The 110056-nt window shown below is 38.5% G+C and overlaps 2 protein-coding genes across 7 annotated transcripts; both read left to right on the top strand.

The window, feature by feature from the left end:
* Window positions 1–6431: 6431 nt before the first annotated feature.
* On the top strand, window positions 6432–21089 carry DSCC1 (DNA replication and sister chromatid cohesion 1). 4 transcript variants are annotated; one of them, XM_049824909.1, is made up of 9 exons: window positions 6432–6660; window positions 8582–8750; window positions 11156–11290; window positions 14277–14367; window positions 15690–15828; window positions 16834–16886; window positions 18106–18263; window positions 18820–18968; window positions 19762–21089. In XM_049824909.1, exons 1-9 carry the CDS (start codon window positions 6491–6493, stop codon window positions 19868–19870), a joined length of 1173 nt encoding a protein of 390 aa, XP_049680866.1. In that variant the 5' UTR covers window positions 6432–6490; the 3' UTR covers window positions 19871–21089. The 4 variants fall into 4 exon arrangements, with proteins under 4 accessions (XP_049680866.1, XP_049680862.1, XP_049680844.1 ...); XM_049824905.1 differs by lacking the exon at window positions 6432–6660 and adding an exon at window positions 6769–6896; XM_049824887.1 differs by lacking the exon at window positions 6432–6660 and adding an exon at window positions 6905–7006.
* A 1193-nt stretch (window positions 21090–22282) lies between these two features.
* TAF2 (TATA-box binding protein associated factor 2) lies at window positions 22283–87537 on the top strand. 3 transcript variants are annotated; one of them, XM_049824548.1, is made up of 26 exons: window positions 22283–23272; window positions 24779–24832; window positions 25583–25743; window positions 34966–35084; window positions 36435–36576; window positions 36943–37174; window positions 38412–38596; window positions 39167–39280; window positions 40599–40698; window positions 42366–42451; window positions 47082–47217; window positions 48682–48836; window positions 51044–51158; window positions 51259–51368; window positions 52146–52211; window positions 54178–54430; window positions 57894–58034; window positions 59350–59460; window positions 61103–61296; window positions 61875–62014; window positions 67810–67879; window positions 69434–69543; window positions 71926–72155; window positions 74851–75003; window positions 75416–75521; window positions 85847–87537. In XM_049824548.1, exons 1-26 carry the CDS (start codon window positions 23219–23221, stop codon window positions 86110–86112), a joined length of 3603 nt encoding a protein of 1200 aa, XP_049680505.1. In that variant the 5' UTR covers window positions 22283–23218; the 3' UTR covers window positions 86113–87537. The 3 variants fall into 3 exon arrangements, with proteins under 3 accessions (XP_049680505.1, XP_049680514.1, XP_049680523.1); XM_049824557.1 differs by lacking the exon at window positions 74851–75003 and having other exon boundaries at window positions 22284–23272; XM_049824566.1 differs by lacking the exons at window positions 22283–23272; window positions 24779–24832; window positions 25583–25743 and adding an exon at window positions 35682–35856 and having other exon boundaries at window positions 34998–35084.
* The last annotated feature ends 22519 nt before the right edge of the window (window positions 87538–110056 follow it).

Below are 110056 nucleotides of genomic sequence, written 5' to 3'. Positions count from 1 at the left end.
GAGGGGTGGACTTGACCATGGACACTATCGCACAGGTCATCCATGAATGTGAAACATGTGCTGCAATTAAGCAAGCCAAGCAGCAAAACCCCCTGTCGCATAGAGGGCGATGGCTGAAATATAAACAGTGGGAGGCCTGGCAGATTGACTATATCACACTCCCACGAACATGCCAAGGCAAGTGCCATGTGCTTACAATGGTGGAAGCAACCACTGGATGGCTGGAAACATACCCTGTGTCCCATGCCACTGCCCAGAACACTATCCTGGGCCTTGAAGAGAAAATTTTATGGCAACACGGCACCCCAGAAAGAATTGAGTCGGACAACGGGACTCACTTCCAAAACAACCTCGTAGACACCTGGGCCAAAAAACATGGCATTGAGTGGGTATATCACATCCCTTATCACGCACCGGCCTCCGGAAAAATTGAACGATACAATGGACTGCTGAAAACTACATTGAGAGCGATGGGGGGTGGAACTTTCAAGCATTGGGATACACATTTAACAAAAGCCACCTGGTTAGTTAATACTAAAGGATCCGCCAATTGGGCTGGCCCTGCCCAACCAAGAGTTCCACATACTGTAGAAGGTGATAAAGTCCCTGTAGTGCGCATGAGGAGTATGTTAGGAAAGACAGTGTGGGTTAATCCTCCCTCAAGCAGAGGCAAACCCATTCAAGGGGTTGTTTTTGCTCAAGGACCTGGGTACACCTGGTGGGTGATGCAGAAGGATGGGGAAGTTCAATGTGTACTTCGGGAAGATTTGATTTTGGGACAGAATAGCCAGTGAATTGGGCTGTATGATATTTAACTGCTAAATAACCTGCCAATGCATGTCATTGTATCTATAGTGTCTATATGCCATATCAAGGGTATTATTGTGAGAATTATCCAAATGACTACAGGATGGACTTTTGAAACTGAGCCAAGTACAACAGTGATAGAACTTGAACTGGCACCCAGCAATTTCCTCAAGATCAACATCTTCGACCTGCAGACCAAGGGCATGAGTTGCACCAAATGTACTAGCCACAAGTTCCAGAGGCAGCGTACAACAACCCAACATCTCACACCATCTCTCTCTTATCCTGAAGAACTGTTACAACAGATGGAGCCCCAAAATCGATGGACATATTAGAGGGATAACCCATAGGCTAAAGGAACACCGTGTGTGTGTGTGCGAGGTCGGGGGGGAGTCCATATACTTATATATAAGACAAGGAAAGTAGTAGTGGTTGATTGGAAAAAATGTAAGATCTGGGCATGTTGTAGATGGTATAGAATAAGGGGTGGATAATGTCCTGGGTTCAGCTGGGATAGAGTTAATTTTTACAGGAACCTGGGAGGTGGGGGCATAGCCGGGGCAGCTGACCTGGACTAGCCAAGTTGCTATTCCATACCATGTGCCATCATGCTCAGTATATAAATGGGGAGCGGGCTGGGGGTGCGCTCCGTTTTTTTTGTGGGGGAAGTGGCGGAGCGTCGGGTCCCGGGTGGTGAGCAGTTGCACTGTGCATCACTCTTTTTGTATACTTTTTCATTAGTGCCGTTGTTGTTATTGTAATTTTTCTTTGTGTTTGTCCCAGTAAACTGCCTTTATCTCAACCCTCAAGGTTCCAGTTTCTTTTTCTTTTCTCTCCTCCGTCTCCTCCCCATCCCACCAGAGGGGGGTGGAGGAGTGAGCGAGCAGCTGCGTGGTCCTTTGTTACTGGCTGGCCTAAAACCACAACAACTGTTTCCAGCACAGAACCAATTTTATGTCACTGAGATACTCCAAGCTATTGTAGAGTTTACACAAATATTTAGGTTTGGTTACAACTGTTTATTTTCTCCTAATCTGAATATAACTGTTTTGCATCTCCCTGTTGGCCTATTATAAGTGACAAGACAGCAGTTATCTGAGGTAGCAATGAGCTATCTGGTTATTCTTTCTAGTAAATGGCTGGAATTTTCCCTGTTTGAGTCTTGGACTCATTATGTCCTGCTTTGTGGTGCTTGCTGGCTGAAATCATCAGGTATGACAGTTTTACTGGGACATGATAATGCAAATTAATCAATGCCTGGAACATAGAATATGCAAGCCACTGCTTTGCTATTTTGGCTATTCATTAAAAAAAAAAAGGTTAAAATAAGAAGTAAAAATATGTTTAACTCAATAACCAACTAGAGAGCAGAAAAGCATGTGCTCTGGTGATTTAGGGGGTCTGAGTTTATTTAAGGTCCTGAGATATGATTAAAATCTAAACATTGTGATTAATAGAGACAAGCACATCTAACCTTTATATGAATTTGTCTAACTCTTTTATGGATCGCACTCATTTTGACTTCTACCACATATCACGAGATCCACAATGTGTTGCATAGAAAGGTCTTCTCTCCTGTTATCCATAACTTTCTGTTCATTTTAGCAGTATTCCCTAGCTCTTACTTTTGAGACAGACTAGACAACCATTATTCAAGATATGTGTGCAGCATAGATTTATACAATGGCATAATTATATTTTCTGGTTTGTTTTGGTTTTTTTTTTCCTCTTTCTTGTTTTCCTAGGAAGGAATTGTAGCACATTCACTGTAGACAGTTATTCTCCCAGTGTCTCACAGGAGTCTGCAACATGCTGAAATGGCATTCAGAGCTCTTGTGCCGTAACTCCAGTCACACCTACAGGTCCAGCTGCCACGATCACCTTCTGCGTTGAAGCACAATGGGCGCGTCCACTGACAGGTATTTCTAGACAATGAGGAATTGTCATTTAATGGTGAAAATGTAACATACATGCTAATTTTAAATATTGCAGATGGCATTTCAGCTGAAAAGATAAATCCTTGAACTAAGTTTTGTGAGTCTTTAATCAAACTTAGCCTGTCTTGTGGAATAATCTCCAAGAACTGTAAATATGAATTGTGTAATTATCACCAGGCTGATAGCATGTTACAGTATTCAACTTTGGTGCTGTGTCAGTTTTTCCAGTGCTGGCTTTATTATCTTTTTATTTTCACAGCTACCTATGTTGTGCTTTGAAGGACATTCAGAAGTTTCTAGAGTGTACATCTTTCTTTGACATTTAAACACCCCATTTTATGTAGCCAGGTTCTCTCACTACATTTTACTGTAGAGCTCCCAAGCATTTGAAATCACACCTAGGAAGTCATCCTCCTAATGTGCTGCCTGATAACTACAGCCTGACACTGGTAATGTTCACTGTTACAACATATGTTATGTTTTCTTGTGGTTCATTGTTTTATGCCTTGGTTGTGGACCTTTGGAGTTATTTGAACTTCCTTTCTTTGGTTTGTCACAGCTGCCCTTCATTTATTTTGCTGTTCACATCCTTGATGTTTGAGTCCTGGGAAACATTATACAGGGCCAGGAACTTCAAAAGCAAGACTATAATAATCTTCAACAATCCATTTTCTGTTTCGCTAACTTCACTCAATGTCAGTGAACCAGATTGCGTTAACACTAATTTCCACTAACTTTAGTCAACTGAAAAACTACACCAAAGCTTATCTTGCTTGAGACTTGACTTCATTCCTGCCTCCCCTCCCCACCCCAGCTGAGGATGCAGGCTATTTAGTGGTTCAGTCTACCTCTCTCTTATGAGAGGTGTAGCTCTCAGCTGTACACTCACAGCAGTCACTGAAAGCCTCAGATGTGCACCTTGGGGGCCTGACTTCAGTTGGTGATCAGTTAAGTTGGGATGGCTGAATTAATTGCTTCCTCAACTCTCTCCTCCATTCTGCTACAGGAGAGTTTCACCCCTTCTTGTACCATAATGCTACATACTCCTGAACCCTGACCGTTTCAGCCCACCACACCAGCTCAAAGTGAAAAAACAGGACTCATTTATGCTACAGCAACTCCAAAGCAAATAAAATAATCCCACAGTGTCATTATAAGAGGACTTCAGGATTCTGCCAAGTTCCCTTGCCATAGTATGCATTTCCTTATATATTGACAGCAACACTGATACTTCAGCATCTTCTTATTTTCTCTGCAATTCAAATTCATTAAATGATTCATCTGTGTTTCAAGAAACTAATTTCATGAGTTCCTACACAAACCAGTTTTTGTCAGTCAGGTCACTGCTCTGAAGCATTCCTAGTGAAAACCGAAGCATAATGCAAGTTGTTTCCTGAGAAATGAACCATGTTTCCTATAGATTTATGTCCACATTTTTGCTGATAGGCCAGTTGCCTGCTGCCTCTCAGAATGGATCAGATCTGCTTTCCCCCTAAGTAGGGGCCCCAATATATTGCCCAGCCACTGATTTCCACAAAACTTCTAGGAACTTTACCTGCCAAATCTGCCTGAACTTGAACAGCAACTTCCAGCGTGGTGAGGGACAGGCAGAGAGAGATGGCAGGCAGCACAAGCATATACATTTCAGCTCCTTAGGAAACAAGATGAAAAGCATCTACAGCCACAACTACTAGGATAAACAAAACTGGTTGGAAAAATTAATAACTAGTACAAATGTTGCTGACCACAGATCAGTGTCAACTCCTGAATAACATTCAGTTGTTGGAGTTTTTTTTGCATTGGGTTTTTGTTATGTAGCAGAGCTCTTAAGATACAAACTCCATGAATTCATGCACTGGATTAAGTTCCTTGGCTATATCAGAATCTCCCTTTTTTTTGTTCCACAGAATGAAAAGGAGAAAGGAGAAGCAGCAGGCATGCGAGGTCACTGGGAAATTGCACAAATTAAGCTATAAATTAAAACCAGCATAATTAAGCTGCTATTTAAACAGTTAAAAACTGTGTGAGCATTTACTTGCTAGAACAGTGATTTTCTGGTTTACCTTGGAGGTGTGCAGGAACAGATTTACATTAAAGCAAAATGTAACAGTCTTGGATAAGACTGTACTCATAACAGTTTGCACTTACACATTAGTAGAAACTAGTCAGAGTGCCTCAGGTTTCCTGTGTACACAGTGACTGTATTTCCACCTTTCAGTAACTGAAATAAAACATGAAAATATGATAGATGGCTGAGTCTTTGAACAAGCCACTGCACATGTGATAGAGGTAACTGCCTCATTACTTCAGTCAAAGTTTTCTCCAAGACCAATTGCCTTGCTGGCACCACTCAGGCAAAGGACCTTCTGAAGGCAGAAGATGCCCGACTCAGTCACATGTGACAACAGTTGCTCTCTGCTGGGCTGGGCACCAAACCAAGCCAGCTCCATCCCACTGGCTCCTGCTTCTGGTTCCAACACGAACGTGGTACTACCTCCTTGTGTGGGTCATTTCATGCAGGCTTATACCAAGCACAGAGGAACTCTGGAAGCAGATATACACAACTTAGGAGTACAAAGTAATTATTTGTTAGCTAATGCACACAGCAGACAGCAAGGACTAACACGCTACTAGGCCAAGTGTTAATATGCCCTGCAGCAAGAACTCAGCGTTTGGAAAGCCGGCCATCCTGGATGAGGCAGGGAAGAGGCATCCTGTGCTGCTCCTTGCAGAGGACTGACTCTCAGCGGTGCTGAGCCACTGTCTTCTGAGCCTCCACTTTGTTTTTTTCCTTATGGTTAAAGGATGTCAATAGACTTCCTCTTGAACCTCTGAGCTGCGGACTATTTTCCATTGCAGTAATTGTGCTTGCCTGTGTTTTTTACTCATCTCTGTCATGGCTTTAGCACTTCCTCACAGCTTCCTCAAGCAGACAGGGCCCAGGTCAGGCCACAGCGCGAAGCCCAGCTGGGCCCTGAGCCACGGAGAGATGAAACCCCTTCCATGGGGCCTGTGCAAACCCTTTCCTAAGGGATCAGGAGGCGACAAGAGCCAGTAGATACTTGCCATCGGTCAGACTGTCTCCACAGCTGTCCTGACAGGACGAGCAGGGGTGGGTGATGCCAGTGGTTGCCCACCTGCAGCTGCCTCACTCTGTGTCTTCCCAGCCGCAGCCAGGCCCCGTAATGGCGGCTCAGAGGGCCGGCCTCTCTCTCTCTCCACCCTTGCTCTCACGCTCTGGTCTCAAGGAAACACCTAGAGGGTGCTGCCTCAGTCAGGGCTGGGCAGGGGCTCCCATACTGGGCCTCTTTTTGTTGTATTTTATAGATATATTTTATTTAGGGCATTTTGTGGGGATTTAGGGCATTCTGTGGGGTTTTATGGCATTTTATTGGCACGTAGAGATATTTTCTTGCAGCCCAGCCCGGCTTTAGTGCAGCAGAACAGAAATCGGGATCAGACCCGCTGTAGGAGCGGCACCCCTGCGAGCTGAGCTGGGCCGGGCCGGGCCGGGAACCGGCTGCGCCTGAGGAGAGCGATTCCCCTCAGCGTAAACCCGAACTGCTGCCGCCCGCCCCGCCGGCCACAGCCGGTCGCAGGGCGAGCAACCACCGAATCCACCCGGCCGGCGCCCGCCTCAACGCCTGCCGCCCCGCCCCTTGCGGCGACGGGGGGCACCGCCTCAGCGTGGGCGGGGGCTGGTGCGGCGCGGCTTTTCGGAAGAGAGGTTCGAGCCGTCGGGCGCCATGCGGAGCCGGGCGGAGGTAGACGCTACGTTACGGACGGCGAAATTGAACCCGGCGGAACTGTTGCCGATCGTGCACTGCCTCAGTTTCGGTTCGCAAGCCGGCGCCGGCGAGTGCTGCCTGCTGCAGCTGGAGCCGGGTCTCTGCGCCGAGCTGGAGGCGGGACGCAGGTACGGGCGGGCTTTTGGCGCCCCCTAGAGGGCGGGGGGTGTCGCCGCCGCCCGGGCCGCGCTTCGCCTCAGGGGGCCGGACGCGGCCCCCTGAGGCGAAGCGCGGCCCGGGCGGCGGCGACACCCCTCGCACCAGCCCCGGGCCGTCGATCGGAGGCAGGTTGAAGGACCGGGGCAGGCTGAGGGACCGGCGGTGGAAGGCTGGAGTTTTCTCACCCTTTCAGCTCCGCCTCGCCGTGAGTGGGAGAGCCGGAGCAGCGGCGCGGGATGGGTCTCATCTTTAGCGTTCGTTAGCTGGCGCGGCTCTTAAACGGCGCTTTTCCCAGACTTTAATTCTTCTGATGGGGTGAAGGCGTAACTGTTCCTTAAACCTGGCTCAGTTATATTGGAAATTAAAAGCTAGCACCGCCTAAAAGAAGCTGGACAAAGCGAACATAACCAGCGCTTTATGATGGGTATTTACAACACGTTTAGATTGTTTTCAGCAAAATAACTGTTGTGCGCATTAAAAAAAAAAAAAAAAATTGGGATGGGGGGATGGTTCATGCGTTGTTACCGTTTGAGTCAGTAACAAGGCTCAGTTCCCTGCCTATTCAATCCGATCAGAGTAGCAACTTTATTGCTAGGGTTTCCCAATTCTGTAGGCTGTTGTAAGGAGGACTGTTCTTAACTTTTTACATGTGGAAAAATGGCTTCTCATGAGATTTCTAGCAGAAACTGAGGAGAGTTTCTTGCCGGGCATATAAAGATAGATGCCTAAAAATTTGTGTTTAGGAAAGGAGATTATGTCTGTAAAAGAATCCCTCTGGCCTCTGAGATTTTCTTACTGGAACTCTTGACATCAGGTGGATGTCAGGGTGCCTGCAAGTTAGACAAGCAGAACAGCGAAGGACGTACAATATTAGCATAGGCATTTGGTAGGATGGTTACGTGACATCTAACTGGACCAAGAACAGATTCTAGGTACGTTTTTGGTACTGTTTTAAAATTTCTTCCTTTGCTCCAGTGCCGGGGACATAACATAATAAAAATGTTTAAAATTATACAATTTTAGAATTCCCTCTAAAGAAAATAGTCCTCAGAGATGTATGTTATTAAGCCTGTTCACACTCAGTGCAACATTGGTAAGGTGTCATTGGTTGGAGGCCTGAGGACCACTTGTGGCACAACTGAGCTCTGTTCATGCATGCAGGCTTTTAGAAGCAAGATGAGCAGTTTGATTAAATCAAACGAGAGCACTTAATTTAGTGTACCCTGGGAGGAACTGAATGTTCCCTTGTTGTGGTCCTGCTTCAGTATTATTACATCCTCACTAAGAATCTCTATTTAATCAAGTATGTGAGCTGAAGAGGGGGTTTGCATTGATTCTTTGTACTGAAATGTTCTAGAAGATGGTCTTATTTCCTGTGTGGAATTACTTGCAAGAAAATGTGTATGCTTTTGAGAGAGAATTATCTGAAGGGCACTGCACAACAGACACAATTTCTGTTTGCTTTCTTGTTTCACAATGGGCTAGTTTCAGTCCTTATTAAAAAAACAACTCTAGTTGTAATCTAATTTCTAAGATTAGTTAACTAGTTCAGGCCTTAAGCATCATTTCATCAGTGTTTTAGGGGGTCATCTGAATAGGCAGGTGAAGTGGTTTGACTGTGGTCTGCAGAAAAACCTTGAATGCTCGTCTTTCAGAGTGCAAAAACTCAAAGAGGAGAGGAAAAAACATAGTGTTAAGATATCTAGATTAATTGACAATTACGTCGTTTATATTTTGGTATACTGTGACTGCTGCTACCAAATAGAACTGCAGTTTGTAACTTCTTTACCAATGTATAAATGTGAAAAAATATCAGACAAGTTTAATAGGTGTTCATCCTGAAATAGAGGTAAAAATACATCTTTATTTTGGTGCTGTTTTTTTTTCCAGCCTAGTAATCCGTGGTGAAAAGGATGAACAAGCAGTGTTGTGCAGCAAAGATAAAACTTATGACATGAAAATAGCAGATACCTCAAATATGCTGCTGTTTATTCCTGGTTGCAAAACTCCAGAACAGCTGAAAGCAGATCAAGCATCTTGTAATGTTATTCATTCACAGGTATGTCTTTCTGGGTTTTGTTTGTTTGCTTTAATTTTCTACGTTCTTATTCTCTATAATTTCTTGTATTTTATCCAAGATGCACATGTGAAACCCAGCTGGTATTCAGTTGCCTAAACATAGGCTTCTAATGCCATTTTAGATGCCTTGTGGTATTGGTCTAGCTATGAGCTGCCACTGCAGAAGGACATGAGTCTGCTGTAGGTTCTTTGTATATTGAACAGCCCCAGGAGGATGTCTTTATAAATACGCTTTATACACAGGGGGCATGCTATACCTTAGGGTGTCCAAAATGGCTCTGGGGCCTTTCTTTAGGCAACTGAACTTTATCCATAATGTATGATAATTATTGTTTCTAAGAAGTTAAAATTTTGGTTTATTTTCAGTGGATAGTAATTACTTGCTGTAGGTATTAAAAGCTTTCAAAGAAAATCTGATTTCTTATAGCAGCTGTTTTTAAAATAAGCTTTTTTCAAATTGATTCTTAGGAGTGCTTTCCCCAAAAGGCAGATTATACCATGTCATGCCTGAATATTATTTTTTTAAATACAGAAATATATTCAAAGGTGACTCTCTTTCAACTAGCATCTGGAAAGATTTGTTGGAGTGAATGATTATATAGAGTTCTCAGTTTAAAGAATTCATTGTTCACTGCTCTTCTGAAGCATAGTTAATAGAATTCTACTAAAAATAGTTAGGCAAATATTATTACTAGGTCATTATTTGCTGTAATGGATATGATGACATCACTGAGGAGTAATCCTGCTTGTCCTGAGATGAACATAATAAATCAAAACAACATAATTTCTTTTGTGAGGTCAGCAGTTCAGCTAATAGAAAAAGTTAATTCAAACTAAAGTAGATTAATGAGAAAGTAATATTCTTCCATATTCTTTTTCTTGTTATGTTTAATGATCTTACTAGTTCTCTGAAGTCACACATGCCAATATAATGTGATTTGCTTATGAGTTATTTTTTGAGTTGTATTTCTAAGAGCTTTCTGAGTGTTTTCAAAAACTGTACCTAGTGTATTGGCACTGCAAATTATGAAACATAGCAAAAGATACTACGTTGACTCGGTATTTTGGGGCTTCACTGCTCTTCTGTAGTCTTGGTGCTGCTTTTTGTGCCACTTGCAAGGCTAATACTCACAGCCAAAGCATCTGACGTTTTATTCGCCTCACACAGACCAGCTCCAGTTACGAGCTTTGGATTATAAATTAGAATTATTTATTTTCTTTCCTGTGCAGCATTACCAAATTGCTCAGAAAAGAACTTGGCAGGAAAAAGAAATCTAACACTTAGGTAAATGCTATTTGACATGGAGGGAAAGAAAAGCTTAGAAGTTTATCAGGAAATTAGTATTTACCTGAATTTTGTGCCAAGCAAGCTATGGAATAGTCAGATTAAAAACTGAGAGCTTTCTTTGTCTTAGAATTTGGATAGGACTTCTACATATAGGTGGTTTGTTTATAGTTGATTTAAATGGAACATTAGTTTAAAGTTTTGGGGTGTTTTTAACGGATGACCTTTAAAGAAAGTAGCCTAGTAAAGCATTTAGGGTATTGGAAAGTACTATCTGGATGCTTTTTCATGGAGGCTTTTTTACAAGGGGGCTAGTGGTTGGGTCAGGAGTCAAGAACCAGGTGCCTGTTCTGCCTCTGCCATTCTGTACCCACTTTTGTTGATTTGGTAGATAGCAGAAACAATTCTGAAAGGCCTCCAATACTCTGTCCTCTTCAGAGAATCCTCTAGGAAACCCAGGCTGTACTCTGTGAAACACCTCAGGATTGCTCTGAAAGTAAAGTTTTATTAGATTAGTCCTGTTGAATCAATTACACCTGAGCTTCCTGTTGCATGCTTTTAATTTGTGTGTTGAATCAGAGTAAGACACAGAGATGTCTTTTTAGTTGTGTGCAAGTGTAGCTCTGTCTCATTAATGTCTGTTTATGATGATTCATTAAGGTGTAAAAAGACCGTGAAGTAGATCCCAAGCATGGGAGGAAGTGAGGAAGATGGAAACCCCCTCATAATATAGGAGGGGTTTTATGGCAGTAATATAATTTAGTATTAAGAGGAAAAGAAATGTTGACAAGAATTGTGCAGGACTATATCCCATGGTGATATTCTATCATTTGTATGTAGAGGTGAGCTGTTCCCTGTGTCATATGCACTAGGAATGTATTTTCATCAACCAGTGGTGGATTTTTATTCTTCCTTGCCTGTGGTAAACTTTTTTTATTGAAAATATTACAATGATTGTTTCATCTTTAAAGTAATTACCCTATTAATAAACTCTTGTTCTCAGTGACCAGGTTAACACTTGTTGCTGATAATTTTGGTAAGCTGCTTTGAATCCAAATGCTATATTAAAATGTTTTAAGAGTCACTGCTTATTCTTGTAGATTGCTGGCTTCTCTAATAACTATTGGGAATTAAGGAGATGTCGACCAAAACTGAAGAAACTGAGGAAGCTTTTAATGGAAGATCCATATGAAGGGCCAGATAGTCGGAAAGATCAGACTTTGACATTTTCAAAGGTAAATCAGCTACGTAAGCTACTTTCTTGTAATTGGTAATGGGCAAATTAAAGTGAAGATACATTCTTAACTAGAAAAATGCCTTTCCTCCCATGTTTCACAGTGCTGCTTTGAGTCAATTTTTTAAGCCTACTGTTCTAAACAAGTTGGTAATTATTAGCACTTCCACTGAGTAGCAGATAAGCACCTTTTTTTAGTAAAAAGAGAAAAAGGAGGGACACTGAAAGAGACTGGGGATTTTGCTTTTTATATGGGAAGTTTCTTGAAGACAGTCTTGAGAACCTTTTCTAAGTTTTGAGAGCTATATGTCTACTGAGGTATAATGCAGCCTTTCTTCCTTTGGGGCTGTCAAGTATGACATGTCATGTATGAGCAAAGTATGAGGTCAGAGGACACCCATGTGCAAGTCACTTGTCAATCAGTAATTTATGATGACAAGGAGAAACAGGGAGTTGCAGAGAATGACAGGGATGATATGAGACAGAGAATAAGACTGACACTACAAGAAGAGAAAGCACAAATAAAATCCTGTCCTCCTGCCCTTTTATGTTTCCAGGAAATCCAATTTAGGATCTAAAGAGTAATGGAGATATTTGGACTGTGGAGCATATGATCTCAGATAAAAGGCTGATAAAAATCCTGGGATTTTGTTAGTTTGGTTGGTTTTCCTTTTGACTTTAAAAAACAGAAAAGGTTGCTCCAAAGTATATTACACTAAGGCTTGGCTGAAGCTGATACCAACAAATCATTTGTGTGTGCTTAGATATTATTACTTTTCTACTTTGGAGAGAAATACTGCCTCTCTCTTTATGGGCGATTAACAGACTAATTTCTGATCAGTTTCAGAATCTTTCTTGCAGCATTGCCTTTTTCCACCTACTCTGGTCTAGGCATAGAAGTACATGCAGCAAAGTAAGGGATGGCAAAGGCAAAAGGGCTTAAATTGTCCAGAAATTATAAGCATTGACAAATGCTAGCAATGCAAAAAATGTCACATGCAATAATATTTATTGACAATATTGAACAAATATTATAAAAATATGTCAATGTCTCACCAAACATTAGTGCCTAGTTTGAGGACTGATCTTCTCCGTTTGTTTTGAAGGAGAATGTATTTCCTATATTAGCTTACTGGAGAACAACTAGATATATCTGATATAAATGTATACAAATTTTATCTTGCCACTGGTGGAACTTTAAATGAATCTGAAAGCTCTCCATGGGAAAGCTGTCTTTCCTGTGGGAGTAATTCTCATTGGATTCCCAAACAATGCATGTGTAGTAAAGATTTCCACTGTGTTGTTTGCTTACACTTAATATTTATTGTGTGCTGGCAACTAATAAGCCACCTTTAAGCTGTTTGAAAACAAGTTACTCTCTTCTGGTGGTTTACTGTAAGCTTCTTACAGTTTTCAGTACTGTATCACATTCAGAGAACCACAGCTGAAGATTCATAAGAAACTATAGCACTATAAGGAAGCCTGTTGCATAGTGATGTGAATTAACAAACTACAGGAAAACTTATAAATGGGCTAGTACATGGCTTGTTCAGGATGCACCAAATTAAAATCCTGGATTTTACAGTGAAATGACAGGGCATACTGAAATGATCGCACACATCAGTGCTAAGGATAAAAAACATTGAATAGATTATCTGGAAATTGCTGGTGTCAACATGGTGCAAGTCAACCCATTCCATTTTATGTTTGCAAGGGTGATGCAGCTGACAAAAGTGTCAGAGCTGAGAGCAGTCATTTCCTTAAAAAAAAAAAAAAAAAAAGGCTGTTGGAGTGCTAGCCAGGCCTCAGAGGGGGAAGAAATGCCAAGGACTCCTGTGCAAGGTGTTATCTGAATGGCAGTATCTAAGTCACAAACACACTTTCATATTGATCTGGGAATATTTTTGCTCGCAATTGCTAGCAGTGTTTTTTTTTTAAGTACTATATACTGTGGTCATCCCTTGCTGAAATACTGATGTGAGTTCAGTGCTGCTTAGCCTGATGATGTTTCAACATACTGTCTAATAGGAATGGCACAGCAGGAAGTGGAGACCTTTCTGTATTTATTAAATGCTTCTTTAACATGTGGATGTTCCAAACTTAGTGTTGGTTTGTTCCATTTGTGTTCCTGTAGTCTAACAGATCTCAAGTATTTAATCCAATTTTTTTTATTTTCTGATAGGAAATATTCTTATGCTATAATCAACAAAACTCTAATATTAGAGTTGATTAAAAAGCCTGTAAGGCAATTAAAAAGGGCTGCAAAGTGAATAAAGGAATTAATGAAGCCCTGTTGCCTATGGATTTGTCTGGTGTTCCTTCCCTTTACTTCAGTCCTCATGACACCTTCTGTTCCTCCTACGTCTCCTAAATCTTTACCACAGTATCCACAGCACCCTCCCATCTCCACAAGTAACTGTTCTGCAAGGAGCTGGATGTACTGTGGGTGGCTCTGTGCTACATGTCTGCTAATCAGTTAGCAGACACCAAAACACAACACTAACTGTTGAGGTCATGCTGGAGGAGGCTTTCACTCAGTGGAGGTACTAAGTTGGAGTTCTGACTTCTATCCAAAAGCGATAAGTGATTTTTGTTTTGCCTTTTCTTTGAATCTTACAGATTAAAATATGTGGTTTAGGGAAGACGGAATACATTCACTTTTCATTCTTGCTGTGATACTTTACTTACGATGCCTACTTGCACTAGTTTGACATCCTGGGAATACAGATATATTACTTATGCATGGCACAAAGACTTCCCAGTGGTTAGACTGGTTTTTATATTCAATAACCCTTTGAGAAAATGTTGTAAGTTACAGGAAAGGTTTCAGAGAATGTGGTAAACATTAGCAAATTCAGAGTCTGGGGAAAAAACATCAATCTTCTAAGTTTTTCTTTCATTATATCTTATTAAGGCATTTAGCATGCTTGCTGAAGCAAAGGAGGAGTAAGGATAACCTGTTTTATTTCCTTCTTTCCTTGTTGCAGTATACAACAGAAGATTTGTTAAGTCTGATTCAAGCAAGTGAAGAAGAAATACTGCACCAATTGCAGGTTATAGATGCCTGCAAAATCGAAGGTATTTGTCTCCAAAGAATATTATTGCCTGTGGGGAAATAACTCTGCTTTTATCCCCAAAATATCTGTGTCTCCTTTTTCTAAGGCCCATTCCACATCCTCATCTTTCAAGGCGCAAGTTAATTCAAAGTACAATCTGCTTCCATAGTTCCTCTGCTGCTATGAAGCTGATCAAAAGGATAAAACTGAGCAGGCATTGAGCAGTCTGGCTCTTCCCAGGGTAGTTCCTTCTTTGCTGCTACAAACACTGGCATCAGAGTATCCCACCTATAGCATGAATATTTTTTGGCTGGTTGCACTCTTCATGGATGAGTGGGTACTGTTTTCTGCAGTTCTAGAGGCAAAAAAAAGCTGATCCTTAGGTAACTCCAGGCCTTTCATAGCCTTTTGTTCCTCCCAGACAGGGTTTATCTCAGAAGTCTCCCTACTGTGTCAGGCAAGGCTGGAACAAGTGTGTCACCTTGGGACAGGTCCTACTCATCATATACTTGGCCAAGCCCAAACCCTCACCTGGGCGCCAGGTGATAGCAGTCCTAGAGTCAGAATAATATAGGGCAGAACTGAGCTCTGGAGGTTGTCAGGTCCAAACCCCTGCTTTAGAACAGGGCCAACTTGGAGCTGGCTGCTCAGGGCCTTGGCTGGTTGAGTTCTGAGCATTTCCAAGGGTGGAGATTGCACAACCTCTGTCCAGGCTGTTCCAGTGTTTGGCTATCTGCAAGGAGAAGAAAATTCTCCTGATACCCAGCTGGGATTTCCCTTGTTGCAACTTGTGCTTGTTGCCTCCTGTCCCATCACTGAGCACCACTGGGAAGACTGCTGATCCATCTTCTCTGTACTGTCCCGTTAGATAGGTGGATCTCACAGATGACTCTCCTTGTTACTTACTGCTGCACAGCATCGTTGTACCAGATCCGTGCTTTGTCACATCTGGATTTCTGTGAACTTGGCTGGACCTGAACTGCCACTTTGCAGCCCCAGTGCAATCAGTTCTGTTCATGCACCTCTGTGCCTGAATTAATTATTGGTTTTTCCAGGTCCGATTCATCTTGGGATGGGATTTGTAATGTCTTTGTATCTGTGGCACTTAATCTACATAAACATTTATGAATAATTGAGATTATTTTATTTCTTTCTCCTTTACATTTGCTCTTACTATTCTGTTCTTTTTCTCTATTTTAATCCTGAAAAGCACAGAATGCTGTCACTGTACTTTGTGAAGGTGTGACTTAAATGTCTAGGCTCCTGTAATGTATCTTCAGGGGAACAGAATTAAGGTGTTAATGTTCTCCTTCTAACGTTGTTTTGTGTCTTTTCATTTGTCAGGATTTTGGAGAATTCTAGAATTTGACTATGAGATGAAACTCTTGAATCATGTCACTCAGCTAATAGACTCAGAGTCCTGGTCTTTAAGTAAGGTTCCTTTACGTACCTGCCTTGAGGAACTTGGATCTTTAGAGCCCAGGTAAGCAATTACTTTTAGTACTTAAAATTGTCTACAATTATTATTAACTATTACTGATGACAATCATTATTAATTATTTATTAGAATTATAGTCTTCTAACTCTAGATTCTAGTTACTGTGGCGTTAATGATATATTTTCTTTGGCTCTAAAATATACAAGGGCATTAGTAGTTTAGGCAGACAGGTTAGTAAACTGATTTTAGTGTATAATATTTCCATTGATTCGGTAGTAGAGATATTACTACTGAATTGTAAATGGTGGAAGTAGCATGTACTTAAGCTGTAAATTGCTGGCCATCTTAAAATACTTGTTCTGAAGCTATAGCTAGCCAAAAATGTTCAGTTTAGCTCTTCTGTAATGTCTGACATGGTTGTATGTTTTCTGGTATAATACTGAATTCAGATTGTAAGAGTTGAGTTTATTGTACTGCCATTTGGAGTAATGAAATAATTTAAGATTACTATTCAAACAAAGTCTTAAGTTTACAATATGTAGCATTTTCCATTTATTTGGCTTTTGGCTCAAAAATAAATCTTGCTTTAGTGTTAGTGTCTGTGGTTAGGTAGTAATCTTATGCCATAGTTTTAGAAAAATGCCTCCTGTTCTGTAAAGGATAATTAACTGCCAAATTTGTGACTTGTGTTTCTTCTCATTGGAAAGAAGTGACATCGCAAGAATCTCTTTTCCTTGTTCTCCTTACACCTTTTAGTCTTCACTAGTTATAACCAGAAAGTGGAAGAGGCTTTCAGGGGTGACATGCTGAATTAACTCCCATCTGTCCTTTTTGTCTCCTTTTGTCCTCTTTTAACTTAGTTCTAAGTTCTTATCAATTTGTTCATTTCAGCCATGAAGATGTCTCCCATCCTCCATTCTCCTTGACTTTTTTTACTCTACCTGTTCCTTCATCTTCTTGGTAACTGTTTCTGTAATGTCCTAATGAACAGTTTTAAAACTTGATTTCTAATTTTTTTCTTCTTTTTTTTTTTTTTTTTTTTTTCCCCAGAGAGATGATAGAACATACTCTTTTAAGCTATGGAAGGAAATACATCGATGATGGTAAGTCTGGGAAAGCATACATATTTTAATTTTGCATAAAGGAAAGAGTTATTCATGAGTAAATGCAGATTTTGTGCAGGTGGCCCAAACAAATGCATTTGCTAATATGCCGGTAAAAGGAGGGAGCAAACAGTGAGCTAAAGATCAGTGAAATTCTTGGAGAAAGTTTCATAGGAAAAAGGACTATTAAACTGTACAAGATACTAGGGAAAAATCAGGAACTATCAGAGGTGCCCGAAGTGACCTATTAGGTTTCTACAAGCCATAATTTTGTGACTAAAGACAGATCACTTGTAAAATTCAGATGGAATCTCTCTTCAGATACTCTGGGAGGTCTCAGATACCACATGTTCAAGCAATTAATTGTGTTATTGTGAATAGTCAGTGGCATGTAGATCTCCCTGAATTCAGCTTGCCTGAAGTAGACATCTGTCTTTGGTCCCTTGAACTGCACCACAAGATTCATTTATTATATTGATTAAATCTCCGTTGGCCATCTCGCATATAGACATAGTATTTCAGTGCCTTAATCTGAATTCTCCTTCACAGTTGCTTTCATCTCGCCTTTGGCTGAAGTAGGAGTTGCACTCAACCTTAAAGGACACAGGAAAGTAGTTGGAGTGACATAGATTGTCATCTTGGTATATTTAGGCAGGTTACACAAAGAACAGGATTGAGTTGCAGAAAGTCCAGATGACTGAAAAAGTGGAAGGAAGTGTTTATGCCTCACATTGCTCAGAGAATTTTGGTCAAGGTAATGAGAATGAAAATAAGTTCTCCTTATTCCCTTAATCATCTAATATTATAAGGATGATTAAGGAAGTGAATGTTTTGGTTTAATTGTTCAACCACAGACAGCAAACGCTATATACAAGCCGTTCAGAAACAGGAAAGAAAGCTGTAGGAAAAACAGTGTTACTGTGGAAAGGGGAAAAGGAGATATTGGGGGAAGAATATAAATATCAATTGATATGAATGAATATTGTGGCTCGGGCAGTGCTGCACACACACATAATTTTCTGCTTAATCTATTCTTGTGAATGAGAAGTACCATCATTTATGCAAAGTAATACCAGGTCAGGTTACTCCCTGAGGAAAAGAAAAAACAGGATACTTGGTTTGTAGAAGACTGTAGAACAGAATGGAAATAAGAGGCTGTTCTCTGGGGTTTTTTTATCAAAAAGCAAGAACCCAATATACACTGTTTTTTGTTTCTCAGCAGGGGAGGTTTACTTTGAAATGCATGAAGATAAAATATGCAGAGCTATAGCACAAATGCTTTTGCAAAATGCAGTTAAATTCAATCTATCAGAGTTTCACGAAGTCTGGCAACAAAGCGTCCCTGAGGGAATGACAACAAGGCTTGATCAGCTTAAGGTAAAAACCATAAAGCAGTACGGATTCTTCCATGAGTAGGCTAACTGACTTGTGTCGTACGTAGATTTTATCAATTACGGGAGATTGATTGTGTTATTTCTGTCACCTTTCGAGTTAAAGTATGTACGATGTCCTCTGTGGGCACCGGTAGTCTGGAATCCTGACAATTCAGGTTTCTCTAAGTCTGGCATGTTTCACTGTTTGAAGAAAAGTTGCAGCTGTACAGTTAATACTTGTAACTAGAACAGAAGCAGAAGTCGAGCAGGCTGTAGTGACAGGCAGTAGAGTAGCAAGCACTATGAAAATCGTTTTGCTCAAAAGATGTAGAGAGAAGTTGGAACTTAATGGATTTCCCCTCCCTTCTTGTCATAAAGGAAGTGATAAATACTGCCTGTAATACAGCGCCTTTATGATACTTTTTCACTTTGCCTCTAGTAGTGTTGTTTTAGAAGGCTTCGGAGGTGCAAAGGGCAACTTGTATGGCTTATTGCCAGAAAGAAGTAAGTTTAATTGTTTTGGTTTTACTTAACATTTTCTCTCTGGTGCTGATGTACAGGGCTTGGCTCTTGTGGATAAAAGCTCAAGACCAGAGACCATCTTTCTGCTAAAAGTAGAAGACTTACCTGAAGACAATCAGGAAAGATTCAACAGCTTATTCAGCATACGGCAAAAGTGGACGGAAGAGGATATTACCCCTTATATACAGTAAGGATATATTTCTTTTTATTAAGATACAATTAGTGTTATATTCTCCCCATTTTGCAGAGCTGACTTCTTAGCAGCTATGATTGCCTCAAATATTATACTTTCCATTTTAAATGAATACAAACTCTATATGAATAGAACTGGGAACTGTAGCTACATTTGTTGGATTTAAACTTGTGTAAAAAGCTGATCCTACTAAAGTTAAGTGGGCGATAATGTCTTATTTGATTGAGACAGACTTAAAGGATGAACCTCCTGACATTTATTATCAGCCTCCATATTTATAACACAAGAACTATAGAGCCATAGTGCTTCCTGTACCGTGTCCTTTGTTCTTTTGGTGGTTAACCCTTACACTACAGTGCTATCTGGAAGGCCCAGCCATGATACATGTGAGCAGATATAGATGGTAACTCAGAAGTAACTGTATCAAACCTTTATGGGTGGCTCTAAATTTACCATAATATAATTAAGTAGCTCAAACCTAACTGTTTTGCTGGATTGAAAACCCTTTTGAGAGGAGTAATAATAAAAACCAACCAGCCTCCCCTAAAACCCAAAATCCTTGTTTCTGAATAATGTAGTTTTGCCTGTTGCTGAAATGTCAAGCCAAATTCTAAACTTTAGGTAATTTAAAGCATTATGTGACAGTTAATGGTAGTAGTTTGTTGGGGTTTATTTTTCCTTCCAATACCCTAATCCAGTTTATTGCTATGTTTACAAGTATTTCATGGATTCATTTTGTATGAGAATCTCTCTAATGCCAATGTCATCTGCTTTATTTCCTCTATAGAGATTTATGTGCAGAGAAGCAGACAGTTGGTGCTCTTCTGACAAAATACGCTCGCTCCTCAATGCAGAATGGTGTTAAAGTTTATAATTCTAGAAGACCCATCTCATAACAAGTATTGTTTGAAGAACTGGAGTACTGAATGGAGTAACAGTGAATGTTGCTTGCTGCTGCCTTCTGGGGAAAGGAGTTGTCAACCAGTATTATACAACGTTCTTGAGTTTAAGCAGCTAAGCTTCTTGAATGAGTTCTGTTTTCTGCTCAGCTAAGTAGAATGTGAGGGCACTTGCCTCTTCTAAGAAACTATAGTGTCATCAACCGATACCCACCTTCCTTTGCCCACCTTCTTTTTCCTCTGTGTCTGTAGTTATGCCAGGAGTCAAGCTACTTCTTGAATATACTTTACCTGTCTATCCATAAACTGAAGTCTGACATTAAAAATTAAAACCTCCTTGATAATAATTGAATCACTTGAATTGATTTCAACAGCAAAATGGAATGCTTAGTCTTTTGCCCATTAGTGAGCGTTCTTTAAGATTTTGTGGCAGTGTTGACATTTTGAATACTGCAGACTTTGACAAGCTCATGAACAGATTATTCCTGACGGAGACTACACTAGTCTTAATTTTGGAAGGTGGTTCTTTTTGTCGTCATGTCTGTGAGTAATACTGGTACAAGCTCTTGACACTTTAACACTTGGCAGACTTGCCTTTTTAAATATCACAAAAAACCCAAATTGCAGTCAAGTGTGAAGATGTGAGAGAATAGTTGGACATTGGGTTATGAACTTCCTATGAACTGCCATTAGAATGTAGCTCATGTAGAATTAATGTTTTACAGAAGGCTATCTTTGCTTTTTAAAGAGAGCTTATAAAGTTTGTAATACGATTATTTTTTTTTAAACTTTGTTATGGCAAATAACTGGACATAGAAATTGTATCTTGAAAACTGAAGGTGGAATATTACTCTGTTGTAGAGCAATGAAACAGGATTTTTCTATGATATAGTCATAAAGTGGAGTGCCTGAAATTGAAATTTTGTAATCATTAAAAAGGATTGTTTGCATGTCAGTGAACTGGAGTTTAATATTAGGCATTTTTCAGATTTTTTTTTTAAAAAAACTTAACAATTGTAGAGTTTTTATACAAAAAGCATTTGCTGCATCAGACTCAGATGTCAGGTATGAAAAACCTTGGAACTGCTAGCATGCCAAATGTAGGGTTAGCAGGGAGAGGAAAGAAACTATAAATCAAATTTAACTCTTCAGGTGAATGCGTGTATCCTTGGAATTCTGTTATAGAGAAAAAGCTGAATAAAACCTACTTCCTGGACTCTGCTTATTCTTGCCCACTGATGCAAGATCAGTTCCCAGCGCTCCCCATTTCTGCACTCGACAAGTGTGGTGTGTGACCCAGTTGTGTGGAGACTCAGCTGGGTTCTAAGGGTGGCTCTCTGCCAGGAAGAATTGCCTTGTTCACTGTCTCGTTCTGACAGCTGTGGTCCTTTTGATAGCACCAGCAGGTTCCCTCTCGGAGAGATCAACGGTAATGTGGAATGTGAAAGCCTTGGAAATAACTTCGATTGCATCACAGAAGGTGCCTTGGCCGACGTACACAAAGACAGTTAATAGTCTTGTAATCTGCAATACAACAGCATATATTTACATGGGGTTTTGTTTGTGAAACAAGCAAGAATTTAAGTATATACGTGAATAGAGCTGTATCATAATACCGAGGTAATGATTCAGGTTTATCTAAATTATTTTTGCGTGTGTAATCGCTCTGCGCGTTCACGGTGCTTCTTGTTCTGCCAGACATGGGAAACGAGCTGCTGCTTTCTAAATTTCAAGAACTGCTGATGCTGAAAGGGCTAGCTCCATTACCTTCTCTCATGCAAGCGTTTATTTTGATGTAAAATAGATGGATCAAAACTCGCTTATAAAAGAACAAATCTCGGTGGTGAAGGAACTTCAGATTGTATCCTCCTGATGCTGCAACCGCAGACCCTGCGCAGCACACGCGGGGTGGGAGGGGAGAGGCCATCGCACCCAGTCTCACGGTGTGGCTCTGTGCCACGTTTCCAGCAGCGTCGTTGCCGTCTTAAATCCTTTTTTCGGTTCAAAAATGAAGACTTGAAGACTGATGTGTTTCCGTACGCTCCGCTGAGCCAGGCCCCCCCACCCCCCCGGGTGCGTTCTGGTGACCTTAGTTTGGCCCCTCGCGCGGGGGTCAGCGCTCCTCAGTCACTGGAGCGCTACGAGTCCGAGGGCAGGCAGCGGGAGACCCCACGGAAGCCTCCCCCCGCTCCCCCGGTAGGTTTAGCAGCCGCTCCCGTGCCGCAGCCGCCCCCGGCCCCACGCTGACAGGGCTCCCCCCGCGGGGCGGCCACCGGCCCCCGCCCTAGGTAGCGCGTGCGCATGCGCTAACGGCGGCCTCCCTGCCCCGCGCGCCTCCCTCCTCCGGCGCTGGGGGCCGGCAGGGCGCATGCGCCCAGCCCCCGTAAACGTCGGTTGGATTATTTTGGGGTTTTCTTTTTTTTTTGTTTTTGTGTTGGCCTATGGCCGCCTCTGACATCGGCACACCGCCCTTCTGAAAAACAAGGTTCCAACGGACTTTCCAACCTTCAAGGAAGCAAGCGGCGCTAAACGGGCTGTGACCTTTCAACCGCCAGGGGTCAAAGGTTACTGACAAAATGGCGGCCGCTGCTGAGGGGGAGAGCGTTGGCGGGGCCCGGCGGGCGTGCTGCTGAGGGGGAGCGTTGCGCGGCCCGGCGAGCCCGCGCCCTGCCGGTGGGCCGCCCCCGCCCTCCATGCCGGCCGGCCCCAGCCGACCGCCCCGGACGAGAACGACCCGCGGGAGCCGCCAGCCCAGCCGCCGCCCGGAGCGACGCCCGCGTCCGCAGCGACGATAAGGCCGGACCGTGGGGGCTCTGCGGCGCCGCCTGCGCTCCCCGCCCCCGGCCCTCTCGCCTACTCCACCACCGCCCCCCCCCCCCCCCCCCCCCGCCACCCACCGGCAGCGCCTCTTCCCCCTGTCAGCGGAGGGTGCTGCTCCCGCCGGCTGTCCCGGGAGAGGGGAGCCCTCGGCCGTGCCTGCCCAGCCGCGGCCTTCCTGATTCAGTAGCTCCCACCTCCGCTGCCCCTTGAGCCGGTTGATTTACGTGGCTTCTGCGGAAAGGAAGCACGCAGCGCCTCTGAACTGGTATCGTACCCCCAGTGGAGAGAGGGGTTGTGCGCTGCACTCGTAAAAGGGTTATGTGGAAAGACTGAATGTTGTTTGTGCTGTAACTATGGTGCTCGTTCGAGCTGAAGATGCCTGACTGTGGGGAGTCAGAGATCCGCTGGGGAGATGAGTGATCGAATACGGCCTGACGCGGGGAAAAATCCAAGGACCCATCGAGCGAGGATGATGTTGATGCCAGTCTGACGGCCAGCAGTGTGTCTTTAGTGCTGCTGTTCAGGATGAATAGGAAGAAAGGAGACAAAGGATTTGAGAGCCCAAGACCGTATAAATTATAAGTATCCGTTTTTTTTAAAGTAGCTATACTTGAGACCACTGCACATTTGAAACAGGCCACAGGCTGATCAGTAATTATTTACCTGAGAAGGTTGGAACTACTGCTTGTGCTGTAGCTTGCATTCAGAAAATATCTGTTGCAGGTGTATGTTTTATTGTGTAAATGGGCTCGCTCATGGACAGTGAGTCTGTCAACCATGCAGTCTCATCTTATAAAGATATTTACATTGTGCTCTTCAAACCTTGGAGATCTCTCCACACAATATCGGCACTACAGACCGTGCTATCGTGTTTCATTCTTACTACTGTGTCAACCCCTTTTTGACTTAGGGCTTTTTTCTATATATTAAAAAAATGCTTGCATTTGCGGCAGGCAGCTTTGTTAACCAAATTGTCATTTTTACACGTTGATTATTTTGGTTGTAACCAAGCTGTAAAGCGGTTGTGGATTTCAGCGGATCTTTATGTATTTCTGTTCTACCTCCTTGATTTCTTCACAAATCTGTAACACAAATGTATTTCTAAATAGAATCACTCTTGTTATCATGCACATTTTAATGTGTAAGTAATTTTTCAATCCATCATTGGATACTAGATGTTACCATTCTCTTGTAGGAATTTTTATTGAACTTGCTCAACTGAAGCAAAGTCACTTTTTGATGCACAGCGTACATGAGTATGTGCATATAACGTGTGATGTGGCATAAAAGTTGAATTATTACAAGGTTGTATGTTGAGTCGTGAATAGCGCTACTGTGAAGTGTGGTGAAGATGCCACCAACTACAGAAAAAATATAGAAATAACTTGTAGATTTTTAAAGAAGTTGGAATTACTATTTTATCTTCCATTTTTTAAATCAGAGTTTTGTTTACCAGGAGTTCTAATATGTCACTGAAAACTTAAGCAAATGCATTTGACTTGTTTAAAACACCGATCTTGATTAATATATATTGTTTAAAGTAATGAATTCTTATGACATACTAATTGTAAAAGCACATACTATGTTTTTTTTCATGTATAGTACCTGCTTATGCAAATTATGTACGAGAGTCAACTCACCAGGTAGATTTTCCACAGGTCTCTGATGGCAAATACTATGGCTGTGTGCCAATTCTAATACTGCACATCACTAAAGTGTTAGAACTTGATTCTATGCCATTAGTAATACTATATTTTTACATACTGTTACGTGATGTTCGAAAGCGATGTTGTTGTCTTTCTGTATTACTAGTAATATTCATACTAGTATGATATTATATTTGATTTTATTGGAACTTTTCTGACCTTGTGTGCAACTTCTATTCATTATTTGTTTTGGACCGTGTCAGAGATTAGACAATCATGAATTCTTATAGAAGTATATGCTATATGCAGTATTTATCTATATGTACATACATCCTGTGTGAGCTCTCTATTTTTTTAAAACTGGGTTAAAATATTTTTAAATGCTGGCATTTGTGCAAAACCTTACTTATTTTAATATTTTTTTTTTTTTCCCAGCACAACTCACCAGGTAGTTTGTATCAACAACATAAATTTTCAGAGAAAGTCTGTTGTAGTAAGTATTTTTTAATAAAACGTGAAAGTAGAGATTAGAAGTCTGGGTTTTCTTCGTGCTTTAAGAGGAAACAACTGCACACATAAGCTGATTATGTTGTTTAGCTTCTTTATATTTTATGCTTTCTAATCTGATGCCTCTCATAATTCTGTCATATCTTGAGATGCGTCAAATAAAATACCTTCTAACTGTGAACACGATAATCTTTGCAAGGAAAAGCTTCCTAAAAGAAGGTCGCTGCATTGTAAATAATATTACAAAGCAATTTGCAATTAAAAATTGATGTTCAACATGGTGTTAGCTGGTGTTGGGGATAGGGTTATAGAGTTTTCTAGCTTATATGTGAGTTCATGGGGGCTTTGAAGAGACTTTCGTGATTTCAGGCCTGAAATCATGGAGGTGTTTTGTGAATTTAAATATCTGCCTAAATGGAATCTGCTTAGTTTATAAAAATCGTTGTCTTAAGCTCAGATACCAGAACCTAAACCACAGTGATGCTACTAACAAGCATGATTGTCAGTCATGTTGAAGTGTTTTGTTTTATTTCACAGCTGGGAAAGCACTTGTTAAATGGTACGCATGAAAATGTATTTTAGACATCTAAAAGGGCAAACCAGTTTCTTTTTTAAATAAGAAATTAACATTTTTCTACCTATGATTTTCCTTTGAAATGCATTAATTTTTTTTATATATCTCTACTTTGTCAATTGGTAAATATTTTATAGAAGGTTTTGATTTGTGTTTTCATAGGGTTATGTGGAACTGACAATATTTCCCACGGTTGCAAACCTGAATAGAATCAAACTGAACAGTAAACAGTGCCGGATTTACAGAGTAAGAGTCAACGATTTAGAAGCAGCTTTCATCTATAACGATCCAACGCTGGAGGTTTGTCACCATGAGTCAAAGCAGTAAGTGATGTGTTTAAAACTCTGCAGATGTGGCGTCTTCTGTTGCTTTTAAGCATGACCTATTTTCTTACTGTACTGGCAAGTTTTACTTGGTGATTTCCTAATGGTAACTTTTGGTATGGTGACTTAGTTTTGGGGAATTATTTTGGCAATAATTTTGACTCTTACGCTATTCTTCTTTAGAATTTCTTTTACTGACATTTCGTTGTATTGTTTTGTAAAAGTATCAGAAATTTTTTTAAAAGTACTTTATGGGGAAAAAAGTGGTGGGTGCTAGTAGCATTCTCTGCTCTAGGAAACTGTGCTTCTCATGCATTTTTCCTTGGTAAGAAAATATCTTTGGCTAAAATGTTTTATCATTGATGGACTTCAGGTTTATCTATGCCCAACTTTTACTTTCATTTATTTAAAGAAAATGTGGTTACATTATTGTGGCAATAGCTTTTTGTTTATATTCTTGTAGAGAACATTTTACACTGGTGCAGCTACCACGTGAGAGGATTGCCCTTAGTTTTGGGTTTTGTGGTTTTTTTGTTGTTTCTGTTTTGTTTGTTTTTTACTCGAGCACAGTTGGTTAAATCAATTTGGTTGCATCAGTATAATACTATGTAGACCAAAGCTATTATGTTCCAATAATTTGTCCTGCAAAAATTGTCCTGATGTTTATAATGTGTAATGTCAGATTGGGTGATTGTGTTTCTTCCTACTTTTAAGACTAAGAATATTCATGGTATCGAAGTTCTTGAGGATATTTCCCATTTTCCTAAGCAGATTTTCTAAGAATTGTTTCTGATTTTATTAAATGTCTAGATAGCCTCATATATAATTAGCTTATTACTTTGAAACAATTAATAGGAATAAGGCAAATCATGTGACTGTATCAGGTTAACTATTGGACTACTAAATTAAGATGCTTATTACTGTCCTTCAGCTATTTGTTGTATCCCCTTGGACAGCGATTGCTCTGAGATTTGCTAGCTGAAAAGATGGAAAGGGCTCAGTAAGCAGCTTCAGAGGTGATATCACCGTGGTTAACTCATACAGCTGATGAAGACAGATAGGAACTGGGTAGACTTACTCTGAAGCAAACTGCAGAGCGTTCATACAGTCCTGCTGGTTAGATTTGTGAGAATAGTGGCATTCTCAAATGATGTAGCTAGGTCTGTAACAGGTTGTCTAACCATTGCCTTAACGACTAGAACCTTTGAGATGTTTCTTAGCCCATCTCAGTTTTCAGGTTAAACCTGACTTAAATTCTCTGACTGTTGTCTGAAAACTAGAGTATTAAAGAGAACTTCTGTTGTTCAGGTACTGAGATTCAAGTCCTACTTTTTATCCTAAGTTACGCATCCTTGGAGTTGAACTGTTTGTTTATGGCAGGCTCTATATTCCTTTATTCATCACTTATGCAAGAGTTTAAATAATTAAGTTTGCATATACAGTGTTCATTTGTATAGGACACTGAATTGGATATCAGAGTTCTGACTTTTTTTTGAGCTCTGATACTGAACCACTTGAGTCTATTAATTCTGTAAGTGCTGTCTGTTTTATGAGTTGATTTTGTTGTTGTTGTTGTTGTTCTTGTTGCTATTGCTCGGCAAGTCAAAAATTCAGAATCCTCATTCAGGGGATTCTAATTGTTCTGAAGAGCTAGAAAGTAAAGGTTTTGGTCTTTCCCAAGGAATCAAACTTTCATTATTTGTTATCATCATAGATGAGGGTATAAGTCCTAGTATGTTATCTAAACTCACTTTGAAATTTGAAAGGAAATGTTTCAAATTATTCACCATCTGATATTGAAGAGCAAGTTTAAAAACATGTAGCTTCCCACATGTTTTGGGGAAATAGTATGGGAAGAGACTGAGGTAAAAATCTTGTATCAGTTTGTTTTTCGGTAAGAGAAGCACCATGGGCAAACATTTTCACTAAGTATACTCTTTTGATTTTACTGGAACTTATGTTTGTGTTCTCACACCTTCTTTTGACTGGCTTAGTTGAATTTACAGTTTGCAGAATTGTTAAAGAGCTTCTAGTTAAAGTGCTATACATGTTTCATAGCAGGTGATATGAAATCACAGAGTCCTTTAGGTTAGAAAGGACCTATTTGAGATCACCCAGTCCAACTCCCCTGCTGAAGCAGGGTCAGCTAGAGCAGGTTGCACATGGCTGTGTTCAGTTGGGGTAGGTGTATCTCCAAGGATGGAAACTCTGCAATCTCTCTTGGCAACGTGCTCCAGTGTTTGATGACCCTCACAGTAGAAAAGCATTTTCTTGTATTCAGATGGAATTTCGTGTATTTTAACTTGGGTCCACTGACAGGACCAGAGGCAATGGGCACAAACTGAAACATGGGAGGTTCACTCTGTTTTCTACACTTTTTTACTGTGAGAGTGACTGAGCACTGGGACAATTTGCCCAGAAAGATTGTGGAGTCTCCATTCTTGGAGATACTCAAAGGCAGTCTAGACATGGTCCTGGGCAACTGGCTCTATGTGGCCCTGCTTGAGCAGAGGGGTTGGACCAGATGACATCCAGAGGTCCCTTCCAACCTCAACCATCCTGTGATTCTGTAATAACTGAATCCTGAATAACTTCTGGAAGATGTGAGAAAGGAGCAGCATTTAAAATTATCTGAGTGAGCACTCCATTATGTTAAGAAAGGGATCAGGAGAGGTAATTGTGTATCATTTTGTGGAGAAAGTTAATTTCTTTGTTTAGCATCCTAGTGGTATAGTGGAACATCATCCTTTTTTTTCATATTGTCCTGTTTAAGAGAGGTGAACAAAATTTGAGGACAATGCATGCAGAATGAAATACTGTCTCACACAGGGCTACAGTGGCCTGTGGTTTTCACTGCTGCAGGTTTTTACATTGCAGTATTAATAGAAAGTCTCTGTATTTCATAACTCCTGTGTTATTCATAGTTATGAAAGAGAGAGATCACCAAATATTCTTAAGGAAAAACTAGTATGTCTCTTTTCTGTATCTCAGAAGTCAAAGGCTACATGGGTTACAAAGTATTGGATGAGATGTGTATTTTTTCCATTGAAATACCTGGTCATAATTGTGTATTGAGCATGATGGTAGCTAGGTTTTGATTAAATACAGCATCTCTGCTCTTAAGGCAGGATTACAAACAGAAATGCTAGAAATCTAAAAACACTTGAATTAGTACCTCCCCCCAAAAAATTCGTCAGTGGGTTTCCTCTGCCCTTCTTTAAAAGAACTGCTTCTAGAAGCAGTAGTGGTTTGTAGTAGTCTTTACCTAGTCATCATCATCTCTTCCAAGTTCTTGTTTGTATGGCAAATTTAGTGATGATGTCCTTTGTACCCTTGCAGCTTAACTAGGTATATCAATTATTTTGAACAGGACACAGATCAGTCATCAGGTTTTGTTTCTAATGTTACAGGGATGGTTATCTTTTGCACAATTTTCTTCAGTAGTCTGTTGAACTAGTAAATCTGAAATGAAGATGGTTCTTAGCAACCTATTTATTTAAAATAATTTGGTTTATATCTTTACTCTTTCCTGTGGTGTGTAGCAAATAAAAAAATAAGTCCAAGTTTTAAGGTTTTATACACAACCATCCTCTTGCTTTTGATAATGCTTTCGGTTTTCTTAAATATTTATTTCTAAAAGAATACATAAAGTATGTAGAAAAAGTTTTTAATTTAATGGGCTCTTTCCTACCTTTTTTTATCAAAGTTAAAATATTTTAAAGACTTCTCACTCCCTCAGCTAGCAACAGAATTCAATTAAAAATGGAAACTTCCGTATTTAAAACCACTATAATTATTTATTTGGGAAGACTTGCTACAGCATCCCTGACTTAGGTTATGTTTGCTCGTATGAGGTGAAGGTCAAGTGAGGTGGTTAATTGCTGATGTTGTGCAAATTTTGGCATGCAAGAAAACATAGTTGACAGAGGGTTGAGAAAGTCAGGATTAAAGAGAGCTTTATGAAATACAAGCAGCGCCAGCTGAAGTTGTTTGCCTCATCTCTGCTATTTCTTGGGTGAGATCTGTCATATCAGCTTTTTGTGTTATGAATTTCAACATTCAACTTTTTTGGTTCAAGTAACACTTTTGGGTTTTATCATCTGTTGGTGCAAAAATCATTGATACGTGGTATCTGTCATTTCACATTTTCTGTGTTGCAGAATGTGAAGCAATTTTTTTTGGTCTTGTATATTGGCACTTCTGCTGAATGACAAAAAAAACCTCATTAAAAAGGTAACTAAAAATTGGTGAATTTTGTAGGAAATGTTAGAAACCTTTAATTGGTGGTGCATTTGATGTATTTGCCAGTTTATCCGTCAGTCCCAAACCATAATTTCAAGTAACAACTGAGACAACTTTTTAAAAATTTTATCTAGAAATAAAGTCAGTCTTCCATCTTGCAGTTTCCTCCTGAGGCTTCAGGACATCATAGCTTTTTCATATCGGAATAGATGGATGAATTGACATAATGCAGTCAATTTCTCCCTGACTGAGCAAACATCTAAACAGTGCTGTAAGGTGTAAAACAATTCAGATAGTTTTACCGTATGTACACAAGGTGGCAGAGAATCCCATTTTGCTCATACTTTTAAGGAAGAGTTTGAAATCTTGCAAAGACTGCAAATAGTGTTGGAGAATGTCTGTTTGCGTCTTGTTGTAGGGCTGCTGTTGTTGAGTGTTACAGCTGCCTCTGTCCTCCTCATCTTCCCTCTTTTCCTTGTAAATTGTTGCTTTCTCGATTCTGTCAATATAAGGGAAGTGGGATTTATTTTTCTGGGCTGTAGTACACAGAAATCCCACAGCTTATATTCTTACTGCTGAGACAACTGCTTGTATGTCAGCCTTTTTATGTTGAAATGGGCAAAGGAGATCTCCGTTTTCTTAATCCTAAGGGTAAGATTGAAAACTGTTAAATAGCCACAGCTAAAGTTTGGAGTTTTGATGCAGTGGTTTGATCTGTGATAAGTGAAGTTTGTGATGATCCTGCTGTTGCCTGGTTATGTGCTTCACGTGTTTGTGTGGTAACTGTGGTGCAGGGTTGAGAAGCTACTGCATTTCATTATTACTTCTTTGTAAAAGAAAGTATGTTTTTGTATAGCTAGCTGATGTGCGTGCACATGCTTTCCTGTGCATAGGTACTCTATTCAGTGTAATTTTAACCTTTAGCAGTGTATACCTGTTCATTCACTAGTTCACCTTTTTTTTTTTTTTTTTTTAAACTTGAAGCCTGTAGTTTTTAAACATTAAAAAATCTGAAGATATTTTGATATCCTCCAACTTCACTCTTGCTTTAGTTACAAGCAGCAGTAACCTGTGAGAGAGGGCAATATCGTAGCCTTCAGGGCATGTCTTGCAATATTCTTTCTTCTGAGAAGTCAGTGATCAAGCCTTTAGCCTATTCACAAAATAGAGAAATTACTGGTGGACTGAGCATGTGTTGTTTTGCTGCAATAAATTGCCTTTGTTTCCACTGGTATGATGCTCATCTAGTTGTAAATTCATGATAGACTTTATTAGAAATAAACAGAGGTGTAGAGAACTTTTGAAGAAAGAGATGGCAAAGCCCTTAACCTTGGGCAAGAATGAAAATTAGATTTTTCAGTGTGCCAAAGATTCAAATCGTTGCCTTATTAATAAATTACCTATATGTGTACATATGAGAAATATATATAAAAATATGCTGTATCATATATTTTGGGGTTGGACTCCAAACTGAAGTGCTAATTGTATCCAGGAAGCAAAGTAGAATAGTACATTAATTACTGCTAATGAAGAGTAATGAATTACATGTGGATCAAAGAACTTATTTTACCGAGTTGATCTTAAGTACTGCAGAAAGTAAGTGGTTTATAAACTATATTTGGGCTATGTAACAGTTAAGTAGCACCGCTGCAGCTAGTAGTGAGAGATGCTATGGAAAGTTGACATGGAGGTATTTGGAATCAATGAGTAGCTTTAAAAAAATAAGTCTCAGCAGGATTGCTTGTTTCCAGTCAGTCAACAAGCATGCACGTGGGCTGTAATTAACAGTGTTTTCGGTGAATTCTGATAATAGAATGTATGTCTACCAGGAACAAACATGAATGCATATTACTTTGTCATTGTCAATCTACATGTAGCATTTGGAAAATTTATCTTTGTTCCTTGGGCTGTAACTTTTGGCATATGCTCTGTTTTTGTTAAAATGGCCATATCCAGTTTATTGAGAATAGTTCAACCTATGAAAAAATTAATCCATGGTACTAAGCCTTTAATGGATTCCTTTTACAATGAATCACCCATTTGAGTTGGAACACTTCGCAAAAATAGAAATATCAGAATAGACTGTTTTCCATAAAATGTTAAGCCCTCTGGAATCTACCTTTCTTGCTATAAAATCATAACCTTTTCCTGTCTATGAACCTATTGATGTTTAAAATGTAACCACATGCTCATCACTATTGTCAAACTTGGAACAAATTCTCATTGATGTATTGGAAAGGGATCCCCTATCAGTAATAGTGAATTTTCAGGACCAGTTTAAAAACTTTGAGACTTTACAATCTAACAGAACATTGTTTTCTGTTGCTAGTTTCTTTAATCACTGAGATAGGTTTTAGTCATGCAGTCTTTTTTTAAAGATGTTATTCATTTGCCTTCCTAGGATGCCATTTGAAGACAGCTTAAAGCAACATTGGTTGGGGTGGTTAAGATCCCACTGACAGTCTCCCATGCCTCAATTAGTTGCACCTCTTTGACCACTCTATGTCAGATCAGGGAGCTAAAACCAACTGAAAGCTGTCTGAAAAAAAAAAAATATTTTTTTTTTCCATTTGGCACTTTCAGCTGCATCACCACAGGGTCAGCTGAACAGTAGTCTCCTTAATGAGTGAGGGAGTAGGAATGTGTGGCTGAGACTAGGAGACAGCACATCAGCTGGGGTTTAAGTTGGTTTGAATTGTTCTGGAACCATAGCTGAAGTTGTAGTATATTCCAGTGTAAAATTCAACCTTATGCTTTTAAAGCTTGTTGGCATCATATCCTATCTTTAGCTACAGTTCAGCTATGAAAAAGGAAAAAATGATTAAGACTTGGGATTTGGGTGTTTCTATGTTCATATGCTCCCATTTACTATTCACGTCCTATTTTCAGAAGCTTCCAAGCAAAGTAGACGAGTTTACTGCTCCTAACATTCTCAGTCTTGGTAGTGGTGCCAGGGAATTTGTGCACTATTATTGCCAAAGATGAAGAACTGCATGAAAATATGTTCTCAATATATTTCAGTGTTTTAGCAAAGTTTTTTAGATGTGGAAGGCTAGGAATATAAGCATGGTGTTTGACATACCTAGACTTATAGGATGGTGCTGGCATGGTTAATTACCCTTCATTCTTCCAAGAAAGGTACTGTAATTTGGGTTGAATGCTGTTTTCTCTGTGGGTGGTGAATAGAGAATGGTTAGATGAAAGTAAAATCCTGAAATGAGGTCATGTCTGCTTTGTGTGGACTTCAGATTCCATGGAAGAGTGGAGTCTGCAGCCAAAAGTTAATTTACTCCATTGTGGTGTGGTAATCCTGCACCTGGGTCGGGGCAACCACCAGTATCAATACAGACTGGCAGATGAAGGGATTGAGAGCAGCCCTGCCAAGAAGGACTTAGGGGTACTGGTGGATGAAAAGCTGGACATGAGCCGGCAATGTGCGCTTGCAAAAACCAGGACAGCAGCCCAGAAAGCCAACCGTATCCTGGGCTGTGTCAAAAGCAGCATGGCCAGCAGGTCGAGGGAGGTGATTCTGCCCCTCTGCTCTGGCGAGACCCCACCTGGAGTACTGCGTCCAGCTCTGGGGTCCTTGGCACAGGAAAGACATGGACCTGTTGGAGCGGGTCCAGAGGAGGGCCACAAAAATGATCAGAAGGCACGGAACACCTCTCCTATGAAGAAAGGCTGAGAGAGTTGGTATTCTTTGGCCTCGAGAAGAGAAGGCTTCAGGGAGACCTTATTGTGGCTTTCCAGTACCTAAAGGGGGTACTTATAAGAAAGATGGAGACAGACTTTTTAGTAGGGCCTGTTGTGATAAGACAAGGGGAATGGTTTTAAACTACAAGAGGGTAGGTTCAGACTAGATATGAGGAAGACATTTTTTACAGTGAGGGTGGTGAAACACTGGAACAGGTTGCCCCGAGAGGTGGTAGATGCCCCATCCCTGGAAACGTTCGAGGTCAGGTTGGATGGGGCTCTGAGCAGCCTGATCTAGTTGAAGGTGTCCATGCTCATTGCAGGGGGGGTTGGACTAGACGACCTTTAAAGGTCTCTTCCAATGCAAACTATTCTATGATTCTACAGTAGCTTTATGCTTGATTGTGGCTCTGCCCCCACAGTGGTTGGTTTCATCAGTGGTACCTAAATTCTGCAAAAAAAGGTGGTAAGTATTTCAAACACTTTCTCTTCAGGTATAGAGTTGTGCAAGCTTTTGAAGAAATCTGTGTACTAGAGGATTAGAATTAAGAAAAGTTTTGCTCCCATGTTTTGCACAGTTTAAAAATCCATTTTGAAAGAGTATAAAAGCTATCGCATAAAGATGCAAAAGCAGGGTTATTTTTGGACTTGACTGGTCATCAAACACATTAAATAGTAAGAAGATAGCATCCTGCTCATAATCACTTTAGCAGTGGACATATGCATGTTCCTGCTCATTTCAGTAGGAAACAGTTAATCTAACTCATAACTGAAGTAATGGCTCGTAACTGAAGTAATGGTATGACTTTGGAATGAAATGTGCAGTCAATTAGCAGCTAATATATAGTAGCTTAAACAGCTCAAACCTGATTACAAAAATTTGTGTCTGCATCTTAAATAAACCAATTGTGGTAACACTTTAAAAAAAAAAAATTGTTTCTAGGGACTGAAAAGTATAATATATATTTCATTGTGTGTGTATTAAGGCGAGAACTCTAGCATCTAATATTTTATGTGATATTTACAAGTGCCTAAAATAAAACTATTCCTATCCATCAGGCTAAGAGGGGGGAAAATACCATACCACTTTTGTAAGAGCCTAGTTTGAAGTTCTGGGTTTTGAAATCTCATCTTTACTCCTCCTTTTTCCCTCCACCCCTTTAAAAACAAAACAAAATACTTGGTTGAACAGGTACCATGAATTTCAGTATAGAAATCATATAACTTCTGAGGTTGTTTTTTGTAGTTCAGCATGTACTTTAAGAATTAACTGGGTATTTCTGACAGGAGGAATCTCAACTATTTTTCCAATGCCTATGCTGCCGCAGTCAGTGCTGTGGACCCAGATGCTGGAAATGGAGAACTCTGCATTAAGGTTCCCTCGGAGCTGTGGAAACATGTTGATGGTAAAGAGATGACACTGAAAGCTTAATTTAAGATGCCACAGAGTTGTTAGCTATGAGTTTGCATAGAAAGATAGTACACTTAAATAAATAGAAGTAGCATTGCATTATTTTGTGAAATGATGGTTACTGTTTCCTTTTTCCTCACCAATATCTTTCCAGGTGAAGTCTGAAAAATACCTTCACACTTCTTGGTAATACGGAGAAGTGGTTGCAAGGTTTCCTAACACTCCTTACAAACGAACTCTTGAGTAGTCATGAACCCAGAAGTATACATGACGAAGTGGGTGTAATGGAGTATATTGGGTGCTAAATTGTAACTTTGACGCTGCTTACAATATATATGATCCAACAAAGAAAATCATTGACAAGGATATATCTATATACATCTCTTTTTTAAAGAGCTGTATTATTTTTTTCCCATCTCACTTTGAAGAATGGTCATTATAAAATTGCTTTGGTAGTGAAAAGTAGACTACTTTGTAACTAGTGTACTAGGTTGTAGAGCAAGTAACTTAATAAATCACTCTCCAGTATTGATGACTTTCTTGCATGGATGTTATTAGTTTCTTGTATTATTTTCTTACATGGTTTTTTCAGTTTTTCCCGTGGATTTGAGAGACCTGTGAGAGAATAATAACAACTGTATCATGAAGCTGGCTCATGCAGTATTGTCAGATACACCTTAACGGGAAAGACACTTTTGTTTATTTTAATTTTTGTTTAAGTTCCTGTTGTCTTACTTGCAAGCCTAGAAGGGAAAATATTCAAACAGGTATACTTTTTTCTTTTCAAAGTTTGAATGCCAAAATATGGTGAGACTTGTTGGATAAATTTCGCCATATGCTTGAACTTCTTTTTTTGCCAGTCTATTCATAGGTGAGATTTCTGTGAAACTAAACCAAAGCAAAGACACTGAAATTACAGGAAAAGCTTTAACTATAATAAGAGGTTTTAAGAAACTGCAAATGACAATAACATGTCTTTTAAGAATGTGCCTGATACATGCGGTTTTTGTAGAAAATTATTTCAGCAAGGCACAAAGGAGACCATGGTTAGGGTACAATCAGTGTATAAAAATTATTTACTACTGGGCAGTAGGAGGATGAAATGTAACTCCAGTTGCAGTTTTTATTCATTAATAAAGATTCTTATAAATTCACATCCTGTAACTTAAGAGGTCTCAGGTTTTTAAGTTTGTGAGCTGTGCTTTGTAAGTGGACCTAGAGGCCCATGAAAATGAAGTAAACACATAATCTTGAAAGACCAAGAGTCCAAAACTGAATGATTATTCTGAAATAATTTTCATGTAAGTTGTATATATTTACTCCAATTTTGGTCTTGGTGCTGCAGAGTTAAAAGTCCTGAAGGTGCATATAAACTTTTCTCTGGACCAGCCAAAAGGAGGCCTTCATTTTGTGGTACCCAACATGGAGGGCAGCATGGCAGAAAGAGGGGCTCATGTCTTTTCGTGTGGTTATCAAAATTCTACAAGGTAAGAAAACTGTCTTTGAATGTTAGACTGTATTTCCTATTTAATCTCAAACTGTAGGAAATACAGATAGTTTCTTTGAATTCTTACAGGTTTGAAAAATTCTAAAACTTAGTTTGCGCTTGAAATGAGTTTACAGATGTGAAGTAGCATCTAATGATTAGTAATTAGGATTTCTAGTCTTTATAACTCAGCAGGAGGTAACAGCAAAGAAACTTGTAGTGCTTTATAAAAATTAATATATAGTAGAAGTCAGTGTGTCAGCATTCAAAGTATTTAAGAATGTAGTTTGGAACTTGAGAGAAAAATCATCTGTGAAAAAGAGATTATAATTGTTAACCATTTTTCCCCCAATCCTAATTTCCCTAGATTTTGGTTTCCTTGTGTTGATTCATATTCTGAGTTGTGTACCTGGAAACTTGAGTATACTGTAGATGCTGCAATGGTGGCTGTTTCAAACGGAGATTTGGTGGAAACTGTATATACCCACGATATGAGAAAGAAGACTTTTCATTACATGCTGACTATTCCAACTGCAGCTTCTAACATCTCCTTGGCAATAGGACCTTTTGAAATACTTGTTGATCCATACATGCATGAGGTAATAATCTTCGGAGAGGCCTCCTTTTTTTTTTTTTTTTTTGTAAAGAATTATGATATTATGTTGCAACCAGTATATATTGGTCAAATATGGGTGTGTCTAGATACAACCTCCATTAGTACACTTATATGATAAAATTTCCCTAGTAATGCCTATATTTAAATTTATCTCCAAAGTAAAGCCTTTGAATGAGCAGTAATTCCATTTATGCCTGAATTTATGGGGCTAATTTAGTTGGAGTTAGTGAAAGCATATTTCTCAAAATCGCTTTAAACCCATACTGTTACTTGTAGTAGATGAAAATTATTGCTACACAATTGAGTAGTCTTCTGAACTAAATTTGACATTGAGTTTTCATTCTTAACAGATTGTTGTTATAATGTTGAAGTACACCAGTTTATATTCACATCTGTAGTTTCAGGTTGGGTGAGGATGGACTTGGCAGGCAGGTTAAGTTACCAGTTTAGCATAAAGACTGGCCTGTATATTCTTCTTTTGAAAGCAGGATAGGAAAATAGTGGGAAATAGCTATGTTTCACTTGATCCAAAGGCAAACATCAGATTTTAGTCCTCAGCAATGGTATTCTGTTGACTTTTACTGCGGGGGACATATTCACTTGTGGAAGATAATAGCTGTTAAAAAAAAAAAAATCAGATGTTGATATTTGAAAAACCCAAACTGATTAATTTCTGTAAAGTTTGACTTCTATAGAGCTAACTTGAAGTTATATATCATTCTGAAGTTGGTTCCTGTGTCACTGCTGAAGTCAATGTCGTGGGCTGCATCATAATTTTGTAGAAAAAACATTAATATTAAGGGTTACTTGTAGATTTAGCTGTAACAAGTCTTCTAAACAGTAGCACTGCTTGACTGATTTGAAAACAGCTAATTCTTTACTGCGTAAAACAAAAATATTATCTTCAAAAGATATTGGATTGCAAAATCAAAGAAAAATGTCATGTGTTTTTAAATGATAGACATCACTAGGTAGACATTGTTATTGTGCATTGCCTGCTAAAAACTATTTTCCTGTTGTTGTTCTCGCAATTAAGATGGACATCCTTGTGCACTTTTCTGCCATGATAGTCATTATCACAGCTTGAAAATGTTTTTTTTTTGTTAAATTTACAGCAGCTATATTTTTGTTGTGTTGGGGTGGGGGTTTTTTTATGTAATATACTTGATATTTATGGTTTAAATATATTTGTCAGTCTTGTACCAAATTTTCCTTTGTAGGTGACTCACTTCTGCTTACCACAACTTCTCCCATTGCTCAAACATACCACGTCATACCTTCATGAGGTGTTTGAATTTTATGAGGAGATTCTTACCTGCCGCTATCCGTACTCCTGTTTCAAGACTGTTTTTATAGATGAAGCTTATGTTGAAGTAGCTGCTTATGCATCCATGAGTATTTTCAGGTTAGTATTTGAGAAAATTGCACCTTCTAAATCCATAGGCCTAGAAGCTCTAGATCCAAGACTATTGAGAAATACATGAAGCTCTTAATATTTTTGTAGCCTGAGCTTTGGGCTCTCTAGTTTGAAAAGGCTGGCTTTTGTTGACATTACAGGCTTTTAACACCATTTCCAATTTTATCTGTTATAAAGATGTTAGATTTGTATCTTCTTTAAGAAAAAATTGGCAGTGGTTTTCTTACTGCATTAGAAACACCATGCATGAAGTATTTTAAGATCAAATAAAGTGCAGAAGTTTGATTATGTTTTATTTTTCTTCAGCTGGGATAGGGTACCAGGAATCCAAAAGAGTTTCACCAGCTAAACCAGACTACTTTGGCTCTACACAGAGAGCTGTGTATGGATGATAATAGTAGCAGATCTGCCTGGACTAAGGCTATTAAAAAAGAATATGTTACTATCTTATTGCAAAACCAGTGAAAGAATTATTTTGTTTGGGCTTTTAAAGCAAGGCCCTTATTTTCTTTGGAGCTGATGCTCATATTGTGTTATTTTCTTTTCATGGGGGTCCAGCACAAATCTCTTACACAGCGCAATGATTATAGATGAAACTCCACTGACAAGGAGGTGCTTAGCACAGGCCCTGGCCCAGCAGTTCTTTGGATGCTTTATATCCAGAATGTCCTGGTAAGTATTTTACCATTGTACTCTCTAGAAAAAGGGGAAAATCTAGGAAAACTCAAATTTTAATTTGCAAGTTGCATTTTTATCAGAATAAGTGAAACAGTTACTGTAGAAGAAAGAAGAAAAAAAACCAACAAAAAGGAAAAATAAATAAAACCAGCTCAATAAGTAAAAATGCGTGAGTATTTTTGTTTGTTTGTTTGAAGGGAGAATGTGAGATATAAAGGTTCCGAAGGCTGTAGAGATTGAACATGTCTTCTCTTAGAAATCATTGCTACTGAATGTTGTAGTGTGCTTTGGGATCTGGAAGTTTTAGAAGGGAGACTCTTTTGTATCATCAGTAAATTTTTGTCAGATATTTTGGATGAAGAAGTGTAGCCTGTGTAGGAAGTACTTGTGGAGCACAGGACTAATAAATTACGAAGAAGTTCAGGGAGAGGAATGCAGAAATTAGTGTTAAATGGGCAAATTCGTTGGGATGGTAAGCTGCTTATAACTCCATCTCTCAGCATATCTCCCCCAACTGGCTCTTGCAGTTCTGATAAGTATTTATTTTAAATCCTTTTGCATGCACTTTATGTATCAGGGGCAAGGAGCCCATGACTTTTGTCATGGCAAAAGTGTATGTCCCAGAGTACCCTTGGCTTAAAAAAAAAAAGAAATCAACATTTTTTTAAATTGATGTTTGTACTATTTTAATTTCTCTTGCTCTTTTCCTTATTTCTAGCCTATTTCCATGGTGAAGACAATTTTTTCTTCCCTCATAATGACTCCCTCTTTTTATGTCTTATTCACTTCATCATACCCTGTATGTCATTCTTATGTATAGAATTCTAGTTCATGATCATTTTGTAGTTTATGTCCATGTTTATCTCTCTTAGAACATAACTCTCAGAAGAGGTGTTTAAATGGCTGTCCACCAAATTGTGAGATAGGTATTTTGTCAACTTGCTGTCTAAATCTTCTGCATTGCATTGGGATGTTTATCAAGAAATTAAGATCCTATAGATTAGCAGGTTTTTTTAACTTTAGTGTCCGTTTCCACTGTTTTTTGTTACTGTTTCAGCTAAAAGTTTGGGTTTATATTTTAATCTGGGCTTCTGTGGTAAAAGTTCAGTTTTCACTGGCTTTTCAGTTTCATCTGTCCCATCCAGGTGCCAAGTCACATACATAAATTGTTTCACAGCTCATCAGACTCCTATTGACTAAGAGAAGTTATATAACCTGCTGAAATTTGTGGCTATTTTGAGCTGGTTAAAAATACCATCCCTTACAAAATACCTTCTGAAGTGATATAATTCATGCTTCTTTCTTATTATAGGTCAGATGAATGGGTGCTAAAGGGAATCTCTGGTTATATTTATGGTCTTTGGATGAAAAAAACCTTTGGTGTTAATGAGTATCGCCACTGGATTAAACAGGTAACAACATAATAGTAGTATTTTCTACTTCTTTCAGACATTTTGCATCAAAGAAGATGCAATATAAAACCAGAATATAATATAGTTTTGCATTGCAATCTAAAGAAATGCTTTAGATTTAGATTTAGAGACAAAACTTAGAGCTGAAATATTTTTACCACTTGCTGCAAGGAAAAACACCAAACATACTAACCAAAATATGTTTCTGTGACTACCTTATGAATAATAATATTCATTGTCTCTCTGTGCAATTAATTTTCCTCTTTTTGTTTGGGCTTTTGCACAAAACCAGAAAGAAAAAGTAAAAAAAAGATTGTACATTTCTAACACTTAGAGTAGAATATGGGATTCATAAGGAGATATATTTGGTGAATTTGTTGTACTGTGATGGCTGTCTGTATAGCTCAGAAGGGCTCCAGTGTTAGCATGGATCAATAGTAGATCAGGTACCTTTTAGTATCGTTTAAGTACTAAATTGAAATAATGAAACAGTAAAAAATCCCTGTTGAAGGGATTTCTTTTCTTGGAAAAGAAATTTCTATCTATACCTTACATTTCCAGATGTAATGCTCTGAGATAGGCACTTTCTAGTGATAGCAGTTGTGACTCCTCATTCTTTGCCAGTAACATTCATTCACAGAAAGGTATATATCTTCTTCCTTTCATCACATTATCTTATTCTTCCTATTCTAAAAACTAGATTCCTAACCCCAAGGGCTCCCATGTACATGGCTTAGTCACATGGAGACGCAATACCATATCCTTACCTGCCTAATGTACATTCAGCTCACCAGTCGTGTGCTGTCTGTGCTAAAGGTGGAAGTGCTATAGAGAACAGCAGAACTGGATGAAGGTCTGTATTGAGAGTTCACTGCTCCGTGCATGGATATTAGTTGCTCATATTCTTCCCTATGAGTTAGCCAAGTGCTTCCACATAGAACTAAGAGGTGCTACTGTCACCACCTCCAGTTCTGTCCTTACTGCTTTAAATGTATTATCAATATATGAAAATGTGTAAGTTGGTATGAATCAATAAATTTCAGTACATATCAACACTTGGAAATTCCTTGACTAACACTAGGTTGCAGGCAGACATCGCTTCACTCTCCCTATGCTCAAGCTGATCTGATTTGATTCAGAAGCTATGTTGACTGTTGGGTGATAGTAAGCCCATGCAAACATCCTGCCTTGAAGTGTGCTTGTTAACATGGGCACAGCACCACACATATTCAAAGTCATGTTCGAGTTCAGAGCCAGCTTCTTTCTGGCTTAGGTGCAGGTCAAGGTGAGCTTCTGTATGCTGCAGTCTACTGTGTAGGTATACCCAGTATTACTTTCCACTGCAAGGAAATGGTAATCACCTTCATTTCATTTGGTCAGAGACAACTTACTTATTGAACAATAATACTCTTTAGATATATTGTAGTTAAATATTGTCTGGGTTGACCCACAATCCAGGGCCAGAACAAGTATTAACTGCTAATGTCTACTGGTTTATTATTGTTTGACATGCTGAGGAACATCCCTGATTTTAAAATGCTCTTTGCATTTGTAAACAAGTTTAATTAGGATGTATGGCTTGAAAATGATATGAAAAGCTTTCCTGTCTTTAAATAATTTCTCTACTTTTCAAAATTGTGCTTTCTTACGTATGTTGTACTTTTTAGGAGTTAGATCAAATAGTGGCATATGAACTGAAGACTGGTGGAGTTTTACTGCATCCAATATTCGGAGGAGGAAAAGAGAAAGACAAGTATGTTTATTTAAGCCACAAATCATTACAGTGTATGTTTTTATGGGGCCATTAATATATGCCCTGAGTGTGTTGTATAGCACAAGGCCGAAGGCTGAAGATCTTCAGCTGCCCAAGGCTTGTATTACCAGTCTCATAAAGTACATCTTGAGTATATTTGTATCACTGTGGGTTTTTTCTTTTGCTTTAAATCTTGAATGTAATTAAGTATAATGACTGTTTTTAATGCTGTTATGAAACTACTTTTTAGTAAAAGGATGAGAGAGAATATGGAGCCAGAATTTTGACCTGAGCTATTTCTGGAGTGGTTAGTAATCTTTAGGCTTCTTACGGTATTTTTTCTTTCCATTCTCAGTTACCACCTTGCAATCTTATGCTGAGATTTCTTAATCAGTTGGGAAAAAAAAGTATTAGATCAGTCATCTGTGAAGTACCATTGGTAACTGTGGACTGGCTCAGTTTGTATTTTCCCAATAACTGTAGCTTTAGTACCACTAGCTTAGGAGTTTTCCCCTTACCTCTTTTGTGATAATCCTGTACTACTTGCTGAGTAGTGCTAACCACTGGAGGTAGAAAAGTATTACTAGAAGTCAGATCAGTAAGTTGGTCCAGGTTTCAATGACAACTTTTTGCTGGGTTTTCTTTCCTTGGCTAAATTAATCTAGTTACGACACAGCCTCATAAACACTTGCTCTTTGGAAACTCATGAGCAGCACGTGCAAAACTGTGAGGTTAAGCATGTGCAGGTGGAGTGGGAGAATATGTGAATTTAAGTCTTTACTGCAGCAGAAGCCCCTGTATTATGAAAATAAAACCAAAATTGTCTGCAGCAGTGGTTTTTTTGCATTTCAGTGCATGCAAATCCCAATTTTGTTCTTTTAATATTAAAACTCTGGATTTAGAACTGAGTGAAGTATACAAATAACCCATTTAAAATTTGAATAGTGATCTTTTTTTGAGAGATTGAAAAGAAGAAAGTGTTTTCTGAAATCAGGAATAGGACATATTGGCTAGTTTCCCAGCCAGGTGAATCCTCAACAGCTACTGTGTTTTCTGGCTGTTGACGATCACAGATGCAGCTTGTGTATGTGTATGCATGCCAAGCTGTTACCGAGTTTTGCTTGTCTCCTCATGATAGATTTTTGATTTGGTTCACTGTCCTTTCAAGTAGTGAAGCAGACCAAGTACCTAGATGCTTTTGTTACATATACCTCTGAAAAGCAAGTTACAGCTAGCAGCAGTCATTTTAGGGCATGATGTTGGTGATGATGTCTTTTTTTTTAAGGTAAATTTGGGGTACTGAATTAGGTCTTGGCAGACTTTTTTAATTGGCAGCATTACAATTTGGCAACATGTTCCCTTATACAGAGAAACTAAATTCACATTAGTAGGATCAGATGACACTAGAGAAAAAGGGCACATGTTTAAAAAAGGAAGTTCACTAAAACAAAAGTCTCTCTGTAACTGCTAATTTTATTAGTTTTATTGTATTTATTCTAGAATTGGACACAAATAATTGACAAAATCCTGTTCTAATGCTCTTAAATGTATGTTTCCTCTATGTTATGTATGATGTTAGATGTTAGACACTCTGTGTTTCTACAGCTATTTTGCTACTTCATTGTATTACATCTTGTTAATAATAATCATAACATCACTTAAATATAAATTACAACTTGCTGTTTCTTGTAGATTGCAAAGATCCCTTGTATGTAAATTATGTACATTTTCCTGAGTCTGGGAAATGATTTGTAACTAGGGCAGGTATTTTCATAATGATGTCTAGAACATTTCTTTGCATATATTTTTTGCATTTCTTTATTCTGGTTGTTATGATATGGTTTTCTGCCAAACATATTTGTGTTACAGCAGTCCCAATTAATAATAATATGAAGAAAAAATTAGATTCATTAATAATCTTATTTTGGAACTACATTAGAAATAGAATATTGAAAGAAATCATTGGGGAAAAAAAGACTTCTTTCAGACACATGAATTAATTTCTGTGCAAAATACAGGTCTCTCAGATTCTTCCTGTTTATGTCTGGTGAAACACAAGCGCTGATCTCCAGAGCACTTATTTTAAAAGAAAAAAGTCCCAGAGCTTGGGAAAATGAAAGAAAGGAAACTGCAGGTTAACTGTTGTATGGATGAAGGCTTCAAAACAAAGCTTCATGTGTTACATTTTCATTTTGTATTGTCCCCTCTCAGATTTTAGTTCTCTTCAGTCTTTGATTGTGCTGGTACCACCCTGTTGTAAGAATTAAAAACCTCAAGAAATTTATATAGATATATTTCAAATGGAGGAAGCGTATTGACAGGTTTACATTGAATGACTGGAGTGTGTTTGAGAGTATATCCATTATAAATTTCCATGGAAGAGCTAGTTCACTTTTCACTTTGATAAAGGTTTTAGGTCCATATTGCTAATCTTAATTCTCATTTGGTGCCAATTCAATAAAAGTTTTAGAAGTATAATGATTGAAGAAAAATATAATCAGAACAAATGTATTAATATGGAATGAACTAGAGAATGTAACTATCAAATGCAAACTTGTCTCAGTTTTGATTTCCAGTTAAATAATGTAACCAGTACCAAAATCAATCAACACTTAGTAAATTTATGGCCAAGAATGTGTGTCCTGACTTGGTTGTATTTTTCAAGAAAAGAATTTTACCAAAGTCAATCAACTGTATAATTTGAAGCTGCATAAACAGTTTTTATACTGAGACCAAATTATTATATAATGTCTGAGCCACAACCTCAGTTTCCGCCATGCATTTCAATTCTTTCATGGTTGCTAACTCTTCCCTACCTCCAGAATAACAGGACAATTTTGATAAGGAGAACTTTAGCAATTGCCTATTCACTAGAAACAACAAGTAGTCAACATAAGTACCTTCATATTCATCTACTTATTATACTTAAGAAGGATAATACTTGCTTAAATTTAGAAGTGCTTTTCTTTTTGTATCTTCTTAAGATGTTTAAACAGACATTCATGAGTAAAGTCAAGGGAGTCTCCCAGTAAATAGAAGGATGGAAAAAAATATTAAGGTGTTGCAGCTACCTTGGTTCTTGCCACCTCCTGAAATCTTACGAGCTGCAGATAAGGAGCTAAGTGCTGGTCCTCTGGCATATATCTTTCAACTGCATGGAAAGATTGGTCAAAGTTAAAATGGTTTGTTTAGTAGGCCTTTGAAGGTTCTGGAAGACCAGTCTCTTCCTGAGAGAAAGATCGGGCTGGCATGAAAGATCAGGCTTATAGCATTTATCTTTGATCATTACAATTCCTTAATTATTTCATTCTGTCTTGCAGTGTCTTCTTCTAAAGTCTTCGGACAAATCAGGTGTCTGGTCCATCTGGAAATGGTTTAGTTAGGTTATCTATAAGCGAGAATCACAAGGGAAGAATCCAATTTTGAGCCCAGAAATTTTAAGTAGCTGGCTTTTTCTATGTCACAATGGCCAATTTGTGATTTTTCCACCAACCAGTGTAAAATAAGTCTGGATTCCCACTTCTTAAGAAGTTGGCCTGGCATGGTGTGGGTCCAGTTTCTTCAGATGCTTTGTTGTTCATTCATGGAAAACTCAAATGTCCTGTGAAAAGAACTAAAAGAAAAAACATATGCAATGAAATACAATTGCCACAGACTTCATTCTTCAGTAAAATAAAGTCAAGACTTCTAATTATCTCCACTTCTCAAATAATTGAAATGGGGCAAAAAAGGTCTTATTTTTCTCAAGAATTACAGGATAACAGCTACTTTGAAATTGGGCTATAGGTCAGAATGTTTGTGTTCTAAAATGTAAACCTTGGTGGAGAAAATTATTTTTAAAGTTCATCAAAATTAAGTCTTCTGGTGTTTTATTGCTGTACAGCCACTAAGGCTATCCAGAAATCAGTTCTGTTTTTAAAAGTTTCAGGGTTTCACCATTTGTTTGCCTTCTTATAGGGAATGAACTTAAACATTTAAAGTATTTTGCTTATAGACATGAAGGGTATGTGTGAAGGAGCACCACAGATAGTTCAAGTTACGTAAACAATGTGGCAGCTGTAATGTGATGCTCTGCCTAGTCTTCCTTGGCATGTCATCTGAGTTACATGTCAGTTTGCTGAAGTGCTGAAAGCATAAAGTTGCTAACAAAAACAAAAGCCAAGCAATTTCTTTGGCTCATCACATGAAAGTCTGCTGTGAATTTTAAAAGGTTATTACTTTCCTTTAATTGCAACAATTACTTATTTAAATATGAAATATTGACTATGTACAGTCACTTTTAAATGGAAGTGGAGCAGGGGGAATGTCAATTCATGAGTAATTTCCAGACTCAAGTCACAAATTCCTTGCTCTGGTTGCTACTGCTACCACTGTCTTTACAGAAATACATAGCATGTATTCTGTCATTATTCTCTGTACAGTACTTGCTGTATGCCAGGTACACACACCCATGTCGCCTTTCTGTACAAGTGTGTGGTCATTTTAAGCATGTCTTCATTTATAACTTTAAAACAGTAGAAGAAATCCTAGATAATTGTTGGTGCAGCTATAATCTTGGTTGCTAAGTTATATTTTAAGTTTCATTCCATAAAATGCAAAATAGATAGCTGAGGTTTTTTTTATTTTTCAGCCCTGCATCGCATTTACATTTTTCTATCAAACACCCTCATACACTGTCTTGGGAATACTACACTATGTTCCAGTGTAAAGCACATCTTGTTATGAGACTGATTGAGAACAGGATTAGCATGGAGTTCATGTTACAGGTAGGTATTTAAATGATTATGTGGAATATAGACAACTTTTTGTCTTTAGTTGTATTTCTATTCATTAAATGGAGTTAAGGAAGAACAAAATGGAACATCATAGGATTCCATTTGTATTTTCAGTTTTAGCAGGATAGAACAGACATAAAATGTAGGTCGTTTGTGTTAGGATAAGGTTAGCTATTATTCCTATACATAACTTGTAATACTTCTTATATATTGCATATTCTCTTTAATGTTAATGTATTTCATTGCTTTGGGTTATTGTGATTGGTCAGTAACACTGAGGACCTGTTTTACTGACCTTAATTGGTGTTGCTGTGAGCCAATCTAATCAAATTATAAATAAGCAAAGTAATGAGAATCCAGCTTCTGCTTTCTCCACTGTATAAAATTTTCAGTGCTAGAGGGAGCATAGCTCTTTATATTAGAAGCAGCAGTTGAATAGAAAACTGTAATTTTAGTATGAAATGCTAAACTTCTGTAGAGTTGTAGTTTCTCTTCTTTACTAAATATGTTTTGTGACATGCCTTAAAAAAGATAGGGTGCTATAAACAAACACCCAGTTAGAAACAGAGTGATACTTTTTCCTATCAGTTTAAGGTTTTGGGGTTTTGTTAGTTTGGTCGGTTTGGTTTTTTTAAGGAAAACGTATGTGCTTGGGCTAGAGCTATTATAAGCAGTTGTCAGGTTGGAAATACAGCGGATACACCTTTTTTTACAGCTTTCCTTGCATAAATTTTAATTCTTGTTTTCAATTTTTAAAAAAGAATAGCAAAGCAGAAAACCTGATGACTTTTATTTCTAAAAGCAGATATAGTCAGTGATCTCTTTTACTGCAGATAATTTTTGAAAGCTGATGGTCTTTTAATGGATTTTGTGTATGTATATGTAACTCTGAGGAAGTTGGTTCCTTGAAAAAGCTCAGGTAGAAAGAATTGATTAAAAATGCACCCCTTACACTCTGCATTATAATTTGGTCAATGAAGACCACACCTGCTTGCAGTGACTAACCTCACAAATATATGGTCTTGAAGTACAGAGGTGCTTAGAAATAGAAAACGGGTGCCAAAATGTGTGTCTGTATTCCATTTTGAATTCAAGTATGTTTGTTAAAAGGCTGCATGATAAGTTGTACCTGTAGCAGTGATAAGTGAAGAAGACATTTTTAGTTTGTTACTGTTAAACACTTCTCATGTTAAGAAGCTGGAGTTTCAGAGCTTTCTTAGCATGGTGGATAGTTTGCCTTAAGTAAAAATACATTTGTGTCTGGAAATCACAATTTCTATTATGGACAAGCAAATAATTTTCTGAAATGTCTTTATTTTGAAAGACTTTTTTTGAGGCCAGTTATCAGAGAATGATTTTATTGGCTTTTAGTTGCAATTCAGCTGCAACTAAACAGAAAAGCTTATTTTATATATTGAAGTATTTAATGAAAGTAATAACTTTTTATCGTTTTAGGTTTTCAACAAGTTGTTGAGTCTGGCCAGCACTGCTTCATCTCAGAAGTTCCAGTCACACATGTGGAGTCAGATGTTGGTTTCCACATCTGGGTTTTTGAAATCTATCTCAAATGTCTCTGGCAAAGACATCCAACCTTTAATAAAGCAGTGGGTGTATCCTTTTTATTCTTGGTCAGGATTGTTAATACGGAGAATGAATTTGTTTTTTAATTGGCACTATTAAAGGAATGTGAAGAAAGACATGAAATATCTTTGCTTAAAACAGTTAAGTACATTATTCTTTGAATTAGATATATATGTGAGCCACAGGTTCACACTCCTTTCATAGTCTTTTAGAGTATGCTGGCTTTTTTGCATTTCTGTACTAGAAAGGATTTCATGATTTTAAGTTTTACTTTGAAAGAAGCACAAGAACTCTGCTGGAATTTAAAGCCAAATTACACTAAAGGGATTCCAGAGGACACTGCCCATAGAAATATGCTGAAGTCTGACATGGAAAATGCTATAGTCTGGTGCATTTTAAGATGTGATTTCCAGTAAATCACTGCGAAAGAAGTAACGTAAAGCACAGATTGATAGTTTAAAATATACTAACATTTAATAGCTTGATAGCTTGTGTTAATATTACAATTTCAGGTAAAATAAACCTCTGTGTGTTGATTCTTCAAATTTCAGTGATATTAGTCAAGAAATAGGGTTTCTTATTTTGGATTGATATAATGGTAAATTTGAATTTGCTCCATTTAACAGGTTTAATTGGTAATTTTATTTAACATGACTGCAGACTAAAATAATTTATGACTGCAGCAAAACCATGCCTTTTCTAACAGAAAACAGAAGTAGGTGTTTATATTTAGACATTATTTATTTGAGCTGACTTTAATGTTCGTGCATCTCAATATCTAACTAAAAAACACTGTATAGTTAATATTTATAGAGTAATATGACAAGTTAATATTTTATCTGCATCAAAAGTATCCATAAAGAATAAATATACATTGTTCTAATTTCCATATTTAGCTGTGCCAAACACTTGAGGAAAATAAGGGTTCTATATGTACATATATTCACACTGCAGCTATACCTACATGTCAGCATTACCATCTGAGCTGGGTGATTCTTCACTACATCTGTTCTGTAAGCAAGAAAGAATTGTAACTCTCAGATTTGGGGATTTTTCAGCTTCTCTGGACTTTGGCCCCAAGGCTGATCCTGTTAACTTTAACTTGTGTTTAATCCTATGGTTGCAACTTCCCTACCATGCTTCAAACACTGTTGCACCTGTGATAGTAAATTTTCCACCTTGTAAGACTGCAGGAGGTCTTTGTATTGTTTGGGAGGATATCTTATTACTATTAACTAGTGCTATCTTACACTATTAATGAGTGCTGTGTTGATGCTGAGTTTAAACCTTGTGCTGAAGAAGCCACTAAAAATGCCTTAAGCTGGTACCCGATGACAAAGTCACAGACCTTTATGAAGTCAGCCACTGCGACCAGAACCAGTCTGAGGTATCTAGCCAAATGACTATATTTTGGGAGAAAAGTTAATTATGCCTGTATGATAAGAAGCCTCTTTGAACCAGGAAGCTCCTGTCTTAAATGTCAGGACATGAAAGAACAGGTTTTCCTTCCCTGCTTTTGTCTTACATTGTTAAGAGACTTGTTGGGAGCATGCACTAGACTAAAACAATTCATTCTAGTGTTTATTTTTACTATAAATAAACTGTAGTAATGGCTCTCCTACAAATAATGAATGACGAAGTTATTCATAGGAACAGTTGAGTTGAAGAAATTGTTGCCTGGGATAAAAATGAAGAGTGAGATCATTACTTTTTATCAGTCATATTATATGCTCTCATATATATGTGAACTCACATACACACACACACACGTGAATGCTCAGCAATAAAATAATGGAGTTAAATGTAGTGTGGATAGAAAACAGAAGCTAATGTCTACAGTTTGCCCTGAGTTTTATTTAACTGAAATATATAGTAAACCAAATCATATTGAAATTACTGAAGTCTTACTCAATTACTTTCTCGAGAGCATGCTGAGGACACTGGATGTGGTGGGGTCCAATATAGTTTTTCATAATGACTTTTTTCTTATTAGATAATTTTCATTGTACTTCAGTTTTTCTCCATAAGATACATGATTGTACATTAAAGAACTGTTTAAAGAAAAAAAAAATCTTAAAATTTCATGAACAAACGTGTTTTTGTTTCCTGATTTTCTTGGGATAGGAAGTTCTAGGAATAAAGAAGCATAAAGCGAATGTAAAGAATGAAAACACTGAGAATTATGATTATTTGTAACTACTGCGTTGTGCACTCAAATTCCTATACTGCTTATTAGGGATCAGAGTGGAGTGGTAAAATTTTATGGTAGCTTTGCATTTAATAGAAAACGTAATGTATTGGAATTGGAAATAAAACAAGACTACACGTCTCCTGGGACTCAGAAATACGTGGTAAGGTCAATTTTCCATATTCTACTTACACGTACAAGTATGATGTATACATTAATAAGCGTAATTTTAATGTTAATAACAAAATCTTGTGAACCTGAAGGGTCCTCTTAAAGTGACAGTGCAAGAACTTGATGGATCATTCAACCACACATTGCAGATTGAAGAAAACAGTCTTAAACATGATATACCTTGCCATTCTAAAAGCAGAAGGTAAGAACTAAACTACAAACTGTAGGTATTTTGAATGTGGATATATGAAAACATATAGTGGATTTGATGACAAATATATGCTTTTTTAAATTTTGTGTTTATATTTTCTTAATCTTACTGAATAAGATTTACCTCTAATGTAAGGGGAGAGAATAGGATTTACTATTGGTTATGGACAGCAAGAAACCTTACATTTTATATGCAGTTCTTAATTATAACTAATTTTATTAAAGTTTTATAAAGAGCTTATTTATATAGAATGAGTTGAATGAAGAGTCTAATTAATCAAATTATTCAAAATGCCTTTGAATGGAAAAGGCAAATTAGAAGGAAGACAAATGTAGGCCAGAGGAGTACCTCAAGTGAAGATATATGAATGAAGCACTTGTATAGTTTTCCTTTTCTGTTAAGAGTGCCAGGGCTGTTCACTAAACCTAATGAGCAAGAAAAGTTGCATACTTCCTGAATGGATTCTCTCAGTTTCCTAATGTATTTTAATAACGACTTTGACCTCAACTTCTCGAAGTTGTATGCTTATGTGTAATTGTAAAAATGGTGAGAGTCAAGTTTAAACCAATGTAAAGTATTGGTGATTATTTGAACAAAACTGATGCACAGCTCAGTTTTGTCAATATTTTTTGCTGGAGACAGCATTATTTTTTGGTGTAGTAAAATACACAGAGAGTACTTTTGCAGGCTTAAGGTCAGTTTATAAACATACCTTTGCTATTCTGGTAATTAATACCTGGGTTTTTTTCATTTTCTCTTTTTTAATAGAAATAAGAAGAAAAAGATTCCACTGATGAATGGAGAAGAGGTGGACATGGACCTTTCTGCTATGGAGTAAGTTAGCTTGTTGGAGTTTCTAAGTGTAAGAATGAGCCATGTTCCCCTTGTCTAAAGCATGCTATTTTGAAGTATTTGATAGTAATGTACTTCATTATATGACTGGCAAATTTCAAGACTATACCACACTTTTTTGGCTTTGAGACTTTTCTTCTGTAGCTGGGAAGATGCTAGTGAAGTATAAAATGTACATGTTAGCTACTATAATCAGTTTTTTAAAAAAAAACAACTTAGGCATGATAAGGTGATACAAGAAATTACTTGATTCTTTCTTACACATTTCTAATGATATCTTTCAGCTGACTTCATAGGTAAAAGGTAAACAAGAATTTGCTTGAAACAAAGTAAGAGCCATTTTTGTTGGACCTCGATGAAGACCATTTAACTGGCACTAAGAGAAGTTCCTGAAATCTGTGGTTAATTACGAAAGAATCCTTTTAGATTGAAAATAAGTGATGAAATGCTTCGTACTGAAGTTCATACTGGCGTTAATTTCACTTGGAACTGTTCAGCTCTTTGGAAGCAAATTCTTGCTTAATGTAAATACTCACTTTACCCTCCTTGAGTTGGATCTAGTGGTGCTCTTAGAAATACTGAAGGTGTTGGTACCTTGTTTGCTTGTTGAGGGAAGTAAATAATCTGCTTTTGAAAACTAATGGTGTCTCTTTGAAGAAGGATAGATTGCTTGTCACCTTAAAAGTGTTAGAAATTCTCGTAAATTTAACCTCACCTAAAATATCATGAGAAATAATTTTATAAGGGATATTTTCATTGAGCAAGTTATTGTTACTGATTCCATATGATAGCTGACATATGAATAAGTACTGTTTTAATTGTATTTAAAAGCAATTAGCATAAATATTTGTGAGTAGTTCTGATGAGTTATGTTCAGGTAGCTATCACATTACACTGAGCTGAGACCTCAATGATCTCGAACTAACTTTGAACTGCTGTATGATTTTATGCAAGTCACTTATGCTTTGTTTATCTGCTAAACTTCAATCTGCGATGCTGTCATTCTTTTGTCCAGTTTGGACTACTACACTCCAAGCATATATAATAATCTTCATTCTTTTCTATTCTAAATCCCGTGTATGCACTCTTCTTTTCACTCTCCTTTCTTCTTTAGCTACTATCTTGACTGTAATTCTAGATATTCTACAAATGTATCCAGAAATATGCATCATATTTATAATGATGCTCTTTTCATCATTGCAAACTCTTTCCTAATTCCATGTCTTTATTTTGCTGTTATCAATTTTTATGTGGAAAACTGAGGGACTTTATTATATAGTTTGTGCTTGTTTCTCCCATAAATAACTTCTGCAGTCATGGTGCTGTGTGAATACTAACATATAAAATGCTTGTTTGGGTGGAATACAACTGAGTAATTTTATCTGTAGCACTAAACTTTAATCCTGTCTGTTGATACTTTCACTTTTATCATCATTTGGCTTGGCAGTTTTGTGCATTTGCATGGTTACCCTTGTCAGCTTTCAACATCACAGCATGTGTGTGTTTGTAAAGCACTTTCACATCTATTGATAAAAAATAGTATATAAAAAAATGGATGTTTATGACCAGGCTTTCTTCAGAAATTTTTTTGCAGTCTTAAGGTGATACAGTGCTGCTCACTTATGAAAGTTATAGTGTCTGAGGAAGTAGAATTAAATATATTGAGATTATACAGTAGTTACCATGAACTCAGATCTGTAGGTTAAAAATACTAAAACACTGTATTCACTTTGACGTTAGAGATTTGGACAGATTGCCCTGGGAGGCTATAGAATTGCCATCCTAGAAGCAGGAGTTTTGACCAGGTGACTTTGAAAAGTCCCCTCTAACTTCGATTCTTTAATGGTTCTTTGAATCTACAAATAACTCGGAATAAGTTAGAACATCTTTTGAATTTCTATAGTCTTGAAATGTTGTAAGCTATTAATGTTTTTCATGTCTGTCTTAGTGCTGATTCCCCTTTGCTCTGGATAAGAATAGATCCTGATATGTCAGTACTGAGGAAGGTAGAATTTGAACAATCTGATTTCATGTGGCAGTATCAGCTTCGATATGAGAGAGATGTGGTTGCACAAGAAGAAGCCATTCTGGCATTGGAAAAGTTCCCTACTCCAGCATCACGGCTTGCACTGACTGATATACTAGAACAGGAACAATGTTTCTACCGAGTGAGAATGCTGGCCTGCTTCTGCCTTGCAAAGGTAAGGTGGTGTGGATGGGAGTAAGAGAAGAAATCCACTAGGCATTGTAAATGTTTGAAAACAGGTCAACACTCATCAGTTCTTAAACTGGCTTGATATTTAGCCTCTTAAAAGTGTTTGCCAAGTATTTTTAACATGACTGATTTGAAAGGAAAGCTGTATTATTTTAGTCTGTAAATGGAGACTGTAGAAGGCTTTCATAATTGTCAAAATTGAGATGTCAGACATGAAAACCACAAGGGATTTTTCCGGATTTCATTAAGTGGTAAAAATAAAAGACTTTTGTTTAATTTTTTTCAGAGCCAAAGTACATTTTTTTATTTTACTGGGAAGTTCCTTGGCCTGTCTGTTGAGAACTCTGAAGTGCTGAAATTCATCTGTCTGTCTAATGTGAATTCAGATTGCTGCTCTATATTGTTTCAGATTGAATAGGGGCACAAAATAAACATCATGTTGGTCTGCAATTAAATATCAAAAAGCCAAATAATTGCCTTGAAAAGGGAAGATCTTTTTTCTTTAGACAGAAAATTGCATTAAGAATGAAAATTAGAGAACCCTATAAACCCAACTGGGTGGAAACAAAGAAGAATAAGAATTTCTAAAAAGGCATGTTGTTGACATACTTTTATGGACATAAAGGCATACTTACTGGCAATTTGTAGAGTTCAGATTATTGGCTATAGCTTACTTTCTGCTGTCTACCTATTGAGAATAAATCAGTACCTGTACAGCAATAAATCCTTTGGCCATATTTCGAAAATCAAAACCCAAGAAATGTTTGTGACAAAGTATTTTAATGTTATGAAACACTGATGTAATACTGCCAGTGTATGTAATAGTACTGGTACTGCTAGTATCTGACTTAAAATATACACATTTTTATAATGAATTCACTTGGAATATTTAAAAGTGCATATTCTGTGTGTAAATATTGAAAGAGCAGTTGTTATAGCACTTAAATGTAATAGTTTTTTCTGTCATTACTTTGAATTCTCAGGCAACTGAGCTGCAGATAACCATAACCAATTTTGCTCAGTTGTAATTGTATGAAAAATCTTGCTTCTCCAGAGAAGATTGTTGACTTACAGAAAAAAGATAATAAAGCTAAGCGGCAAGTATGGCCGTGACATTAAATCAAGGTGAAGGAGCATGGCAGGACAGAGTTGTAGATATGTTTATGTAAGTTACCAAGGAGGAAACTGTAATGTATTCTATTACTAGTTCCAACATCATGGTGTTAGTAACAATCACTTCCTGTTGTCATTAAGTCATTTTAATTTTCTCAGCTTGTAAATATTCACGATTTGTATTCTTTATTGGAAAAAAGCCAAGTCCTTCATGTTTATTAGGGGGAGGGTTCTTTTTTGTTGATTTGCAACTTCTAGCTGGATTGTGGTTACTGTTGTGAAATGTTCTTGGTGTTCTCATGTTGATACAGAGAAATGATAGGTGACAATGGAATTATAAAACTGAATTTACTACACTTTCTAAATGTACTGTATACTTCATTGTAAAACAGCATTTAAGTCTCTCAGGCATAAAGTATCCATGTAACATACTAAATCCTCATTGATAAGAAGTTAATAGATGCATGTGTGCACACACGCACATACTTTGCTGAGTAGTCCATGACAAATAACCCTACAGAAAAAGGAGAGAACAATGTCACAATTTTAATTCCTTGGAGTATGCAGGTTGATTTTCCAGTTCAAATCCATTGCAGTGTTGGTGATGTGCTATAAGGTTTAAAAAAGCAACACCACCACCACAAACTCCACCACCATCACCACCACTCCCGCCTCAGACATTGCGGAGTTTCATAGCTGTGCATGACAGTTACATCTTAGGCCATGGTTTTTATGCTATACTGAATTGAAGGATGCAGAAATAGAGTGTACGTGCCATCTTTTTAAGTAGAAGTAATACAAGACAGGCTACTTGCTTTATGGTGTGGGGAATGTGCAAATATTTTTAATTCAGAGTGTATAGCATATCAGTAGAATAAATAGAAAACTTGGATTCTGTCAGTATTTAAAGGGAAATTCAAATGAGTCAGCACATTATGAGACCAAAAAATACTGAAAAGATGATGATTTAATTAGTATTGATTTAATTTGAAAATACTGTTGTTCATCTATAGATTTTGCAATATTAAGTGCTTAAAAAAGCAGAAGTTAAAAAATATTTAAAAATTTTCACCCCAATTTTAATGGAATAGCAAATATCTTGTAAATATAGTAAACTTTGATAATATTTTGGAGGTTGAGTTTTATTTTACACAGCTACATAAATTTCACATTTGCAGTTTTAAGTTCATCATCGTGGTTTCTAAGCAGTCTTTGGTATTAAGCTTCTTCTGCAGGAAGAGTCGTTATGTACCTTAAAAAAAAGCTATACCTGTATCTTTAGTTTGAAGACTTAAGTTATTGCAAAGGGAACATCTAGTCTGACTGCAGTATTTTCTCTCTGTGAATTTCCTTTGAAGCCTGACTTACTGGGAAAATGTTTTTCAGTAATAAAGCACCCATCTTATGTAAGAGCAGTGGTGAAATGGATTACTACCCATCTTCAGATAGCCTCTTTCTTACTTTTCATTGTCTGATTGTGTATGTAATACCCCTTAGAAGGAAATCATCGATTTCATTTTCTTCTGTGTGAAAACAGATTTTTTTCCTTTGCAGTAGGTCTGTAACAATGGAAATTCCCGCTACTTTGTAGAGTGCATTGGCCCCATTTGTTTGTGTGTGTGCGTGCACACAATCTGTCATCAGGCTTAATCTGTCATCAGGTGTAGTTGTTCTTGTCTGCAGGCTTTCACGGCTCCATACAGCAAATGTATGAAACCCAGGATGCTGGGAAGGCACAAAAGCAGTTTTGTCTTTGTGGAACCTTACTGTGTTACACCAAAATAGACTATAGCAATACATTTGTCTCAGTACACAGTCTCTATGAATTATGATTAAATTTAGAGGTAGCTGACTTGCCTTTCACTTTAGGGGTGGTCTTTTAGTCTTATGGTGGCTGAGGCCTACTTAAAGTCTAGGCTGAGGTTACTGGCAGGGTAAATTTGGGAAGTTGGTATTGCGAAAGCCTCTTCCATCACTGGCTTCTGTAGAGTCAGAAAAACTTGGCTTAGTAAACACAGAGTTTTCATCTAAAATATAAAAGAGAAAATAATTAAGAACAGAACTTTATCATGGAAAGATAATTAGTTGCAGACATCTTCCAAGTGGAACAATTTCCATAAAATTTACCTTTACTGTAGAGATGATACATTGGGGATGACAGTGAAAACTTAGCTAATATAAGACAATACATTGATGAAAATAACGTATCTATTTGAAGGACAGTATGTTCTTGGCAATTATCCTTTTTGATTGTGGGTAATGTGTATTTTAATACAGCCAAACTAAACTTGCAGTGGTGATGTTAATGCGATTTCCCTTCCCCCCTAATTATACAGATTGCAAATTCCATGGTAAGTACGTGGACAGGACCACCAGCCATGAAGTCACTCTTTACCCGAATGTTTTGTTGTAAGACTTGTCCAAACATTGTGAAGACCAACAACTTCATGAACTTTCAAAGCTACTTTCTGCAAAAGGTAAAATTTATTTTTTTCACTGAATGTTTTAAAAGAAATGTCAAAATACAAAAACATTCCTATGGTTGACAACTACAGGAACATGGATAGCACAGTCCTGCTTTGCCCCTTCATAAAAACCCAAAGTAACTAGTTCTTTCTTATATGGCATCTGTTTGTTCCATCTTAGTCAAAAATCAGTTAACAAAATTTTAGCAATTTTGTCTGAGTAGCTGAAGTTAAATTAGTATTTTCTTCAGAATGATGGAGTAAATATAATAATTATTTGTAAATATTTGTGAGCTAATTCTTAAATGGAATTTATTGCACAGTAACAAAGCTACTCATTTTATCTTTCAGGTAAATTCAGCACCTGTCTTCATTAATGGCAATGATATACGGCAAATAAAATCTTATAATTCTTATCTTAAATTGGTGGGCTTTTTAGTTCAAGGCACTGCATAATCCTTCTTGTCCTCACCTTTATATTAATTGTCAACATCATATATTGCTGCAGCTTATTTTGATGTTGATGTGGGTTTCTTTTACTGAGACCTGTAGTTGTTGGTTGTACAGTGAATAACAAAATGAATTACAATGGTTTTCTCTCAAGATTTACTTTATGGTTATTGGATGATTGAGTTCTTATTTCACAGATTTCATATTCCTGATTTTGGAGAAAACTCAAATTTTGTTTTCTTACTCTGACCAAAACTTCTTCATCCTTCTCCCTTCATCTCTTTCTTGGACCTTCTTTTATATTTTTCTGCTCTTTTTGTCATTGTTCATTCTTTCCCACTAAATCTTACAGTTTTCTCCCTTTTAATCCCATGTCCCACGTTTCTAGATCTAGAGTAAGACTCCCTATATCTATGTGAGTGGAGCTAATACCTGTCTGACTAATAATTCTTCAGGCTTTACTGACTGTATTCGATCTATACTTCTTAATGGTAATGGAAGCTTAGACATCACATTCATGTGAAAACACCCAAATTCACTGCCTGTCTCGGAATTAGTTCCATCATCATTTTCTGTTTCATTATTTTTCATTTGTTACCTTTTTGATAGTGCCTTGACTTGAGAGTCTTTTCTTGGATACACAGTTTTTTCAAATGTCTGCACTATGTCTGATTACTGAGCAATAATTACATAGTTTATTTGATCTGAATATTATATAGCATGTGGTATGACTTTCAAAAAGCATTTAAAAACAACTTTTCAGAGATTTGCTATTGTAAAATTGTTAAGTGCTCATTTTCAGGATGTAGTTCTTTTCAGGGTGTAACTATCATTTCACTAATGTAAGAATGATGTTAGTATTAATTTTATTACACAGACTATGCCTGTTGCCATGGCCCTTCTGAGAGATGTTCACAACCTCTGTCCTAAGGAGGTTTTAATGTTTATTTTGGATTTGATCAAGTATAACGATAACAGGAAAAATAAGGTAAAGAATGTGTTTATTTTAATCTCTCACTTTTTTGTTGAAAAAAGTCTTAGTTAATACACTGGTTAGGAGAGTAAATATATGGCTAGGAGAGTGGATGAATAGGTGGTACACTAAGCTAAACAGTAAATGTTACAGAATGTTCTGTAGCTGACATTTCTGTGGCAGCATTTCTTGGTTGTTTCAAAGCTCTTTGTGCTTGTTGACTTACTAAGGACCTGCCTGTCTTCATTTGCACGCATACTTTTCTTGCCTTAATCTTTTTTATTCAAAAGATCCATGTGTTTTGAGACAACGTGCATGAGGCTAACATGTAGTATGCAAAGTTAAGTGCTGGTTTGTTGGGGTTTTTTTCACCTTGAGAATAGTATTTGAAAGAGCAAGGAAAGGAAATAATCTTTTTTTTAACAATATACGGGACTCTGGGATTCTGGGTTCTGAATGTCAGATCTAGCTCACAGACCTGGATTGTCTTCATCTAGTTAAATAACAGCTGAAACCCAGGTTAATATTGTTCCATCACAAAACTGAAGCATGTGAGTTAGAAGTGTTGTCTTCTAAACTTCCTTCCCAGACAGACCACCTCTGAAAGCTGATTAGATGACCTTTAAGATCCTGAGATCTTACAAATACAAAATTCCATCTCCCTAGCTACAGAGGAAGTCTACAAATGCTAGGAGCCTAGCATAATCTTCCCAATTAATTGCTCAAAGTTAAGTGGAACAAATCTGAAGCGTCTTAAGCCTCATTTTCTTGTGTGTAGAAACACACACTGTGACAAGACACTTGTTGCAAGATTACTGAAATAAGAGGGTGATAGAGGGTGAACAGGTAGAGAGACACGTGAATGCAAGCACCTGTAGCCACAAAATTTGGTGAGTTGTGCTAACATCTCCACACTACCAAAGGAGAGACCCCACCTCACTTTTCCACATCCCCCTTCCATGCATGTATTTGACATCTTCTACTGGATCTGACAGATAGTGGATTTGTTTAGATAAAATTAACTAATATTCAGATCCAGTACTTTCTTCTGCTTTTTAAATTTTATTTTATACTTTTTGCTGCTTATTAACACGACCAACAAATGCAACAACCAGCATAATGGAAGGGGTGAAACAGTAAGCCCAGATAAAAGGAGTGAATTAAGAAGCAAGATTTTCCTCACTAAGCAGCAACGAACCCATTAGTTCACCTCAGAAGCTTGTGAAGTTGCTAGCTAGATAAACTGTCTGATTTTGTGAGGTGCTAAACACGCATTAACGTTGGTAACCTTGGTACATAATATAGAAACAGACAGGTAGTTTTAGATGCTCACATTTAGAAATAAATAATGGCTTTTACTTTCCATATCTGGAAATGTGCCTGGTTTTTTCCATTTTTATAAAACAATGTATTACTATTAATATTCCTGTATTACTATTAATATGTTCTTATTACAGAGCAAAGAATAATGATTGATAGTATGTCTGCTTGCTCAATCACTCTCAAATCCATTTTCAGAACAAATTTATTCCTGCTTTGCTTTCTCACATGGTTTTTGTTTTAAGATCTTGTTCTGTAACAGTGCTTCAACGTTTCTTAGCTTTTAAAGAATATATATTGTTATATTTACTTGTGTTTAAATGCTGTTTTTATCTAGTTTTCAGACAACTACTATCGTGCTGAGCTGATTGATGCCCTAGCCAACTCTGTAACTCCTGCAGTCAGTGTGAACAATGAAGTTCGAACGTTGGATAATTTAAATCCTGATGTTCGACTTATTCTTGAGGAAATTACCCGTTTCCTAAATATGGAGAAGCTTCTTCCCAGTTACAGGCATACCATTACAGTCAGGTGTGGTTTAATAATTGTACACATGAAGAGAGCAGACAGATTAACACTACTTATTTGTTTTTTATGTGCCCTTCTGTAGTTAGGATTTGAGATTTTAGCTTGTGTGTCTTAATCTTAAATGTCAAATTCTTTCTAATTTCCAGAAGCTGGTAGTGCAAGTTTGTCTTGATTGCTTTATTTTTCAACATTAATTTCTATCAATGTAGACTTTCAATAGCAGATGTAGATTCATCATGCTTGTGCCTCTTTCAGAAAAGCATTTACGAAAGTTTTGCAAAAGGTAGCCTTGTAACAATATCTGTAGAGTACACAACATGATCTGAGCTGTGTTTTCTCTGTGAGTTAGTACAGTTCTACTGAAACCAAACAATGAATTTGAGGTGGTGGGGAATTTTGTTTGTGTTTCTGCCTAATTCAGAGTAAAGGAGAGCTATGTGTTAATGCTGTGAAAGTAACATGTTAATTTGGATAACAATTCTAGAAAAATTGCAGTACTTCCTTTTGAAGAAAATAGTTTTGTTCTTCTTAGCTGGTATTCCATAAACCTAATGTAAATTTCCTCTTTCTGCCATATCTAGCTGTTTAAAAGCTATTCGAGTGCTTCAGAAGAATGGTCATGTCCCAAGTGATCCCGCTCTCTTCAAGTCATATGCAGAATATGGGCACTTCATAGATGTCCGAATAGCAGCATTGGAGGCTGTCGTTGATTACACAAAAGGTACTTTTTTCAAGTATTTTGACACTTTAACACTTGTGGTATAGTAGAAAAAGGTAATACTTACCTCATTAATATTAGGTTGAAATAGTGTCCACCAGAAAAGCTTGTGTGATGACAGATTTATTGATAAGAAGCTGAGATTTCTATTAATGCTTTGTCCTAGAGAATGCAAGTTTTATGACGATGTGGTGAGCATTGTTTCTCAGTGTCTTGCAAATTGAATCAGATACCTAAGTTTTGAAATGAGTAGACAGCACAATGAGTAGTGGCAAGGGGTTTTGGCACTTTCTTTTTAATGCTTCATTTTCAGTGATTTTGATTCGATTGTGTTCAGCCATAATTGCTAGTCAAAGTTCTTGGTCTTGCTTTACCTTCTTGCTAATCTCTTTATTTTGCTTTTTGCATGCATCTAACGGTTATAGATTTTGGAAACTTAGATTATTTTAATGATTACTGTTGATTCTGCTTTGCCATTCCTTATACATAGCTTATGTTTGTGAGATGTTTCCATTCTTTCAATACTGTCTTTATCTTAGTTGACTGTTGCAGGTCCTTGAAAGAAATACAGGGTAGCTTTCTTAAATGCCATTTGAAGTTGAAATTCATTCCTGACAGATTTTCTAGAGGCAGTTAAAATTATAGCTTTATAATTTGCATTTTATGAAATTAATTTAGTACTACATTGGCCTGTTCATTTATTTGGGTTAGTCTTTCTCTGTTCAGCAAACTTGTGACAGTTCTTTTTTTGAAGGGTTATCCCTATCAAAGTGGCCAAATACTTCAGTTCTTCCTCTGTGAGCAGACTGGTGATTCTAGACTTGTAATTATTCTGCCTCAAATTTCATGTTTTCATTTTCAGGGTAATGGAGAATTTCCTTTGCTTTTTGCATGAATAATTGTTTTCTCTTTTTTATAAGGGCTTTATTACTTTGATCTTACTGCTGTCATTCTGTCCAAAGACTTCTCAAACTAGATAGGCAATGGGAGGTTTTAAGGCAATTGGAGTCTTGAGTGAACGCATCTGGCAGAATTTATACATACGCTACCAGACTGAAACCAGACTGTCATACAGAAAAACTAATAACTTCACTCTCAGGCTCAGTCCTCAGTCTTGTAATTCACCAAGCATTCTGGATCCATAACCCATGGCACATGTACCATTTGGTGACCCTGTGAGTGATACCCAGCTAGAATTCAGAACTCTCCTGGTACTGTGCATCTCTCTCTGTTAGGCTACTTGCTTTGTTCCTCCCTTCATAGAGTGTTAGTGGAAAGATTTGCAGGAGAATGGAAAGCTTACTCATCAGCCTGCTTCCTTTAGAATAATCTCCTCACTAATTCATCCCACCCTTTGGAAAGACAAACTGATAGAAAAAATGTTTTCTCATTTAATTCTTGACCTTTTATGGATGGTGTTTATAGTTAATAACGGACTTGGATAATAAAGTGTTTGTACTGCAAAATAATATAGTACATCTTTAAAACAGCTGATTAAATGGGTTGCTGTATAAGCAAGGTAGAGTAAGTTGCTTGAAATACAAGAAGGTAAACTTGAATGGTAAAAGGTAGTAGAAAGATTACTTGAAGAAATCAGTGATTGAGCTGAATGTAATTTTTGACTGAGTTCACTGTGAGATCTGGAAATGATGGATTAGAGTATTACTGCCAACAGCTTTTTTTCTGATGCAGAGGTAGCAGATGCAAATATCTATCTGCTATAAAGTCACTACAATTCACAACACAGCCTACTGGTCATCAGTATCATTTCTTAAATACAACCTTCCACCACTGAACACATAAGCTTCTGCTCCTGCTATAAGACTGGTAAGTTTTTGGTGGAGGGGTAAATCTGGAAGCTCTGTGTGCTAACTGACTTCTTCAGCTACCCATATAGAAGTTAGCAGCACTTGTCTAGCAGAGCCCTAAACCTGGATTTGGAAGGAGAAATGATTGGAAGTCTATTGCCAAGAGGTCTGATTCTCATTGTTCCCAGTTACCTGGTTTCCAGTTCATACTGGATGTAAACCAGTAGCTATCAAATGCCTGTTGCTTGTGCCAAAGCTGGCTTTTTAACAGTTCTTGTAAAGGAAGCTGATGGATTTTGTAATTTCCATAAAAAGGAAAGTCTGTATTTTCTAGGGCAGTGTGGAACTCCCATGTTTTTCTGTCAACTCTCAGGGCAGGAATAGCACTGCATTTTTTTAAGTTACTTTAAAAGAAATAATTTCTCCATGGAACTGAATAAGTTGTTTTCTTTGCTGTTAATAGTAAGGCTTTTTTTGAGACACAGTAGCTCTGTAAAATGCTTGAGGCGGCATATAAGGACTTGGACAGTTGATCTAAACTGGCTTGAAGTGAACAGGGTTTATTAACTTTTTTAAGTTAGCTTCTGAAAATTATATGACTATTAGTAGTTATATGTATACAACAAAGCAGTTGCGTACTTAGAAGAGGTAACAACAAACCATTCTAAGTAAATACCCATGATTATCGAATCACATGAATGTTAAAGTTTAGGGTCAGAGATGCTCTGCTGTAATTGAGAACTGATGCACCATCTCTTGTAATTTGAAAAAATCTGAAGAGGATTTTTACTTCAGAAAGCAATCACTAGTTTTTATGTCTACCAGAAGTATGAAAACCTACACATCTTTCTTTTCCCACAGCCTTCTAGACAAACTGGCAAGATACAGACAAAGATGGGTGGTCTGTGAGATGGGTAGGAAATTGGGTCATCCTCTGCACACAGAGGATGGCGATCAATGTTTTTTACTCAGGCTGGCAGCCTGTCACAATTTGGGTCCCGCAGGGAACATCTTCACAAATTATCTGGACCACAGCATTGACAGCTCCCTCACCAAGTTTGCTCATAACACTAAACTGGGTGGTGAGGTAGATGTGTCAGAAAGGAGAGCCATCTTACAGAGAGACCAGGACAGGTGGGAAGAGCCAGCAAGCAAGAACTGTATGAAGTTTAACAAGGACAAGTGCAAGGTGCTGCACCTGGGCCAACATAACCAAAGAGCCCAGTACAGGCTAGGATCTGTGTGGCTGGAGATCAGCATTGCTGAAAGGGACCTGGGGGTCCTGGTGGACAACAAGGTGACCATGAGTCAGCAGTGCCCCCCTGCAGCAACAAAGGCACATCGGATCCTGGGCTGCATCCGTAGCAGCAGAGCTTGAGATGGGATCATCCCACTCTACTCAGCGCTTGTCAAGCTGCACCTGGAGTACCATGTCCAGTTCTGGCCCTCACAATTCAAGAAAGATGTGGGCAGACTGGAGAGGGTCCAAAGGAGGGCCACAAAGACGATCAGAGGACTGGAGAACCTGAAGAAGAGAAGAGAAAGCAAAGCTCAGGGGGACCTCATCACAGTACTCCAGTACTTAAAAGGCAGCTACAAAGAGGACGGAGGCGCTCTCTTCAGAAGAAGCCATGTGGAAAGGACAAGGGGCAATGGGTAATAGTTGCATGGGGAGAGGTTTCATCTCAACATAAAAAAGACATTTTTACAGTGGGAACAACCAATCAGTGGCACAACTTCCCCAGGGATGTGGTAGAGTTCCCATTGCTGGAGATTTTCAAGATGTGATTGGAGAGGGTGCTAGATAATCTCATCTAGGCTCCCTTTCCCATGAAAAGTTGGACCAGATGATGTGTTGAGGTCCCTTCCAAACTGGGCTGTTGTATGATTTTATGATTCTTCTGGCTAATAAGATTTGTTCTGCCCAAGATCAGATTTAATTTGTCATTGCTCCCCAAAATGTTTTGTAGTTGCTATATAAATTTGAAGAGCAGGTTAAATGCATTAGTAGCAAAGCTTTGGAAGTCTAGCAGGCCTAGTTTACACTATAAGGCAAATAGCAGGCAAGACTTACTTTATTTGAAGCAGAAATAAGTTTAAGAAGCAAAGAAGACTTTTTTTTTTTTTTTAACCAAAAAAGTATGGTGTTTCATGGTTCTGTTATCCAGTACTGTCAGCCTACAGGATTCATCTCCTAGATTTCTTATTTTCTAATCAAAAACCATTTTTAAATCCCTTTTGTAGCTGTTGAAATAATTGCAGCTTGCTTATGATTGTGACTTAATGTGTTCACCATGTTGTGCGTCTCTGCTGCATGGTTATACAATATTATTCTTCTTCCATGCAAAACAACTTTTGCATGCACTGTTCTAGCTGCCTTCTATCCCAAGCAAGGTAGCTGTCAGGAAAAGCAGTTGTGCATGGAGTTGAGCACAGACAGTTACTAATCCCTTAAAAGTTTGTCCTAGGCATAGCTTTTCAAAGATTTCCTCAATTTTTAAGGCAAAATCTGAGATTGCAGTTCTGGTCTGTATGGATACAAATTTGCTCTGGCATCCATAACTGTGTAGCTGTGGTCTAAATGGTACAGAACATGGGCTAATACATTCTGCCTCTAAACAGGACTCATCAGCCCAGTTCGGTGCCTCACCAGTGTAACCTGTTCTGTTTTGCTGGATTGTGGGAAGAGCAGAGCTGACTTGCAAGTGGCCTGCAAAAGACTACTCAGCCATCTTCTAAGCAATATTATAATGTAGTTTTTAACTATTTGGCTGCCTCTGCCCAACCTAGGAAGAGATCTTATGTTTTGAAGAGATCTTATGTTCTAGTTGTCCGAAGTATTTAAAGAACTTCTATTAGAACTGAAGTGCTGATTCTCATAATATAATCTGAATAATTGCCTCTTCCTTTAAAAGCAACTTACCCTAGTGAAATAAGAAGGGAACAGTAGGTATTAGAACTGGTTGGACTAGAAAAGTTGTATTTAAAAATTGACTGAAAACTGACTGAAATCAAGAAGGAAAATTGAACTAAGGTATTTAGTACTGAAAATACAGTAGGCTTGGGGAAGAAAGAAGTACATTGCTAGGACCACAAAATGGAAAGCAACAGAAATGTTTTTGGAGCTGTCTGTACAGGAATGATTAATACATTCCAAATTCTGAAGTAAAGCAAAGCCGAAGCAAGCTCTTCATTGTTTTGAGGAAATGAGACGAGAATACTGCTGTAAAATCTTAAAATTATACACCTGAGAAAAAGATTACATAAAAATTCCTTCATTTTTTGTGTAATCAGTGATGATGATATCCTGTGTTGTTTCCTCTTTTGCACTGTTACTCTGACAATCAAAGGAATTTTGTGATGTGATTTAAATTTTAAACTAACAAGCTGATTTTGTTTCCAACAGTGTCAGGCAGCAATTTTCTAGAAGCATGTGCCGATAAGTTTCAAAATCCATTTTAATTGTGAAGTATACTGATTTAAAAAACTAAGGAAGGCTACTGAGAGGAGTATGCTTGCAGTTTTGTATAAGCCCTGTAGTCTTCCTCTTTCAGTCCTACATATAGATAATAATCTTTCACAGATTCCTGTGTATGGGAATTGTATATTCTCTATTCCTTAGAGAAAATACTGTACTTCTGATTGTTGAAAAGATACTTGAATGCATCTGTTTTAGGAAGCACATAATATCAAGATGATCATTTACTCTGTGATCTTCCCAATCAATGCTCATGAGTGACAGTTACCTGCTAATAGTCAAGTTGGTGGTTATTGAACAGTTGAAGCATGAAGGAGTTTCGTGCACATTTCTATTTCAGTGTAAAGTAAACCACCTCTTACTTTGAATTTGCAGTACAATTAATGAAATTGCTCTTTAGTTGCAGTGATTCAAGCTCTTTGTGTGCTAATTCAGGAACCTGTGATTGTCTTCATCAAAATCCTTCCAGTTTATATATATTTATAGGCATTTTATTTTATTTTTCTTTGCAGTTGATAGGAGCTATGAAGAACTACAGTGGCTGCTTACAATGGTTCAGAATGATCCTGTACCCTACATAAGGTTAGTGAATTAATAAAGAACCAGTATTTTTACTAATGCTGGAATTACTAAGTAAATTCTTGGCCTGGAATCACTAGAATAGACCAAATGCTTAACTGCCTAATACTTCTTCATAAAACTGTTTTTTCTTCTTGTTATTTTATATAAATAGAAATGTATTTTGATCTTTCAATGGTTCACATCTCAAAAATTAATATACTCTGTTCTTAATCTCCATTATATTATTTTTGTCTTTTATGTTCTACCCGTGTGGTGGAAGTCTGAATTTAGAGGTCATTCCCTGATTATAAATAAAGTATATAAGTCTGATGTCGCATATGGCAAAAAGACTTTGTGATATTTAGAAAAGACAAAGGTTGAGACATAGTGCACACAGTGTTTTGCCAGCAAGGAGTGTAAAGCAATTGTTAGACTGTAGATGGGGTGAAAGTATAATGTGAAAATATGGTGTAATTTCTAGTACTGGTTGTTTCAACTCTGTTTTCACCAATGAGTGACTGGATATTGTAGCACATTCATTATACACCATTGAATACCAAGGTTCATGATCATTGTTCTTTCCCAACACTTTGTTCTTAATGGCCACCATTAAAATACTGAATTTCAAAGATAAATAGTGTTACTTTTACTCTCTCTATAGGTGATTTCTTGCAAAGATCATAGCTGCAAGATTGTTCTCTATTTTATTTCTGTCATTCTTGTTAAAGTAGATACAGTTAGACTCACTAGAGGAAATTTAGCTTCAGTCTGGGAAGGAGATTTAATTTGATTTGTACCTTTTTAAAGAGGAGTTTAAATTTCTGAGTGCAATATGTAAGCCCCTTCTAAAAGAAAAGAAAAAAAAAAAACTGTAAGACTTTTCTTGTTCCAAATGTGTAAGACAGCAAGGGGAAAGCTGGCTATACAGGGAAAATAGTTAAAATAATAAGTAATGGACCAAATAATTATTCTCATTCATAAAATATTTTCAAGGCCAAGTTTACAGAAAGAAAGTGGGGAAAAATGTATCTACTTTCAGCTCAGTGTGTAAATATTGTAAGCAAACATGGTAAGTGCAGAATCTTTATACACCAATGTAACTTAAGAGATGGCTGTTCCTTTTCAGAAAAATGTGCAAGTCACTGGTTTTGGTCCTGCCATTTTGAATCAGTCATAAACATTTCAAGTTGTTTAAAAATTCTTTGGTGTCAGTATGTAAGGAGTTTCTTTGCCAATGTTGCTCCTTCTTTGTAATGATCAAGTCAGTGTGCAAAAAAGATTGTTACTAAACAGAAGAGCATAATATAGCCTACATTTTTAACAGGTACAAAAATGATGGCTAATAACATCCTGCTGCTTTGCACCTTACTTTTTAAGTTACATTGCTGATGGTAAACCTGTGTCTATGCATATTGGGGACAGAAGGAAGAGCTAAAAGCATAAAACATTGGTTAAATTTTTGGAAGGAATCCTGTATTTGAATAAGTTTCTACGAATACTGCAAATAGAACAGACTTTGTATTCTTAGTGTATTCATTTGGACTTAATGAAGATGTTTTTTTCTATTTTTTTCAGGCATAAGATTCTGGATATGCTGACTAAGAATCCACCTTTTACCAAGAACATGGAGTCCCCTTTATGTAATGAAGCTTTGGTAGATCAGCTTTGGAAACTGATGAATTCAGGTTGGGTTTTTGTTTGTTGTTTGGTTGTTTTGTTGTTTTTTTTTATTGTAAGTTTTTTTTGAAATAAGTGTTAAGACTTGCCTCAGAATATGCCAAGATGTCTCTTAGTTTCTATGGCTAGAAATTGAAAATTCAGTCTCAGAAGTTCAGTATCATGTATGAACTTACAAAACTTTCTCAGTGACCCAGCATACCAAATCTTGGTTTTCATTCCTTTGTCTACTATTCTGGTGTGCTTTTGATACACTTTGGCATAGAATGATTCTTTGACCCCTATGTTCAAAGCAAATGTTTCCTCAAATGATGGTGTCTGTGTTACCTTTTTCTTTATAGTTTGCTTTAGATTAGGTAGTCTCTCTTTGTCCTCTTTTACTAAACTCTGGGAGAATATGAGAGGATAACATTTGTATAGATAATTTAAATGAGATTTTTAGAAGTGCATTATAAACCTAAGACTCAATTTGCCTTGTGTGATTAGGAAAGATCCTAATGAGAGAAGGGCTTGCATCTTTACCATTGACCTGTTTTTCATTACTGAAGCAGTTTTATCCAGTCCTGACAAACTACCCTTTAACATCTGGCACATTACTACATAGATTACATATAAATGTTTATATAGCTTTTTTTAGGTCATTGAAGGCTGTCTGTTTTCTGTGTATCATTATTTTTAGAGTTTAAAAGTTTACAGCTACACTCCAGGGGCTGAAGTGGGGAGACTACTAGTAGTTCAGTTTCATAGGATTTGCCAGGTGTCAGGCGCAGAAAATAAACTATTTTGATGTTACCATCAGAGAGTTTGTTTTTCCTTTTTCTTGAGAGAAGAGTGTGTGCAGTGTTACTTAAAACCATTGCCTCCTTTTGCAAGTAACAAATAGGGTATACATTCTTACTATGATTCATGGGGCTTTAAGTACTTAAATTTCTATGCATCAAGATGACATAATGTTTCAATTTATTTTCTGTAAGGGATAACTGTAGCATTCCAGGGTGCCTTGAAAAAAATGTTTGTTAATGCGAGACAAGTTAGTAGCCAGGTTTAAAGCTGCATGATTCTAGAATCATGAGTTGCTTTCATTTAAAATAAGCACATGCAATAGAAAACAGACTCTGATTGATATATGTAATCTTTTTTTTTCCCCCTTGTTAATCTGCATTAAATTGGTAATGCTCACAAGTTCCAAAGATTGCAGAGAAATTCAGCAACCAATTGTATTTAAGCTTAGTTATTCAGCTGGAAAAGGAGAGACATACTGAATGGGAATTCATATCATTTTAAGATGTACTAGTTTTAAATTATTTGTTGTTAAAATATTAGAATAGTTTTAAAATTAATACTTGTGAATGTGTCATTCTCTAGAGAGTATTTTAATGTTAGAAATGTCCAGATTAATATTCATATTGCTTTGACTTGTAACTGGGTAAGTGTATGTACAGCTAAGCTTACTCAAAACACTATTAAGCCCCATGAAACTTACTATTTACAGGGATAGATCTTGTAATTTTATTTTGTGCTAAGTCTTGCACAGCCACATTAACATGGCAGTTGGCACATCTGTGTCTTGTTTACCAGATACAGTTCTATTCCTGCTGTGGAACAATATGTTCAATAAACTTGCAATCAGTCAAGAGCTGGGATGAGTTAACACCAGAATCACTGTATTTGCAGCCTTGCACCAGATGTTAGATGTCTTTCTGTTGTGATTGGTGCCAAACGTGCTTTGACCATTTGTGTATGAAGAGATAAAAGCAGTACACAGTTTGCACTGAAAAATGAAATCAATGAAGCATTGCTTTGTGCAGTAAGAATACATATCACCAGTATGAATACAAATTAAAGTATTGAGTATCCAGTGAAGTACATGACATAGTAGTGACATCAAAAAGCATGTTTATGCATTGCCATGTTCTCTATCAGTGTGGTTTCCAAAGGGTATGGATCTCAGTCATGCTTAAGGCTCCTACTACATTTCATGGAATATATAGGCAAGTGTGACCAAATCCATTGATACGGGAAGCCAGTTTGGTAACCAAATGTTCTATTTAATTGTCTGATAGTAAAACTTAAAGTGAAACTTCAAAAGTAAAAGCATACGAGTGTGATTATTTTTGTTTTATTTTTCATTATGTTATTATAGCACTTACTTTGTCAGTCTTGTTTTACTAAATGTGTCCAGTTTACAACCCAAACAACTTAAAGCCTTCCTTTTAAACAGGATATGGCAGGTGAGTTTGAGTCAATAAGAGGCAGGAATAATGAGGGAATTGTATCTGAAGCACAGAAAATGTCATGCTCTGGTGGATCCAGATCACTTAAAATGTTTTATTTATGGGGGAGGAGAAGATTGTATCTCTGTATTAACAATAATCTCTTTTGGATTTTAGGAACTTCACATGACTGGAGATTACGATGTGGTGCTGTGGACCTCTATTTCACACTTTTTGGCCTCAGCAGACCTTCTTGTTTACCACTGCCAGAGCTTGGACTTGTTCTTAATCTGAAAGAAAAGAAGGCTGTACTTAATCCAACGATTATCCCTGAATCAGTTGCAAATAATCAGGAACCTGTGAATAGTACTAACAATCATGGACAGTCAGTAGGATTTCAGAACACCGTAAGACAAACCATCTGCGTAGATCCCATTCAGCTGGCTCTGAGTGCTTGCATTGGTTGCTGATTTAATTTTGTATTGTGTTTAAGCTTCTCATGCTTTGCCTAAGCTACCTTTATACCTTGTTCCTCTTTATTCCTTCCACTTGAAAAGCTGGCATATACCATAACTTTTTTGACTTTTTAAAACTGTTTTGCGTAGCATATGCAAGCTTTTTACTTGTTTTTTCTCATCTCATCGTTTCTGTTCTTTATAAAACTTTACTTTTCCTATATTGCTTGTGAGACATGAAGTGATTCACAGAAATGTTTGATGCTGTGATGAAAACTTTTTTTAATTAGACAAAGAATATTGCTTATGGGCAAGTTATGCAATTTTCCAAAACAAAACCTTTTATCAGTAAATTTATTACATCTTAAAATACATAGGTATACCTCTTTTTAAACAACTTTGAAATGTGAAAGTTGAAACTTTAACACATCTTCATTGAACACTTGAATCTGACTACTTAGCACTGTGCTCTGAAGGATTTGTAACAACTTCTGAAAAATCACATACATTGTTTGATATCTTTCTGGCTTCAGAGGCTTCGGTCCTAATTGTGTAGTTAGAAAATAGATATTACAAGCTATTCAAGTCATATTTTTCTTAAGAATAACTGCCACTGCTGCAAGTCTTTTTGTTGGACAAATTTAATTACAAGGGGAAAAACTCAACAGACATGGAAATAATGAATAATTTTATTAAATTCTTCTTGGTTTCAAAAACTACATTTGATTGAAACTGCTTAGAAGTAAATCCTGAAAGAGAATGTGAACATGTGGTTAGCATGTTTGAAACACTTTGCACCCTTTTGAATAGGATGGTTTACTGTTACTTTATCAGTCCCATAGTTAATTTCTAAAATGTTTTTATTCAGAAGTATACTGAGAGTGCAAATTATCACAGTACCTTGCAGGCTGTTTCCAGTAGGGGGAGAAAATGATGATGGAGTCAAATATCATTAGAGCTATCCTACATATTTACAGATCATGTAATAAGTCCTAATTTGCTGTGCATAAACATCAGAATTAAGTAGCAGGAGACATTTTGTTGGCAGGTTTTTAGGCTGCAGTTTAGTGAACATCCAAACTTTTTTTGTAGCCAGACTTATCTTAATCAAAAAATTTCTTCTTAACTCTTCCTTTTCCTATACTGTCCTCTCCGTTATGCTCACATCCAGTGAGCTGGATCAGAGGAGAATCTGGTTGAAAAATACCTTTTTTTATGAACTTATATTCCCTGCTGGGTCAGTTTCCTGGTCCAGTTCATCATATAGTTATACAAATGCTTGTGGCAGCCCAGGACAGAAATGGGTGAGGAAGAGGAAGAGGCTGCTTCTTTCAGCAGCAGTACTGGCTTACACTAGTGTGAAAATACAGCATTAGTATAAGCCTCAATTCACACTTCATCCTTCGTATTTTCTCCTATGCCTCATCTCCATTGTCCTACCCCTTACTTGAAGGTTACCATTTTCACTGTAACTCCCCCAAAATTCAGGGAACTGATTTTCCTTGTAAAAAAATATCAGAGCAGTAACATAAAAAAACCCCCTGCCTCTCAGATCAGGCAAAGTTTATCCAAAAGTGTTTCACAACAGCAGTGTCTTGAGTTAAATAATAGGAATGAAAACAGGGGAATATGTATTTGAGGGGAAAAAAAGAATTAACAGGTGATAGAATATATCAGATTGACTAGATTCTTTAAAGCAGACTGTATATTCTGAGAGCATAAACATGTTAAAATCAGTACTGATAGACTTGTTACATAGAATTTGCTGAGGATGGTAAAAGTAACCCACTTCATAAAATTGAATTTGAATTGTTCAGGGCAAGAGTTTGTGGGTCTACAGTGCCCTTTGTAGGATAGAGGAAGAGCAGTTGAGTGGAGCAACATATGCTCTTGAGGGTCTATGATGCAGCTTTAATCTAGTTTTTAGTGGGCTTTTAATTATGTTTGCTTCTGTGGATACTCTATTTTTCCTTCTATATTTTGTGTATTGGACTTGTTGGAACACCTGTCTCCTGTTTTAATGACTGTATGTGTAACTTAGTAGACTCTCTTGCTATTTTTATATACCTTTGACCCTGTTTTTGTTGATAATCTAAGCAGTAATTTACAAACCAGTTTAACTCTTTTTAATAAATACTGTTGTGAAATTTAAAAAAAAACCAAAAAACCAAAACAACAAGTTACAAATGCTCATTATGATTTCTATTCAACAAAGCAAGCATTAGCTTTTAAAGCTAACTAAAATAAGATTTAGCTAAATTCCCTGTGTAGATCAGAGGCTATCACAGTTTTTCAACTGAGATTTGGACTGAGGAGAGTCTGCAAGGCACAGATTTATAGAAAGGCTATTCAGAGGCAGCAAATGTTGTTGCACACCAACAGTACCATGATTGTGAGCATGGACAGAAAAGATGCCAATGATAGATATGCAGAGGCAGCAGGGATAGAAGTAAAGAGAAACTATGTTTGTAGGAGAGGTTGGCACAAATCCATACAGGGTTTTAGGAAATACTTTTTGCCAGAACTACAGGGAAAACTTTGTTCAAATCACCCACTTTACTCAGAAGTGTTTTCAGCTATCAGGTCTCTTTAGGCTGAAACATGGCTTTTGCTATCTTCTAATTTTGGTCTTTTAATGCTGCTTCAGGAGGATGATCATCTTATTAAGGAAACAGCATCCAGCATTTCTGGTCATCAGCAGGGGGTGAAGAGGAAGGCTGATATGCCACTCGGGTCTCCATTGGAGCCAGGGCAAATACTAGAGAAGAATGAAGACAGTAAAGTCAAACTCAAAATCAGAGTAAGAAATGGAAATTCAACTTGCACAATATGTAGGATATTCAGAATAACAGCAGTGGCTTCTGCTGACTTCCCTTAAAGCTATGTTCAAACAAAAGATATATTGTATATATGTGTACAGTAGTTGTTACAGTTACTTTGCCAAAATCATTTCCCATCAGATTCTTTATTGGCTGGCAAGAACTAAAGTTGGCAATTAATGCTTTTGTTCACACAGCTTCACGGTAAATTAGAAAGAAGAAAAGGCACTGACCCTTTTTAATTTTGTTGAATTTTTATTCCTTTGCAGTGGTAGATATCACTTCCTTTCCCTCTCACCCCCACTTTACCTCAAAAATAAAATATTCTAAGTTCTATTTAGTGATATTCTTATGAGTTATTAGCATCTGCTTATTTTTTTCCTAATATCTTAGTTCTCAAACTCTCAAGAAGAGGAGGAAATTGATATGGACACAGTTCATGACAGTCAAGCCTTTATTTACCATCATTTGAATATGTTGGAGAGACCATCCACACCAGGTACAAGTAAATTTATTGGCAAAATGATAGTATAAATTTTTCAACTATTTCAGTTGTGGAGTGGGGGGGGGGGGGGAGGGGGGGGGGTTGCCACTGCTTATTCCTATGTATACAGTGTTGGTAAGTGTTAAATGTTAACCGAATTCCAGGAAGTGTGTAAAGGGTGCATAAGAACATTTCTTTAGCTTCCAGTATATTTATAGATAACTGTGTACATGTATATATTCATACATATCTAAGTAAGACAAGTATGTATCATGCTTATAAAAGTGAAAAGCTAAGGAATTAATAAAATAATGTAAATCTGAAGTAGAACCCCATAAGCAATTAGGTAAAACTTATTTTGCCATAGTTGTCATTTAAAAAATAATAATTTTGAGGATTCACTTAAAAAAAAATAGCTAGACTATTCAGGTAAAAAAAATCTCTAATCTTAATGATTCATAAATTAGTATCAGTAGTTAAAAAACATACAAGCCTCAGAGATGCTTAGAAGGGCTTTTCAAAGTTGAAAAGATTGCATCTGTGAATAAAATGTTTTTATTTCAAGCACTTCTTTTACTACTTCTCTTAGTATCTTTTTCATAAAATATTTCACAGAATTACTTCTCAAAGAATATTGTTTCTTAGAAACCTTACGGCAGGCTGAACTTCATTGATGAACTTCCACCTTCTTTGCTTATCTGTCACTAGCAAAGAAATTCAGTGGTTTGTCTCATTTTCTCAAAATATTTTAACCACATTTCTTAAGTTTAGTTCCAGAATGTACCAGTAGAGCTAAGCTGAGGTAGTGTGACTGTGTAGCAAGCGTTTTGAGAGATCTTCGGGACACATCCAAGCCAAGGTTTTAAGGTTGCAGTACTGCAATGTGTAAAAGTGAAGTATTTGGCCTTAGAAGTAGGATTCAGAATAATTACCCTCTTGCTTGTTTTTCTGTTTTTATCCAGTGGTTGCCTAAAGTAAAATACAAGTAGACCTTAGCAGCAGGACCTGGAATGTTGGTTCCATCTTGAGTGCCCTAGGTCTTGAGCTATGCTGACAGGTGACCTTGTCTGCATTCCCTGTGACATGGCAATTTAATGGCCCCATTTAAGAGAAGGGCTGGTGGATGTTCCTGCTCTGAGTATCCTGCTGAGGCTGGTGCCTTGGTGCTGGCCAGGGGTGTGGATGCTCATACTCTTTTAGGGTCTATGACTTAACATTTGTACTTCTTTGGCAGATGCTCTAGCTACTAAGGGGTTTTGGTTTTTTTTTATAAAAGGTAACTGCTATCATTGCTCAGCTAACAAATTAAGTTCATATGGGGACATAAAACACAGGGAGGTCTAGTTTCTGGTTTCCAGATGCCCTTTGGTTAATGACATGTGCCTGTACAGCTAGCTCCACCAGGATGGATTTGCTGTTAGATATGTAGAGTAGCAAAACTCACAACTTGCCTAAAGCAGAGGCATTTCAGCAGAGTAAAGGGGAAGGCTGCATGTAGGTTGCTCTCATGAACTTAGGAGCCTAATGTCACACAACCTTTACTTTAAACCTCTTAGAGCTGCTCTGAATTTTGTCCTCAACGTTATGGTCAACCATCACATTTTCTGTTACGGCAAAGAATGACACATCCAGGGCACACGAGTGCAAAGCTGATCCGCTGAGGATTAGTATTTATAACTCTTACATGATATTTTGCAACACATTTTTTTACTAGATTTACACACTCTACGGAATATAAAGTCATAAACAAAACTCTGCCAAATACTTCACAAATAGGACTTATGGGACCCTCTGTACGCCAGCTCTGTGCTCCAGGACTGTTGCATATTAAGTTTGCACTAGAGTTCAGAAAGGGTAAGGTCTGATCAGGAGTGGAGTAATGGCCAGTTGACTGCTGCATTTGTAGACCTACAGCAGACAAAAGCTACTTCGAGTTTCACTTGTGTGCTGAATGACCTTCTCACCTCTGCTGTTTAGGCATTCAGCACACCGGAATACATTTTCTTTTCTAGGTAATAAATGAGACAAATGCTGGGTTTTGCCACAGAATTCATTTTCAATAATAAGCCTTTGAAAAGTGTTATTTTGAAACGCTTCAGATTAATTTCATTTTCTTTGGTTTGTGCGGTTAGAAATAGTTCCACTTCAGATATTCTTTGCTTCTAAAATTTCACCTGTTTCTTATTCATAGCATTTTTCTTAGAAGCAGAGATGTATGAATTTCAGACTGAATAAATAAAGGCAGTTCAATCTTTAGGAAATGGTATACTTCTGAGAAGAAACAGATGGGGGAAGAATAAAAGCATACGTAAATAAAATTGTTCACACATAGGAGCGTTCTGTTCTACAAAGGAATCGCAGATAATATTTGCTGAGGGCCGTTTGAGTTTTTGCAGCAGTGATGGAGGATGGGTGCACTCCAGTGAGTGATTATTGTGAAATAGATTGACAACAGGTTCTGAAATGGTCTCAGTATGTTGTTAGTAAATCTGTGAGATCTTGTATCCGCCTCAGTTCTGTGACTCTTACTTGGAAGGCAGCGAGCTCTTAGTCCATACTCACTTTTCCTCTCACAGCTGTGGGTTATGTCCCCACATGTCACATGAAGTGTGAGGTCATCAGCCAAACACAGCCTGTGAACAGCAGCTGCCAGGAGGAAGTTCACGTTGGGTCTAATTCCTGCCGTATCTGTGTATTCTTTTTTGGTTTTGGGGTGGTGGTTTTTTTTTACATTCCCCACATCACCCTGAACAATAATTTGGGTTTGTTCAAGTTGATATAACCCCCCTAAAGCCAGGAAAATATTATTTTGCTTTAAAAGCTTTTTTTTTTTTTTTTCTGTATGCTTCTGCTCATGGATGTGAAAGGTTAGGGTTGAGGCACGCTGCAAAGGCAATAAAAGAAGTCTTGTGCTACAACTCTTGCAGGATTACTGGTTTCAGTACAGTAATTACAGCACCTTTTGTAGTTCATACTAAAGCATCCTGTCTACAATAATAGAATTGTGGACTCTGGTAGTTATAAGCAATTCTGAGCATTTTTCAAGAAGCTATTAAAACAAACAAAACATCAGTTGTGAACTGTCTGAAGAATGCGGTTGTGTTGATTATTCATCTGCCCTCAGGACTAGAAACATGGTAGCCGCCTTTGAGCCTCTAAAGCTGTGCAAGGTCATGTTTCTAATGCGAGAAAAGGTTTTAAGGATAGTAGTAACACTCCCTAATCTTATCTTAAGATCAAAAGAATTTCAAGATCAGATTTTGTGTAAGCAGTAGATTTAAACTCTCAGACTGTAAGGTGACTTGTCATGCATTGTTGACTTCAGTGAAATCAGATTAAGATATGCTTCTTTATTTACTTTAATACTTCACTCATCTGAAAGTACAATACTTTAAAATTAACCTTTAAAAAGTTCTGCTATATGTGTCCGTGGTTATTGATTGGCCTGTTCTTTTCTGCTTCCAAAATCCCTGGACGTATTTAAAAGTCATGTAGATGTGGTGCTTAGGGACATGGTTTAGTGCTGGACTTGGCAGTGTCAGGTTTACCTTTGGACTTGATGATCTTAAGGGTCTTTTCCAACCTAAATGGTTCTATGATTCTAAATGCCTGGCTGTAGCCAGAGTGATCTGCCAGTGAAGTTACATGTCATTGTGACTCAACAGGTCATTACTGAACAACATTTAATTAGAATTTTCCTGACTATTTTGGGTAGTTTGATAGTTGATGCAAAGCAGTATCCAATTCTCTCTCTTTATTTCTACAAAATTTTAAAAAAAAGTAAATACAGTGCATTTCTGTTTGTGCAGCAGCAGTCCTTTTTCTGATCACATTCAGGAGCAGTAGGCTTTGAGGATGGATCCTGAGCATTCGAACTCGGATCAGAAAAATCCTTTGGCTATTCTATTAATTCTATTAATCCTTTTGCTCTTTTCCAGGATAATCAAACTGGAAATTTCCACTGCTGACCTTGTAGGTCACTCTGTTTACCATGTTGATGTACATGAAACTTTGAAGGTCTAGGCAACACTCATACATGTTGATTGGATTGCGGTCTTATCACAGTTACTGTCTGCAGTTTCAGGAAATAATGATTTAGCTGGATTGAATTGTTTCTGGAGCTATTTGAAACTGGATACAGCACACACTGCAGTAAAGTGTAGAGGGAAACTACTGTAGTCATTATGTATGACTACTATAAACATTATGTATGTTTAAACAACACATTTGCAACAGTAGATTTGAGCTTATGGTACAAATCACTGCATTTCAAGTGTGAATACAGTAGTTAATACGAATTCTGTCTGAACTATATAAAAAGCCCGGTCTTCTGCAGCTCAGCAGTTACCCGAGTTAGCTATAAGAGCACCAGTACCTCAAAGTTCAAGCATTAGTTAGTGGCTCCCTGTGAAAAAGGGTTACAGAAACATCAGCACACAGACAAATACATAAATGAACACTTCTTGGGTATCAGGGTACTACTGACAATGATGGATTTTTGCTTTACTTCTTAAGGAGGGAAAAGCTGTTAAAACTGTTCTGTTAGACTACCCTTTAATAACATATAATATTAATATAGTATCCATTACGCATGTGTTGACTTTATTACCTAGAATATAACTGTTTCCAAATTGGTAACTTACAGGCTTTGAGGTTCTGTAGATAATTTTGCCTCACTGAAATAGTATGTGGTCAATTGTACGCTTCACAAGGAAGGGTGTTTTCAAGTGCTTTATCCTAAACTGCATGAAAGCAGCTTTAACAAAAACATAAGCCCTGCAGATAAAGTGACAACATAAATGAGTATTGCAACAGTGTGTGGCTGCAGTGTGTCAGCTACATGATTTAATAAAAACAAGATGATATTGTAGCTGTGACTGAGAAAACAACTGATCACTCTCAAGCCTAGAAGATGTATAAGGCTAGCAACTAAATTTTCAGGTGAACTCCCTGAAACTGTTAGAGGCACAAAGTATTCTGAATTGACTTACTGATTTAAATGTTCTTTTTCTCTAGAGTAGGGAACACTCTAGAATTTTCCAGAATATTAACGTAACTGTAGTAAAAATAGCACCACAGTTAAGCTATTATTTTAATGTAAGGACAAGGCAATATAGTTGTTAAATGAAAGTCAAATGAGGAAATTAATAAAACAGATACCAGTTAAAAGTATATTTTAATTAAATCATCAGCCTGTCTATGCAGTAGTTTAGCAGAGGCTATCCTTTGGTATAGGTATAAGGAATTATCTATCTGGATATAAATCCCACTAAAAATACAGAGTCAAGTGAATCTGTATATTGGAACTAGTTAAAATTCTTATGTTGGAGCCAAATTAACTGATTTGTTTAACAACATCCTCAGAAAACGTTTGAGTGCTTTTTTTTTTTCTAACTAGACCTTTACATCTCACTCTTAAACTTTAAATTTTGTCATATGGTCCTTAAAAGAACACTATTAGGCAGAAAATTGATAACTTATTTTTCAGAGACATATAATTTGAAAATTCCGCTTCTTAAGACAAATGACAAGACGTTCCTGCATTCTGGAAGCTTGTAATTGTTTATGCCTAGTAACTTTCTGTATGTGTTTTGTTGATGGTTCAACAGATGCATAAACACAGCATTAAATTAAAAAATAGTGTATCTTGGACATCTCCAGGGTAATACTAAAAAAGAAAATTAGAAATAAGGAAAAAGAGGGTAATTGTCAAAACAGTTAAGATCTTTTCAGCTTTTTTAGTGTTTTCTCTTTAGAGAAAATGCTAGCCAGAGCTACAGTTCAACTGCTAGGCAAAAAAAGGACATTCTTTTTCTCATTAGCAAGCTTTCTTTGGGCTCTGGGAGAGACATATTAAGTGCTTGCATGCTTGTGTTGATGTCCCCTTCTTCCCAGAAGTGGTCGGTGTCAGGTTCTGGAGCACCAGCCAGTCCTCAGCCGAAACACTGGACCCATAGGCCTTACCATTTGCTGTGATTTATGAAGTTGGTTTCTCCCTCTCTGACGTTTGAATAAATCAGGGTGCAAATGGGGTCATTTTTAACAAGTGTCAATCTGGAAAAGTCCTACATAAGCCAGCTGTTTTAAATACATTGTACATGCAAAGAAACAGAGACTGTAAGTCTGTGGTGTCCCACCCTCTTCACACAAAATCAGAAATATAGGAGAGACCATATGGAAGATCTTATGAAAGCTTGTTGGCATGTTAAAGTCTCAAGTTGCATCTTCCTATATTGTAAAGGTTCAATAACAAAATAAGAGTAAAAAACACTCTACCCAACAGCATTGTTCAGTGTTCATGCACCAATGATTTTTAAAAAGAAAAAAACTTACCCTAGATAATTGATGACCAGGATGTTATAATTATCTGACAGCGATTTTTTGTTGGACAGAAAATGTTATTTTAAAGCGTATCAAGGTCTAAACTCCTTTCATTCGAAAACTAAACTACAAGATCCGTGTTTTCATATTTTATTCTCTCTCGCAATATCTATAGCATTTGTATCGGTACCTGTGACAAGGTGTGCAGAAAGTCTATGGTCTTTCTCCCATGGGATAGTAATCCTGTCTAATTTTAAACACCTACCCAGCTAGCTGGAACACTGCAAAGCCAATAATTACATTGGAATCTCCACATCCCAAACAGAAGGAGATCCAAGTGGATAGACACATGTATGTGCATTTTCTTCCAAGGAATGCTACTAACCACTTCAGAAGCGAGCTCCTGGGCTCACCCTGCACTTATTGTGTGTGTGTCTGTGATTTGAGAAACCCGGGTTCCAGTCCTGCTCCCTCTGCCAAGAGGAAGCGGGTTCCCTGCAGAAAGAGGGAGTGCTTCGTGCCTCCTTGCAGCAGCCCTGCTAGCCCTGTTGTTGTGAGGATGGTATTAAGGGCCTGTAAAGCAATTCCTATTTAGCCTTGCTTGCCTAGTTTGGTAGGTTCCTGGCATGGGCTTTAAGCAGATATTAATTTAAAAGAAATTAAAAAGTGTTCTGCAAGTTTAACAGTTAATTTTACAGGTACAAACCTGTAAAATTTTTTACAGCGCTTTTGTAGGTCTGTCCATTTTACAGACAACTTAGTTTGGTAGTCTGTGTATGTCCTTTCTGAGCCATTGTCCAGGATCAATATATTTGATTCCTGATTTCAAAGTACTCTTTAACAGTAGGAGGAAATTTTCTGGATAGTTGTTACTTCTGCATTTAAAAACCCAACAGATCATAGCTATCATCGACCTCTATGAAGAAAGTGTATGTGTACTCTTAGTACTGGCTCAGTAAAAGTAGATTTTTGTAATGACGTTCTTTCATTTCTTACTGGCATTTGTGCTATATTACCAATGTTGAGTGTCCTCTTAAGTGTCAGTAGCCCTTGAGTTGCAGTTGGATCCCATTTCTCCCCTTCCTGAAGATCTTCCTGTCTTTTTCAGTTTCTAGGTGCTCATCACCACCCCTTCAGTCTTGTTGGCTTGAGCTACTGATGTATTTGCTCCCTAACTTGCTCCAGGCAATGGTGTTTAACTGCTTTAAATAATAGGGGGGTTTTTTAATAACCTGAAATGAGTAAAGAAGCGATAGTGCAGACCGTTGCCTTCGCAGAGCTGGTAGTTCAGTACACAGCAGGAAGCTTGCGCAAGTGGCAGGTAGTACAACAGTGTCAGGAGGGTCTGTTTGATGGCATCCTTGGCCTTCACTGGCACATGGCACTACTGCTACATCATCCCTGCAGACTTAAGCCCATGTCCTTATACCAGTTATAGTGGGTTAAAATTTTTAAAGCTCAGAGACTTAGCTTTGGTTTGATGTTGTTACAAATGTAGTGTCTAGACTTACAGGTTAGGTTTCCATATAAAAATAACTCTACAATTTGGAGCTAACGGAGCTGTGAAGTCTTAAGGGTTTGTGTCATGTGTGGGGGGTTTTTTGTTTTCTTTAGTCAACTCAAGTTGACTTTAGTTTGCTTTCTATATTTTAATGCATCATGTGCCTATAGCTTGAGAACATGTGAGAATGTGTTCTGTACCTTAGATAATATTCTGTACATCTTTTATGGACAAACACTGATCAGTTTTCTTCAGGCTTTTTGTCACGACCTTTATTTCTGTGTTACTAGAAGCTGTGTTTGTGTCACTGCCGCAATTGACCTTTAACTACTGTAGCCTATTTTAATGGTTTCAAACACTGTGTGCTTTGGTTTTGTGAGGTACAGCCTCCAGCCATTCCTTTTCTAATGGCCCAAGTCAGATATGCTCCTTTTTCCACTGTTCTGTTCAGTGGCTGGTTTTGCATCCTGGTAGCTGCTAAAAATAATTTCTTACTTGTCTAAAAGCTGTATGCTTTAGGGGAATGAGCTTAGGTTACAGGGCTAGGTTTAGGTACAGGTTCCTTAAGAGAAATTTAATTAGAAATAGTTAAATTGTGAAGCAATCTTGTGCCATTTTACACCAACAGAATACTTGCATGCTGTCTGCATTGTCAAGAATGGATCCAGGTAACAATGTAAAAAAGTTGTAGTAACTGTGCACTGAAGTCAGCAACTGGAAGTTTGAATTTGTGTGCATATCTTTTATCTGCCATAATAAAAAGTAAAGTCATTGTGAGTTCTAACAATAAATCTTTGCATTGATAACATGAGCTTATTACTGCATAGTTCTGGTGAAATAAAAATTAAAGTTTTTTAAAATACTTGTACATTAGAGATTTTAAGTCTATAGGAAACTATTGTACTCTCATCTAGCCTTCTTCGTAACATCAGCAGAATTTTATATTGGACTATATTCACATTTTGTGGTTGAGCCCAAACGCGTTTCTAGAAAGACATCACTTTTGCAGTTTAAGACTTCAAGCAATAGAGATTCCACCATGTCCCACAGCAAGTCATTGATTATCCTTGCTGTAAAAATGTTTTGTATTTCTCTTCTGACTTCTAAACACTGCATACAGATGTAGATTTTGTTTTCTTCCAGACATATTTAAAAACAGACAAAACCCAGAACAGCTGTACTGTCTAGAAACTTTCCTATATATGTGTTTGATTGAATCAGTTCTTAATCTTTTGGATAAGGCTAGAAAGGTTGCATGGAAATCTTGCTCAATGGTTGTTTGTCATACTACAGGGAGCTAGCTCTTCAGACTTCCAGGAATCATTGCCATAGACGAATCACTCTTGCCTTTAAAGATACAAACCCAACCAATCAACCAAAAAGATGTACTGGGAAAAAAATCCATTTTCAAATATACAGAAAAAGATAATGACAAAGTATATAACATAATTCTGTGTTATTTAGCAGGGGTATTTTCACCAAAAACTGGAGGGGGGTGGCGGGGGAAAGCCCCAAACAATTAAAGCAGCACTGAAGAAAATCCATTTTAAGTGAAACTTAAAGGAGCAGTTGCCTTCAAAAATCTGACGGTGCTTTCTTACATTTATCTAGTAGTTAAAGCACGTTCTTGCAGTGTGAGTGATTTGATTCAATTTCTGCCTAAAGGAATTTGAGCCTTCCTACCTTCCAAGTGTTTCCTCTCGGTAACAATGTTGTTCTTATATAATTGCCCTTTAATTCCTACTACTGAAGCTATTGCAGTTTGTGTGAAGTTATGAAATATTAAATGAGCCAAAGACAATGTCGTTCAGGAATTGAGAAGTCATGGATCTGATTTTCCTTCCTCAGATTGAGATACCAGGCTTACTCAATATATAAGTAGTTCTAGTGTATTTGTGAAATATATACTAAACAAGATGATGTAATTGTCTTTATTGGAATTTGCTTTTTGTTTAAGAACAAAACTTTGTATAATCTTTCAGATAGGCTAAATTGGTTGTAAGATGCAATTTTTTGAAAAAGCAATTTAATTCTTCTGTTCAGTATCAGAAGGTTTCTATGTTCATGCAGGGAGCTTTAGCTCCTGACTAAAAGGAGTTTACATCCCAAAACTGCACTGTAATGTATGCCAGTCCTGCACTTTATATCATAGTTTTCATAAGCAGTTATATTTTCATTATTCATGGTATAGTGGCCCTACTCTTTAAAAATGAATTTCTGGAAGCTAGTATAACTTGCAGTTTCTTAGCTCTTTACAATTCATAATTGCCTGGGTTACATTTATACTTCTGAGGAAGAGGTACCTCTGTAAAAATTGTCACTAGTACGGGGACTTTAATGGCATGTTCAGAGCCTTTTCTGAAAAAACCCAAAAAGTTAATGGTACAAGTATCTTAACAGATTCTGTGTTTGCATGTTTAAATGATAATGTAGGTTTTATCTTAATATTTCAGAATTTCTTATGTTTGAAAACAATGCAAGTTAAACATTTACTAATCCCATATATCTATTGTTTTAGGTAAAGAACAATCTTCGGGAGAGATGAACATGCACCCTGTTTCAGCAGCTCCACTCTCTGTGTTTAGTAAAGAATCAAACTCCTCAAAACATAGTGATCACCATCACCATCACCACCATGAGCACAAGAAAAAGAAGAAGAAACACAAGCATAAGCATAAGCATAAACATAAACATGATAATAAAGAAAAGGAAAAGGATCCCTTTGCTTTCTCTAACAGTCCAGCTAGTGCACGATCAATCCGTTCCCCGTCACTTTCAGACTGATATCGATGGGTTCTCTGGAGTTCAGCTTGCGATATTCTCTGAATACTTAGAAGGATGTATATAACTATAGCTTCTATCTTTTTTTATGGAAATAAGAATATGTGAATTGCCTTAGCAATTCAGAAGCTCTGCCACCGTCCTCGTTTGAAGCCTTCTATTTGCATATGCGGTTGTTGAAATAATCTGATTCAAAAAATATGTTTTATGATTCTGAGTCATTTTGTATTTCACTGCTTTCCACACCTCCCACTCTTTTTTCCATTTTAAACAAAGAACACAGCCCTTTATGTAAGGGCCCCATGTCCACTGGCAACCCCCTGCACATCATGCTGACCATGTGTACTGCCAGAATCAATTATGTTTTAATCCTTTGAAGAATGTTATGAGGCAGAGTGTGTTTTAAGCAGAAGCCAATTGCCAGACCTTTGGTGAAGTGCTGTTTCCAGAGTAGTATTGTATAACCAAGTGTAGACCTCCTGAGAAGACAGGGATTTTCTGTAGTCTTCAGTTGAGCTGTTTCTTGCTTTAACCATTGCAATGTAATGTCAGAATTTTAAGAACAGTATATAGAACATTTGCCTTTTTGAGATACTAAAACTCTTAAAAAATTCCAAGCTGCTTTTAAGCTGCAGGTATTTATTATGGACATGACCCTCTGAATATAGTGACATTCTGCAATTATGTTTTTGGAATTTTAGCAAAATGCTTAATGCATGTTTTGTCCTGTAATCAGGCTTTTAAAAATCCAATAAAGTTTGTGAATTATTTTGACAGAGGCAGAATTTTTTCTTTAAGCTTGACATTGGAATATGCTTTTGAAAGATGCATTTGCTAAAATTAAAAAAAATATATTTTTGAAAAGCTTAAAAATTAGAAGAGTGAAAAAGATATTATTTCCTTCTGCTGAGGGATGGTTTTTTTGGAAGCATTCTGTATGATCAGCTCATGAATCCACAGGAGAAATACGTTAGTAGATTAAGCTAGGTCTGAGACTTTAAATGATGGATGCATTTAAATTTCTTTAGCTGTGTTTTATGCTGTGTACTATTTACACCCAACAAATGTTTTATTTAAAACCTTAAGTTTTTAGAAGTTTTGATAATAGAGATAAATTGTCTCTGCCACTTTTTATATGTTTTCTTTATTTGTATCTAGAGGCAGGGGTTTTATTTCCATGCACTGGTTGACTTCTGTTGCCCAGAGTTCACTTCACATTTAGCTTTCTGTAAGATGGTTGTATTTGGGTTAAAATTTTTTTTCTTTTCTTTTTTCTTTTTTTTTTTTTTTTTCTTCCCCCAAATTCCTGTGAAAGACTGATTCTCCTTCTTAGGGCAAAGAGAAAAAGTTCAACAGGGACCCAAGAAGATTTTTTTTTTTTAAGCCATATTCTGTTTCATAGAAGTTAATAAATACTTTTATATTATATACCTGCTGATGAATCCTGTAGTTTTTGTAATAACAGATTACCTGTAGAATGGAGAAATGATAGACTCGGGTATTTTGTAATACACGTATACTTATTTTGTTATTGAAGCACTATATCCCTTTAATACTGCATGGAGAGTTGCGCTAATCATTGTACTTGGAACACAAGATACGTTTGGGCTGGATTTGGACGCGGTGGACCTGGTCAGCATTGCAGCCTCTCCCCATCTGCTACCACGACAGCAGCTCTTCACGTTAGGTGAAGCCCACCTTGGTGTGTTTTGTTTCCTCTCTAGCAACGACCGCGAGCTCTTACAGCTTAGATGAGCTAAAGGTGCAACAGGAACAGGAACACACCTGAGCCTGGGGTAGTCTGAGGTACTGAGTGTGTTTTGGGTAGGCTAGCCATGTGTGCAGCTCAGCTTACCGCCCCTCTTGAGCCAGCGAGCTCTTATATTAGCATCATGAGCGGTGAATCACAGGGAGAGGTTGGGAGGCTATAGTAATAGCTCGATGGAAATATTTTTAGGTGTTTTTCCCTTGGCTAAGGAGTGAGGTAACAGTGCCAAAGGTGTTTGTGGGAGACCTGGGCTAATAAGCAATGAAAGCTGGCATTGTTTGGGAGGGTGAAGGCAGATGCATTTATGTTTTAAAAATGAGGTCATGGATAACTTAGGCTGGTGTAGTTTTTACTTTTGGAGACGTGGATTTACACTCACGCTGAAGGGAAATGTATTGTTCAGTGATACAAGCACAGAACTGAGGCAGAGCTGTAATACGGTAATTCTACCATCATATATTTGGCTGTATGACTTTAAGTGAACTATCAAATGTATGCTGAGCAAATATGGCGAAGACACTGTTAACAGAAAATTGGAGGGGAAAAAAACCCTAAAAAGCTATTTCCAGTGCAGTTTCTGAGGTTTTTGTCATGGTCTTCGTTCAGAATATCCATTAATGTGTTTGATGGAATCCAGATAAAATTTCAGGTCTGCAGGTGGTGCAACTTGGACAGGCAGTGCTCACAAACTCGTAGATGGGTTTAGAAGTCAGAATAGGTAGATTGCACAGGTGACCCAAAAGCAGCAAGCTAAAATTCAGTAGGAATGAATGTGAAATACTAAACTTGAGGGAAAATGAAGTCCATGAAAGCAAGCTGTTCCCCCCATCTTGCAAGGTGCAGTGAGGAAAAAAAAGCATCTGGTTGCACAGAGGTGAGCAACCTGATACTACGGCAAAAGTAAAACTCACTTAAGCATTAACAGGAATTTTTTAATATAAGATGTGAAAGTAATCATTCTATCAAGTGCCAGTGACTTTGGGCAACACATTTTAAGAAATGGGTGGGCAAATTCCCCCAAATGGACACAATAGATAATATTGCATATAAGAAAAAAAAAATAAATAAAGGGAACTGAGCATTCCCAGTCTAGAATAAAAGAAGTCTGAGGAAGGAACTGTCCCTTCTAATACCTAAAAGATTGCTACAACAAAAAACGTTTATCAGTTGTTCTAGATATTTCCTGTGGGAAGGGAGGGATTAGCTTTGTTTATAAGAAAAAATACGGTTTTCGAATGTTAAGATGGAAAATATTCTAACAGGCACCTAATGATGATGTGAAAGCTCTTTCTTGTAGGTTTTCAAGCAGCAGATTGGCAAAAGACTGCACAGGATGTTTATGGAATGCTTCGCCCTGACACAGCGCAGGGAGGGACCTTGCTGCTATGGTTTGTTTTCGTGATTTCTTTGATCTTCCATTTTTGTTGGTGAAATTACTGTGGTGGCTCCCTGGATGTGAGCGGCACTTGTGGAAGGCTTAGGAAACAGAGGTCTTTGCCTGCCAAAGATCTTACTGATGGCGGTTTAGCTTGGGTTTTTCTTCTACTGAAAAAGTGATGACTGTTTCAAAGTTATAACCTGACATCAATCCAAGTTAAAACTTTGTATTTGGACAGTGGGTTCAGCTCTTTATCCTCGCCACCTTCAAACCTCGTAGATGGGCTGTAACCTTTGCAGTTGATTTTGGTCTGGGCTCTGACTTTTGGTCAAAACTTCTGGTTTGTAGTGCTCTCTGCTTGAAACAAGAGGAGAAATATTTAGGTGTGGTAGTATCCAAATACCAGAAGAATACGCATTACACATAGAAAGTATAAAGGCATATGTTGTTGAAAATGTGCAAGGTCAAAGTCTGGAGAATTTGTTTTGACATCTCAGTTTTTAATATGAATTCCTTTATTTTGTTCATTATAAACATAATACACATAAGTGTAGGGCAAATATGTAATATTGAAAGACCTATATGCATTTTTAATGCAGACTTTTCATTTATCTTGGGGTTTTTTCTTTATTTCTCAGCATAATTATAGAATAATATGTCCACGAAGTAACTGCTGCATCTCTTAGATCTGTAGACATGCTCAAGTACCTAATTAGGATATAGTTTCTTTCTTTAGGTGTCCAAGTAAGCATTCGTTTCAGCTTTGATCAGTTCTCTACCAGGCTCTGTCAGTCTGTCCTGGTGGTGTGGAGGAAGGACAGCAGGATGCAACTTCATTGAGTTCTTGGGTGAGCTGGTATCATCTTTCTGTCATAAACTGTGCCATCCCGTAAAGTACTCCAGCTGGCATTAGGGTTGTATCGATGATTACAAGGTATCTTACACTGTTTAGCTTTTGGGGATATAAAAGCTGTTTAGTTTTAGTTGATTTCGTATTCATAGAAATAAGGTATTTTTTGTAAATTTTAATATAAGGAACTTTTAGTCATGTCAATGTTTTCAGTTCCTTAAGACAGTTAATTCACAGAAACTTAACCTGTTTTTTAATGGAGCATCAGTATTGCACAGGGGCCCTTAAAATACACAAGGTAAATAGAAATGTTTTGGATGAGATTTAAACACCTTCATATGTTCATATTTTTATGTATGCATAGAATTATGTATTTTATTCATAAAATATTTTATATCTTTATTTCCTGGGTTTATAATTTGAAACGGCAATAATAGCATATCAGAGTTTGCATACATATTAAGCCATGGCAGCTGGAATTTAAAGTCTGCATAATTCCATATTAATCTGACATCATGAATACAGTTTTTCTAAACACATTTCCAAGGTTTTCTTTTATTATTATTTTTGTCCAGATAAATCTACGTTACTAACCTTTGTTGATGTGGATGAGTCAGGATTTCATTTGGAAGACTTCGTATTTTATTGAAAAATACTTCACCGAGTATGGTGCTTAGGATGTGGTAAACACCATAAAGTGACAGATAAAATTGAAAGCGCATTTGGCTAGATTTTTTTCATTTCTGAGTGAAAGTGAAACTGTACGGGTACACTTCGGGCTGATCTACAGCTTGCCACCACTGCAGCAAGGAGACGCTTCTCCCCGCAACTCCCGACCCCGCAGTCCCACATTGGATTTTTTGGGTGCTAACAGGGCTCTCCTGTGGCCCAATAACGACTCTCTGACCTGTGGATAAAATGGGGCTAGTTCTTGCTCCGTTGGCGAGCTGAAACTTTTGGGCAGAGGCTGATGCGCGGCTTGTGGAGCCGAGGGTGAAGTGGGGTGAGGGAGGGTGGGAGGGAGGCGCGAGCAGGAACAAAACCCTTTTTGGCAGCAGCAGCCGCTTCGTTTGGCTCCGCTGCTCCCTGCGACTTCGCTCTGAGAAAACAATACGATAGGGTGAATTCAAGTTTTTACATCTGCGCCTCTTTGGGAGGCTTAATTTTGTTGTGAATTGGTTGAGTGAATGTTTTGAATCGGATTCATTTGGGAAATTTTGGAAGGCTGGAGTGAGATGAGCTTACATGACTGGCAGTTATTTTTTTTCTTCACTGTGTTAAAGATAAAAAAAGGAATGGTCTCAACAATAAAGAAACGCTCTTCAAAAATTACTGTAAAGGTTGTTTCAGGTCAAATAGGGTTTCTTAAATGATTTTATTCTTTTTTTATTTATTAGTCTTCTATTTTATTCTATTCTATTTTACTTTTATCTACAGAAGAGTGTTAATGTGAAGCATTTCATTCTGAAAATGCACTCTTCATTTTCTAAAGATTCCTGTATTTTATAAATAAATCATACTCTAAAATATAAGTAACTGATAAAACTGCTAAATGAAAATATGCCCTAAGAAGAAGGAAAAAGTTTTAAATCACATTTCAAGACCTGATTGACTCTTCCCCTTTTCAAAAACTTACTTCAGGAAAAAAAGCCTCTCCTGGAAGTTATCTGTTCCTCACCTTTCCAGGAAAAGGAGGGATGACTCAAACTCGCTTACGATTTAAAAGCTGTTTGAATTTGTGTGAGTAACCCTCTGTTTGTCATGGGTGCTGGAACGGCTCATGCGAAGCCTCGCTGTTTCTGCCGGGGTGTGGGTTTCGGCACGGGATCCAAGGGGACACCATGAGAGCAACGGAAAGGTGGCCACGGTTTTCCTTCAGTGCCCAGCTACAGCACACGTAGAAGCAGTCCCAGACCTCTTTGACCTTACACTACTGGTTCTGCTGAGCTTCTGGTCACTCATTTTGCTAAATCTTTCAAGTTTTTTAATGCCTTAAACTTTGGCAGTATGGCAAAGGCTTTGGTCTTTTGGTAGCCCATCTCCCACCCAGGAGTCAAATTGAAGCATATGGGGGGAGCAAGTTTTTTAGCAGTTTTATTTAAGTACAGCTTTTCAAGTTGATACGAAAGTTAGTGACGGCGCGTTACTGTTTTGCTAGTTTGTCAGTTAATTCCTAGTTTTTCTGTGCGCTGAAAAAATGGAGGTAGGGAGGAAGGAAGAGGAGGGACTGAGATGGTCTGTCTCGACAGTGAAGAGAGACTCAGAGACATTAAAGGTCTCGCATCGGTCCTATCGCTCACCTTCCTAAGGCAGTCTCTACTGCTTTTGAGGTATTACAGACTCACCCATGGAGCTGCTGCCGTCTTCGCTTGTTTTCCTCTACTATTTCTTTACCTGCAAGTCTTCTTCGAGTTTATTGATGTAATAGTCATCTGAGAGATGTCCAAGCTTCAGGAAAGACAGATGACTCAAAGACATCCACCAAAGCAGAGAGTTTAAACTGCTTTGGAGCAGGATGATATCCTGCACTTGGGACTTTGAGTCTCTTGTGGGTTTTCATGGTCTGTTCCCAGCTCTGTGACCAGCAGGCTACTACAGCTTATTTCTCCTCTCTGAGGACCAGGCATAGATGTTCTTTGTCCCTTTTGGACATCTTACAGTTCCAGATTCTGTGCAAGCATCTTTCTTCTGTTTGGAGCAGTATGTATAAAAAATGTTTATCTCAAATGCTTTTACCAAAGGATGCAGTCATTTTAAAATGATGGAATTCATATGTTTGTTATTGAGTACTTGACTAATTTCGAAATACTGAATACTTTCACTTGCTTCAATTTTAAGACTCAGGATTTTAAAAATAGGCATTTGTTTTTACAGCACTGAAAATCTTCCAGGTGCTTAATAAAACACTCAGTGCTTACAAGCCAGGACAAGACACAGAGTAGGAGAGACAACAAAGCTTTTTTGTACATCTCTTCATGGAAGAGAGAAATGCAATTATGTTGTAGGAGAACTGATAAAGGACTTCAAGGAACCAGTTGTTGACTACTGCTGTGATGGAGGAGATATGAAAACCTCTAAATAAAATAGTGTGGAGAGGGCAGCTGAAAACAGTACTCTTTTTTCAATAAAAGTTCAACAATTTAATTGGAGACAAATGCATTTATAAAATGAAAACAAGACACTGATAATGTCTATAACATAAAACAGCTGCTGGATTTTTTACTGTTGTCCTTGAGCATTGTATTCTTTGGTGTTGAGAACCTAGCAAGAGCTCCGTTTCTTTTCCAGCATCAAGCAGTGTATTGTGACTGAATACCTGTCATCTAACTGAAGAAAAAAACCAGCTTGGATTTGCACTTTTAATTTTCTTTTAATAATTTATGCTATCAAGAACAGAGAAAGCTTCTAAATATGTAGTTTACAGGAGTTTTACAAAAATCAAATATTTGAACCTCATTTACCTGTTCTGTAATTATGGATGTAATGTGTACTTGGGCTGCACAGAAAAACAATTGGGAATTGGCCTTTGTGCACAAAGGAGCTGTATTTTTATCAATATGTATTTCTGGTCATGGTTCTGAGTTGAGGCAATGACTTGTTTTAGGCAATCAGTGTCACCATTTGGAGCAGGTACTACAAGGCCATTGAAAGCCCCTTCCAGCTTCCCCAGTTTGAGTGCCAGTTTTTCTTCATTCATCTACCTTTCTTGTCCTTAAATATGGTGGAGGTTTCACCCAAGGATGATGGGAAGATTCAGTCTGGGCACTTTCAGGCTGGGATGATCCTGCTCCACATGCTGGGCTCCTGAAGCAACTCCTGACAGTTACCTGTCTGCTACAGAAAAACAGGGAAGCTGTAGACCTTAGGGCATTTTTTTTAAACTCATATTTAAAGTAAAGATTAATTAGTATAAGGCATCCATAATTCTGTTACTGTTAAAAGAAGCTCCAGGTGGTGAGTTGGTGCATGCCTAATACCTAATATTCTTGGGGCTTTGACATTCATCAGAGGGACGTGACTATCCCGGCTTTTTGGATCCTGGTACCATTCAGGCTTTTTGGAGTGTTTTTTTGCATCCACAGAGTTTCTCTCTGTGAAGGCAACATCTCTCTCTTCCTTCAAATTACTGCTCAAGTCCTCTACGTGCATGCAAATGACTTCTCTGCCCTCCTGGGGGACAGGATAAAACAGAAAAGAAACACTAGAGCTCACCTGAGCTGCAGTCAAAACTGCCAGGACTTTTTCTCCAACCCTCCTTCTGCATTGTGATTGATATGTTCATCGGCCATGTCTGCTGCTTAAGTGAGCTATTCTAGATATTTCACGTGCCTGCTCATGCTGTACCAGCACCTTGCCAGGCTGAGGAAGGGGGAGAGATGGGAAGGTGAACTGCTGTGTAGCTCTCACAAGCTGAATACACTGCATGGATGAAGGTCATCTTGCACCTCATCAGCTCTTGGGCTCCTTCTCTTCTCCCTGGCCCCCTCCTCTCACTCTTGTCTCCCCTCTTCCTCCTCTGCATTTTCTTTTCCTCTGCTATTTTTTTTTCCTTTTCTACAGCCTCAGACGTGAGCTGTTCAGGGTGTCAAAGTTTCAGACCCCATTGGGATGAGGAGCAGAACCAGGAGGTGGAAATATTTTTATGCAGAAGGCATCAGTACCTGCCACCAAATAGTCTTTCATGCTCTTGAGACAATTACAGAGATGGGTAAAACTGAACATGCATGTGTGGGGGTGAGGGCAGTCTGCTAATTAGCCACTATCTACTGCCATAGCTTGTTGTTCTACTTTTTCGGAGGTTTTGACTTTCTCCATGGGTTTTCTACTGCCCAGATGGATGGTGTTCTGCCCTTGGCTGCCCAGCACAGCTTTGGCGTGGTGGAGCCAGTTGGGGAGAGAGGGCAGTGCCGCTGCCTGGCGTGGCTCTGCTTGTTGGGCTGAGGGACACGCGGGACCACCGGCTGGTTTGATCAAAACGTAAACAGCGATTCAACTGCACACACAGCTCATGTCCAGCACTGTGTTTACAGGCTGGCCTGTAAACAGGCAGCTGAGCAGTGTTTTCAGCCTAGAGGAAAATAGGTAGTTGTGTTTAGGATTGGGTATTTTTTCTTTTTAAAAGGCTAGCTTTCTGTTAAAAATATTAAGCATGTGAAGTTGAGCTAGTCATGTACCATGTCCTTTCTGTTCAGAGACTGTAGATTTTGTTATATAAAATGTGTTCTGAATGATTGCAGGATTTCTATATAAATTGACTTTATATGGCACCAATCACGTCGTTCTGAGTTAATAATGCTCATACTAAGGTTTGATTCTGAAATAGAGCAAAACCTCAGTAAGGCATATGGAAATGAGAGGCCCCATTGTGAGCTAATGACCTCTGTGAATGAACGAACATGTCAGCACCATAAAATGAGATACACTTAATAGCTTTTTACAATGGATGCTTGTATATGATACACATCAGCATACTGTGAAGTGGCTTGTTATGATAAGACCATAATATAGAACTTTTCAGTTGAAATGGTTCTCTCTCCCTACTTCTTGGGAAATATTTGTTCAAATAAATATGTGGGTTAGTGAGGCAACAGATAGTTATTTGTCTCTCAAGTGTGAGTAATGTAATATGAACAAGCATTAATGACCTAACTGCTTAATTCAACAGGAGATCCTTATTTTTCTTACACGCTAGCTTATTTCTTAATATTTTGGAATCCATTGCTTAGTGTGTGTTGTGTGTTCCCAGGAGACCTAAGCGCAAACTACAAGCTTTGGATAACTCTCCGTTCTGCTCAATTTTATCATCTCTTGGACTCTCTTGGACTTCCTCAGCTCAGTGGCTGGCAGCTATGTATATCTGCTCCCTGAATCATCCACTAACATCTGCCTGAAATAACGAAAAGATTCACAGTTTTCAGTGGACATGAGAGGTAGAATTGACCAAACCATCCACAGGATTTAGAAGTCTTTGCCCGATTTCCAGAAGACTCCAGCATGGCAAAATAGAAGCCCTGTGAATTTCTATGAGACTTACCACTTTGATACACAGCTGAAGCAATTCACGAAATGGCTGCCCTCAGGGCAGAGGTGGCAGCAGGGAATGGGCGCTTCGGCTCAGCCGTTCCAGAGTGAAGTCTGGCGGTTTAGACCGACCCCCAGTGAAGGTGAGTTGAACGTGAAATAGAAAGTTAAGCTAGCCCAGGGAGTGGGGGAACTAAGCAAATGGATCAAGAGCTGGAACAAGGAACCAGGGACAGAGAATAAAGTCAAAGGAAGATCAGAGAGGGAACAGCAACAAGGAGAAGAAGGTGGGCATTGAGGGACAATGGGCAAAGATGACTAGACAAAATCCCTTTGAACGACAATCCTTCTAGAAGTTGGGTTGTAACCAGAGGTTCAGGAGTCCCAGTGCTCCTGGGCAACAGGTTTCATACCTGTTTGCTAAAATGCATGCTCTATTCCTCTTTAGATATCAGTTACCAAAAGGATGGCAATCTACAACAGCTCTTAGTTGCCAGTCTTTCACCTTGCATAAGCCCGATGTTTTTCAGTGATGCTGTTGAACCACAAAAGAGTCAACATGCATCAGATTATCAACACAGTAGAAATTACTCTTCTTCAAATTCAATCTTGTAAAAAAAACCCCAAACACAAAGTATTCTCTTTGGAGAATATGATTAAGGTTGCAATTCAAGTGGACTTTACCACCATCTGAGCAGCATTACTCAGTTCCTTGGCATCGAAGTATGACGAGACGATCTCAAGGCAGTACCTTGAGTGGGGAATGAGGCTGCAGGAGGAATCGGGTCATGCTCACATCAGCTCAATCTTGTTTTGGAGGGCTGAATCCTGTTTCTGTGTCTCCATAGACAGAATTATTATGGGATGCTGCCAAGTCATTTCAGCTATAATTTTTAGAAGAGGTCATTTTTAACTTCTCTGTTCACCACTCAGCTTCAGACACACAGCTCTGATTAGGAGAGCTGCTGAGTCTCGATGGCTTCAGCTGGAGATAAGAGGGGTCTGTGCTGCACACGTCCAGTGTCTCCAGCAAGTCTCTGGTACTGCCTATTAAGGACTGTAGTAGTAGTGCTATATAATGCCATGAATTCTAGAAACTGGGAATCTTGAAGTCTTAAGGCAGGCTCTTAAAATTAGTGGAAATAATTTGTTAATGTCTCATCTGAACATAGTGATAATGCTGCCTTTACCTCAAAGGAGTGTTGTCACAATATTTTGGAAACTGCTTGGACATCTCTTGATCGTCTTGTCCAGTTTTGAGTGGTGCTCCATAAATAAAGAAGTCAGGAATTCGTATGCAGTGACTGTGCTGGGCTGCTCCGTGTTGCTGTTGGTATCCCTGGCAGCACCTGGAAGATTCAGCTGGTCCTGCAGCCCCAATGTGCAGCTGTGCAGCACAGGAACAGCAAGCATGCGGAACTGCGCCCCTTGCTTCTCGGTAGCATTTAGCATTGCAAAATGGATCTGACTGAGAGCAAGCTGGCTCAAAACTGCTGATCTGGAACAGCTCCCTGACTTGGTTTGCAGTGTGATGTTGATCTGCAGAAGCAGATAGAGCAAGAGTCCTGTAAGACCATCCTCTTGTTGCTGTGGATTATGTAGTTTGAAACAAGGGTCTACAGCACCAGGAGCACCAGGACCTATGCAGAAAGTGCCTGAATAAACAGGGCACACTGGAATCAGAGCAACAGAGCCATGAATCAGCATCTTGCCAGAGGACATACTCCAGTGGGAGTGGGAATCTACCCTAGTTTGAGTGACCTGGAGTATATTTTGGGTTATGTATTTTGCATTTAGGTGACTATACTGATATCCCTATGAGTATACTAAAGCTGTTTGTTGCGGAGAGGTGAATATACTAAAAAGTGCAGGAGAAATGTTGGCCTACGTTGGTGTCTTCTGCAACACAGATTTGGTTGCTGTCTTGATCAGGTCCTCAGTAACACAAAAACACACAACCAGCTGGGAGCTCCTTCTGTAGAGGGCAGGAGGCTGTCCCTCAGCCATACTGCAAGCTCCCTTCAGCCTTGTGCTGCTTGTTGAACACCATGTGTCTTCTCAGTTTTGATCCCTATTTGTATTTGACAAGTGACCTTGGAGCTGGGATGAAGTATAATTCAAGTCAGTGGCTACTTGCCATCCCTTGTTATATCTGCCTGCTTTAAGGTCATTGCAAAACATTAGATGGACTTCTGGTGAAAATAGTTGGTTTTCTCTTTGGACAACGTTCCAAATTTAGCACATCCTCTCTGAAGCTTAGCAAAGCACTTTCCTGGAGCTGCATCAAACCCCAGTGTTCAGTGTTTAAAGCTTAGTGTTAATGCCTGTTGGAGATGATGTTGTAACAGTTAGAAGCCCCTGTCACACTTTGAGTGATGGTCTTGTTTTCTGGAAAGCTCTCTAGCATCTTGGAGATGTCAAATTTTGGAATCAAATGCTGACTTTAATGCAGGAATGTTCCCCATGGGCCCTGATGTTTTATCCAAAAATCCAAACCTTTGTATACAATCGTTGCTGTTGATTTCCAGTCTAGGGGAATGTCTCAAATTCTCCCCAAGTTTGGTGTCACCAAAAAAGCTCACATCTCTTCGCAGCTGATCAGAAAGAAGGGCTGGGCATTAGGAGATCATCCCAGTTTGAAGACATTGAGGGAAGCCTGGATTAGTAGCTCTGGAGCTGAAGATTTATACAGTGATTTTATGCATTATATTCCTTTTCCTGGAGGGACTGAATCCCTCTCTTGACAAAATAAGACATCCCTTTTCTGTTTCCCTCCTTTCTTCACAGTTCACGCTCCCCAGGGATGGGAGGAGGTCCTTCAATGAAATATAAACAAACAAAAAAAAATAAAAAAATCAAGATTCAGTTGCTACATGGAAAATAGCAATTAGCATTTTCACTGTGAATGTTTAAAACCCTTTACATGTTTTAACCCTCTTATTCTTGCTTTCCAGGTGAGAAAATCGATTTGGCTTAAAACTCCTCAGAAAGGCCTGGGTAATCCTGTCACTGAAACACAGAATTTCTTTGTGCAATGGATAGAGCATGAGACTGGGAGCCAGAAAGTGCCAGCTCCCATATTGTTTTCCTCAAACATTCATAATGGATATGGATTCATTCGGGGAACCTCTCAGTTTTGTCATGAAGTGTGAACTTAGCCATCGCATTGTTGCACCTCCAGCTCAAAAGTATTTTGGTGGAAGTGAATTTTTGATACAGAGTTCATATCCAAGCTGCTTTGTGGCAGCATGTGAAGGGTAAGATTTAATGTCAGGTAAGGGAAGGAATCCCTTTTCTGAATGAACAGCCCAGCTGGGCGTTACTGCTGTGCCTGTTGCTAATGTTCTTTCTGATGAAGCGTGTTTACTTACTTTCACCATGACTGTCTGGAAATCCCATGGCAAGGAGCATCAGAACATTTGCCAAATCACTACTTCACCCATCAAGCTGATTGTTTCATGTTATTTGGTCTGGTTCACATTAAGGGTTTGCTCCATCGCTGCCTTTGCTCTTTTGGGGTGTATTGATTACTTGTGGTGGGTTTTATAACAAACAGCCCTTTTTGCGGGATTACTCTCCCCTTCTCTCACTGAGCCTGTGGCGTGTTAGTAAATATAATACTAATCTCTTCTACTTCAGACACAGTCTCTTTAAGGCAATACATCCAAAGGAATCAAAAGCGAACTCTTTCCACTGGTTAATTATTATTATAATGTCTTTTGCAAAGCAAACAAGAAAGAAACAGCCTACCTATAAAATGGAAGGAATGTAATAAAACTGCAAGGGGCTTAATTTCTTCTCCTGACAGGTATCTTATTTTTCCATACATCGAAACTGGTGTAAGAAAGAGAAGTCCTGCAAGCAGAGGGAAGCCTGTGCTGCTTGAGAGCCAACTGGCTGCATGAAGGGAAAGTCTGGCAGCCCGGAGGTCCGGCTGGCTGGGGGTGCACACCGCCGAGCCCCCTCATGCCAGCACAACCAGGGGGGCTGAAGCCTCTCCAGGGAGCTACTCCGGAGCGAGCGCAAGAGGAGATTTGACTGATAAAGGCAGGCCTGAAAGGCTGTCTTAGATCTGCTGTCTGCAGTCCCCGTAAAACTCTGCAATGGACAGAGGGGGCCTTTCACAGCCTGGGCTTAGAAGCCTGGCGTACTCCCCAGCCTCTGATTTAACAATTTCGTCTTACTTCCAACCTTAGATGAATGGCGAAAGCATAAGGGATCAGAGGGAGAAGACTGTTGCTTTGCAAGAGAGAGGCAACACCTTCTTGGAACCCTTTGCAAGCTGTATTATTGCTCTTTTTATTTATTTGCACAGCTCCACATTGATCCTGCTGTTTTTGCCTATTGGTGAAGAATGAGCTGAATTAATAGAGGGGTGAAACTCTGCTGGAGAGTATATGTTCCACTAATTAGTTTTCAAAATTGATTACTTGTTTTATTTCTGCTATGTGTGCGTTGTGTCTATACCCCAGTTGGCTTTTTGTTGTGCTTCAAGAATTCCTGAGTGTCTTGCAGGTAACTTGAGAAGGAAACAAGATGGGACTGTGCTCTGTAAATCCTTTAAAATGTAGGAAGGCACCTTGAAAAGTTGTCTTTTAAAGTATATTTTGTGCTTAATTTTACTTTTGAAATTCATATTGGTCACCTGGAAGATGTGTGAGGACTGATAGTTCAAACAGCAAAATTCTACTTTGGTAGTAATTACATGTTTTCTGAAGGTGCTACTAGCACTTTGTAAACCGTAAAATGTGGGGTTTACACCAAGGTGTTTATATGCTAAACGTTATATGGAAATGACTGTCAGTGGGGCAAGAAGAGAACGTGGAAGAAGGATGGGTGTTGTCAGCTGTTAATTTGGGTCAGGCTTCCCTGGGCTTGTTCTGTTAAATGCTTCTCTCTCTCTGAAGTAATGAATTTACAGGTAGGATGATAAGAAGAGGCACAGCAGGCCAAGCCTTGGAGGTGTTTTCACCTTTTAAGCCAAAAGGGGTGATAAGAATATCAACACTGGTACTAAGAATGATGGACCTCGAGGAATGGAGTTACTAAACCTTAGAGTTGAACCAAAGAAAGCTAACCTGAAATTAGGCTGTGATGGAGACCTTTTTGGAGCTTTCTGAGTCAGGTCAACAGCTCTGACATAAGCATATTTCAATATTGTGATCTATAACAGCAAACTCCAAGTGGAAGCAAGAAACTCAGCTGAACACAACTTGGCAAGTTGCTGTGGTGTCTGAGTTGTATGTGCTCTTTTGGCTATGTCAATATGTCGCAGAAGAGGTTACAACAACTTAAACTGGAAACGCTCAAAGACCTAGTGAAGGGTTTGATATTTGAAACGTGGAGGAAGATTGTGCTCAGGGAACATGCCATAGATTGAGAGGGAGGAGCTGACACCTCTTTAGCTGGATTTGAGCTTTCCCTGGCTGAGAAGTAATAAGCTGGGAGAAGACCTGAGAAAAAAGTGCATCTCTGGTAGCAGGAATTGTATTGCTTAGATCTTCTACAGGGGCTCCTTGCTGTACTGTTTCATTCCCTGGAGTGCATGTCATGAACGTGGCTGAGAGCTGTGACGAAACACAGTGCCAAGAGACAAGAGATGGCATGTAAAGAAAATATGGGTGTTCAGCTCTCACCTGCCCCAGGCCTCTTCCTTGGCATCCCCTTGCAAGCCCATTGCTTCTCTCTGTTCCAGCCTCACAGAGTCGTGTCATCTGCATGTGGACTGCAGAAAAACCCAAAACAACAAAAAATGCCTGGAGAAATGTCTTTCAAACCCTTTGTTTAGTAAAAGGTGGCTAAACAAGTCAACGTGATTGCCAGCTTAAATTCACTGTATAGGTCCTTGTCTGCTGAGAAGTTTGGGAGTCCAGTTGAAAACAAATTGACAGAAGTAGCAGTGATGGTAAGAGATCATGCAAGAACTAAAGCAAAACCTCAGGACATGCCACTGAACATCCATTTCTTGGTATTCCTATACACATATTTGCTGCTGCTTATGAGCAGCGTGGTGCAGCTAAGAAATCTGATCTCATTCCTCAGGTCCTGCTTACTCTTCACCCTTCTATGAAGAGATACGGTGCCATTGACTTGCCCTTGCCTCCTTCATTTAGGCCACCATTCTGTAGTATTTCATCTCATCATACAGCTAATTAAATATGCAAGCACTTACTATAAATTATGGCCTATCAGTGGGAAAACTCTGTTGCAGATAAGTCTCCAAATTTGCTGCTGTAAATCTTGAATGGCTCATTGACGCGTGGTTAAAACACAGCTGTAAATCTCTTTGTGAGACATGCGGTGAGGAAGGAAACACATGGGAGTTTTTCATTACAGCAGTTACAAGGAAAAGGCTCAGAGCAACTCGTTGCTGCCAATCCAACCCCATCGGTGTCCGAAGTAATTAATGGATTCCTGGTTTTGTACCATGGCTGGAAAATGATAAAAAGAAACAATCAGGATGCTTTTACCTTGATTCCTGTCACTGAGAAATACAAACACCCATAAAAGCCTTCAGATGTTTTCACTTGAGTTCAAGTCAAACATTGTGAAGTTTATGGTTCCCACCCCCAACTTTTTGATCTGGAGTATGATGTAATCAAACTGTTTGCATCTTTAACTTAAAAGTAGGTGTATAGCTGACATACACCAGCTTTGAAACCTGTTTAGATGCTGCTAAAAATCTGTCCGGTTGCAAAAATTGCCATTGTTTTCAGGAAATCTACACTGAAATATTTTCTCATATTTTTGTATTGTAAAATGCAGACAAAAAGGAGAAAGTGCATGGAGATACACTGCAGGAAGGAGGATATATGGAGCCGCCACTGTGTCTTTCTGAATTAGGGTATGATTCTACAATTAGTTAATCCAGTACTGCTGAACATGGTGGTACTGTCGTCCTCCTGCTCGACTTCTGGGGATTCCTCTGCGTCAGCCCAGAGCCTCACCTTGATGGGGTGAGTCAGCTTGCTAAATAGCCAGAAAACAAACCCAATCGACATTAGGGGGATGAAAGTGTTTTGTCCCTTTTGGGGATCTAAGTTAAACCCCCTGGGGGCCAGGTGAGGGCCAGAGGTGGCACAAGGAGGGGGCAGAGGTGCCAGCTGGGGGCTGCCAGCCTCCAGACCTGCTGGGCTGTGGGTGAGACCCTGCTCTTGGGAACCAGCGGGGACCGAACCCCCTGGGTGGTGTCAAGCACTCAAAGGTACTGAGCAAAAGGTGCCTCCATCGTGTGAAGGACAACGGCACAAAGCTGTGAGCTGGAGGCAGCCGGGATGCCGTGGATTTTGCAAGTGAGTTTGGAAGAGAAAGCCAGCGTGTTTGGGAACTACAAGTGGGAGGCTGTTCCCTGCATGTAGTGTGGGGACGCAGCTATATGAAAGGAGGCATTAATCGTGAGTAGGGCTGCAGCACCAGTTCAGGAAAGCTGTTTGGTGCTCGCTTACGTCCCTTCCATTCCATCAAAGCTCGAGCACTTCGCTGAATAAAGGCATATGGGACTAATAAAGCAGATTTAAGGAGATGGAGTCCAGGTGGCAAAAGGGTATAATGGGAAGTGACTTATGGGAAAATGTTGCATTCAAAACTCTTCTGTTGGTTTAGGTGACCCTGTAAATCCAGGCCCTGCTTTTAGTCAATGGGACTACTCATGAGAGCTAAATTGCTTATGTTGCAGGAGTTGAGCCTACTGAAAGGAAGACTTTTCAAGGAGGTCCAAATAAACGTTGTAACTCATGCTTATAGTGCTCTTGTTTTTTAGCACTAACCCAGTTGTGAACACAGCCAACCAATTTGCGATAATTTGTATATTTGGTTGGCATGTGTTTACAGAGGGGAGATCTGGATTTATTTTAAAGAACTACTTTGCCCCTGGTTTCCGTATCCTTACCTTAATCCCTCTCCACAAAAGAAGCTCAAACAAAACCCCCAAAACCTCCCTGCCCCCACTTAACTGAAAACTTGAAAGCAAACCCTGCACAGTATACCTTTCATATGCACATAGGTACCTTGCAGTGAAATGAGAAACAGCAGAAGAGCTTTGCAATAACCATGACAGAGTGGGCAAGGAAAAAACAAAAAGCCTTCAGTAAAATACTGCTTTGTTAGATCTTAATAACAGAAAAAGTCCCCCTAGAAATAAATCCTCAACATGATTCTCATATGAAAGACAATCCTTCCACGTTGAAACCAAATGTTCAAAAGCTCTGTGCTTTGTTTTATTAATGCCCATAATTTATTCTTCTTAGAAAACATCCCTCGCAGGCTGCCAGAGCACTCAGTGTGGTGTACATCATAATAAAAACAACTTAGAAGGCAAAAACTTTAGAACAAAAACAAAACTCTGAAAGCTTTAGTGAATAAAACCATGCAGGGGGGTCTGGAAAAAGGACACAGATGTTGTGAGGAATCAAAAGCAAAAGATAAATTGTAAGCAGGAATATAAACCAAGCTTTGCAAAGAAACTGGAGTTGTTCTAAAAGTCTCAAATAGTTATTTGTAAAATTCAAGTCAGAAATTGTTTGTGTAGCCCAAAAACACTCACTGCACAGCGGCTCCTCTCTGCAGCGTCCAAAACTGAACAGGCCAGTTTGCTCACAGTTTTTTCCCCAGAATCGAGTGCATTTCGGTGCAGAAGCAGCTGTCAATACCTGCTCAGTCAAGCACTCAGAAGGCCCTAATCCACATTTCAGTGGGGCTTGTAGCTTCCTTTCACAATGGATTTTCTATGAGCTTCACTTGAAATGCAAGGATAAGTTGTTCATTCACTTGAAGTCGCTTTTATGCCCCAGTTGTAGGTGATAAGAAATAAGAAATACTATTCTTTTTTTCTTCCAAAAAAAATCGACTGATTTCTCTGACCCCCAAAAGATTGAAATGTTTATGTTCTTTCCAGATTGTAACTTTCTTTTCAAGAAGATGAAAATCCAGGCAGTACAGTAATGGTGGCCAATCTGCCGGTCTTGAATTACAAATGCTGCATCAACAACCCAAGTCATGCCATGGCTGTTGGACCAACAGCTTCTTGCTAGCACAGCAGATGGTGAGTGGTTGAAATTCCTCATCATGCTTCAAAGGCTGGTCTTATTGTACGACCTGCAAATCCATCTGTGTGTCCAAACCTTGTCCTGCAGTGGGACCCCTTGGAAGTCATCACTCCTTCCTCTGTAAGCCTTTTCTGGCATTTCTTGACTTCTCAGTTCTGAAGGGTATGTTGCTGTATTTGTGGCTGGGTTCGTTGGCTACTCTCACCTATGGATCGGTGTTATCATCTGGTACATTGCTCTTAGGTAAAAAGGGTACAATTCATGGGGAGTGTGTAGCTATCCTAGTGGTTCATCTTTTTTTTTTTTTTTTATTTTATCTGTGTATCCCTTACTCCTAGTGGAATATCTCTTTTCAAGCCTTTACACTCAGGTTTCAACATTGGATTTTCTGTACCACATAAAAGCAGCCTTGAAATCTGTGGTGTTCCCTTTTGGGGCATATACATATATATCAATTTTCTTGAAATATTTTATTAACTTGGTCCCTAGTTACAATTTGTGAGTTACTGTTTAATTTAAGAAATTTGTACATCTTGTTCAGAATATGGAATTTGAGATAACTTTCACAGCCTTGGCTGCAATGACCATGAAATGGTGGAGTTCAAGATCCTTAGGACATCGAGGAGGGCGCACAGTACGCTCACTACCCTGGACTTCAGGAGAGCAGACTTTGGCCTCTTCAGGGATCTGCTAGGTAGACTACCATGTGATACAGCCCTGGAAGGAAGAGGGGCCCAAGAAAGCTGGTTAATATTCAAGGATCACTTCCTCCAAGCTCAGGAGCAATGCATCCCAACAAAGAGGAAGTCAGGCAAAATCGCCAGGAGGCCTGCATGGATGAAGAAGGAACTCCTAGACAAACTCAAGCACAAAAAAGAAGCCTACAAAGGGTGGGAGCAAGGACAGGTAACCTGGGAGGCTACAGAGAATTTGTCCAAGCAGCCAGGGATCAGGTTAGGAAAGCTAAAGCCCTGATAGAATTAAATGTGGCCAGGGATATCAAGGGCAACAAGAAAAGCTTCTATTGGTATGTCAATGATGAAAAGAAGACTAGGGAAAACGTGGGCCTTCTCTAGAAGGAAACAGGAGACCTGGTTACCCAGGACATGCTGAAGGCTGAGGTACTCAATGACTTTTTTGCCTTAATCTTCACCGGCAAGTGCCCCAGCCACACTGCCCAAGTCACAGACGGCAAAGGCAGTGACTGGGAGAATGAAGAACCGCACACTGTAGAAGATCAGGTTCAATACCATCTAAGGAACAAGAAAGTGCACAAGTCCCTGGGACCTGAAGAGATGCATCTGTGGGTCCTGAGGGAACTGGTGGATGAAGTGACTAAGCCACTATCCATCATATTTGAGAACTCATGGCAGTCCGGTGAAGTTCCCGCTGACTGCAAAAGGGGAAACATAACCCCCATTTTTAAAAACGGAAAAAAATAAAACCTGGGGATCTACAAGCTAGTCAGTCTCACCTCTGGGCCTGGCAAGATCATGGAGCGGATCCTCCTGGAAAATATCCCGAGGCACGTGGAAAATAAGGACGTGACTCAGGACAGCCAACATGGCTTCACTGAGGGTGAATTGTGCCTGACAAATTTGGTTGCCTTCTGAAATGAGGCTATAGCATTGGTGGATATGGGAAGAGCAAAGCCTGGACTTGTGGGACAGTGTCAAATGCTTTGCACATGATATCCTTGTCTCTAAATTAGAGACACATGGATTTGACGGGTGGACCCCTTGGTGGATAATTAATGGGCAGGATGGTCACACTCAAAGAGTTGCAGTCAATGGCTCCATGTCTAAGTGGAGACCAGTGATGAGTGGCATTCCTCAAGGGTTGGTATTGGGACCAGCCCTGTTTAACATCTTTGTTGGTGACAAGGACAGTGGGATTGAGTGCACCCTCAGCAAGTTTGCCTATAACACCAAGCTGTGTGGTGTGGCCGACAGGCTGGAGGGAAGGGATGCCATCCAGAGGGACCTTGATAGGCTTGAGAGATGGGCTTGTGCAAACCTCATGAATTTCAACAAGGCCATGTGCAAGGTCCTGCATCTGGGTTAGGGCAATTCCAAGCACAAATACAGGCTAGGTGGAGAATGGATGGCGAGCAGCCCTGAGGAGAAGGACTTGGGGGTGTTGGTTGACAAGAAGCTCAACATGACCCAGCAAGGTGTGTCTGCAACCTAGAAAGCCAACCATATCCTCGGCTGCATCAAAAGAAGCATGGCCAGCAGGTCAAGGAAGATGATTCTCCCCCTCTACTCTGCTCTTGGGAGATCCCACCTGGAGTACTGCCTCCAGCTCTGGAGCTCCGAACATAAGAAGGACATGGACCTGTTGGGGTGAGTCCAGAGGAAGGCCACAAAGATGATCACAGGGCTGGGGCACCTCTCCTATGAAGACAGGCTGAGAGAGTTGGGGTTGTTCAGCCTCAAGAAGAGAAGGCTCTGGGGAGACCTTCTAGCAGCCTGCCAGTACCTAAAGGGGACCTAGAGGAAAGATGGAGAGGGACTTTTTACAAGGGCATATAGTGACAGGACAAGGGGTAATGGCTTTAAACTGAAAGAGGATAGATTTAGATTAGATGTAAGGAAGAAGTTCTTCACTGTGAGGGTGGTGAGGCACTGGAACAGGTTGCCCAGAGAGGCTGTGGATGCCCCATCCCTGGCAGTGTTCAAGGCCTGGTTGGATGGGGCTTTGAGCAACCTGGTCTAGTGGAAGGTCTCCCTGCCCAAGGCAGGGGGGTTGGACTAGAGGATCCTTAAAGTCCCTTCCAACCCAAACCATTCCATGATTCTATGATATTGTACAAGACTAGGAACTTCAAAATGAGGTGGAGCTGTACCTGTGCTAGATTACAGAGATGTTGTTTGGGATAGGGCATAGGGATTGGCTTTGGGCAAGAAAACCAGTAGGGGAAGAGAAGGATAGGAGGTGTAGAAAGCAATGTTTTAGTGATATGGAAAGTAGATAAAGGAGCCATGGTGTCAGCCCTCAAGCCAAAGAGCAGGATCTTGTATGATGCTGGTAATGCTCTGCTCTCCCCTATGGCCCTTTTCTGCCCTTATCCAGCATCTGGCGTGCCCTGTGCGATGGCCCAAGTGATAAAGCTTTAAGCTGTCTCAGCAAGGTCATGCTCTCTCAGAGGAAACCTTCAGCCCATGCAGAGCCTCTTCATACTGGTCAGGGAGAACTGAGCTTTAGTTTACAATCTTTATGATTCTTCACATATCCACACTTCGTCTCCCCACACACACGTTTACCCACAACTACGGTTTATGGCCATTTCTCTTCCATCCCAAAATCCTCATGGCAGATACCCTTGAGGAGATGGATCCTGCTGGTGCAGGTTTCTAAAGCTGTGCTATTTTATAGCTGTTCATAGCCTGGTATACTGTGGTTAACAGCTCAGGAGAGGAGAATTAATCTTTTGACAGAGGATCTTTAGAAGCTCTGGGTCTAATGACTTTTTGAAGTGAAGATACGTTTTTGCATAAACTGAGGATAAAGGATACCATAACATCCCCACTGGTGGGCAAAGTCTAGTGGAAATAAAACAACATTTCATGGCAGGAAAAATGTTGTTGGACAGGAGAAGTGGTAAACCTTTGGAGTTTGAGCAAAGCTGTTATGCAGCTGTAATACTGTAAACTAAGGGTTAAGAAAAGGAAAATATGCCAAAGCAAAGCCAGAGATACAAGACCACATCATCCATTCAGATTGCAGAAGGGGTAACTCCAGCCATGCCTAGAAGGTAGCCGGACAAAGTATGTTTTTTCCATTAGCTCAGCTCGTGCAATTATGCTTGTACAGAATTACATATTTCTGCACAGTTCTGGCCACAGAAGCCATTTCTTCATGCTCAGACCTGTTTGCAGGAGGTGAAACTGAGCCGGGACATTGGAGCTGCAGAGAAACTCCTAATGAAGCAAAACCGCATGAGGTTGTACTTTGCAGGGGGTGGATGGCTGGATTAGGCGGTATATTAAGTAATCCCCTGGGATATTTTTCAACAGTAATTCATGCTCAGTCATCAAATGTGGAACAGATTAACAGGAGGAGGGGTTGTATATTTCTTGTAAGTCACAATCTTCTTTTATTCTTGACTATCTATGGTGCGATATTTTTTTTTTTGAAGTGCTGTTTTTTATGGTTGATTTTACTGCTGTATGACCCATCGCATATCTAACTGCCAGTATAATTTTCTGATGAATTTATTTGCAACAATACTGTTTAAAAATGGATGCAGAAAATGCAAGGATTAAAAGGAGTTTCTAGCAGACTGGAGCATCTGTAAACACAACTTTTAAAAATAGGATCTTAATGTTAGCTCCAGAAATCCGTATATAGGTGCTTGATGTGTGGCCTGATTTAAGTATATAGTTACTCCATCTGATTGCACAATACCAAGAGATGTTCAGACTTCTGATGAAGAGAACAGCTGCTTTAAAGCTGAGCCTATATAATCTTTTCTCCTATGTGGCTGCAGAGGTTCAGTCTCACCCACTATTATCTCCTTACATTCTGAATATTGAAAAAGATAGAATATTTTTTATTGTTTTCATTAACCTTCCAGTACAGCCTGGCCTGGGCTACATATGAAAGCATGAAACTATGCCCCTCAGTAAGTCTTCTCCTCAATGCATTTGTTGTAAAATCAAATTCCTGAATACTAATTTCTGAACCTAGTGTACCTGGAAACTTGATGTTTTGGTTTTCATTAGACTGGATGTTTTGCATGATCAAAATAGGACTTGGGGGGATTTTTAATTCCTCATCCAAGACTTCTAATCCACTGCCTGTGCAGCTGAGCTGCCCCTTCAAATGTGAAGTAGCTGCCTGTGACACTTGGACATTTCCTAAGTGCAGCAGCTATATTCCTG

Source organism: Accipiter gentilis, chromosome 2 (assembly GCF_929443795.1).
Source record: "Accipiter gentilis chromosome 2, bAccGen1.1, whole genome shotgun sequence".
Classification (NCBI taxonomy): domain Eukaryota; kingdom Metazoa; phylum Chordata; class Aves; order Accipitriformes; family Accipitridae; genus Astur; species Astur gentilis.
Note: the sequence above shows the minus strand (reverse complement) of the source record. Positions and strands in the feature narration are given on the sequence as shown.

Coding starts and splice junctions, on each gene's coding strand:
- DSCC1 (XM_049824909.1), top strand. CDS start 6,491: ATGCGGAGCCGGGCGGAGGTAGACGCTACGTTACGGACGGCGAAATTG. Junction 8,751..11,155: donor GTAATGTTATTCATTCACAG/GTATGTCTTTCT, acceptor TTATTCTTGTAG/ATTGCTGGCTTCTCTAATAA. Junction 15,829..16,833: donor CTTGGATCTTTAGAGCCCAG/GTAAGCAATTAC, acceptor TTTTTTCCCCAG/AGAGATGATAGAACATACTC.
- TAF2 (XM_049824548.1), top strand. CDS start 23,219: ATGAATAGGAAGAAAGGAGACAAAGGATTTGAGAGCCCAAGACCGTAT. Junction 52,212..54,177: donor ATGGACCTTTCTGCTATGGA/GTAAGTTAGCTT, acceptor TGTCTGTCTTAG/TGCTGATTCCCCTTTGCTCT. Junction 61,297..61,874: donor AGGCATACCATTACAGTCAG/GTGTGGTTTAAT, acceptor TGCCATATCTAG/CTGTTTAAAAGCTATTCGAG.